The sequence below is a fragment of the Lactuca virosa genome, chromosome 1, assembly GCF_052849685.1.
Source record: "Lactuca virosa cultivar CGN04683 chromosome 1, Lactuca_virosa_CGN04683_v6, whole genome shotgun sequence".
Taxonomy (NCBI): domain Eukaryota; kingdom Viridiplantae; phylum Streptophyta; class Magnoliopsida; order Asterales; family Asteraceae; genus Lactuca; species Lactuca virosa.
In genome coordinates this window covers 325,782,705-325,926,883 of record NC_136426.1, presented here as the reverse complement: position 1 = coordinate 325,926,883, position 144,179 = coordinate 325,782,705, and positions in this window count along the sequence as shown.

Sequence of the window (144,179 nt, the reverse complement as noted above, 5' to 3'; positions counted from 1 at the left end):
TACACCATAGGAGTGTTAGAATGCTCAAAACCCAACAATGGTATCAGAGCCATGGGTTGTTTTCTGTTATATTGATGCAATTGTTTTATTTTCAAGTTGGAAAAAAAAGGAAAAAAAACATGACGTTTGTCAAATTTTAAGATAATTACTTGTTTTTGTGAAAAACTAATTATTTGTAAAATTTGAATCATTTGTTATATGAGTTGAATTAGGTCAAATTTAGTAAAAGATAAAATGATATGATTATTTTATTAGTTTTAAAAGTTTGATCTAAAGAGTTTTTTGAAACCTCCATTAGTTATGGATATGAAAAGGTTTTTAAAAAAAATTGATTCAAAGTTTTTATGGAGTTAGAAAACTTGGTCTTAATGTTTTAAAGAATTCCATAACTTGTTCTTAAGTTATCGAACATGAAAAGTTTCATCATAAAACAAGTATTTAACTCCATAAGTTATGGAATCCAAAAGTTTTCAAGAGTTACAAAACTTGCCCTCAAGTTTTGGAATTTGGAAAAAGTTTTTTTATGATAAAAAAAAAGAATTGAATTCTAAAACTCTTGGGTTCATAACTTAAACAATTAATTAAATGGTTTTAATTTTGAATTTAATAATTGGAATTATGATGTTTTATTGAATAATTCAATTAACTCTTATGGACTTTATTAATAGATAATTAAAGTGTTTAATTAAAAGAGAATTAATAATTCCATAATGACATGGTTTAAATTTAATTAAATTAAGAGTATAGTTTAATTAATAGATTAAACCACCAAGTATTTTAAATGTCTAAAATACACCCTTATACTATTATAATATTAAAAGTTTAATATATTATATGTATAAGAGCAAGTCGTCTTACCATTAGTAGGCCTCATTCATGAAGCCGGTCTATAAGGGGGGTATAAGGTTACTACCTATAAAATGACAATTTAATGGGTGTCCACTCTCACCCACCGCTTCCTTGACTGGTGGAGGGTCGTTAGCCGAACAGGTAGGACAAGGACTACAATTCTCCCTTCATTAAAAGTATTAATGATAAATACTAAGTAACTAAACTTTTTATAAATTCCCAATCTTAGTTACTTAGGAAAATGTGAATAAGGTGCTAATCCATGAAATTACACTTTGCACTTTGTTTAAGCTGTTAGTGGAGCGTGTGTGGTTAACCGGCACACTAACCTAGACTTAACAAGGTAGGCAAAGGGTAACTTAATGTTTATCATAGTATCGTTGGAGCGTGTGTGGTTAACCGACACATCGATTGAGGGGTAAATATTAAGGGTAACAAGTATATTTGCATGGTTACTTCACACCTTGTTTTGTGATCCTCGGCATCCCAGTCACAAAACCTGAAGGGCACACTCGAGATTGAAACATGCCATTGAAAAGTTCAATGAATCTCAAAAGAATCTTGGAGTTTCAAAACCAATTAAAACCTAATAATACATTTCGTTTATCTTGGTGGAAATTGGTGAATCGTCATTCACCTACCTTCAAATATTTTATAACTTGGATTACGGCATCCCTCTTCCAAGTTATAAAATAGCTTGTTGGGTCCTAGCCTTAATATATCATATTGGGTGTTATATTAAGGACTTAAATCAACTTTACGTGAATTTCTCCCATTGTTGATGTTTGGTTTAGACAACAATGATCTTCCCAAACCAAGCTTTCCTAATGAATATGACTTCCCGAGTTTGGCTCATGGAAGTCATACTTCTCTTCCTCCACCTCCTCCAATTATTCTCCCTAACCCACAAGTTCAAGGTCACTCAAGCCCTAATGGCAAGCAAGATCTATGTGTGATCACATCTTAGAGATGAAGTCACATATTGACAAGCCGGGAGAGTTGGGTGTCAAAGTCTTGAGAAAGTTAGATGTTCAATCACTTTCTAAGTCACATAGTGAGTTCCTTTGGGACTACTATGAAACAGACTATGACATGAACCTTAATGATCATATCTATTTGCTTGGTGCTGCTAAATCAACAATGATTTGGAACGATAGTAAAGCAAATTTGATTAGAAGATCAACTTCCCAAAAACTTTATGGACAGTGACAATGGTGACACTGGAAATCCAGAAAAATCATTCTCTTCCCAATGGAAAGGGATTGGCCATAGTCAACCCGGTTGACCAAATGGTAAAGAGAAAGGCTAAGTCTGAGATAGTCCCATTACCAAAGGGTCCATATGTTTATTTTGCCAAAGGAAGGGGCGTTGATTGCAAAGCTGCCAAATTTACCTAAGGATGTTAAAGTCAATAAGTTTGACTCTACATCAGGTAGAGCCCATTATCTAACTCTGTTAAGTTCTATTCTGAGATCCTCATTACATGATGTGACTGGGTCACATGTTGATGTTTTAAGAATCAAAGAATAGAGAGAAATCTTAAAGGAAGTATATGCTGATTTTGATCGCGAAGGTGGATTTCGATCGCATCAGAATTTTGAGCAGTTGCTTAAGAAGTTATGATATATTGCTAAGGAATAGATAACAACAATTTTCCATGTGGATTGTAAGGATAAGTTTTTCTGCAAAGTTTTAAAATAAAAGAAAATTGTTTAATTTTATTTATTTGAAGTATCCTTACAATGGCATTTGTGGAAAATTGTTGCTTATATGATTCCACTGACAGCAATATTGGAAAATGGATTTGATTCTTTCATTTGTGGTAGTGTCTAAATTTACCAAATCAGGAAAGTTCCTCATCACCCAAGTTTCAATTGGACCGAAACTTGGAATCATGCAAGTTGAATAGTATGATGAATGAGAACTTTCAAGCATTGGAAAATCAAGACTAATTACTTGTTCACATGGATGTGTGAGTTAAGTGAAGGACGAAAGGGATCGAGTACACATTCTTGTGCACTGGTCATGTCCACCACAAAGCTCGTTAAGACTATTTGATTTACTAAAGTTTAGTAAATATGGTTATACTTACAAGTTTAAGTATAATTCTGAAACATTGGAAAAGTCTCAATGTATGGAAGAACGAATGGGAAGAATCAAATTAGGCAGAAAGATAAAAGTTTCTCAAATCTGAAAACATGGGAGAGTACTTTAGTATCATGTTTATGATCATCTTAATGATTTAGAAATCATATCACAATTAGTCCTCTAAAGGTCATCTTAGTGCATTCTTATGACTAAGAAGAGGAGTCATGAATTGTTGAAATGGTTAGATCAGGAAGATGAGTCATACTTCGTTCCAAAACAATTCTTAGAGTCATACTCCAAGATTGTAACTTGAGTGAAATATCTTAAAGAAAGGTTTAAAACACTTGTCAAATGTAAGAGTAAAAGTGTCCTACTCTTGTACATTTGAAATTGGTAAGTTGTGATGTTTTGGATAAAACAAAGACCAACTAAGGCCAATTGTATGAAGTGTTTGTCTTGATAAATAATCCGCACTATCTCTTGAATATTTGGCAAGATAGTCTTATATGTCAAGAGGATAGTGGGAGTCTTAAAGATCCTAAAAAGAATTTCAAGAACTAATCAAGAATAAAACCTGAGGTTCTTCACTAGCACACGACTTGAGGTTTATAACCTATCGTGTTGACATATTCTGTGCCCATTCCAGTTAAAGTTGGCTTTGCATAGGAGTTCTGAAAGTTCTCAATTGGTTGCATAACAACCTGGAAGCAATGGCAGGCCCTGTACTGCCAGGTGGCAAGAAGTTAAGATTGCATAAGTTTAGTCCATATGAGTTTGGATTTGTCATTATCCTTGTCTTATGACTATGGTTTTGACGATTCACATGGATAAGAACACATACACCATAAAATCTAAGGGTCATAAGGTTTCTCTCCGATTCATGAAAATGATGGTGAGGAAACACTTCCACCAAGTAGATTTGAAGCAGATGGCAAAAGGTCTAAACAATTGAGACTATGATTACGACATCCCTTTTCATAGTTCTGAAATTGTTTAGACACACATGCATGCTATCTAAGGAAAGGTGTATGATTTTGATAAAGTTTTATCAAAGCATCTCGTATCAGAAATCTGAACTTTGGTAAGAAAGTCAAGAAAGTATTGATTTCTAGAAGTCCAGCTGATTTCTGAGTACATGTCAAAGCTAGTGGAAGCATAAGTGTTATGCTAATAATCATCATGTTAGTGGGAGCATGATAATTATTGTTAGTGTTGCAAGTTAGCATTGTTAATTATAGAAAACAAAAGTTTCAATTTGTGAGGCTGCAGGGATTGAAAAAGTTGTTTTGCTATAATTAAGGGAGAGGATATACTTCATTTCAGTTCTAAAGGCTTAGATGGAGACCTTAATCATCTTTAGTCAAGAATATATATATGAATTTCATGTTGGATTGGTTCAACTTAAGGAAATTCTATATATTGCGTTTTCAAAATTCGATTATGATTACGACATCCCTCTTCATAGTCAAATTTTGAAAACATGGCAAATAAAAATATTGTAGCAAAAGACTGGTCTAGAATCATGTCTTTATGTGAGACATCATGAATCGTGTACCATTTGCTTTGGGTACAGGATCGATTGCATGTGCTATAATATTTGTCATTTCTAAATTTTTCCAAATGCCCAGAGGCATTAAGAAGGGAAAAGGTCTAGAATTGGATATGACTAAAATGATTAAGCAATTGTCGAGGACAATCTGAGGTTTACCAAAGATTGGTTCCTTAGGGACAGTTGGAAGTATAGTGCTAATTTTGGAAGGACCATATTGACATATTCTGAAAAGAGGCATCTCTTGTTCAAAAGTGATAGTCAAAATGAGAATATGGAGTTGTCTTCATAGGTGGAAGTTATCTGTGTAAGATTAGAAAACTTAATGCAAGAAGCATTTCCAAAGCAATGTACTTTGAATATGAGACTTAGTTTCCATGGAGTTGATCTCCATTGGAATACCTTATAATGACAGCGATAACGGTTTCATTGCAAAAGATAAAGATACATCACCATAGCAATATTCAAAAGTTTACAACCCATAGCTTAATAGAAACAAGTACAAGTTTTTCCAAAATAACATTGTTCAAAATATAACTTCATAAATAACTTCAACACGATGCAGCATGCTCTATGATGATGAATCTTTATATCCACTTACTAATTATTTCCTGAAAAAGCATGTAAAACGAGCGTCAACTATGAAAATAGTTGGTGAGTTCACAAGTTTATAAAATCAAGAATTGGAATAAGGCTTTTCATAAATACAAGTACATTGCTTTAATGAGAAACAAAGTTGATTGCTATTATTGATAACAAGTTTATTGCTATAACGAGAAACGAGTTTGTATGTGTATGAGCAAACAAGGAGTCTCAACCAAACCTATGACTGGAGCCCTATCAAGATCTATGCTTATCGTTCCATAGATGAATATGGTATCATGCACTCCAGCAATAGGGCGAGTGAGGAGTTGTCAATTCCTAATAGCACTATCCATAATGACCATTGGCTCAAAGAGTTAATGGTTAGAGATAAGGGAAGGGCCTTAGTACGATAAGTTCTCATGTTCCGTGATGCATAGACATACATAGAGAGACATAGCAATAAAATAGCAATCATGTTTGATACAAATCAATTTAAATACAACATTAAAATAATAGTTTTTCGGGACATGCTTTTCCACCCCAAAACATAAAAACTGAAAATAGGGGAGTGCGTGAATACTCACAATGTTTCGAGTAGATACAAGTGGTGCCTTGGAATACACCAACGTCTTAATGCCGGGATCCTACGACATCAAACACACACTAGTGAGTTTCCATGTCAAAATCTAATGCTAATATACTAAACTCTACATATAGTGAAATGCCAATTTATGTTTTAATATTGGATTTTATATTAATTGGTTACACTTTTTCTGAAATGATGAAATTCTACAAGTCATGCGATAAATACAACTTTGGGATATTAATTTTCCAGATTTAGTAATATAAATTTAAGGGTGTTTCAACACATTTAAAGGTGTTTTAAATTCCTAAAAATGTAAAATATTATCAAATAGTTTCCAAAAATTGTCAAACCTTGTATTTTTCATTCTAAATACAATAGAGGTTTTCCAGAAAACTTTCCTTGAATTTTTTGATATGGTTAACTATTTTCCAAATTTTTAAGCCTTCATAACAACATAAATTCACGAAAAATAGCATTCAAAGGATAAAAATTCTCAAACTTTTTATTTTACTGTTATTACACATTACTAAGCTAGGAAAAATATAAAAATGGGTTTCCAAGCTGTTTAATTATATTTTATGATTTTTGAGCATTTATTCTAATAAAAATTGAAATAAATATAAAACAGTTTCCAAAATTACTCAAACTTTTTATTTAACTGTTATTTTACATTACTAAGCTAGGAAAAATATAAAACGGGATTTCCAAGCTGTTTAATTATATTTTACGATTTTTGAGCATTTTTTCTAATAAAAATTGAAATAAATAGAAAACATTTTCCAAAATTACCCAAACTTTTTATTTAACTGTTATTATACATAACTAGGCTGGGAAAAATATAAAAGATATTTTTCAGTGGGTATTTCTATTTTTCCTTGTTTTATCCCCTTAAATAATCATTAATTGAATAATAAATAATAAACAGTTAAAATAAATTACCAAAAACTTTTGTAACATCATTTACAGTGTAAGTAATCTGGGAAAAATACCAAAAGTGGTTTTCATGTTGTATAATCCGGTTTTGGGTATTTATGTGTATTTAAGTGTATTTAAGTGTATTTAACCTTAGAAAATAGGAGAAAAATAATATACAGTAGAGAAAGATCATCAAAATTTTTATGTAAGCTCCTAATGTACAACATGTTATTCTGGTAAATTGTCATGAATTTTGGATAATCAGAACTATTTTTCCTATTTTTAGGCCATTATAACTACCAAAAATTGGGAAAAATAGAAAGGCATGATGAAAAATTCTGAAATTATTTTTCTGAGTCTCCCACCACAGGTAAGAGCTGCGAAAATTGTTAGATACAATTTTCACACTCTTTAAAGTGGTTTTGTGATTTATTGCACCCAAACAAAAAGAAAATCAAAAATCATACTAAACAGCAACATAAATCGATTAAATTTAATGAGATGTCATTATTCACCATAGGGGTCATCCACGAATTTATTCCGGATTTATAGACCTCTGGAAGTATTTTATGTGATTTATGCCCTTGTTTTCTTGCAACAATTTTAATAAATCAAGGAAACGATAAAAACTCTTGGGATTTTCCAGATGTTCATATTACCTTAATGGGAATCTGGAAAAATTTTGATTTGAACAGAAAATAACTTTTAGATATTTTTATATACAAAATCATTTACATGCACTATTAACAATGTACTTTGATCACCAAGCTCTTTAGCTTGGTGTTCATCACATGCATCACAGTTTGAAGACCATGCATGGACATATGTTTGTCATAGTGATGTTTTTAAAGGAAATACTTGAATGCATAAGGTGTATGAACCTTTAAAACTTGTAAAAATTCGAACTTTAGTGTTTGACATAGATTTTGGTCCTTGGATTTCACCATTAAACAACATGCATGTTGTTCTTGGGTGAAACCCTACCACCATCATCATCAAACACGACATTCATGAACATGTTCATGAATGTTCATAAAGAATGGTGTAGAAGGAGGAGAAGTACAAGAAAACCCTTTAAAAACAAGAAGGAAAAGTAAGGAAAATGAAGGATTTTCGTGAATACCTTGAAGAACAACCTTAGAAGATGAGGATTTGAGTGTGGAGAGTTGTTCTTGGCTGATGATTTTCGTGGGTTTGGAGAGAGAGGAGGAGAGTTTGAGAGTTGAAAGGGTGGAGTGTGAGAGAGAGTGAAGAGAGAAGTGGAAGAGTGGGGATTGTGTTTTAATGATTGAAGTTTTGGGAAGAGAGAGAGCATGGGGGAGAGGATGCACGAATTTTATGAGTGAGAGAGGCTCCCTCTCTCCTAAAATTCAAATTATATAATTCTCCCTTCAATTTTTATAAAACCTAACTTTTTATAAAATGTCTCTTTAAGCAATTTTTGATTTATTTAAAAATCTTGTTTTTTTTAACTAATAAATTATGATTAATGTATGATAATTTAAATTTCTATTTCATTGATTATAATCTATAATTTGAGTAATAAAAATTTTATATTAGGAAGTTTATAGAAATTTTATAAAGTTTTTAAGCTTGAAAGTTTATAAATTTGGATTTTTGGGCTCTTTAGAGTTTTTGGAACATTGTTTGATATTCACCATCATATTGGAATGTAATTAGAATATTTTAATTTATTTTTAGGGTTTTATACCCTTTTTCAATTGTAACAAAGTTTGAAGTTTCATTCTAATTATGGTATTAGCATTTCCTATTGTAGTTAAGCAACTTACTAGAATCGTAAGAGTCAAGTATATTAGTCCTAGATCTTAGTTGGATCCTAGTTTATGCAAGATTTTGACCTAATTTATACTACTAGGCCATGGCATGTTGTGCATGAATGGTTTTTATAAAGATGCATGAGTCCGAGAATGACCTGAATTGACAGTTGTCACAGTATCCCCCACTTAAAAAGAATTTCGTCCCGAAATTCATTCTATGTCATCGTTTGTCATTGCATGGGAAAAGTTGTGGATACTTTTCCTTCATGAAGTCCTCACGCTCCCAGGTGTACTCCGGCCCGCGTTTTGAGTTCCATCGAACTTTCACAATCGGAATCTTACTCCGCTTGAGTTGTTTTACTTCCCTGTCAAGGATTTCTATCGGTTCCTCAACAAAGTTTAGCTTATCATTGATCTTAATTTCCTCCAGGGGTATTATCAATGCTTCGTCGGCTAGACATTTCTTAAGATTGGAGACGTGGAATGTGGCGTGAATGGCGCTTAACTCTTGGGGCAATTGGAGTTTATAAGCCACCGGACCAATCCTTTCAATGATTTCAAAGGGTCTAACATATCTCGGGCTTAGTTTTCCTTTCTTACCAAAACGTACAAGCCCTTTCCAAGGCGACACTTTTAAAAGTACCTTGTCTCCTACTTGGAATTCTGATGGTTTTCGACGATTATCCGCATAACTTTTCTGACGATCTCTGGCAGCTTTAAGCCTATCTTTGATGATAGCAATCTTGTCAGATGTTTCCTGGATAAGTTCGAGTCTAGTCAATTGTCTGTCTCGGATTTCTGTCCAGCATAAGGGCTAACGACACTTGCATCCATACAATGCTTCATATGGAGCACATTGGATACTCGTGTGGTAACTGTTATTGTAGGAGAACTCAACCAGAGGCAAATGAGTATCCCAATTTCCTTTGAACTCAATGACACACGCTCGTAGCATGTCTTCTAATGTTTGTATTGTTCTCTCTGTTTGCCCATCTGTCTGAGGGTGGTAAGCTGTGCTCAAATCTATCTTGGTTCCTAGTGCCTTCTGTAACATCCACCAAAATCGCGATGTAAAACGACTATCTCTATCAGAAATGATAGATAGGGGTACACCATGTAGAGAAACAATTTTGTCGATGTAGATTTGGGCCAATTTTTCCATCTTGAAATCTTCCCGAATGGGGAGAAAGTGAGCAGATTTCGTCAGTCGATCCACTATGACCCAAATTGAGTCATGACCTTTAGCAGTTCTAGGAAGTTTGGTAACGAAATCCATGGATATCTGCTCCCATTTCCATTGGGGAATTTCAGGTTGTTGCAATAAGCCGGATGGTTTTTGATGTTCAGCTTTGACTATTGAGCAAGTTAAACACTTCCCAACATATAAGGCAATATCCCTTTTCATTCCAGGCCACCAATAGTACTCTTTAAGATCCTTGTACATTTTATCCGCTCCAGGGTGGATTGAGTATTTAGATCGATGAGACTCCTCTAGTACCATGTCTCTCAGATCGTTAACCCTTGGAATCCAGACCCTGTCCTTAAAATAACGAACTCCATCAGGTTTGGTTTCAAATCTCACTTCCAAACCATGTAAGGTTTCGCCTGGAAGACGTTCCTTGAATAGCGCTTTCTCCTGGGCATCAATGATTTGAGATTTCAAGCTTGTCTGAATTACCATTCCCAAAGCTCTCACACGGGAAGGTTTCACTCTTTCTTTCCTACTTAGAGCGTCGGCTACTACGTTAGCCTTCCCTGGGTGATATCGTATCTCACAGTCATAATCACTAAACAACTCTACCCATCTCCTCTGCCGCATGTTTAACATTTTCTGATCTAGGATATGCTGAAGGCTTTTGTGATCGGTATAAATGGTGCACTTGGTTTCGTACAAATAATGCCTCCATATCTTTAGAGCGAAAACTATTGCTCCTAGTTCTAGATCATGGGTTGTATAATTCTTCTCATGCGGTTTGAGTTGTCTGGAAGCATACGCAATGACCTTATCTTTTTGCATTAACACACATCCTAATCCTTGATGAGACGCATCACAATACACTACAAAGTTCTCTGATCCCTCTGGTAAGGCCAGAATTGGTGCATTGCATAGCTTGTTTTTCAGGATTCGAAATGCTTCTTCGTGTTTCTCTTCCCAGAGAAATTTTCTGTCCATATGGGTCAAAGATGTTAATGGTTGAGCAATCCTAGAGAAATTCTCAATGAAGCGTCTGTAGTACCCAGCTAATCCTAGGAACTGTCGTATTTCTGTCGGGGTTTTGGGGGCTTCCCATTTCTTGATTGCCTCGATCTTAGCTGGATCTACATGAATTCTTCTTTCGCCGATCACATGACCAAGGAAATGTACTTCCCGAATCCAAAATTCACACTTAGTGAACTTGGCATACAATTTCTGCTCCTTCAACAGCTCCAACACTAGCTTCAGATGTCTCTCATGATCTTCTTTGGTTTGTGAGTAAACAAGTATGTCATCGATAAATACAATTACAAACTTGTCTAGGTATGGTCTACAGGCCCTATTCATCAAATCCATGAAAACAGCAGGTGCGTTCGTTAGTCCAAAAGGCATGACTAAGAACTCATAATGTCCATAACGGGTTCTAAATGCTGTTGTGTGAATGTCTTCTTCGTGAACTCTTAGTTGATGGTATCCTGATCGGAGGTCGATATTTGAGAAGTATGAAGCGCCCTGCAACTGATCGAACAAGTCATCAATTCGAGGAAGAGGATATCGATTCTTGATTGTCAACTTGTTCAATGCTCTGTAATCAATACACATTCGGAATGACCCGTCTTTCTTTTTGACGAATAACACGGGGGCTCCCCAAGGTGAAGAACTTGGTCGTATAAACCCTTTGTCTAGAAGTTCTTGAAGTTGTCCGGACAGTTCTTGCATCTCGGATGGCGCGAGGCGATATGGTGCTTTTGCTACCGGTGCCGCTCCGGGAATTAAGTCTATCCGAAATTCGACCTGTCTGTGAGGGGGTAGACCGGGTAATTCCTCCGGAAACACTTCGGGATAGTTTTGAACCACTGGAATCTCCTTGAGTTGCTTAGCTTCGGGTTCTCTTTCTAGCACGTGGGCCATGAATGCAATACGATTCTTCTTCAGGTACTTGTGAATCTTCATGCTTGATACAATGTTTAAACTTCTTCCTGGCTTCTCACCGTGTATGATAAGGGTTTCTCCATTGGGGAGAGGTACCCTGATGACTTTCTCGTAACAACCAATGTCCGCTCTATTCTTGGATAACCAATCCATTCCTACTATTACATCAAAACTACCTAGCTCGATAGGAATTAGGTCAATGCTAAAGAGTTTATCAGCTAAATTCAGAGTACAGCCAGGAATTATTTCATTGGCCCTAATTTCACACCCATCAGCAAGTTCAATAGTATAAGTATTCCTCATCTTTCTTGATTTCAAGTCAATTAACGGTCTAAATGCTAAAGAAACGAAACTCCTTTATGCTCCCGCATCGAATATTACTGATGCAAAATGGTTGTTCAGGAGAAACGTACCTGTTATCACCTCAGGGTTCTGACGAGCTTCTTCTGCACCAATCACAAAGGCTACACCTCTTGGCCGCCCACCTTGATTTCCTTGGAAATTTTGCCTAGCTTGGCCTTGTCCATTGTTACCAGGCCCCTTGTTCAGTTTGGGACAAGCACTACGCAGATGATCAATACTCCCGCACTCGTAACATGCCCTTTTTCCATCCTTATTCAGCTTACAATACTTCGGGTAATGGCCTGTCTGTTTACAGTTTTGGCACACTGGGCAAGCTCCCTTGTGATGGAAGTTACACTTATTGCACTTCGGAAGCGGTCCTGAGTACTGCTTTCGCTCCTGCACTTCCATGACTTTCTGTTCCTGAGTTTTCACTGGTTCTTGCTCCTGGGCTCTTACCATAAAGTTTCTTGAGACTTTCTGCTTCCTCCCCGACTTGTCTCCATACTTCTTCTCTCCCTGATCTGCTGGCTTCCTCTTGCTACTAGAGTTTTCCTTTGCCGATGCTCCCGTCCTTATCACATCATTGGTTAGTCGATTTGCTAGACTTACTGCACTTTGAATGGTAGTTGGGTTTGCTGAAGTAACCATTCCCCGAATCTCTGGTGCCAGACCCCAGATGTAACGATCTATCCGTTTCTCCTCAGGAGTAACCATGTGAGGTACCAATTTTGCTAGTTCATGAAATCGGACTGTGTACTTCTCTATTTGTGTTCCAACCATATAATGGTTCCAGAACTCAGATTCAAGCTTCTGAATTTCATCCTTGGGACAATACTCCTCTATCAGCAGCTTCTTTAGGTCTTCCCAAGTTAGCTGATATGCCGCTGCACGACCTCGGGTTTGCACTAAAGTATTCCACCAGGTCAATGCCCTATCCTGAAGCAGACAAGTTGCATACTCCACTTTGTTGCGTTCGAGACATTTGCTAATGTGAAGGACCGACTCCATGCTGTCAATCCATTTCAGCAACCCGATCGCACCTTCTTTTCCGTGGAAATCCTTAGGTTTACAGGCCATAAAGGACTTGTAGTTGCATTCTCTTTCATTGTTTCCCCGGTTTCCTCCACTACTTCCTTGGTTAGCATTAAGTCCCACAGTTACTTGAGTGACAATGTTTGGGATTGCTGCCATGAGTTGTTGTGCTACAATTTGAGCAACATCCGGTGTTTCGTTCTGTGGGCGCCCACGATTAGGCCTTCCTGACATGGTTCTAAGACACAAGAGTAGAAATACGTATAAATACATAAAATAATGTATAATATTTAGTTCACTACTATTTTGAAAACCGTAAGTGTTGTCAAATTAATGGTTTGCATTAATACTAGGCATATAGATTTGAAAAAAAAGAAAGAAAAGAAAAATCTTTTTATTCGACCATTGACTAAGTAAATTCTAGGGTTTGACCTCATAGTAAAAGTTTTTAAACATAAAATAAACTTCTTCATCACCATTTGAAATAGTCTTAAAACCAAAACAACACATCAATTCCCCAAATAAAATTTTAAATGTTTTTCCCCAAAAGACACCCAACATGGGTTTTCGTTTCATGACAAAATAAAATAAAATACTGAAATCAGAACCAAATACTAATCGATCCTAACAAGAAAGATCAACACCACAATCAGTAATAGCCCTCCAAGCACATAATATGCCGTCATCGCATGACCTGCCTCTCGTCTAACAGCACTAGCAGTGTCAGCAGTCTCCCTCGAATGCTGAAACAGGATTTCCATCCTTGTCAACACTTCATCCAAAACTTCCCGATGCTCAGCTATCACAGCAAGACTGTGATGTAGGCCCGCTGCCATCGAATGCATCCTCCGGGACTCCTCCGGGGTCATACCTGGCTACCTGACAGGTATCCCTATGACTCGCTGTGGTGGGGGTGCTCTCGGTCCTGCAATACTAGGTGCTACCTTGCTAGGTCCTGCCGTGCCAAGTCCTGCTGTGCTGGTGGCTATCCTTCCTGGAATGGGAACACTCTTCCTCACCGTCCTCCGAATGCGAAGCCCATAAAGTGGTGGCTGTGGCATCACCGATGTAGGCGATGCCTCGCGTCGCTGACTCGGGGCGCTGTCATTGCTGATCTCCACCGAGTTTCCTGTATCTTCTGTGTCTTCCGAGGGGTCTTCCTCCACCGAGGCGGGGGGATCACGTCGAGGGATAACAGTGACGTAGCCGGACTCATCGGCTGAGGCGGTAGCGTGAGAAGATCACGATGTCGACATAGTGGACTGAGACATAGATTCAATGAGATATGAAATAAATGACAATGCATGCCTATAATATGCAATGCTTATACACACCAAAATTAACCTTTTTGAATTTTTTTGAAATAAAGTTTTCTCAAAAATTTTGTTGAACATATTCCCATTATAATTAGCTCAAGCTTTGTATAAATCTTTCCTTAATTAAACATAGGTGATCAGGCTATGTTTAATTGAGGTCCAACGATACAATTCCCGACCTAATTATATTAGTAATATGTTTGATGTAAAAAGAATTTTTATAAGTTTTGGTTATAGGTTGTGTTTTCTTAAAGGAAAACTGATGTTCTCTATAACTTTAGCTCTGATACCACTTCTGTCACACCCCGCTAAAGCGGAAACGCAAGATATGACAGCGATAACGGTTTCATTGCAAAAGATAAAGATACATCACCATAGCAATATTCAAAAGTTTACAACCCATAGCTTAATAGAAACAAGTACAAGTTTTTCCAAAATAACATTGTTCAAAATATAACTTCATAAATAACTTCAACACGATGCAGCATGCTCTATGATGATGAATCTTTATATCCACTTACTAATTATTTCCTGAAAAAGCATGTAAAACGAGCGTCAACTATGAAAATAGTTGGTGAGTTCACAAGTTTATAAAATCAAGATTTGGAATAAGGCTTTTCATAAATACAAGTACATTGCTTTAATGAGAAACAAAGTTGATTGCTATTATTGATAACAAGTTTATTGCTATAACGAGAAACGAGTTTGTATGTGTATGAGCAAACAATGAGTCTCAACCAAACCTATGACTGGAGCCCTATCAAGATCTATGCTTATCGTTCCATAGATGAATATGGTATCATGCACTCCAGCAATAGGGCGAGTGAGGAGTTGTCAATTCCTAATAGCGCTATCCATAATGACCATTGGCTCAAAGAGTTAATGGTTAGAGATAAGGGAAGGGCCTTAGTACGATAAGTTCTCATGTTCTGTGATGCATAGACATACATAGAGAGACATAGCAATAAAATAGCAATCATGTTTGATACAAATCAATTTAAATACAACATTAAAATAATAGTTTTTCGGGACATGCTTTTCCACCCCAAAACATAAAAACTGAAAATAGGGGAGTGCGTGAATACTCACAATGTTTCGAGTAGATACAAGTGGTGCCTTGGAATACACCAACGTCTTAATGCCGGGATCCTACGACATCAAACACACACTAGTGAGTTTCCATGTCAAAATCTAATGCTAATATACTAAACTCTACATATAGTGAAATGCCAATTTATGTTTTAATATTGGATTTTATATTAATTGGTTACACTTTTTCTGAAATGATGAAATTCTACAAGTCATGCGATAAATACAACTTTGGGATATTAATTTTCCAGATTTAGTAATATAAATTTAAGGATGTTTCAACACATTTAAAGGTGTTTTAAATTCCTAAAAATGTAAAATATTATCAAATAGTTTCCAAAAATTGTCAAACCTTGTATTTTTCATTCTAAATACAATAGAGGTTTTCCAGAAAACTTTCCTTGAATTTTTTGATATGGTTAACTATTTTCCAAATTTTTAAGCCTTCATAACAACATAAATTCACGAAAAATAGCATTCAAAGGATAAAAATTCTCAAACTTTTTATTTTACTGTTATTACACATTACTAAGCTAGGAAAAATATAAAAATGGGTTTCCAAGCTGTTTAATTATATTTTATGATTTTTGAGCATTTATTCTAATAAAAATTGAAATAAATAGAAAACAGTTTCCAAAATTACTCAAACTTTTTATTTAACTGTTATTATACATTACTAAGCTAAGAAAAATAAAAAAAATGGATTTCCAAGCTGTTTAATTATATTTTACGATTTTTGAGCATTTATTCCAATAAAAATTGAAATAAATAGAAAACAGTTTCCAAAATTACCCAAACTTTTTATTTAACTGTTATTATACATAACTAGGCTGGTAAAAATATAAAAGATATTTTTCAGTGGGTATTTCTATTTTTCCTTGTTTTATCCCCTTAAATAATCATTAATTGAAGAATAAATAATAAACAGTTAAAATAAATTACCAAAAACTTTTGTAACATCATTTACAGTGTAAGTAATCTGGGAAAAATACCAAAAGTGGTTTTCATGTTGTATAATCCGGTTTTGGGTATTTATGTGTATTTAAGTGTATTTAAGTGTATTTAACCTTAGAAAATAGGAGAAAAATAATATACAGTAGAGGAAGATCATCAAAATTTTTATGTAACCTCTTAATATACAACATGATATTCTGGTAAATTGTCATGAATTTTGGATAATCAGAACTATTTTTCCTATTTTTAGGCCATTATAACTACCAAAAATTGGGAAAAATAGAAAGGCATGATGAAAAATTCTGAAATTATTTTTCTGAGTCTCCCACCACAGGTAAGAGCTGCGAAAATTGTTAGATGCAATTTTCACAATCTTTAAAGTGGTTTTGTGATTTATTGCACCCAAACAAAAAGAAAATCGAAAATCATACTAAACAGCAACATAAATCGATTAAATTTAATGAGAGGTCATTATTCACCATAGGGATCATCCACGAATTTATTCCGGATTTATAGACCTCTGGAAGTATTTTATGTGATTTATGCCCTTGTTTTCTTGCAACAATTTTAATAAATCAAGGAAACGATAAAAACTCTTGGGATTTTCCAGATGTTCATATTACCTTAAGGGGAATCTGGAAAAATTTTGATTTGAATAGAAAAGAACTTTTAGATATTTTTATAGACAAAATCATTTACATGCACTATTAACAATGTACTTTGATCACCAAGCTCTTTAGCTTGGTGTTCATCACATGCATCACGGTTTGAAGACCAAGCATGGACATATGTTTGTCATAGTGATGTTTTTAAAGGAAATACTTGAATGCATAAGGTGTATGAACCTTTAAAACTTGTAAAAATCCGAACTTTAGTGTTTGACATAGATTTTGGTCCTTGGATTTCACCATTAAACAACATGCATGTTGTTCTTGGGTGAAACCCTACCACCATCATCATCAAACACGACATTCATGAACATGTTCATGAATGTTCATAAAGAATGGTGTAGAAGGAGGAGAAGTACAAGAAAACCCTTTAAAAACAAGAAGGAAAAGTAAGGAAAATGAAGGATTTTCGTGAATACCTTGAAGAACAACCTTAGAAGATGAAGATTTGAGTGTGGAGAGGTGTTCTTGGCTGATGATTTTCGTGGGTTTGGAGAGAGAGGAGGAGAGTTTGAGAGTTGAAAGGGTGGAGTGTGAGAGAGAGTGAAGAGAGAAGTGGAAGAGTGGGGATTGTGTTTTAATGATTGAAGTTTTGGGAAGAGAGAGAGCATGTGGGAGAGGATGCACGAATTTTATGAGTGAGAGAGGCTCCCTCTCTCCTAAAATTCAAATTATATAATTCTCCCTTCAATTTTTATAAAACCTAACTTTTTATAAAATGTCTCTTTAAGCAATTTTTGATTTATTTAAAAATCTTGTTTTTTTTTAACTAATAAATTATGATTAATGTATGATAATTTAAATTTCTATTTCATTGATTATAATCTATAATTTGAGTAATAAAAATTTTATATTAGGAAGTTTATAGAAATTTTATAAAGTTTTTAAGCTTTAAAGTTTATAAATTTGGATTTTTGGGCTCTTTAGAGTTTTTGGAACATTGTTTGATATTCACCATCATATTGGAATGTAATTAGAATATTTTAATTTATTTTTAGGGTTTTATACCCTTTTTCAATTGTAACAAAGTTTGAAGTTTCATTCTAATTATGGTATTGGCATTTCCTATTGTAGTTAAGCAACTTACTAGAATCGTAAGAGTCAAGTATATTAGTCCTAGATCTTAGTTGGATCCTAGTTTATGCAAGATTTTGACCTAATTTATACTACTAGGCCATGGCATGTTGTGCATGAATGGTTTTTATAAAGATGCATGAGTCCGAGAATGACCTGAATTGACAGTTGTCACATTACAGGAGGGTCAGTGCATATAAGTTTAAAATCTAAACAGATTTCGATAAATGATAGGAATTTGAAATTCTTACATTTTTCGATAAGGATTTGGGAGTGTGAAATTAGAATCATTGAAATTATGTTCAATTGGTTTATTTCACAAAGTAAGGATCATAGACAAACATAGAGTGCATACTTGGTGTATGGCAAAGCTATTGTTTAAGAAAAACATAGTGTACATGCTTGGAGCATGGGACAACTAGTGTTTTTAATTCAAGTATAAAGTTGATAAAACCGAAACAATGAATAATGAGTAATCAGTATTGTGATAAATAAAAGTGTTTATTTATATTCATAGGGTTTGATACCATATTTGATTCATTTATTCTTGTGTTTCACTTTGCATGTTTTGACTTCCAGAATAACTAAGTCGCTCTTCCTGAATGATTAAGTTATTCAAACCATCCACTGTCGGTCATATGTTGGAAGTAGATATGAATCAAGACTGTCATGGGTTGGTTTGTAGAGGTCCAAGTTGGTGGACAAAGTGGTGCTACAACACTCATGAGTGCTCATAAGTTCTGAGTATTAGATTCAACCCGCGCTCATTTGAATCACTTCATGGATTTTATCACGAGTGATCATGAGACGATAATATCTTATATTCTTCAAACCTAGAGATATGAGTTGTTACTATGAGTTGGTTATACATTGATTGCACGAAAACGCATTTGGTAACTCGATGTTATAAAACGTGCCTCTGTGTATGATTCAACAAGTAGTAGAACAAGCCATATGAGTCGAAGTTTATCCATTCCTTTTACCTTCGGGATAGAAGCGATATCTGTGGGCCCCTCGATGATTTAGCGATGACACATGTGAGTGCTTGGCCAAGCCAGGACTGATTTGATTTGTTCAATCAGTCAGTCATCATAAATTGAAAATCGGGAAACAACAAATGGACATAGAGAATGATTATAGTCCATGTCTCATTCCATATGATATCTAGAATGGAGGAATATATGATCCCTTATCTAATGGACAAGTCATTGACAAGGTCAGAGTTCGACAACGACTTTAAGAGCTACGATTACCAGTTAGGTTTTGAAGTCATACTCAATAATAGTTTTAGACTTATCCAAGTGGGAGACTGTTGGATTAATGTCTAAGTCCATAACTATATTTGGTATGTACTTGACCCGACCCGGCATGGTCCATTTGGGTTGCACTTCACCGACACAATTTATATGGATAGTCTTTTGAGAATAGTATATTTATGATTTATATTAATATATTATAAGTTCTAATATATTAATATGGAATCATATTATTTAATTAGTATTGATCAAGAATTAATTTAGAATTAATTAAGTGATCGAAAAGAACTAATTAAATATGGACTCTTATATATATGGAATGGGCCAAGTTCATTTAGGTTGGGCTAAGCTTTCATGGATGGTCCATGGAGCTTTTAACCCATGGATCATATGTAAATGAAAGGGCATGGGTATTAGGGTTTACATGGATGTAACCCTAATCCTCTATAATATATAAAGGGGTCCTTGGCTCACAAAATTGGTACAAGTGTGTGAAAATAAGAGTGGGTCGATTTTAGTGTGCATACATATTCTCTCAAGTTCTTCTAAGGTTTTTTGGTGATTTGTGATTCCATTTGAGGCTTCCACACTATTGGGGCTAAGCTCTTAAAGCTTGAAGACATCAAGCTACATCAGAAGGTATGTCATCTAACTAGAACTTTGTAGTATAGGTGCTTCATAATATGCTAGTTAGGATGAAACCTTGGAATAGTTAATATTTGCATGTATAATAGAGAAAACATAGATCCAAGGTTTATAGGGTTGCATGTACACCATAGGAGTGTTAGAATGCTCAAAACCCAACAGTTTATTGTAGTAAAACGTTTGGTACAGCTCGATACAATGGACCGTGAACTCTGTGGCATCAACAACCTAACAATGAACTAGACAACCTCTATATATAGGGGACTTGGGCCGCAAACAGGGTTTACGGCCGTAAACTCACTCCATGGCCGTAAACTGCTAAACAAGTCACCAAAACATACTAAAGACTCAAAATGAACTATTACAATGAAAGCCTAGACCAAACCATTAACTGGACCCTTCAATCTCCCCCTTGGTTTGGTGCTAGCTTGGACTTAGTCTTTATCAACCACCAGCACGTCTGACTTTCCCATAGCTCCATACCACATTTCTTTTCTGATAATGTCAGCAACCATGGCAGTGTACTCCTTAGCAACGGACTCAAAAATGTCTTCAGCAACCTTGATCTGATGATGAGAGAGCTGATGTATATCCCACTTTCCGAACTGTAGCAGATCTCTCTTATCATACAAGCGGATACAACCATCTTCAAGCTTGATGACAGCAGAAGCTGTAGTTTCATCAAACACCTAGTATTGCATGGATTTTAGAGATCCATCTGGATGGTTCTGAAGGATAGGAATCTGCTTAACTTGATCAGTAGCGGGCCCCATCACAGACCGAAGAGGTTGATTGGTTTTGGGATCAATGACACTTGGGTATATCTTGATAATCGACTCTGCAGTCTTCATAGAGGGAAAGCCCTTTGCCACTTGATCTTCCAAAAATAACTTGAAATGTGTCGCCTTGGGATCATTTGACGGATTTGCAAAAGGAGCTTTAGATAACTCTGTAAGATCAACCCTGGTCCAAGAGTGGAAGTCATGAGCATCTTTATACATTTCGGTATTACCACTCTTTCTTCTCACGATCCACATATTTTGATTGTCGTGGAATCCCCATGAGATGATCCCTGACCTATCACCATATACGTCCCTGAAGCGATTCTCTCCAAGATCTGTAACGGTGATGTTAGGTTGATCTCCAGGAGCATTCTGATCCGAGCTCCTTTTGAACAAAAACTGACCCTTCTCAGAAGACTTAGCCAATTTGGCACGTTTCAATGCCACAACATTCGGAGCTTGTGTTGGTTCTTTGTCAAAACGATCGACAATTGTGGTTGTTCTTGCAGGTGGTGGAACTATGGGAGCATCTTGATTGGGAATATAGATCCTTGGGTCATCAACAGATGACTTAAATTTGTCACCAAGTTCTTCTTCCAGCTTCTTCTTTAGGTCATAGTAGCTGGCGGTCAACAAACCAAAATGTGTCTGAAGATGAGTGATCTGCTTCGTCTTCAGAACTTTGTCTTCAAGAAGATCAGCAACTTAAATGTTGAGCTTGGTGTTTTCAGTCTGAAGGTCTGTAACCTTGATATCAAACTCTATATTTTTCTGATTTAGCACACTGATCTCCTTCTGAAGTCCAAGGATTGTAGGATTCTCTTCTCCAGAGCTGCCATCCCCAATAGATATTCCTTTACCACGTGAGGGAGGCGTTGTGAATTGTTCTTCAGCCAAGTGCATGGCTAGCCTCACAGAAGCAGCATCATGATCTAGCCTGGGAGGAGAGAATCTTGTGGGGAAAGAAGAATTACTAGCTTCATAAAAGGTACTACGACCTTCACTGAAAGGTTCTGATGAGACGATAGCAGGAGTGGTTGTTGGTGGAGTTGAAAAGCCTTGAAGTGGGCCAGGAATAAGAATTCCCTGTCTTGGGTCAAGTCTTCCTCTTTTTATGGGAGGTTGAGAGGTTTGTGTTGTTGTGCGATCACTCTCAAGTGGCTCGGATGTAGGAGAAACAACATCAAGGGGAGGAATCCCTGATACTGTCACCATAGGAGTTGCTGTTTCTGCCACTTGATTGGTAGTAGGAGGCGTTGCTTCAAGAACGTCTTCAGCTTCCCGTACCACCGTTGCTGGATGAGCAACATCATTGATATTGTCAAGAAGCGTGTTGAGGTTTTCACCAGTCATGAAATCTTCATTTCTTCCAAAGTTTAAAGGGATTTCATCCTTATCGAAAGCAGTAAGGTCGAGGTCTTCATACAAATCAGTTTCAGTCCCACTTTTAATCACTTTGGACCTCAACAGATGTCAGATCATGTTCCTCAACTACTTGAGCATTAGGAGCTGGAGTATCTTCTTCTTCAGCATGATCCGACACTGTAATGACATCATCTTCCGAAATTACCCTCTCTGAAGAAGTGGGCTCAGAGGATACTTTGCCTGACGTTCCATGAGACTCGGAAGATTCATTTAGCTCAGCAAATCTTCTGAACTTCACAAGAGGATGTAATCCTTGGAAAACGACCTTGCCTCTTCGATTCTGCTTTATAAGCCCAACAGTGTGAGGACCTAACGACTTCATATCTAGGGTTTCTCCCTCTTTGACCATCTCCGGAAATTGAACGTTAATGAATAGTTGAATGAACCTAGGATACAACAAGAAAGAATCCCGAGTATCCCGGGTTATTGCGTTGATGTTCACCAGGAACTCATCTAAGATAAACTTTGAGAAGTTGAAGTCTATCCCTGCAGCTAGCGAAGCAATGGCTCCAGTGTTCCTTAGTGAAATTTTATCAGCACCAGATCTTCTGCCTGAAATACAGCTCACAAATACATGAGCCAAGAATCTCCAGTATGGTGGCAGAAGCTTTTTCACAGTGGGAGGAAAGATGCCTTCGTACCCCATCTTCTTGAGAACCTTCTAGACATCTTCAATTCCGATCTCAGTAGGAAAATCAGGTTGATCATCAATCAGCAATGCTTCTCTGATGAACTGCTCAGTAATCACAATCTTGCATCCTTTCACAACTGCATCAACAGTAACTGCTCCATTGTTGTCTCTTTTCATCTTTGCAGTCTGCCAGAATTCCTTGATTATTTTCTGATAGACCACGGGGTTCACAGTGATAGCAGAAGCTAGGCAGCATTCTCTCAGCCTGTGGATCATCGACCATAAATCTCCATGAGCAGCAGGAGGATCAGCCAGTACAATGGCCAAATTGTGCATGTCAGCGAACTTCAAATTTGCCATTTGATCTGCACTAAAACAAGCCAAGTAAGAAAACACGAATATTTGAGCAATTAAGGTTTTAAGTTTTCTTAATTAATCAATTTAATTTTGGCCTTTTTTTTAAAAAAAAAATATTTTGACCAAAAATTTGGAGTTTACGGTCAACAATGGTCAAATGGGGTTTACAGTCCAATTTGGGTTTACGGCCGTAAACCCATGGCAGTAAGCTCCTGACCGTAAACGGAGTTTACGGCCGTAAGCTTCAACTGTAAACGCCGACGAATACTAAAACTTCGATTAAACCCCCAAAATCAGTCGAATCGATGAACAAACTACATTCCCACGGTCGGTTTTAGCATACCTTTGATGTGGACTAAACGATTTCGCAAAAACACACAAAATTTTTTCCGAGAGGAGAGAGAGTATGAGAGGGTTTACTGCTGGAAAGATGGAAAATAAGGTGGGAAGGGTTTCCGGCTGTAACCTCCACCTTTTATACCCTTTTCGAAATTTACCTGTCTCCCACACAGTATAAGGCACAGTCCAAGTCCCAACTAATTTTTCAAAAATAAAACTTTTTGAGGATTTAAAAATAAAATTAAAATTAAAATAAACTAAAAATAAAATAAAATAATTTCTAAAATTTAAGAATTTAAAAAATTAAATTTTGACAATTATAAAAATAAAATAAAATAAAATAAAAATAAAAATAAAAATGATATAAAATAAATACATACTAAAATTTATCTCAAAAATCACTGAAAATAATTTTGTGACACTGGGATCGAAGTTGTTAGACAGCCTTAATCCACTTGTCGGTACCTTTATCTTCACGTCTTTGTCTGGTCGATCGCCGGTATTGTGGTCCACTTAAACACGAGAGATTGTGACAAAATTAGGACATACTATTAGTTACAAGACAATGTGATCCTAAGTTCCTAGATAATATTCCTTAAGGACCATTCAGCTGACGACGACCAAAGATATTGTTGTCCACCTAAATTGAGCAGCGAGATCTATAGACAATCTGTAATTGTTCCATTTTAATTGTACTAGAACATGTTTCCCGCTTCCTGATATGCTCCAGTAATCAAGGACTTCCAGAATACTCCTTACATCGGGTGAGCAGACAATTATTAAGAGAGAAGATAGATTTACAATGCATATGCTATACACCCAGGTCGGATCTCTTCCAATCACGCAGAGGGTGAAACATATGACTAACTGAAGTTTTAAAGGGATTGAGAAAAAGAATGATGCACATACTATGTACCAGGTCGGATTGTAAGTCATGCAAAGGAGACAGTATATGGCTAACAGATAGAAATAATTGCATAGATAGAAGATGCGGAGAAATAGAGTTGCATATGTTACAGTCCATGTCGGATCTCTTGATCACGCAGAGGAAACAATATATGACTAACAGACAGATAGAGAGAAAGCAATTTTCTACAAACCTAATTTATCGGAATTCACCAGTCACCCCATCAATACCAGAATTAAGGACAGAATCCGCACATCGAGGAAAAGTTAATCCACAGTTCCAGATACGAGTTCTTTTAATGTGACCAGTAAATTCCCATATATATATATCTCCCTGCTCAACCTATCCAAGCGTCGTATTGTCAGGCTAAACGGATTTAACTAGATCAAGATTTGTCAAGTCTATGAATTCCTTAAGTTCAACTCTGCCTAGTCAAGTCCATTCAGAATCTTTCGTGCCTACCAGCGCATCGAACACAGAGCATAGACAATTTAATTTTGGTACGTTACGCAAACTTAGATTGTCTGTTATCACTTTATAATATCACTTCCCGTCACAACACCTACAAGCAAAGCTGTTAGCGACAATATTTTTTTTTGATTTTTCTGAATTTTTTAATGTTTTTGGTTTTTTGAATATTTTCTGAAAAAAATAAAACAGAAACAAAATGTTTTTGGATTTTTAATTTTTCAATTTTTTGTTTGGTTTTTGTTTATTTCTCCCCCTAAATTTGTGCATGGGTGAGAATGAAATCACTAAAATGCGCAAATTTAAACTAACCTAACCTAAAAAAACTTTAATCCTCAAAACGAATCATTTTTAAAAATCCCACAAGCACATCGAATCGAGCTTTGTTAAAAGGCTTGGTGAACAGGTCCACTACATTATTAGCAGATGGAACCTGTTCTAGCCGGATGAGCGAGTGCTCATAACAGTCTCTGATAAAATGAATTTTGATATAAATGTGCTTGGTTTTGGAATGTTGGACAGGATTTTTAGTAATTTGAATCGCGGCCTCATTATCACAGTAAATGGGGGTTTCTAGATAATTCAAACCGTAATCCAACAGCTGATGTTGGATCTAGATAACTTGAGAGCAACAAGCAGATGCAACAACATATTCCGCTTCTGTTGTTGAGGTTGAGACGGTATGCTGTTTCTTGCACTGCCACGACACCAGCCTATCTCCAAGGAATTGGCACCCTCCTGATGTAGATTTCAAGTCAAGCTCACAGCCTCCATAATTACTATCAGCAAAAGCATATAAATCAAATTCAGAATTTTTCGGATACCAGAGACCCAATTTTGGGCTGCCTTTGATATACCGAAAAATCCTTTTGACAGCAATAAGAGGTGAAAGTTTAGGATTAGCCTGATAACGTGCGCATTGACAAACTGCAAACATGATGTCTGGACGGCTTGCAGTAAGATACATCAACGATCCGATCATCGATCTGTAGTGTGTCTGATCTACGGATTTGCCATCAATATCTGGATTTAGCAGGGGTCTTTCAGCCATTGGTGTCGATGCAGGTTTAGCGTCTTGAAACCTGAACTTCTCAAGAATATCCTCCACATACTTAGCTTGATGGAGTAGGATTCCGGTTGAATTTTGTTTCACCCGAAGCCCCAGAAACATGGTCATCTCTCCCAATGAACTCATCTCAAACCTCTTTTTCATCACGCCTCCAAACTCTTTGCATAAATGTGGACTGGTAGACCCGAAGATAATGTCGTCAACGTAGATCTGGACTAGAATCTAATCATTACCAACATGCTTGATGAATAAAGTTTGATCGATAGTGCCACGAGAGTATCCATGCTCGAGCAAGTACTTTGTGAGAGTCGCATACCACGCTCGAGGAGCTTGATGTAACCCATACAACGCCTTGTCCAACTTGTAGACATGATTAGGAAGCTTTGAGATAACGAACCCAGGGGGCTGATCTACGTAAATTTCTTCCTTCACCTTGCCATACAAGAAGGCTGTCTTGACATCCATTTGGTAAACCGTGAAGTTCATGTAAGAAGCATATGCAAGGAAGATACGAATAGCCTCCAAGCGAGCCACTGGAGCATAAAACTCAGTATAATCAAGACCCTCGACTTGTCGAAACCCGCGAACCACCAATCTTGCTTTATTGCGCACTATAACACCAGAATCATCCTGCTTGTTTTGATAGACCCAGCGTGTGTCAAGAGACCTTTTTCCCTTTGGTAACTCAACCAATTTCCAAACCCCGAGCTTTTCAAATTGATTTAGCTCTTCATGCATAACATCTACCCAGGTGGGCTCATTCAAATCCATTTCAACATTCTTGGTCTCTATTTGAGAGATAAAGCAAGAATAGAGACATGTATTGACATCTCCACTCTGACTTCTGGTTTTAACTCCATCGCCCAACTGACCAATGATGTTTTCGATCGGATGATCGCGTTGAATTCTTGAAGGTATGCCTTGGCTGATATCATTGAGTGAAACAGGAAGAGTGTGAATGTTGAAACCTCCATCATTTGCTGATTAACCCACATTAGATGAATCTGCTACAAACTCATTAGCAATTTCTTCAGGAAAGAGTAGTTACATAAAAGTTGGAGTGACAGCGGAAGCATCTCTAGACATGAACTCTCTTTCAATAGGGGTAAGAGGTGTAGCATCAGTATCAGGACTACCATTTTGAACTGGAGACTCTGGACTACCAAGTCGAATAGGTGACTCCCCCTCAGTTGGAGCAGATGACTCCCCCTCAACCGTTGGAGGTCTGTAAACAACTTCTTCGTCTTCGTCTTCAGAAACAATCTTTGAACCAGAGGAGGACCCATATGAACCATCTGAAGACACATTTAAGGATTTGAAAAGCGATGTGTAATCAAATAACCAGTCAGGACCCACTCGAGTGTATGTTTCATTCTCCTCCAACCAGCGCACATCATAGGATTCGACAATCTGCTTAGTTTTCTTGTTGTAAACCCTATACGCGGTGCGCACAACATATCCCACAAAATAACAATCATCGGCTTTGGCATTGAACTTTGGGTTGGACTCCAGGTGAAGAAGGGTGCAAGGGCAGCCAAATACACAAAATTGACTGACTGAAGGCTGGTGTCCATATAGAATCTCATACGGTGTCTTCATCTGAGCTTTGTTGATTAAAACATGATTCTGCACGTAGCAAGCGGTGTTAATCGCCTCGGCCCAAAAGAAAACAGGTAACTTGGAATCACACAGCATTGTCCTTGCGGCGTCTTTCAATGTTCTATTTCTCCTCTCAGCAACACCATTTTGTTGAGGCGTGTGAGCAGAGCTGTATTGACGCACAATCCCCTTTTCTGCGCAAAAATGATCAAGAACTGCATTCTTGAATTATGTTCCATTGTCAGTACAAAGCGCCTTCACCCGGTTGTTGGCTTGGTTCTCAATCATCACAATGAACTTCTTTATCAGATCAGCAACCCCAACTTTGTTGGATAAGAAGAAGACCCACGTAAAACATGAGAAATCATCGATCACAACTAGACAGTACGAGCTTCTGTTGATGCTCAGGACGTTGATCGGACCAAATAAGTCCATATGCAATAATTGGAGCACCTGACTGATTGAGTTAACCTGTTTTGGCAGGTGTGGTTTTATGTGATGTTTGCCTTCGGCACATGACACACACTTTTAAAATCTAATAAAGTCTCTGACAGGTAAGCCTCGTACCATCTCACTCTTTGCAAGACGATTTAGGTTTTTACCGTTAGCATGTCGAGTCGTCGGTTCCATAACATTGCATTTTGTTCTGAGACTGTAACAACGTAAATTTCCAAACCAATTTTTCATTTTTAAAACATACTTTTATTCATCAAAAAAATATCAAGCAAACTGTATCCACTGTCATAATAACAAACTAAACCCAGAATCTCAAAACATAATCTCTATGAGTGTGTACGGAGCATGCTGGTTCCTTCCCGCGATCCTCGCTAGTACCTGAAACACATAACACAACAACTGTAAGCATAAATACTTAGTGAGTTCCCCAAAATACCACATACAACACATACGCCTTTCCAGGCCATAACTCTGTAGGATATTCCGATCCAAGTGTCTTAGGGGACTTCCGTCCCGAATCCCGGTAGACCTTCCGGTCCTACCCGTATCAACCTTCCGGTCCGTAACCTCTTGACCTTCTGGTCCATGTCATCTTAACCTTCCGGTCCAAATCATCTTGACCTTCCGGTCCATACCATACATAACATACATAGCACATACATATCACATAACCACATATAGCACATACACCTCATAACATAGAAGACCTTCCGGTCACACATAGGTACCCTTCCAGGTACAGTATAGTGAGAAGACACACCTCAATGAAGTCGGATAAACTCTCGTGCTCAACGTCCCGACCTAACCTCCTCTTATTATTCAAATAACATTCCCGATCAATATTCTCTCATAGTCTCATCTCTACAGATTGGGTAGAAGGCCATTCTACCCCTCTCTGAACTTTCTTGAATCAGTCTTGACGAGAACCCTAAAGTCAATGAAAGTCAACGATCAAACTTTGACCCGACTCGTCGAGTGCACAACGGCGACTCCATGCGGGTTCTCTGAATCCTTCTAGCCTCTCTTGGCTCGTCGAGTCATCGTCCCACTCGACGGGTTACACCGGTCACAAATCGCGGGGCAACCCCGACTCGACTCGTCGAGTCCCATTATGGACTCGGCGAGTTGCATCCATGGCAACACTGAAATGACCTTCTGAGGTCAGATCTACTTCTCTAACCTATAGATCTGGCCTTCCCAACCACTATAATCACGTAAAGGTCCGACCTTTACACTCATGCAATGTCCAATAAGCTCCTTTGGGTGAAATAACCTCTAGAATGGCAACCTAGGGTAATATATCTAATGGAGTAGCAAAAAGCAAGGTAGATAGGACTCTCTGGACCTCTTAAGGTCCAGATCTAAGAAGAACTGCACATTGGAACCTCACATCTTCCGATACCGGATCGCGATTGGCCTCTCAGCATAATTCAGGCTCGCATCTACCTGAATATCCTCCAGTGGTACCGCTGCCGACTCGTCGGCTATACACTTCCTCAACTGAGACACGTGGAAGGTGTCATGAATCTGGCTCAGCTCCGCAGGTAGCTCCAACCGATATGCTACCCTGGCCACCCTCGCGGTTACCCTGAACGGCCCAATATACAGGGGCCCCAGCTTGCCCCTCTTCCTGAATCGAATCACTCCTTTCCAAGGAGATACTTTTAGGAGTACAAAGTCTCCCACCTGGAACTCAAGCTCGGATCGTCGCCTATCCGCATAACTCTTCTGGCGATTCTGAGCCGTCAACAACCTCTGTCTAACCTGCTGTATCTGCTCGGTCGTCTGAAGTACTATCTCCGTGCTACCCATCACGTGCTACCCTACCTCTCCCCAGCAAATGGGAGTCCGACATCTCCTCCCGTACAACAACTCGAAGGGAGGGATACCAATACTCGAATGGTGGCTGTTGTTATATGAAAACTCAACCAACGGCAGATACGTGTCCCAACTTCCCCCGAAGTCCAACACACATGCTCAGATTATGTCCTCAAGCGTCTGAATCGTCCGCTCACTCTGCCCGTCCGTCTGTGGGTGGTAAGCGGTACTGAAATGCAGCCTCATACCCAACTCCTCATGGAACTTCTTCCAGAACCTGGAAGTGAATCGTACATCTCGGTCTGACACAATCGAGATCGGTACTCTATGCCGCGATACCACCTCCCTCACATACAACTCTGCCAATCTCTCTGCAGAAGAGCTCTGACTGATAGCAAGGAAGTGAGCGCTCTTCGTCAGCCGGTCGACAATCACCTAAATCGCATCGACACCCCTCGCGGTCCTTGGCAATTTGGTAATAAAATCCATGGAAATCTGTTCCCACTTCCACTGGGGAACCTCAAGTGGCTGCAACTTGCTATGCGGATGCTGGTGCTCGGCCTTAACCCTGCGACAGGTCAAGCACCTCTCAACAATCCATGCAATATCCCTCTTCATACAGGGCCACCAATAGTCTTTCTTCAAATCCAAATACATCTTAGTGGCTCCGGGATGGATCGAGAACCTCGATCTATGCGCCTCCTCCATCAGAATGGTACGTGCCCCGCCTGCATACGACACCCAAATCCGACCTTGAAAGGTCATTAGCCCTCGGCTATCGGTAACGAACTCAGATACATGCCCAATCACCCGCTCTCTCTTGCGGTTCTCCGGTCTCACGGCCTCTGTATGGGCCTCCCGAATGGTGTCCAACACCGGAGTCATCACTGTCAATCTCAAGCAAACATCTCGTATCGGGGCACTCTCCGCCCTACGGCTCAGGGCATCAGCTACAACATTAGCTTTGCCTGGGTGGTACAGGATCTCATAATCATAATCCTTTACCACGTCCAACCATCTCCTTTGGCACATATTAAGATTGGGCTGATCCATCAAATACTTCAAGCTCTTGTGGTCCGTGTATATGGTACACCGAACCCCATATAAATAGTGACGCCATAACTTGAGGGCGAACACCACTGCCCCCAACTCCAGATCGTGGGTGGGATACCTCGTCACATGAGGCTTCAGCTGCCTCGATGCATACGCTATCACATGCCCCCTCTGCATAAGTACTGCACCCAACCCTGATATCGATGCGTCATAATACACCACAAAATCCTCCATCCTTTCCGGGAGGGCTAACACCGGGGCTTCGCATAATCTCTGGCGAAGTGTCTCAAACGAGGTCTGCTGCTCCGGACCCCATGAAAAAGAAACACCCTTCCGGGTCAACCTGGTGAGAGGCACGATGGTCTTGGAGAAATCTCTGATAAATCTCCGATAGTAGCAGGCCAATCCTAGAAAACTCCTGATCTCGGTGGGTGATCTCGGCACCTCCCACCTCATAACCGCCTCAATCTTGGCCGGATCGACCAAAATCCCATTCTGGTTGACGAGATGCCCCAAGAACTGGACCTCCCGTAACCAGAACTCGTACTTGGCGAATTTGGCATAAAGCCTCTTCGTCCTCAATACCCCGAGGATCTCTCTCAGATGCTCCTCGTGCTGCTCTCTAGATCTCGAATACACTAAAATATCATCAATGAACACGAACACCCAACGATCCAACATCGGCCTGCACACCCTGTTCATGAGATCCATGAACGCTGCCGGTGCATTGGTGAGCCCGAAAGGCATCACCACGCACTCGTAATGCCCATAACGAGTCCTGAACGCCGTCTTTTGGATATCCTCGTCACGCACTCTCATCTGATGATATCCAGACCTCAGATCAATCTTGGAGAACCAAGACGCTCCCTGCAACTGATCGAACAAATCGTCGATCCTCGGTAATGGGTAACGGTTCTTGACCGTCAACTTGTTCAACTCCCGGTAATCAATGCACATCCGGTGTGAACCATCCTTTTTCTTGACAAAAAGGATCTGTGCTCCCCAAAGGGAACTACTCGGTCTAATAAACCCCTTCCCCAGCAGCTCCTGAAGCTGCGAGGATAACTCCTGCATCTCTGGCGGTGCAAGGCGATAAGGCGCCTTGGCGATAGGCGCTGCCCCCGGAACCAAGTCGATACGGAACTGTACCTGCCTCTCGGGAGGCACACCTGGCAACTCCTCGGGAAAAACATCCGAGAACTCACGCACTATCGGAACGTCATCCATCGAACTTGGCCTCCCAGCGGCCTCTCGTGTGTCCATCACATAGGCTACAAACCCGCTGCAGACCTGCTGTAAACTCTGTCTCGCTCTGGCAGCCGAAAAAAATCCTGACCCACATCGGGTACCCTCGCCGTACACCGTAAGTACTCCCCCACTAGGGTCTCGTATCGTCACCAACTGTCGCTCGCAGTCTATAACAGCCCCAAATCGGCTCAACCAATCCATGCCCACTATGACATATACGACCCCCATTGCAATCGAGACTAGATCTATCGGGAACTCAACACCGAAGATCTCGAGTACACATCCTCGAATCACATCCGTAGCATACACCGCTCGCTCGTCAGCTATGGAAACTCGTAGAGGTCGAGTCAACGCCTATCGTTGGCTACTGATGTGCCGACTAAACGCTATCGACACAAATGATCGACTCGCACCCGAGTCAAATAACACTAAGGCAGGTACAGAACTCACAAGAAAAGTACCTACGCATATCATAATATAAGCACAATATCTCAACTCAGCATAAATAAATAAAGAATACATACCAGCTGCAACATCGGGCGCTGCGCGGACCTCCTCCGCTGTCAACTGGAAAGCTCTCCCGCAAACCTTCGGCGCCTCGGCCTTCGCTGGCCGAACCTCGGCAACCCTAGCAGTAGGTGTAGATCCCTGTGCTGATCCCTGATGTAACTGCAGGCACTCGGCCTTCCGATGGCCAGTCTGGTTGCAATGAAAGCAAACCATAAACCCCTTGGGGCAATCCTTGGCGATATGCCCCTCCTTGCCATATTTGTAGCAAGCACCTGATCGACAGACTTCCCACAAGTGCGGCCCTTCTGGCCTCCAGATCTCGTATCAGCGGACTTTGCCCGCTTGGCTGCCGGCCGAGAATGTGTCGGCCGCCGATCGATCCTTTGAGACTCGGCCTCCTCCCTGGCCTAAGTCTCCAACTCAATCTCCCTCTTCCGGGCATTTGCCTGGAGCTCAGCAAATGTCCAGTAAGTCGAGTTCGACACGAACTCCCGAATATCCCTCCTCAAAACGCCCAAATACCGGCTCATGCGTGCCTGCTCGGTAGACACCTGCTCAGGGCAGAACATCGCCCTCTCATGGAACTTCCTGGTAACCATAGTAACAGAATCAGTACCCTGCTTGAGGGTCAAGAACTCCTGTGCCAGCCGTTCCCTCTCTACCGGGGGAACATACTCGTCTCTGAACATAGCGGTGAACCTCTCCCAGGTCACCTCTGAAATCTCTGCAAGAGTGAAGCTCTCCGTCACAAACTTCCACCAGTCCTTCGCTCACAAGCGAAGCTAGTTCAGCGCGAACCGTACCCTCAGATGCTCCGGACATGAACACGTGTAGAAGGATCCCTCGATATCAGAAATCCATCTCATCGCAGCGATCGGATCCTGCGTCCCATCAAACTCTGGTGGCTTCGTGTTGCTGAGCTCCCGAAACAACAACGAGTCACCTCCCTGAGGCCTGGCAGCAGCCACAGCTGCAGTAGCTACAGCAGCCGCAGCCTCAGTCACCGCTGCGTACCGCTCATCAAAAGTCTCAATCAATGTGGTCTTGCTAGACCCAAACATCTCGGGAATCTCGGCTCGAATCGCCGCTGCCACCTCATCGTGGATCATCTGACGAAGCTCCTCGTCACTCACGCCGCTCGTCTCAGGTCTGTGGCGTGTCCCAACCATGATGTCTCTGAATACAACATTATAATATCAGAGACTCGCTCGAGCATACTCGCGCTCGATAACTCAACCCTACTTGTTCCCCAGTACCCTAAGGATTCTTACTTGGACTGTGCACCGATCCGGTGTCTTCAGTAGTACGGGCCCTATACTACCGTCCACACCGCATCAATGTTCACCCCAAGTCCTCCTCCTAGGATCCCAGATCACAAGTACTCTATATCTCACTGGCATAGGCTACCCTTTGGTAGACCTCTCATCAGCTCCTCACTGCTACCTACTCGCTCTCAAGCATCACATAGCAGCAAAATCCTTCCTAGGCTAAGGCATCACAAAATCAGTCCACTCTAGTCCTAATATGAATACCTAGCCAACTCTAGCATGCATATCGTATCATAACATATCTCATAACACATAATGTAAGGGTATTTTGGGAAATCACCGTTCAGGCGCTGGCTGATCGTACACACTGCTTCCTTCTGCCTTTCTCAAAATCTTTTACCCTCTTAGAAAAATTGTTTATCTTATGAAAAACTTTCTCAAATCCTCAGTTTGAGTTCAGATTCATCCGAAGATGCACCCGAATCCCTCAAGCCAAGGCTCTGATACCAACTTGTAACAACGTAAATTTCCAAAACAACTTTTTCATTTTTAAAACATAATTTTATTTATCAAAACAATATCAAGTAAACTGTATCCACTGTCATAATAACAAACTAAACCCAGAATCTCAAAACATAATCTCTATGAGTGTGTACGGATCATGCCGGCGCCTTCCCGCGATCCTCGCTAATACCTGAAACACATAACACAACAACTGTAAGCATAAATGCTTAGTGAGTTCCCCAAAATACCACATACAACACATACGCCTTTCCAGGCCATAACTATCTAGGATCTTCCGATCCATGTGTCTCAGGGGACTTCCGTCCCGAATCCCGGTAGACCTTCCGGTCCTACCCGTATCGACCTTCCGGTCCTACCCGTATCGACCTTCCGGTCCGTAACCTCTTAACCTTCCGGTCCATGTCATCTTGACCTTCCGGTCCAAATCATCTTGACCTTCTAGCCTCTCTTGGCTCGCCGAGTCATCGTCCCACTCGACGGGTTGTACCTTTCACGAATCGCGGGGCAACGCCGACTCGACTCGTCGAGTCCCATTATGGACTCGGCGAGTTGCATCCATGGCAACACTGAAATGACCTTCTGAGGTCAGATCTACTTCTCTAACCTATAGATCTGGCCTTCCCAACCACTATAATCACGTAAAGGTCCGACCTTTACACTCATGCAATGTCCAATAAGCTCCTTTAGGTGAAATAACCTCTACAATGGCAACCGAGGGTCATATCTCTAATGGAGTAGCAAAAAGCAAGGTAGATAGGACTCTCTGGACCTCTTAAGGTCCAGATAAAAAAAGAAGAACTCCACCTTGGGACCTCACATACTTCGAATCCAAGCCAAAGAAGGCATAAGAAAACCCTAGATTCAAGTAGATCACCAAATACACGAGATTAAGCACATATTAGTACCTCTAGCAGCCTCTTCTGATCAAATGGGTGATAGATCCGAGCTCCTCAATCTTCCTTGTTTGTCCTCCTTCCTTCTTTCTTGCAAAATCACACTTAGAATGATGAATTAGCCCTCCTCTTGTACTACAAGCTTTCTCTCTGCTCTCTAAGGTTTCTCAGGGGTGCATTGGCTGCAAATGGAGGCCATAAAGTCCTTTAAATAGGGCACAGGCCCCGAGAATTTGGGTTTCACTTTACAGCGCGGACTCGCCGAGTCCACGCATCGACTCGTCGAGTCCTTCATTATATCGGACAAGAAATGCGCGCTCCTACTCGACGAGTCTGAGCGCCTACTCGCCGAGTCCCTTCCTAAAACTCAAGATAAATACTTAAAATAAGATACATGGGAATCCGGATGTTACAGAGACCTTCGAAAAGAGGCAAGTGACTTGTTCAGGAATGTTGCTGTTCATATCAATAATATAAGCATTCCCATCCCGCTTAGATTTGACAAGAATCCACTCTTCCGGGATGACAATGCCTGGCTTGAGAATCATACACTCTTTATCTGTGAAATGGGTAGAATAGCCTTTGTTACAGCTTTGGGAAACACTCAACAAGTTGTGCTTTAAATCGGGAGCAAAGTTGACATTCTCGAAACTTAGCACTCCATTTGTAACGGTTCCTCTCTAAGTGATCTTGCCACCTTCTCCGCCCGCAAAGGAAACATATCCCCCATTAAAAGATTGAATGTCGCTCAATTGGGAGATGTCTCCTGTCATATGCCCGGAGCAGCCGCTGTCGACGTACCAAGGACGGACGACATTCCTCCGCAACTGTCCCTGCAAAATGAGCGGGATCATTTACATTTGGGAACCCAGGTCATCACTGTCCTGGGTTGCCTTTTCACTTTCTCTGATTTATCTTTCAAAACTTTCGATTCTAAATCATCATTTCTAAGTTTTTCAGAGGATGCTGATGATTGATTGGAAATTGATTTGGGCATCCAATGATATTTAGGTTTTCTGACAATCACAGGTGGTTTTTAAATTTGTTTCTTATCAGTTTGCACTGAGCCTCTGGATGTTCTACCAGAAGTGGTTGAAGATCCAGAACTGCTCTTTGACGAAACCGATCTTGGCGGAGCCTTGTTCGGTTTTGGCAAACTGTTTGGAACTTTGTTATGAAAAACCTTATTATTCTTTTGAGAAACAACCCTTTTTCTACTTCGATCATCCTTCCAATCATCATCCCGAGAGAGAGTTCTTGAGGAATTTCTAATTAAAGACCTTCCTCTAGATTCGTTCTCTCCTCTTGGCGACATATAGTTCACAAACATCCTATTTTGACAATTCCTAGCTATATGTCCACCAATACCACAATTAAAACAAATTTGTTTATTATTACTGGAACTGGTACTACATTTCTCAGATTTAGTTTCTTGACTGACACTCTTACTATTCTCACAGGAACATGTATGAGAAACAGGTTGTGAGATAAGTGAGGGTGCATCAGATAGTGTGACTTGTGGAATTGGTGTGTTTTCATCAGAAGCACAAACATCAGGATTATCAAACAATTCATCAAACATTTCAAAGAAATTAAATTCAACAGGAGCAGATGTGGAAGCATCTCAAAAAACATTGTCATTTTTAACATCAGAAACAAAAACATCAGAATCAGACTCAGTTTTATTATCAGAAACAGATTCTCCAACTTCTTGCTTTGCCTGATCTAAGGATTGATCTGCAGGGGAAGTAGAAACGTTAGTACTTTCTACATTAATAAGTCCGCCTGAAACAAAACCATATGGCTTGCCATAAACTATGAATGGTTCGTTGGCAATCTCCTCTTTAGACAAGGGTTGATACTGATATGTATGATTAAAAGGAGGAGGTACATTATCGAATCCTAAACCCTTTTGCTGGTTTCGTTTGAACTGCATGCAATGGTCAATCATATTGGCAACTACCTCGCTTGATCCATCAAATTTTCTAAAATCAAAATTTGCAGTTTCAAATTGTCTCTTTAATGTATCAAGCTCAGTAATTAACTCCTCATTCTGTCTCTTAACATAATCATAAGGTTCACATTTTTCACTGTATTCTGTCTGAATTCTCCTAAAGTCATTTATTTTTGTGTCTAACTGGGCTTTTAGGGGTTTTTGTCATTTTCGAAGTTGATAGCCCTCATATCTAAGATCCTCCACTTCTTTACGTAATAATTGTATTTTGTGATGAAGAAGTTTAACATATTCAGTACATGCCTGAGAACAAGAAGGTAGATTTACCTCACGTTTCTTGGGCTCGCAAGTAGAAGATACCATCATTGCAAACTGCAGCTCCATCATCTGCTCTTCAGGATCAGCTGCATCATTCTTCTGGGGAGCATCATCATTGATTTGGGCTAGGTGAGCATTTTCAGGTTTTCAAATGTTCAGATCCTGAATCTGGTCCTCCCAGTCAAATGACTGAGCAACCATAGCAGTCTCACTACTAGCACATCACCTCCACAATTGTTTCCCACCGCAACCATCGTCCTATCATTGTTCAACCTTCGATCTGGTTTTGGGCACTCACGAGCAAAATGACCTGGCTCGTGACAGTTGAAACATCGTAGCTTTCCCTTGTTGAACCCTACCTTTAATCATCATTCATCCCCCAGTTATTTTTCCCTGTCTTCTTGGCAAACTGCTTCGCCCTGAACAATTCCATAGCAATTTGCCATGTGATATCCATCTCTTCCACATCTTCTGGATGAATCTGATCCAGATTAGCAAATGACAACTGAGGTGGAAGCTCTCCAGCTACAAAGGCATTATAGCAGTTAACAAGTCCTGTAGTGAGAGCAAGATTTTCATCACTTTCCTTTGTGTTTGAGGAAGAGGCTATAACTGCCACATTTGGGGAGGAAATAGCTTGTGGAGTGACGAATGGCTGGCTTGGAGAGTGAGGCATGGATGACGCAGTAGTAAAAGTTTGAATCTGAGGTTGTTGAACAGCAAATCCTTGACCTGAGGAGGAGATGATTGATGAAAGAGCATTGTTAGAGGAAATTCCGAGATTTGCAGTCGAATATGAGCTGACATGGTTAATCTCTCGCTGTTTATCATCAATATCACAAGCCTTGATGATCGCCATTGTTTCAGCAAGAGTAAGGCGATTCAGATCCTTGGTCTTCTTAATCACAGCAACATTCATGTCCCATGACCTTGGAAGAGCATTCAGTAGCTTTTTGTTTATCTCGGACATGGTCAAGAAGATCCCAGATATGTTCATATAAGTAGTAAGAGTTGTGAATCGCTGCAGCTGTGCCTCCAGAGTTTCTCCAGGAATGTAGTTGAACATGTTGAATTTCTGTCGTAACATATCCTGGCGGCTTTCCTGATGGATTTTGAGCATTCTAACACTTCCTAACTGTACATGCAACCCTAATAACCTTGGATCTATGTTTGTCTAATTATCATGCAAAGTTGAATTCCAAGGTTATATTCCTATCTAGCATACATGGGGAACAAATTTTAACTTGCATGAAAGATAGAATAACTTACCTTGTTGTTGCTTATGATCCTTGAAACCTTGTGAGCCTAGCACCCCAAGTGTGATGCCTCAAATGCTTCACACAACACCAAATGCTTTTGGAATGACTTTAGAGAGAATACAAACTTCTAAAATCGGCCTAGCCCTCTTGTTTCTTATGTGTAGCCAATTTTGGTGGAGAATGGGTTTCTTATATAGTGTTGACATATCTAGGGTTACACCATGTAAACCCTAATGTGTCATGACTCTTCATTTCCATGACCCATGGGTTTGTAACTCCCATGGAGCATCCATGGAGCATCCTATGGGTGGAACCCAACTTGATAATCCATGGAGCCTCTTAGCCCACTATATAAGATATGGAAGATTTACATAATCTACCCATATATTTAATTAGTTATCTTTTGATCACTTAATTAATTCTAAATTAATTCTTGATCAAACTAATTAAATAATATTATTAATATATTAGAACTTATAATATATTAATAAACCATCAGTGTTATTTCTCTCATTTTAGTTTATCCAATTGCATGGTGCCATGCAACCCAAATTGACCATGCCGGGTCGGGTCAAGTACATACCAGAAATAGTTATGGACTTAGACACCTTATCCAACAGTCTCCCACTTGGATAAGTCTAATAACTATAACTGCAATACTTCAGGAACCGATCGGCAATCGTAGCTCTTTCAAGGTCTCTCGGAACTGAGAAGATGATGATACGCCATTTAAGATAAGTGATCATATAATCCTCTGTTCTAGATATCAGCCGGACAAATACATGGAACAGTGTCTTACTTTGTGTCCAGCAGTTTGTTTCCCGATTTCCGATTTGTTTGACATAGAACTCAATTGAACACATCAACTTAGTTCTGACCGGGCCCGGTACATAGGTCAAAACAAAATCATCGAGGGGCCCAGATATCAGCTTCTACTCCAAGAAGGAACAGATAAACTTCGACTCATATGTTTGTTCTACTACTCATTGAATTATACACAAGAGCACGTTTTATAACATCGAGTTACCAATGTGTTTTCGTACAATCAATGCATAACTAACTCATAAGTAACAAATCATATATCTAGGTTTGAAGAATTATATGATATTACCGTCTCACGATCACTCGAGATAAATTCCATGAAGTGATTCCAGTGAGCGTGGGTTGAGTCCAATGCTCAGAACTTATGAGCACTCATGAGTGTTGTAGCAATGTCCAACAACTTAGACCTCTGCAACCAATCATGACAGTCTTGATTCATACCTACTTCCGACATATGACCGACTGTGGAGGTTCGAATAATATGATATACCAAACATAATTATTCTGGAAGTCAAAACATGCAAAAGAATTATAGTAAACGATCGACAAGAGATAGCAACACTTTACTCATAAATAAAACACCTTTTATTCATCATCTAATGTCAATTACACTTTACAAATTTCAAGGTTATCTAACTACTAAATCTAATATCATCCTTCAGCCCTATGCTCCGAGCATGCTGGAGAAGCTTAACCCGAGTCAGTCCTTTCGTGAGGGGATCTGCTGGATTCTCATCCGATGATACCCTCTTTGCCACGAGGAGTCCTTCTTCTATTCGATGTCTGATGAAATAGTATTTTCTGTCGATGTGTCTGGATCTCCCGTGATCCCTTGGTTCCTTGGCTAAGGCAACTGCACTTTCACTATCACATAAAATTTCCATTGGCTCTTTAATAGTTGGTACAACTCCAAGGTCTCCAATGAAGTTCTTCAGCCATATCGCCTCCTTTGCTGCCTCGCTAGCTGCTATATACTCAGATTCGCAAGTTGAATCAGCCACTGTCTCTTGCTTGGAACTCTTCCAAGAAATTGCTCCTCCATTTAAGGTAAAGACCAAGCCTGACTGAGAGCGGAAATTATCCCTATCAGTCTGAAAGCTAGCATCACTATACCCTACAACTCTCAAGTCTTCACTCCCACCGAGGGTAAGGACCCAGTCCTTAGTCCTCCGTAGGTACTTGAGGATATTCTTTACCGCAGTCTAGTGTGCCTTGCCAGGGTTCCCCTGATACCTGCTAACCATGCTCAAAGCAAAGGCTACATCAGGTCGAGTACACGTCATAGCATACATGATCGATCCTACAGCCGAAGCATAAGGTATTCGACTCATTTTTGCTATCTCAGCCTCAGTACTAGGGCTTTATGTATTACTCAATCTGGCATTACTCTGGATGGGTAACTCTCCTTTCTTGGAGTCCTGCATGCCGAATCTCTTCAACACCTTATCCAAGTAAGTACTCTGACTAAGGCCAATTAGTCTTTTACTCCGGTCTCTCAAGATCCTTATCCCTAGAATATGGGCAGCTTCTCCTAGGTCCTTCATAGAGAAACACTTCCCAAGCCAGGACTTAACTTCCTGCAGAGTTGGGATGTCATTTCCTATGAGTAGTATGTCATCCACATACAATACCAAAAAGCTAACTATACTCCCACTAGCCTTGACATATACACAAGATTCATCTTCACTCCTACAAAAGCCAAATTCCTTGACTTTCTCATCAAAGCAAAGATTCCATCTGCGAGGTGCTTGCTTTAACCCATAAATGGATTTCTCAAGCTTACACACTCTATTAGGGTACTCTGTGTTGACAAAACCCTCTGGCTGACTCATGTAAACATCCTCAGCCAACTTTCCATTAAGGAAAGCGGTTTTGACATCCATTTGCCATATTTCATAGTCATGAAATGCGGCTATGGCTAACAGAACCCTAATAGACTTAATCTTGGCCACTGGAGAAAAGGACTCATCATAATCAACTCCCGGAGTTTGTGAAAAACCCTTTGCAACCAGTCGTGCCTTATAAGTGTGTACATTACCATCCATGTCGGTCTTTTTCTTGAAGTTTCCTCCAAGTTCCAAACTTGATTGTCATACATGGACTGTATCTCGCTTGATTGTCATACATGGACTGTATCTCGCTGGTACATTCTCAACCAAGTTCCAAACTTGATTGTCATACATGGACTGTATCTCGCTGTCCATTGCCTCTTTCCACTTGGCTGACTCAGGGCCTGCCATGGCTTCCGCGTAACTGTTAGGTTCATCCAGACCTATCAGCGTCTCATCACTGATAAGTGTATCACCTTCTGCAGTAATATGGAATCCATAGTAATGCTCAGGTGCATTCCTAACCCTTGTGGAACGCCTCAGAGGCACAGACTTGTCAATTGGCTTAACAGAAGTTTCCTCCTCAAGTTGAGTGTTAGGGTTTGAAGTTCCTTCACCACTTGAGTCTTGAATTTCTTCAAGGTCAACTTGCCTCCCACTGTCTCCTTGGCTTATGAACTCTCTCTCTCGAAAGAACGTCCTCCTAGCTACAAAGACTACATTCTCACTAGGTCTGTAGAAGAGGTAACCAAAGGATTTCTATGGGTAGCCGATGAAAATACACCTCTCACTTCGAGGTTCGAGCTTATCATGAGTCTCGCGTCTCACGAAAGCCTCACAACCCCTAATCTTAATGTGGTCTAGTTTGGGTACTTTACCAGTCCACATCTCATGAGGAGTTTTGCCAACTTTCTTTGTCGGAACTAGATTAAGGATATGGGAGGCAGTCTCTAAGGCATACCCCCAAAATGAGATTGGTAGCGAAGCTTGACTCATCATGGAACGAACCATATCCAACAAGGTTCGATTACGCCTCTCAGCTACACCATTCAACTGCGGTGTCCTGGGAGGTGTCAATTGTGAGACAATCCCACATTCCCTAAGATAGTCGAGGAACTCTGAACTAAGATACTCACCACCTCGATCGGATCGAAGCATCTTAATGTTCCTGCCCAATTGATTCTCGACTTCCTGCTTAAACTCTTTAAACCTCTCAAAAGTCTCTGACTTATGCTTGATTAAGTAGACATATCCATATCTACTGTAATCATCAGTAAAAGTCAAATAATAACGATTAGCATCCCTTGTGGCATGTTTGAAGGGCCCACACACATCCGTGTGTATAAGATCCAACAAACCTTCACCCCTCTCACAAGAACCTATGAAGGGTGACTTTGTCATTTTTCCAAGTAAGCATGATTCGCAACTATCATCTGACTTTAGGTCAAATGACTCCAATACTCCATCCTTTTGGAGTTGGCCTATGCGTTTCTTGCTTATATGTCCAAGACGACAATGCTGTGACAACCCGAAATTTCTATTCTGTACAACATGTCAATTCAATAGAAGTCAAATAAGTTACAGTTAAATTTTCAGACTTTTTGGATTAAGTTTGATTATTTTAGGATTTACACTTTAGGAGATACCAGGAGAGAGGATGCCCTAGGGTTATAGTGCAACACTGTTATTCCTAAACTTCAAGAAATTGGAGTTTACTGCCAGAATAAAATATTTTCAGCCAAAAACCCAGAAATTTGGGGTATATATATGACACTTGTCATTTATTATCATTTTTCCAAATTTCTCAAGAACAAAAGCAAATCCTCTCAAGTATCATCACGGGATTTATTCCAAATCTCGATCTAGTAAGTGTTTTCAACCATTTCAAGTTAGTAGATCACTTAATCTAGTGTTTTAACACCCTTCTAACCATGAAATCATTCCAAAAGGTTGATTTTTCCATTTTCACCAAGAACACCAAGAACACCAAGAACACACACTAGTGTTTTTGGCATTTTGGCTCATTTCAAGCTTCCATATAGTAAGTACTTCTATCCTAGAGTGTGTTTAAGCTTGCTATACTCCATAATAACATGAAATCATCCAAGAAACACCAAGAAAATGGTGTTTACAGTTCTTGTTTACGGTCCAAGAACGTTCTTGAACCGTAAACCCATTTTAAGGGACCGAAATGTCCCTAGTCCCTTCCTAAGCCTAGGTAACTAACTTGGATCCTTACCTTAATGTGTTAAGGACTTGAAATCATCGAAACACCAACATCCATAAGAGTTTACGGCCGTATACTCTAGGGTTTACGACCGTAAACCCAAAGTGATGTGGTCTTTGGGCCGTAAACTCCAAATAGGAGTGAAATGGTGCCCTAGCTTCTTCCTTAGGCTTATACTTCAAGAGGAAACACTTCAATGGACTTAGAAACCTTCAAATCAACAAATGGTCAAAAGAAGGGGGAGTTTACGGCCGTAAACTCTAGAGTTTACGACCGTAAACCCATTGAGTGGAGTTTACGACCGTAAACCCATTGGGTTGAGGTCACAAAACCGTAAACTCAAGTTAGGGTTTCTTTTGAACCCTAAACCCTATAGCATTGTTCGACAACATTTAGATGCATTCCTTGAGACTTATAACACTTATATAAGGTGTTTAACTTGTCTTAGGTTGTCTTAACTTTGCTAATTAGTTGTTTAAAGTCTAATTAGATACATATATGTTATATTTATATGTTGAATAGGATCATTGTGTGTGTACAAGTCTTCACTTGACACCTAGCAATCCTATTTTCTTCAGTTCATCCAAACCACCAACTACAGGTGAGTTCATACCCCTTAATTAACCTTTTAAATGTTTTAAATGCTTTTATGGGGGGGGGGGGGATACAAGTTGAACAATTATAGTTATTATATCAATCACATGTGATTAATAACTACCAATCAAATGGTTTTCTTACTTTTCAAACTGGTTATCAAACTATTTATCAAACTGTTTTACCTCAAACTGTTTTACAAACTCTTTAATTGTCAATACATTTATCAAACTCTTTTTAACTTATATTATGAGTATCTATATAAATATAGTTATATAAGTAGGATTGGAAGGACTTAGGACTGCTAGTCTACCCTGCTTCCTGTTCTTGTTTGATTGTGGTCTTGGGGTATCAAGGTTAGTTGTCCGAGGGTCGTTTGAATCCTAGTTATATATTATGTATATGTATATAGATATAAAAGGTTTGTTATTAACCTCTTTTAACTTATATTATGTGTATCTATATAAATATAGTTATATAAGTAGGATTAAGAAGGACTTAGGACTGCTAGTCTACCCTGCTTCCTGTTCTTGTTTGATTGTGGTCTTAGGGTATCAAGGTTAGTTGTCCGAAGGTCGTTTGAATCCTATTTATATATTATGTATATGTATATAGATACAAAAGGTTTTCCTACATTCAAGTCCATACCCTTGGGTAGCAAGGGTATACAAACATGTTCATACATTGCTAGTAAGCTACCATAGGGGTAGTTTAGGAAGATACTATTACTAGAACGATGAAACATACAATGAGTCAGTTCATACATGAGTCAATACATACTATAATGAGAAACAAACATGAAACAGAGTGATGAGAAACAAACATACAGGCTAGACAGAGAAAGAACACACAATACAGCTAGCACACAATTCACATAACATTTACATAAATACATTTATGTGAGCCATTAAACAGGGCATGGCACTACCTGCCATGACTGTTTTTGTATCAGAATCTCCTTAATTGGGGAGCGTATGAGTTTGTGTATAGATCTATACTGGATTGACTATCCTACACCTTGCTGCTCGCTACAGTGGGACTTGCAAGTCTACGGGTGCCAAACGTCATTTTTGTGGCATCTTACATTGTCACTTTACTATTGAGTCGGTAGCAAGATACAGGCCGATCACATGTTACCTTAAAATATACAATTAACTTAAGGTAGTTAGTACAGCAGTAGTTTCATAATACTACATTAAAGTACTATAACATTTTCCCTTTACATTTTACTGTGTGATTTCACACAATAAACAATAATGTAAAAACTATATTTTTGGTTAATGATAGTCGGATTTGGGAAAATACTCACTTTTACAAAGGATACACACACAGACACTAGATGCCTTGGTAGAAGGCTACTTTTAGTAGGAAACATAGGGTTTCCTAGGATAGTTCAAACAAATACAAAACTTTTACAAACACACAGTACATCTTACAAAACATCTTACAAATGCTTTCATACAAACACAGACACTAATATACTTATGAACTCACCAGCTCTAAAGCTGATAAACTCTTTCAAAATAACTTGTATTCTCAGGTCACCAGTAGACAGGTACCGGAGCCAGGTTTTGAGAAGATGGAGCTCGTTCAAGACTCATCTTATATTTTGATGTATATTGTTTTGGTGTCTTTAAAACTTAACGGAACACACTTGTATGAAATTATATTATTAATGCAATGGATGATGTTGTTGCTTGTTTACTACTTGCATTGTTACGATACTGTACATGACGTCCTCCACCCCAGAACGTTTCCGCCGTTCATTTGGTTTTGAGGGTGCGACAGATTGGTATCAGAGCATTGTTTATAGTGAATCGAGTGTATCAACCCATAAAAGATATACGAACTATAAACACAAGCGGGATTTAAAATACTCTGATGAAGAGTTTATACTTTAAATAATAAAATATTTAATAAAGTATACATACCTGTATTCATACTAAAATCAGTGTCACTAGGACAGAACAAAAGTATTACGATTGTTGGACAACACAAGTAGACTTAGAGACATATGGTCAACCCTGGGAAGATGTAGCCTGATCAACTACATTATCCGAGGAGTGATTAGCGTGTGCCTAAGTGTGGTTGTGAGGTTGCAACAAGTCTAAAAACTTACCAACACTTCTACAACAAGAACAGTAGAACAAAACATTAAACTTAAAATACTATAGGATTATTTTGTGTTACTATAATTACTTATTCGAGAATTAAAGGTCTTTATTAGTATAACAATGGTTGTTTAGTGGATACACTAAAGTTATATGTACTAGGATGTCATAGACTTAGAATCTGTGATCTTTGCCTTACTTCCTGTTCCTTGTTTGGTTGTGGGCTTAGGGTTAGGGTTACTTATTCGAAGGTCTATCCCGTCTGCATGACATATAACTGGTATGCTTTAAACAAGTATTGAGGCAACTGATAAAGATCATCTTATAATTATTTAATTAGTTAGTTAGTTTAATTTAGTTATCTCTTATATCCCTTTTCTCGCGTAGATTTAATGGCTGGATTTTATCTTCCCGGAGACCCGTACTTTCCCAACCACGACAACGCAGAATGGCTGGAAGACGAACCAGAAGATAATCACCCAATTCCTTTAGATGATTATGAAGCTGAAATTTTTTCTGATGGTTCCGACTCGGAGCCAGAAGTCAACAACCAACCCCCAGCTGTTCAAAACCCAAACCTTCGTCCTGCATTTCAAGGACCCACACCTTTGTGGGCCACAAACTTGAACAGGTGGAGTCAGGAACAAGGTCAACCTTTTCCCTACGATGGAGACAGAAGCTTCTACAACATTACTGAGGGAGGTTCAGCTGATAGGGTCCTACCTATCATGGTTCGTAGGATTGCTCGGAACACCGAGCAGGGTCGAGCAGCTATCGACCGGGTAGTAGAAGTGGATGCCAATTCTGGTATTAACACTGTCCGCATTCGCCAGCTGGAGTCCGCTCATGAAAGGGCTCAGGTTAGCAATGCAATGCTTCAGAGGGAACTTGCTGAAACCCGAGCCGAAGTCAGGGAACTTCGAGCTCAACAAGCAAGGTCTGATAGACGTGTGAGAGACATAGAGCGTCTCCTATCGGATTCAAGGACTCACTCAAACAGTTCTCGTCGTCGTTAGAATCGTACCAACTTCTCTTTTGGATATAACTTAGTTATGTAAAAACTTAAGTCTAATTTCCTATCCTTATAAATCTTAGACCTGCTAGGTTTTGATTAGGTAGTATGCTGTCAAAATTTTCCCATCTTGGAGATGTAAGACCTACTTCTAGGTCATTTTTCCCCAAACTCATTACATCTGTAATTCCAATATCTTTGACAGATATAAAAATCTAATGGAAATTATTATCCAAATACTTTCATCTTCATTCAAGTATTCCATTTAATTATGCTGTTGGGCTATGGAGAGTTAGTCCATGAGTCATTCTCATCAATGTTCATGTCAAATTCTCATCAATATCTTATTCATTATAAACTTTCAGCAAAATAATGCCTCTACGAAAGTCAACAAGACGTAATCCTCCACCACCTATTCCTCAATTTGATACAGCAGCCCTCAATGCTGCTGTAGCTGCGGCTGTGGCAACAGCCATGGCTGAATATCATTCTTCAAGTTCCACTGGAGGAGGGACGCCTATTCCAACAATACAGGTTGACACCCCTGTGCGCTCGAGAGAGTGCTCCTACAAAGATTTTACAAACTGCAAGCCATTATCCTTCAGAGGAACTGGCGGAGTCATTGTACTCTCGCAATGGTTTGAGAAAACCGAATCGGTTTTCGCAATCTGCTCCTGTCCAGAAGGGAGCAAGGTGAAGTTCGCTGCTTGCACCTTTGAAACCAGAGCCCTAGCATGGTGGAATAGCCATGTTAAGTCACTATCTCTTTCAGTGGCAAACGATATGGGCTGGGATACTTTAAAGGACCTCATGATTGAGGAGTACTGCCCGAGGGGCGAGATCCAAAAACTGGAGGACGAACTTTGGCGCCTAACCATGAAAGGCACCGACATCGTAGCATATACCGCCAGGTTCTGTGAACTGGTGGCCCTCTGTCCCAACATGATTCATACGGAAGGAAAGAAGATCGAGAGGTATATATGGGGGCTGGTGCCACCATACCAGGGAAATGTATTGTCATCACGCCCTACTACATTTGATAGTGCCAAGCGACTGGCACAGCAGCTAGTTGACCACGGGGCCCGTACCCCGGCTGCAACAACCACCCTGGCCATCTCAGAAACCGCCAGAACTGCAGAGTGCAAGCGGAAATTCTGGGAGGACAAGAAAAAGAAGAAGGCTGCGAAGAAACAGCAGACGGTGGCAATTCATAGTGCGACAGCACCTGCCACTGCTGCTATTCCAATAAAGCAGTATTCTGGAAGTTTACCTTTATGCAACAAGTGCAACTACCATCATATGGGAGCCTGTCGGGATATGCAGTGTGTAAACTGCAACAGGAAAGGGATACAGCCCGTTTCTGTAAATCTCCGACAAGGCCAATCACCCAAGTCCCCGGCGCTGGAGTGGGCCAATCTTGCTACAACTGTGGCGATGTGGGCCACTACAAAAGGAACTGCCCCAAGGCAGGGACTGCCGGTGGAGTAGGAAGAGTTTTGGCTATCGGTCATGAGGAGGCGGTTGCCGACCCCACAGTGGTCACTGGTACGTTTCTCCTCGACAACTCTTATGCTTGTATACTATTTGATAGTGGAGCGGAGAGAAGCTTCGTGAATATGAAATTTGCTCATTTACTTAAGCAAAAATCACGAGCACTCAAAGAACCGTTCACAGTAGAAATGGCTAATGGGAAGACAGAGAGCACTAGCTGCATTTACATAGGGTGTACCTTAACTTTAGATAACCATTCATTCTCGATCGATCTCATGCCAGTCTCAATTAAAAGTTTCGACGTCATCATTGGCATGGATTGGTTGAGTCTTCAGCGTGCCGACATCATGTGTTACGAAAAGGCAGTTCGCCTTAATCTTTCGTCTGGCGAAACCCTAGTAGTTTATGGCGACAAACTCGGCACAAACCTTCGTATCATCTCGAGCATTCAAGCTCAAAAATTCTTGCGAAAGGAATGTCGCGCATTCCTTGCTCATGTTGTCGATGTGAGCCAAGAAGCGAAAGACATCAAGAACATTCCAGTAGTACACGACTTTCCCGACATCTTTCCAGAAGAGCTACCAGGATTACCTCCACAACGACAAGTCGAGTTCAGAATCGACTTAGTTCCAGGGGCTACCCCCGTAGCCAAATCGCCTTATCGTCTAGCACCTGCAGAGATGCAAGAACTATCCTGTCAACTTAACGAACTGCTCAGCAAGGGCTTTATAAGACCAAGCTTCTCACCTTGGGGAGCTCCAGTCTTGTTCGTCAAGAAGAAAGACGGATCTTTTCGTATGTGCATCGACTACAGGGAGCTCAACAAACTGACCGTCAAAAATAGTTATCCTTTGCCTCGGATAGACGATTTATTCGATCAACTTCAAGGGGCGAATTTCTTTTCTAAAATCGACTTAAGATCCGGATATCACCAGTTACGAGTGCTAGGGGAGGATGTTCCAAAGACAGCCTTCCGAACTCGTTATGGACACTACAAATTCGTAGTGATGCCGTTCGGATTAACAAATGCGCCCGCTGTATTCATGGACTTAATGAATAGGGTGTGTCGTCCTTACTTGGATCAGTTCGTCATCGTCTTCATCGATGACATACTTATCTACTCTCGTAGTAAGGAAGAACATAGTCAACATCTGCGACAAGTCTTAGAAACCCTGCGCGCGGAGAAGCTTTATGCGAAATTCTCGAAATGCGAATTTTGGATCCGACGAGTCGAATTCTTAGGGCACATGGTTAGCGAAGAGGGAATCCACGTAGACCCATCCAAAATCAAAGCCATTGAGAGCTGGTCAGCACCGAAGACGCCTACAGAAATTCGTCAATTTCTAGGCCTCGCTGGCTACTATCGCCGATTCATTCAGAACTTCTCCCGCATTGCGAAGCCTCTTACAACACTTACCCAGAAGGGCGATCCTTATGCACTGCACCAATACTATCCCTTCCCGAAGGAATAGAAGACTTCGTTGTCTATTGCGATGTATCGAACCAAGGTCTCGGATGTGTTCTGATGCAGCGAGGTAAGGTCATCGCATATGCCTCGAGGCAGCTGAAAACACATGAGGTCAACTATACGATGCACGATCTTGAACTAGGAGCAGTTGTATTTGCTCTAAAGATCTGGAGACACTACCTGTACGGTACGAAGAGCACAATCTTTACAGACCACAAGAGCTTACAACACATATTCGATCAGAAGGAGCTCAACATGAGACAACGACGGTGGGTCGAGCTACTCAGTGACTACGAATGCGAAATTCGTTATCATCCCGGCAAGGCCAATGTAGTAGCTGACGCCCTAAGTCGGAAAGAATATTCTGGTCGTAAAGTCAAGTCATTGACTATGACTATCCATTCACACTTATCCACACAAATACAGGCGGCTCAGCTCGACGCTTTGAAGCCTGAAAATGTGACCAATGAATCCCTGCGAGGAATGGATAAGAACTTGGAAGTCAGAGGTGGCGGAGCTTATTATCTCATGAACCGGATCTGGACCCCGAAACTTGGTGGTTTCAGAGAGTTGGTCATGAAGGAGGCGCACAACACTCGTTATTCCGTTCACCCAGGTTCATATAAGATGTATCTGGATCTTAAAAAGTTATACTGGTGGCCGAACATGAAAGCAGAGATTGCTACCGTCGTAAGTAAATGCCTTACTTGCGCAAAGGTCAAGGTCGAGTACCAGAAACCCTCAGGTCTTCTTCAACAGCCTGAGATCCCAGAATGGAAGTGGGAGCGGATCACTATGGATTTCATAACCAAGTTGCCCAAGACAACGGGTGGACTTGATACCATATGGGTCATCGTCGACAGATTGACCAAGTCCGCGCACTTCCTGCCTATCAAAGAGACAGACAACATGGAGAAACTTACAAGAACTTATATAAGGGAAATTGTACGATTGCACGGTGTCCCTATATCCATTATCTCGGACAGAGATAGTAGGTTCACTTCTAGGTTCTGGCAATCACTACAAGGTTCCTTAGGAACTAGGCTGGACATGAGTACAGCCTACCATCCGCAGACAGACGGGCAAAGTGAGAGGACTATCCAAACCTTAGAGGACATGTTGCGAGCCTGTGTGATTGACTTTGGGAAAACATGGGATACTCATTTACCCCTTGTAGAATTTTCCTACAACAACAGTTATCACACAAGCATAAAGGCTGCTCCATTCGAGGCCCTCTACGGCCGAAAGTGCAGATCCCCTCTGTGCTGGGCTGAGGTGGGTGATACCCAGTTAGCTAAGGGACTAGTTCCTGAAAGCACTCTCACAGGTCCGGAGATCATACGGGAAACGACGGAGAAGATCGTTCAGATCCGTGAACGACTGAAAGCCTCCAGAGACCGACAGAAAAGCTACGCTGATAAACGAAGGAAACCGTTGGAATTCCAGGTGGGCGACCATGTTCTATTGAAGGTCTCACCCTGGAAGGGCTTGATACGCTTCGGAAAGCGTGGAAAGCTAAATCCAAGGTACATTGGGCCTTTCGAGATTCTTGCCAGAATCGGCCCTGTAGCTTACAAACTTAACTTACCGAGCGAACTCAGTAACGTACATTCTACCTTCCACGTCTCGAACTTGAAAAAGTGTATGTCCGACGAGACTCTTGTAATCCCACTCGACGAGATCGAGATCAACGAGAGCCTCAACTTCGTGGAAGAACCAGTAGAGATCATGGACTGGGAGGTCAAGCAAACGAAACAAAGCCGCATCCCGATAGTGAAGGTTCGCTGGAACGCCAAGCGAGGACCTAAATTCACTTGGGAGCGAGAGGATCAGATGAAACTGAAATATCCTCGTCTTTTTAATTAGTTCCTTGTAACTACTAAATTGCTTAAATTCTAATTTCGGGACGAAATTCCTTCTAAGGAGGGGATGATGTGACAACCCGAAATTTCTATTCTGTACAACATGTCAATTCAATAGAAGTCAAATCAGTTACAGTTAAATTTTCAGACTTTTTGGATTAAGTTTGATTATTTTAGGATTTACACTTTAGGAGATACCAGGAGAGAGGATGCCCTAGGGTTATAGTGCAACACTGTTATTCCTAAACTTCAAGAAATTGGAGTTTACTACCAGAATAAAATATTTTCAGCCAAAAACCCAGAAATTTGGGGTATATATATGACACTTGTCATTTATTATCATTTTTCCAAATTTCTCAAGAACAAAAGCAAATCCTCTCAAGTATCATCACGGGATTTATTCCAAATCTCGATCTAGTAAGTGTTTTCAACCATTTCAAGTTAGTAGATCACTTAATCTAGTGTTTTAACACCCTTCTAACCGTGAAATCATTCCAAAAGGTTGATTTTTCCATTTTCACCAAGAACACACACTAGTGTTTTTGGCATTTTGGCTCATTTCAAGCTTCCATATAGTAAGTACTTCTATCCTAGAGTGTGTTTAAGCTTGCTATACTCCATAATAACATGAAATCATCCAAGAAACACCAAGAAAATGGTGTTTACGGTTCTTGTTTACGGTCCAATAACGTTCTTGAACCGTAAACCCATTTTAAGGGACCGAAATGTCCCTAGTCCCTTCCTAAGCCTAGGTAACTAACTTGGATCCTTACCTTAATGTGTTAAGGACTTGAAATCATCGAAATACCAACATCCATAAGAGTTTACGGCCGTAAACTCTAGGGTTTACGACCGTAAACCCAAAGTGATGTGGTCTTTGGGCCGTAAACTCCAAATAGGAGTGAAATGGTGCCCTAGCTTCTTCCTTAGGCTTATACTTCAAGAGGAAACACTTCAATGGACTTAGAAACCTTCAAATCAACAAATGGTCAAAAGAAGGGGGAGTTTACGGCCGTAAACTCTAGAGTTTACGACCGTAAACCCATTGAGTGGAGTTTACGACCGTAAACCCATTGGGTTGAGGTCACAAAACCGTAAACTCAAGTTAGGGTTTCTTTTGAACCCTAAACCCTATAGCATTGTTCGACAACATTTAGATGCATTCCTTGAGACTTATAACACTTATATAAGGTGTTTAACTTGTCTTAGGTTGTCTTAACTTTGCTAATTAGTTGTTTAAAGTCTAATTAGATACATATATGTTATATTTATATGTTGAATAGGATCATTGTGTGTGTACAAGTCTTCACTTGACACCTAGCAATCCTATTTTCTTCAGTTCATCCAAACCACCAACTACAGGTGAGTTCATACCCCTTAATTAACCTTTTAAATGTTTTAAATGCTTTTATGGGGGGGGGGGATACAAGTTGAACAATTATAGTTATTATATCAATCACATGTGATTAATAACTACCAATCAAATGGTTTTCTTACTTTTCAAACTGGTTATCAAACTATTTATCAAACTGTTTTACCTCAAACTGTTTTACAAACTCTTTTATTGTCAATACATTTATCAAACTCTTTTTAACTTATATTATGAGTATCTATATAAATATAGTTATATAAGTAGGATTGGAAGGACTTAGGACTGCTAGTCTACCCTGCTTCCTGTTCTTGTTTGATTGTGGTCTTGGGGTATCAAGGTTAGTTGTCCGAGGGTCGTTTGAATCCTAGTTATATATTATGTATATGTATATAGATATAAAAGGTTTGTTATTAACCTCTTTTAACTTATATTATGTGTATCTATATAAATATAGTTATATAAGTAGGATTAAGAAGGACTTAGGACTGCTAGTCTACCCTGCTTCCTGTTCTTGTTTGATTGTGGTCTTAGGGTATCAAGGTTAGTTGTCCGAAGGTCGTTTGAATCCTATTTATATATTATGTATATGTATATAGATACAAAAGGTTTTCCTACATTCAAGTCCATACCCTTGGGTAGCAAGGGTATACAAACATGTTCATACATTGCTAGTAAGCTACCATAGGGGTAGTTTAGGAAGATACTATTACTAGAACGATGAAACATACAATGAGTCAGTTCATACATGAGTCAATACATACTATAATGAGAAACAAACATGAAACAGAGTGATGAGAAACAAACATACAGGCTAGACAGAGAAAGAACACACAATACAGCTAGCACACAATTCACATAACATTTACATAAATACATTTATGTGAGCCATTAAACAGGGCATGGCACTACCTGCCATGACTGTTTTTGTATCAGAATCTCCTTAATTGGGGAGCGTATGAGTTTGTGTATAGATCTATACTGGATTGACTATCCTACACCTTGCTGCTCGCTACAGTGGGACTTGCAAGTCTACGGGTGCCAAACGTCATTTTTGTGGCATCTTACATTGTCACTTTACTATTGAGTCGGTAGCAAGATACAGGCCGATCACATGTTACCTTAAAATATACAATTAACTTAAGGTAGTTAGTACAGCAGTAGTTTCATAATACTACATTAAAGTACTATAACATTTTCCCTTTACATTTTACTTTGTGATTTCACACAATAAACAATAATGTAAAAACTATATTTTTGGTTAATGATAGTCGGATTTGGGAAAATACTCACTTTTACAAAGGATACACACACAGACACTAGATGCCTTGGTAGAAGGCTACTTTTAGTAGGAAACATAGGGTTTCCTAGGATAGTTCAAACAAATACAAAACTTTTACAAACACACAGTACATCTTACAAAACATCTTACAAATGCTTTCATACAAACACAGACACTAATATACTTATGAACTCACCAGCTCTAAAGCTGATAAACTCTTTCAAAATAACTTGTATTCTCAGGTCACCAGTAGACAGGTACCGGAGCCAGGTTTTGAGAAGATGGAGCTCGTTCAAGACTCATCTTATATTTTGATGTATATTGTTTTGGTGTCTTTAAAACTTAACGGAACACACTTGTATGAAATTATATTATTAATGCAATGGATGATGTTGTTGCTTGTTTACTACTTGCATTGTTGCGATACTGTACATGACGTCCTCCACCCCAGAACGTTTCCGCCGTTCATTTGGTTTTGAGGGTGCGACAAATGCCATAATGATGCTTTATCCAAGTTATTATCATTAACAGAATCAATACACAATACATTATTTCCTAAGTTTTCAACCACATATACAGTTTCATACACACCATCACAAGGTAATGCTTTAAAATAAAGAACATTATTAAAGAAAGCATTAATCGAACCAACTTCATTATCAAATGAAAAGGTGAAACCTTGTTTATACAATGCATGAAAGGAAATAATATTTCTTGCCATTTCTGGCGAATAACAACATTTATTCAAATCTAAACTAAACCCACTACTTAGCGATAAAGTATAAACTCCAATCTTGGTGACAGGTAAAGCTTTCCTATTCCCCATGATTAAGTTTATTCTTCCATGCTCCACATTCTCACTTCTTCTTAGTCCCTGCAAATCAGAACAGATATGAATACCACAACCGGTATCAAGGACCCAAGAGTTAGAATGGGGTGAGTTATTAGATAAGATAGTGTAAATACCTGCATGGCTGGGTTTAACTTTCCCATCCTTCACATATTGCTGCTACTTTGGGCAGTTCCGCTTCCAATGTGACTTTTCATGGCAATAGAAGCATTCAGCCTCTTTAGGGTCAGAAGAAGGAGTGGAAAAACCTTTCTTGGTTCCACTTGAAGAAGAGCCATCAAGGGTCCTAGCCTTGGTACCCTTCGAAGATCTCTTCCTCTTCTTCCCTCTACCTTTCCCGATTGCCAAACCGTGGCGGAGTTTGGAGTAGGAGTGTTAACAACCGACTTACCCTTAAGACCTGTTTCTGCGGTCTTGAGGAGTCCTTGAAGTTTGCTGAGTGTGACCTCTTCCTTATTCATGTGATATGTCATGCGGAATTGATCATAGCACGATGGTAAGGAGTGCAAAATGATATCTATTGCAAGCTCCTCATGGAAGTTCACATTAAGCTTCAGCAACCGATCCACATACCTTTGCATTTTCTGCATGTGGCTCGTGACGGATTCCCCGTCCTTCATCATGGTTGTTATGATAGAGCATATGATTTCATACCTCTCGTGTCGTGCACTTTGATGGTATCTTTCCATCAGATCTTGGTGCATTTCAAAAGGGTAGAAGTCCTCATAGGACTTTTGGAGTTCCGCTGTCATGGTGGCCAACATGATGCATGCCACTTTTGTAGCATCCCTTTCATGTGCCCGGAAGTCAGCGATCTCCTGGGGAGTTGCAGTGGTCTCATCAATCTCCTTAAGCTCCTTGTCAAGGACATATTCTTTGTCCTCGTAGCGGGTAATCATCCTGATGTTTCTGATCCATTCATTGAAGTTGGATCCATCAAAAGTGACTTTCCCACACAAGTTCATAAGGGTAAAAGAGTCATTAGGATTAGAGCCAGAAGCAGCATTGTTTGAAGACATCTGAAAGACGAGAACAAGATTAGTTTAGATATTAAGATAGTCCTTAATAAAACACCCAAATGTAATATTAAGGCTAGGATCCAATCACAATATATTATAACTTAGAAGAGGTATGCCGTAATCCAAGCTATAACATATTTGAAAGGTAGGTGAATGACGATTCACCAATTTCCACCATGAAAAACGAAATATAAATATTAGGTTTTTAATTGGTTCTTAGAAATTCCTAGATTCTTTTGAGATTCAATGAACTTCTCAAAGGCATGTTTCAATCTTGAGTGTGCCCTCCAAGTTTTGTGACTGGGATACCGAGGATCACAAAACGAGGTGTGAAGTAACCATGCAAATCACTTGGTACACTCAATGTTTATTACTCAATCGATGTGCCGGTTAACCACACGAGCTCCACCGACCTATAATAAACTTTAAGTCATCCTTTACCTACCTTGTTAAGTCCAAGTTAGTGTGCCGGTTAACCACACGAGCTCCACTAACGACTTAAACAAAGTGTAAAGTGTAATTTCATGGATTAGCACCTTATTCACATTTTCCTAAAGTAACTAAGATTGGGAATTTAATAAAAGCATTTAGTTACTTTATAATATTCATAATACTTTTAATGAGAATTTATAAGTCCTTGTCCTACCCGTTCGGCTAACGACCCTCCACCAATCAAGGAAGCGGTGGGTGAGAGTGGACACCCATTAAGTTGCCATTTTATAGGCAACAACCTTATACCCCCCTTATAGACCGGCTTCGTGAATGAGGCGTACTAGCGGTAAGACGACTTGACGTTATACATATATATATTAGTAACTTATAATATTATAAAGTATAAGGGTTGAATTTTAACTTTTAAAATTCTAAGGGTTGGAACTAAAGTTTTAATCAAGACTTTACATGTTCCAAAACTTGAGGGCAAGTTTTGTGAACTTCCAAAACTTTTCATTTCTTATAACTTATGAATTAATTGAGTAATAAAAATGAAGACTCTTTATTTTTATAACTCTTGTGTTCTTTTAATGGCTTTAATAAAAGTGAGACTTTTGGTTTTCCATAACTTGAGGACAAGTTATGGACTCCATTAAAACACATTATGATCATGAATTAAACTACCATGAAGGTTACAAACAATTCCTATGATCATCTAATCTTCATAAGTTCAAGAACATGAATATGAACGCTTTCAAGAATCAAAAATTACACTTAAAAAAACTTGTAATTTTAATAATTGCCATTGTCAATGGATTAGCATAAACATTACACCATCTAAAACAAGCTTTAAAACATCAAAACAGTTTAGGGTAATGTTTCTAGTCCATTTCCAGCAACAAATGTGCAAACTTTCATACGAGCAGAAAACAGAAAAACGATTTTTTTTTCAAGCTGTTTGCACACAAAAAAAAAAAACAACAAACAAACCTAGGCTCTGATACCACTGATGGATTTTGAGCATTCTAACACTTCCTAGGTGTACATGCAACCCTAATAACCTTGGATCTATGTTTGTCTAATTATCATGCAAAGTTGAATTCCAAGGTTATATTCCTATCTAGCATACATGGGGAACAAATTTTAACTTGCATGAAAGATAGAATAACTTACCTTGTTGTTGCTTATGATCCTTGAAACCTTGTAAGCCTAGCACCCCAAGTGTGATGCCTCAAATGCTTCACACAACACCAAATGCTTTTGGAATGACTTTAGAGAGAATACACACTTCTAAAATCGGCCTAGCCCTCTTGTTTCTTATGTGTAGCCAATTTTGGTGGAGAATGGGTTTCTTATATTGTGTTGACACATCTAGGGTTACACCATGTAAACCCTAATGTGTCATGACTCTTCATTTCCATGACCCATGGGTTTGTAACTCCCATGGAGCATCCATGGAGCATCCTATGGGTGGAACCCAACTTGATAATCCATGGGGCCTCTTAGCCCACTATATAAGATATGGAAGATTTACATAATCTACCCATATATTTAATTAGTTATCTTTTGATCACTTAATTAATTCTAAATTAATTCTTGATCAAACTAATTAAATAATATTATTAATATATTAGAACTTATCATATATTAATAAACCATAAGTGTTATTTCTCTCATTTTAGTTTATCCAATTGCATGGTGCCATGCAACCGAAATGGACCATGCCGAGTCGGGTCAAGTACATACCAGAAATAGTTATGGACTTAGATACCTTATCCAACATTTCCTTCATGTCTTCATTTCCTTCATACACTTCAATTAGGACTTCCCACAAATCCTTAGCCGAAGTATACTCTCAAAAACCTTGAGCTATATCAGGAGATAAAGCCATGGTCAGAGTGCCCAAAGCCCTTTCCTGTTCTTCAATCTTCTCAAATTCTTCATCTGTGTAGTTCTCAATAGCTTTGTCAATCACTTGTCCTCCAACTGTCATTGTAATTGTGACAGGACATTTGATGATGCTTCTCCAGACTTTGAAGTCTTTCATTTTAATGTACTTTTCTATCCGGTATTTCCATTCAGGAAAACCATCTGCAGACATCAGTCTTGGAATACGTGTGGTTGTACCCATGACAATATCCAGTTCATGAAAATGTGTTTGACTTTGAGAGTCCATTAGAAGTTAAAGCAAAATAATATCATAAATGAGTTTAAGGTTGATGTGATTACGGTTGTAAACTGAGTTTACGGTTGATATGTTTACGGCCGTAAACTGAGTTTACGGTCGGATGATTACGGTTAGGGTGTTTACGGTCTAAGTGTTTACGGTTATTGAAGCTTAGTTTACGGTTATTGAAGATGCCTTGTTTACGGTCCAAGAACACAGTTTACGGTTTATGAATGTTCTTGAGTTTACGGCCGTCAACTGGGTTTACGGTCGGCAGTAAACTCCCAGAAGTTCTTCGAAAACGCGATTTTGGAGTAGATTCAATCCCTTTAACAACGAAAACACCAAAACCAATCTCGAACAGTGAAGAGTATACGTTCAAATGACTGAAAACTCGATTGAGTGATGCTTTGACACAGGTTTTGCTCTGATACCAATTATAAGGTCCTAAAACAGATCTTTACCAATGATCAAGCAATCAAACAATCAAAAGCAATCAGAATAAGAGTAGAAGAAGAGGATCAATCAAGCTTGCACACGTTTATTGCAGTAAAACGTATGGTACAACTCGATACAATGGACCGTGAACTTTGTGGCATCAACAACCTAACAATGAACTAGACAACCTTTATATATAGGGGACTTGGGCCGCAAACAGGGTTTACGACCGTAAACAGGCTTACGGCCGTAAAGTCACTCCATGGCCGTAAACTGCTAAACAAGTCACCAAACCATTAACTCGACCCTTCAGAAACTATCTGAAAATATATTACTCCGTAAATGTGTCGTTGTTTTCTCTTTGTCAGTTCTTATAACCATACTGTGACCTAAGATGGCCTGAACACGACGTTCTTCAGGCGTCGGAAACGTTAACGACATTTGTCACTCCAGGCCTGCCGGCCTAACTGTAGCTAACAGTTGATGTGCAGGATCGTTCGTCCCGTATACATCTATACACAAATATCTCGCTCTCCCTATAAGAGACTCTGGTTATAATTCAGGACTTTCTTTGGCACTTAAATAAGTACTTGAAGACGTCTCACAATTTTTTGCTTCAACGAGTTTACGAGTAATGAACTGAAAATCCTTCTAGTAAATGAAATGTAATACCCTTTAGTAAATGACCCTTTAGTAAATGAAAATGTAACTTTATACTGAATAAACTGTATATGTGTTCCATAAACTATACCTATTACAATTTATATGTTTGTTTCCATATTGTAATCTGAATTTAGTAAAATAGTACGTATGTTCCACAAACTATACCTATTATAGTTTATACGTTTGTTCCATTGATATGAAAACCGTTGCGTCTTAACATATTTTTATGTATGTTTATAAAGTATAAGAAAACATAATAAACGATTTATATTTTTAAACACAAGATTTCTTGTGTTTTACTTGTATTCCCCCCACCCCAAAAACAATTGAAAATCGTGAAAACGTAGGGGTATGAACTCACCTCGAATGTGTGTTTTTGGTTGGGTACAACTTGGTCGCGATGATCCTCGGAATAGAATACGTGCAAATAACCGTATCCTAATAATATTATACACATAATTATATGTGTAAATTAGATAAACTAATAATTTAACATAATAAATAACATTAGTGTGTATAAATTAGTTACTAATTGTGAAGAAGTTCCTGGGAATTTATTTGGATGTTTGAAGATGTTCTTGGGTGAAGTATGAAGGTTTGAAGTTTACTGGGAAACTGCTTGAAGATATGACGGATTGTATATGGTTTTTGAGAGTAAAATATGAAGTTTTCTAAGTTGAGAATGAGAAATGAGGCTATGATTTCGGTTGTATATATACATCTATAAAATATAATGGGATGTTTACGTTGGAATGTGGATTATATCACATTGGTAAGTGTAATAGTGCATTGGGAATACATCTTATCTTAATCAAAAAGGGGTTTTTGGCCTATGTGTGACGGATTTCGGTCTAGCATGACCGAAATCACTGAGCTTACCCTCAAAGGTATTGATTTTGGCCCTATACTTCACATGGAAGGGTTGATTTCGGTCCTTGCTTCCACCATGAAGAGATTTTGGCGACACATGTGGTCTTGGTCCCCACAAAACCTAAAACTTGTTGTGATTTGATTCAAAATACCGAAATCACAATGCTAAGGTGAAATTCATGCTTTTTAATTCACTTCTTTAACTTGTGTTGACTTGTATTAATTTATATAAGCATGGTTTTCAATATATAAGTATATATATATATATATATATATATATATATATATATATATATATATATATATAACTCATATAAACATGGTTTTCAAATATAATGGTGATCTAATGTAGATAGGTTACAATGTGATTTTACCTATCCAACACATCTTTTGACTCTGCTCAATTCCAACTTTGGTAGTTGTCACATTATCTCCCAGTTAGAGGAAATTTCGTCTCGTAATTAGTTCTAAAGCGATTACTCAAGAGCTAGGGAAGAGATGTGGGTTACGTTTTTTTCATCTGGTCTTCTCGTTTCTAAGTAAATTTGGGTCCTCGTGTGGCGTTCCAGCGGACCATCACTATTAGTATACATATTTGTTTTGTTTAAATCTGACTGTTTGTTTAGTGGTGGTAAGCTATACTTAAGACGGGGGAGGGTGTGGGTTTGGTTTACTTGTCTACGTTCACTCGAATGGTAGGTGGTCCACTCGTAGTCTTGGGCAGCTTTGTCCTGAAGTTCATGGTAGGACTCATTCTTGGTTAATCTATCATCACCTTGTATATACAAGTAGTATATAATTAAGATTGAAAAGACGGTCGAATGGGTGACTCTGCCCCAAGTCCACAACAAAACAAGGAACAGGAGGTAGGGCGGAATCACACATCCTAAGTCCGTAGAATCTTAATTATATACCACCCTCGCATATACACCTAGTAGTGATTGTTTAGCCGCATGGGTCCTTAGTCTCTATTCTTGAACTTGACTTGTTGTACGAGTGGTATTCCCGGGAGGTCTGCTGGGAAGACTTCGGGAAGGTCACGAACTTCCAGAACAACCTCGATTTTTTTCGCTTCAAGCTTCTTCTCTACGGAGTGAGTAAGGAAGGTGTGGTACCCCTCGCATGGGTACTTCTGAGTTTCGAAGCGAGAGACGATACAGAGGTTTATGTCGGGTTTGTCGTTATAGATTGAAAATATTTCGTTAATCGGTCGGTTAAGGCGAAGGGTCTTTTCGTAGTACATGAAATTGGTATGGTGAGGACCAAGCCAATCCATGTCAAATGACGACGTCATAACTTCTTGTGGTGACAGGTGTTAAGTCGATCTTGAAAGAGTGATTATTTAGAGCGATGGTGTATTCTATTATCTTTAGTGCCTTCCATTTTATTCTTGTTAATACTACTACGAACATTTTTGTACCGCATTTAGCGAGTACAGGCAGTAAGAGTGTTGCGATAATTAGTGATGAAATCTCGCAGAATGATCCCTAACAAGTTCCTCTAAAATCGCTTAGTGTATACAATTTGTATATAATTAAGATTGAGAAGACAATCGACTGAGTAATCTACCCGAAGTCCACAATCAAACAAGAAACAGGAAATTAGACGGGATCAATCAGTCTAAGCCTATAGAATCTTAATTATATATGACCCTAATGTTTACACTAAGCCATCATAGCTCACCTGCAAGGATCCTTAGTTTTTGTACGAATGATGTGATTTCTTCGGATGAGCGAGCAATTTACGATTTTAATTTAATTGTCACCAGTTTTAGTAAAAATTTAAGCTTTAAATATTTTTATTTGGAAGTGTACCATTATTCACAGGTGGTTCCGGGAGAGTCTCTCCTGCGGTGATCATCAATACCCTTCCATCTCCACCTGCATTCCTTGCTATCGGACAATCCCTCTTGAAGTGTCATGTTTTGTTGGATTACGTGTCTAAGTTCATAACTATTTCTGGGATGTACTTTACCCGGTTGGCAGGGTACATTTGGGTTGCATTGCTTTGCAACACTTGGATAAACTAAATGAGAGAAAGGACACTTAAGGATTATCAATATATTATAAGTTCTAATATATTAATAATATTATTTAATTAGTATTGATCAAAGAATTGATTTGAACTTAATTAAGTGATCAAAAAGAGACTAATTAAATATATGGGGTTGATTGTGTAAATAATCTATTCTTATATACTGGGCTAATGATCCATGGTTTGTGTGGATTGGGCTAAAACCCATAAGGTGCTCCATGGATAATCCATGGAGGTTACAAACCCATGGATCATGGAATATGAAAAGCCATGACAATTAGGGGTTACATGGTGTAACCCTACTTGTGCCACAACTATATAAAGACCCATAGTCTAGCAAAATCGGACTACTTGTACAAGATAGAGGGGTAGCCGATTTTGAGGTGTAAGTGAACTTCTGCCAAGTCTATTCCAAGAGTTATAGTGTTGTGTGAGACATTTGAGGCATCACACTTGAGGTGCTAGGCTCACAAGGTTCTCAAGGAATCCAAACTACAAAAGGTATGTTCTTCTTCTAGCATTTATGTTTAAAAGTTCCCCATGCTATGTTAGATAGTTGAAGAACCTTGGAAAATCAAATTTGCATGTATCTTAGTCAAACATAGATCCAAGGTTTCTAGGGTTGCATGTACACCTTAGGAGTGTTAGAATGCTCAAAACCCTTCAGTGGTATCAGAGCCTAGGTTTGTTTTCTTCATACTTGATGCTACATGTTTTTTCAAAAGCTGAAATTCTACATTTTTTGCATCTGACTGCTCACAACGACGTGTCAGTATTTACCACGACGTGGTGGTGCCACTGTATGCAGAATTCCGGGGTTTTGCTTGGTATTGGATGAGGATCATTACCTAAACTGTTTTTTGAACCTTAAAACCTGTTTTTGATGTGGTAATGATTATGCTAATCCAATTTCAAAGGTTATTATCAAAATTTCAAGTTTTATATGGTTTATTTATGATTCTTGAAAATTGTTGATATGCATGTTCATGAACTTATGAGTTTAGAAGATCATAGGAATTATTTGTAACTTGCTTGTTAGTTTAATTCATGATCATTATGTGTATTAATGGAATCCATAATTTGTCCTCAAGTTATGGATTACCAAAACTCTCTCTTTTAAAGTCCATTATGAAACACATAGGTTACATAAAATGAAAAGTCTCTCATTTTAATAAATCACTAACTCATAAGTTATGAAAGATGAAAAGTTTTGAACGTTACAAAACTTGCCCTCACGTTTTGGAACATGTAAAGTCACTCTAACAACTTTAGTTCCAACCCTAGAATTTTAAAAGTTTAAATTCAACCCTTATACTTTATCATATTATAAGTTTATTAATAATTATATATGTATAAGAAAAAGTCGTTTTACCGTTAGTAGGCCTCATTCACGAAGCTGGTCTATATGGGGGTATAAGGTTGTTTCCTATAAAATGGCAGCTTAATGGGTGCCCACTCTCACCCACCGCTTCCTTGATCGGTGGAGGGTCATTAGCCGAACGGGTGAGACAAGGACTTTAAATCTTCATTAAAAGTATGATGAATATAATGTAACTAAATGTTTTTATAAATTCTCAATCTTAGTAACTTTAGGAAAAAGTGAATAATGTGCTAACCCATGAAATTACACTTTGCACTTTGATTAAGTCGTTAGTGGAGCGCGTGTGGTTAACCGGCACACTAGCTGGACTTAACAAGGTAGGCAAAGGGTAACTTAATGTTTATCATAGTATCGATGGAGCGCGTGTGGTTAACCGACACATCGATTGAGGGGTAAACATTAAGGGTACCAAGTAATTTGCATCGTTACTTCACACCTTGTTTTGTGATCCTCGACATCCCAGTCACAAAACGTGAAGGGCACACTCGAGATTGAAAGATGCCATTGAAGAATTCAATGAATCTCAAAAGATCTAGGAGTTTCAAATCCAATTAAAACCTAATAAATTATTTCGTTTTTCATGGTGGAAATTGCTGAATCGTCATTCACCTACCTTCAAATATTTTATAGCTTGGATTACGGCATCCCTCTTCCAAGTTATAAAATATTGTGTTGGGTCCTAGCCTTAATATTTCATATTAGGTGTTATATTAAGGGAAATCTTCAGGAAAGTCCCAATATTTACAGAAAAGTTACACTTTAATCCTAAGATTTTTTTTTGAAGAAAAAAAGTCCTGAAAACCGGCAAAAATTTACAGTTTGACCCTTTTTGACCGGCTGAAACTGATACCAAATTAATTTGGGACTATTTCGTAAACTAACCCAAAATATTGGGACTTTTCTGTAAACAAAAAATATTAGGACTTTTCTGTAAACAAAAATATTAGGACTTTTCTACAAACAAAACCCTTATTATTATTATTATTGTTATTTTTATTATTATTATTATTATTATTATTATTATTATTAAAAATATAAATAAGTACTAGGTGAACGTCGACGTAGCAGATCAGTTGATAGTTGTAGGAGGGATAGAATGGGAAAACGAAAATTCGTTCTTTTCTTCAATGGTGTTGTGCATCTTGTTCTGCATTTTTTTTTAAGTAGTAAAACAAAAATGAAACCCAAATTAAACTAGTTCTATTTTGAGTGAAAAAAGTTGAAATGTATTTTAAATTCGGAGTCTCGTTCACGGAGGTTTTGGTTGCAGGCATGTGGATTAATGAAGGTAATTAACTTCAATTCAATATAAAATATTACTTTTCTACATTATTTTTTATATTAATTTACTATTTGATGCAAATAATATGTTTGTTGATTTGGTGGATTTAAAATATATGGTGTTTTCAATGTATTCTAATGACTCATTCAACATATGTTATCACTCGTGGTTTGCGAAAGGTTCATTCATTCTATTGTTCAATCTTAATGTTTATTAATTAGAAATATTGTGATTAAGTGGACAATAATTGGTTCATTTTGACATATGTTCTGTTTTAATAATGAAGTTGAGCTTGGGTTATGAGTTATAGTTGTCCCCTGGATTTGATTCAAAATTGGCTAGTAATGCAGACCAAGTGTTCGATCATTGGTTAAGAGTTACAAATGGACCAAATTAGTTCTTATCAACCATTTCATGGATCAATGCCTATGTAATTAATTTTGAATTTAAAATTAAGATGCAAACCAAAATTTGTTTCTTGCAGAATATATTTTACATATTCTGAAGGTATAATACGATTCTTAACAATAATATTCTTTAGAACGGATTAGTATATTTGTTAGCTTATGATATATATATATATATATATATATATATATATATATATATATATATATATATATATATATATATATATATATATATTTCTTAGCTTACGATTCTTAGCAATATATATTTCTTTTTAGGTTTTGAAGATGCCATAATCGTTGTGGAAAAGAAAGAAATATGGAAAACAAGAGTGTATTTAATACACGTTTTCCCATTGTATCCCTCCTACTACTTATTCATATTTTTAATAATAATAACAATAATAATAATAATAATAATAATAATAATAATAAGGGTTTTGTTTGCAGAAAAGTCCTAATATTTTTGTTTACAGAAAAGTCCTAATATTTTTTGTTTACCGAAAAGTTCCAATATTTTAGGTTAGTTTACGAAATAGTCCTAAATTAATTTGGTATCGGTTTCAACCGGTCAAAAAGGGTTAAACTGCAAATTTTTGCCGGTTTTCAGGACTTTTTTGTTCAAATTTTTTTTTTGGGACTAAAGTGTAACTTTTCTGTAAATATTGAGATTTTTATGAAGATTTCCAAGGACTTTAAATCAACTATCTTGAATCTCTCCCAAAAGATTTCTGGTTCAGACAATTATGATCTTCCCAAAACTCTTGGAACAAGCCTTCCTAATGAAGATGATGTCCCGTGACTGGATCATGGAAATCATACTTCAATTCCTCCACCTCCTCCAATTATCCTCCCTATCCCACAAGTTTAAGGTCACTCAAGCCCTATTGGCAAGCAAGGTCTATGTGTAATCACATCTTGGAGATGAAGTCACATATTGACAAGCCGGGAGAGTTGGGTGTCAAAGTCTTGAGAAAGTGTGGTTGTTCAATCACTTTTTAAGTCACATAGTGAGATTCTTCATGGACTACTATGTAAAAGACTATGACATGACCCTTAATGATCTTATCTATTTGTTTTGTGCTGCTGAATCAACAATGATTTGGAGCTCTGGTAAAGCAAATTTGATTACAAGATCAACTTCCCAGACTTCAATGGACATTGACAATTGGTAACATTGGATATCCAGAAAAGCTTTCTCTTCCCAATGGAAAGGGATCGGCCATAGTCAACTCATTTGACCAAATGGTAAAGAGAAAGGCAAGTCTCAGATAGTCCAGTGCACCATTCCCAAAGGGTCCATATGTTTCTATTGCTAAAGGAAGGGACATTGGTTGCAAAGCTGCCTTAACTACCTGAAAGATCTGAGAGAAGGTCTAGTCAAAAGCTTGACTCTGCTTCAGGTAAGTCCACTATCTAACTCTCTTAAGTTCCTATTTGAAGATTCTTAATATATTTTTAATGTATGGCAGGATCAAGCAAAGGGAAGGGAACTTAGAGAAAGAGTATGCCAAATCTGATCGCGAAGATGGATTTCAATCGCATGGTTCGAAGATCGGATTCTTGAGCTACTACTTAGGAGTTATGATAGATTGCTAGAAAATATGTAATAGCATATTTTTCATTTAAAGTTGCATTGTAAGGAAAGTCTTTCCGCATTTATAAATAAATAAAATTTTGTTTTATTTTATTATATCTCCTTGCAATGGCATTTTATGAAAATTTGATGTTTGTATGGTTCTAGCAATAATGGAAATGTGAATTTGATTCTTTCATTTGTGGTACTGTCTAAATTTACCAAATAAAGAATATTCTCATCAACCAAGTTTCAATTGGACCGAAACTTGGAATCATGCAAGTTGTATAATATGATGAATGAGAATTTTCATCTTTGGAAAAATTAAGACTAATTCCTTGGTTACATGTATATGTGAGTCAAGTGAAGGACTAAGGGATCCGGTACAGATTCTTGTGCACTGGTCAAGGTCCACCACAAAAGATCGATAAGACTATTCGTCATGATTTACTAAAGTTGAGTAAATATGATTATACTTACCAGTTTAAGTATAATTCTGAAACATTGGAAAAGTTTCGATGTATTGCAGGACGAATGAGAAGAATCAAATTAGGCCGAAAGATAAAAGTTTCTCAAATCTGAAAAGGTGGGAGAGTTCTTTAGTATCATGTTTTGTGATCATCTTAATGATTAAGAAACCATATCATCATTGGTCCTCTAAGGACATTTAGTGCATTCTTATGGCTAAGAAGAGGAATCATGAATTGTTGAAGTGGTTAAATCAAGAAGATGAGTCATACTTCTTGCCAAAAACAAATCTTAGAGTCATACTCCAAGATTGTAACTTGAGTGACATATCTTAAAGCAAGGTTTATAACACTTGTCAAATGTAAGAGTAAAATGTGTCCTACTCTTGTACATTTAAAATTGGTAAGTTGTGATGTTTTGGATAAAACAAAGACCAACTAAGGCCAATTGTGTGAAGTGTTTGTCTTGATAAAGAATCCGCACTATCTATTGAATATTTGGCAAGTGAGCCTTATATGTCATGAGGATAGTGGGGGTCTTAAAGATCTTGAAAAAACTTCTAGATCTAATCAAGAAGAAAAACATATAGTTTATCACTAGCACACGACTTGAGGTTTATACGCTATCGTGTTGACATATTCCAATTTATGTGCCCATTCCAGTTAAAGTTGGCTTTGCATATGAGTTCTGAGAGTTCTCTATTGGTTGCATAACAACTTGGAAGCAATGGCCGGCCCTTGTGCTGCCAGATGGCAAGAAGTTAAGATTGCACAAGTTCAATCCATAAGAGTTTGGATTTGTCACTAACCTTGTCTTGTGATTATGGTTTTGACAAATTCACATGGATAGGAACACATACACCATAAAATCTAAAGTGTCATAAGGTTTCTCTCCGATTCATGAAAATGATGGTGAGCAAATGCTTTCACTAAGTAGATTTTAAGTAGATAGCAATTGTGATATTTGCATTCTCAAAGTCGTTAGTGGAGCGTGTGAGGTTAACCGGCACACTAACATGGACTTGTGAGAAATGGCAAAGGTCTAAAACAATTGAGACTATGATTACGGCACCCCTTTTTCATAGTTCTGAAATTGTTTAGACACACATGTGTGCTATCTAAGGAAAGGTGTATGATTTTGATAAAATTTTATCAAAGCATCTCGTATCAGAAATATGAACTTTGGTAAGAAGGTCAATAAAGTATTCATTTCTAGAATTCCATCTGATTTCTGAGTACATGTCAAAGCTAGTGGGAGCTTAAGTGTTATGCTAATAATCATCATGCAAGTGGGAGCATGAGAATTATAGTAAGTGTTGCAAGTTAGCAATGTTAATTATAGAAAACAAAAGGTTTCAATTAGGAAAACGTTGTTTTGCTATAATTAAGGGAAAGGAAATTATACTTCATTTCAATTCTAAAAGCTTAGATTGAGGTTTTAATCATCTTTAGTCAAGGATATATAAATGAATTTTATGTTGGAATGACTCAACATAAGGAAATTCTATATATGGGTCCATTATTTGCGTTCTAAAATTCGATTATGATTACGGCATCCCTTTTCATAATCTGAATTATGAGAACTTGGCAAATAGAAATAGAAATATTATAGAAAAAGACTGGTCTAGTATCATGTCTTTATGAATCGTGTCCCATATGCTTCGGATATAGGATCGATTGCATGTGCTATAATATTCATTTGTTCTAAAATTTTTCAAATGCCCAGAGCATTAAGAGGGAAAAAGTACTAGAACTAGATATGACTAATTTGATTAAGCAATTGTTGAGGACAATCTCAGGTTTACCAAAGATTGGTTGCTCAGGGACAGTTTAAAGTATAGTGTTAATTTTGGAAGGACCATATTGACATATTCTGAAAAGAGTCAACTCTTGTTCAGGAGTAATAGTCAAAAGGGGAATATGGAAATGTTCCCATAGGTGGAAGTTATTCATCAAATCTGTGTAAGATTAGGAAACTTAATGCAAGAAGAATGTTCAAAGCAATTAACTTTGAATATGAGACTTCGTTTCCATGGAGTTGATCTCCATTGGAATACTCTGTAATGTCTGTTAACAAGTCTTTGTGACTTTGTGCATAATTCATTACAAGAGGACCAATGCATATAAGTTTAGAATCTAACAGATTTAGGTAAATGGCAGGAATTTGGAATTCTTGCATTTGCAGTAAGGATTTGGGATTGTGAAATGAGTATCATTGGAATTATGTTTAATCGATCTATTTCACAGAGTAAAGATCATAGATAAAAGTAGTGTGCATACTTGGTGTATGGCATAACTAATGTTTGGAAAAACATAGTGTGCATACTTGGTGTATGGCATGACTAGTGTTTAGAAAAAACCATAGTGTACATGCTTGGAGCATGGGACAACTATTGTTTTAATTCAATTATAAAGTTGATAGTTTGAAACAGTATGCAATGAATAATGTGTAATCAATATGGTGATAAATAAAAGATGTTTTATTTATATTCATAAGTTCTGAGACCATATTTGATTCGATTATTCTTGTGTTTCACTTTGCATGTTTTAACTTCCAGAATCACTAGGTCATTCTTCCCGAATGACTAAGTTATTCAAACCATCCACAGTCGGTCATATGTTGGAAGTAGATATGAATCAAGACTGTCATGAAGCTGGATTGTAGATGTCCAAGGTATGGGACATAACACGAGTTGCTGCAACATTCATGAGTGCTCATAAGTTCTGAGTGTTGGATTCAACCCACGCTCACTTGTATCACTTCATGGAATTTATCTCGAGTGATCGTGAGACGGTAATATCATATTAGTCTTCAAACCTAGAGATATGACTTGTTGCCTATGAGTTGGTTATACATTGATTGTACGAAAACGCATTGGTAACTCGATGATATAAAATGTGCCTTTGTGTATGATTCAACAAGTAGTATAACAAGCATATGAGTCGAAGTTTATCTGCTCCTTCTTGGATTAGAATCGATAGCTGGGCCCCTCGATGATTTTGTGTTGACCCATGTACCGGGCCTGTTCAGAACTAAGTTGATGTGTTCAATTAAGTTCTATGTCAAACAAATCAGAAATCGGGAAACAAACTGTTGGACAATAAGTAAGACATTGTTCCATGTATTTGTCCGGCTGATATCTAGAACAGAGGATTATATGATCACTTATCTTAAATGACGTATCATCATCATCTCAGTTCCGCGAGACCATGAGAGAGCTACGATAGCTGATCGTTTCCTGAATTTATTCTTGCACATATAGTTATTAGACTTATCCAAGTGGGAGAATGTGGGATTTGGTGTCTAAGTTCATAACTATTTCTGGGATGTACTTGACCCGGTTGGCATGGTCCATTTGTGTTGCATGGCATTGCATTACTTGGATAGACTAAATGAGAGAAAGAACACTTAAGGATTATTAATATATTATAAGTTCTAATATATTAATAATATTATTTAATTAGTATTGATCAAAGAATTGATTTGAAATTAATTAAGTGATCAAAAAGAGACTAATTAAATATATGGGGTTGATTGTATAAATAATATATTCTTATATACTGGGCTAATGATCCATGGTTTGTGTGGATTGGGCTAAAACCCATAAGGTGCTCCATGGATAATCCATGGAGGTTACAAACCCATGGATCATGGAATATGAAAAGCCATGACAATTAGGGTTTACATGGTGTAACCCTACTTGTGCCACAACTATATAAAGACCCCTAGTCTAGCAAAATCGGACTACTTGTACAAGATAGAGGGCTATCCAATTTTTTGGTGTAAGTAAACTTCTCCCAAGTCTATTCCAAGAGTTGTAGTGTTGTGTGAGACATTTGAAGCATCACACTTGAGGTGCTAGGCTCACAAGGTTCTCAAGGAATCCAAACTACAAAAGGTATGTTCTTCTTCTAGCATTTATGTTTAAAAGTTCCCCATGCTATGTTAGTTAGTTGAAGAACCTTGGAAAATCAAATTTGCATGTATCTTAGTCAAACATAGATCCAAGGTTTCAAGGGTTGCATGTACACCTGAGGAGTGTTAGAATGCTCAAAACTCTTCACATTTCACCACATCCATAATAAGCCTGGCTTACTCCGATGCCTGGGACCTGGGAGATTAGCTGTGCCTTTTTCTTGCTCCAATACTTTCACTTATAGTCACTCTGGGGTTTTGAGCATTCTAACACTTCCTAAGTGTACATGCAACCCTAATAACCTTGAATCTATGTTTTCTCTATATACATGCAAATTTCTTTTTCAAGGTTATTTCCTAACTAGCATGGCATGGGGATTACATAAAACATAAAACTAGTAGAAATACATACCTTGTTGTTGCTTGGATTCCTTCAAGACTTTGTGAGCCTAGCACCCTAAATGTTGTGCCTCAAATGCTTCACACAACACCACAAGACTTGGAATAACTTGAGAGAATACTTCTAGCACTCAAAATCGGTTATGCCCTCTCTAGTAACGCTAAGTCCACTAGCACTACTAGGTCCACTATTTTGCTAGCCATAGGGTTCCTTTTATAGTGTTGTCACAATTAGGGTTTACACATGAATGCCCTTAATTGTCATGACTCTTGATTTCCCATGACCCATGGATTTGTAACTCCCATGGACTATCCATGGAGCTCCATTTGGTTACATCCATAACCCATAAACCATGGATCATTAATCCACCATAAAAGAATTGATGATTGTCATAATCAACCCTATATATTTAATTAGTCTCACTTTGATCACCAAATTAATCCTAGATTAATACTTGATCAATACTAATTAAATAATACTATTAATATATTAGAACTTATAATATATTAATAATCATAAGTGCCTTATTCTCTCATTTAGTCTATCCAAGTATTGCAATGCCATGCAACCCAAATGGACCATGCCAGGTCAGGTCAAGTACATACCAAATAAAGTTATGGACTTAGACACTATATCCAACAGTCTCCCACTTGGATAAGTGTAATAACTATATTTGCAAATATGACTTCAAAATCCGACTAGCAATCGTAGCTCTTTCAAAGTCTCTCGGAATTGAGATGATGATGATACGCCATTTAAGATAAGTGATCATATAATCCTCTGTTCTCATGATATCAGCCGGACAAACACATGGAACATGGTCTTACTTATTGTCCAGCATTTGTTTCTCGATCTCTGATTTGTTTCGACATAGAACTAAATTGAACACATCAATTAGGTTCTGACCGGGCCCGGTACTGATGGGTTTTGAGCATTCTAACACTTCCTAAGTGTACATGCAACCCTAATAACCTTGGATCTATGTTTGTCTAATTATCATGCAAAGTTGAATTCCAAGGTTATATTCCTATCTAGCATACATGGGGAACAAATTTTAACTTGCATGAAAGATAGAATAACTTACCTTGTTGTTGCTTATGATCCTTGAAACCTTGTGAGCCTAGCACCCCAAGTGTCATGCCTCAAATGCTTCACACAACACCAAATGCTTTTGGAGTAAACTTTTGAGAGAATATTACACTTGCAAAATCGGCTCTAGCCCTCTTGATTCTTCTGTGCAACCGGTTTTGGTGGAGCATGGGTTCTTTATATAGTGTTGACACATCTAGGGTTACACCATGTAAACCCTAATGTGTCATGACTCTTCATTTCCATGACCCATGGGTTTGTAACTCCCATGGAGCATCCATGGAGCATTCAATGGGTTTAACCCAACTTGATTATCCGTGGAGCCTTTTAGCCCACTATACAAGTTATGGATGATTTACATGATCAACCCATATATTTAATTAGTCATCTTTTGATCACTTAATTAATCCTAGATTAATTCTTGATCAATATTAATTAAATAATACTATTAATATATTAGAACTTATAATATATTAATAAACCACAAGTGTTATTTCTCTCATTTAGTCTATCCAAATGCATGATGCCATGCAACCCAAATGGACCATGCCGGGTCGGGTCAAGTACATACCAGAAATAGTTATGGACTTAGATACCTTATCCAACAGTCTCCCACTTGGATAAGTCTAATAACTATAACTGCAAGTATAACTTCAGGAACCGATCAGCAATCGTAGCTCTTTTCAAGGTTTCTCGGAACTGAGAAGATGATGATACGCCATTTCAGATAAGTGATCATATAATCCTCTGTTCGAGATATCAGCCGGACAAATACATGGAACAATGTCTTACTTATTGTCCAGCAGTTTGTTTCCCGATTTCCGATTTGTTTGACAAAGAACTTAATTGAACACATCAACTTAGTTCTGACCGGGCCCGGTACATAGGTCAAAACAAAATCATCGAGGGGCCCAGATATCAGCTTCTAATCCAAGAAGGAACAGATAAACTTTGACTCATATGTTTGTTCTAGCACTCATTGAATTATACACAAGAGCACGTTTTATAACATCGAGTTACCAATGCGTTAACGTACAATCAATGCATAACCAACTCATAAGTAACAAATCATATCTCTAGGTTTGAAGACTTATATGATATTACCGTCTCACGATCACTCGAGATAAATTCCATGAAGTGATTCCAGTGAGCGTGGGTTGAGTCCAATGCTCAGAACTTATGAGCACTCATGAGTGTTGTAGCCATGTCCAACAACTTAGACCTCTGCAACCAATCATGACAGTCTTGATTCATACCTCTTCCGACATATGACCGACTGTGGAGGTTCGAATAATATGATATACCAAACATAATTATTCTGGAAGTCAAAACATGCAAAAGAAATATAGTAAACGATCAACAAGAGATAGCAACACTTTACTCATAAATAAAACACCTTTTATTCATCATCTAATGTCAATTACACTTTACAAATTTCAAGGTTATCTAACTACTAAATCTAATATCATCCTTCATCCCTATGCTCCGAGCATGCTGGAGATGCTTAACCCGAGTCAGTCCCTTCGTGAGGGGATCTGCTGGATTCTCATCCGATGATACCCTCTTTGCCACGAGGAGTCCTTCTATTCGATGTCTGATGAAATGGTATTTTCTGTCGATGTATCTGGATCTCCCGTGATCCCTTGGTTCCTTGGCTAAGGCAACTGCACTTTCACTATCACAGAAAATTTCCATTGGCTCTTTTATAGCTGGTACAACTCCAAGGTCTCCAATGAAGTTCTTCAGCCATATCGCCTCCTTTGCTGCCTCGCTAGCTGCTATATACTCTGATTCGCAAGTTGAATCAGCCACTGTCTCTTGCTTGGAACTCTTCCAATAAATTGCTCCTCCGTTTAAGGTAAAGACTCAGCCTGACTGAGAGCGGAAATTATCCCTATCAGTCTGAAAGCTAGCATCACTATACCCTACAACTCTCAAGTCTTCACTCCCACCGAGGGTAAGGACCCAGTCCTTAGTCCTCCGTAGGTATTTGAGGATATTCTTTACCGCAGTCCAGTGTGCCTTGCCAGGGTTCCCCTGATACCTGCTAACCATGCTCAAAGCAAAGGCTACATCAGGTCAAGTACACGTCATAGCATACATGATCGATCCTACAGCCGAAGCATAAGGTATTCGACTCATTTCTCCTATCTCAGCCTCAGTATTAGGGCTTTGTGTCTTACTCAATCTGGCGTTACTCTGGATGGGTAACTCTCCTTTCTTGGAGTCCTGCATGTCGAATCTCTTCAGCACCTTATCCAAGTAGGTACTCTGACTAAGTCCAATTAGTCTTTTACTCCGGTCTCTCAAGATCCTTATCCCTAGAATATAGGCAGCTTCTCCTAGGTCCTTCATAGAGAAACACTTCCCAAGCCAGGACTTAACTTCCTGCAGAGTTGGGATGTCATTTCCTATGAGTAGTATGTCATCCACATACAATACCAAAAAACTAACTATACTCCCACTAGCCTTGACATATACACAAGATTCATCTTCACTCCTAGAAAAGCCAAATTCTTTGACTTTCTCATCAAAGCAAAGATTCCATCTGCGAGGTGCTTGCTTTAACCCATAAATGGATTTCTCAAGCTTACACACTCTATTAGGGTACTCTGTATTGACAAAACCCTCTGGCTGACTCATGTAAACATCCTCAGCCAACTTTCCATTAAGGAAAGCGGTTTTGACATCCATTTGCCATATTTCATAGTCATGAAATGCGGCTATGGCTAACAGAACCCTAATAGACTTAATCTTGGCCACTGGAGAAAAGGTCTCATCATAATCAACTCCCGGAGTTTGTGAGAAACCCTTTGCAACCAGTCGTGCCTTATAAGTGTGTACATTACCATCCATGTCGGTCTTCTTCTTGAAGATCCATTTGCACCCTACAGTCTTACGACCTGGTACATTCTCAACCAAGTTCAAAACTTGATTGTCATACATGGACTGTATCTCGCTGTCTATTGCCTCTTTCCACTTGGCTGACTTAGGGCCTGCCATGGCTTCCGCGTAACTGTTAGGTTCATCCAGACTTATCAGTGTCTCATCACTGATAAGTGTATCACCTTCCGCAGTAATATGGAATCCATAGTAATGCTCAGGTGCATTCCTAACCCTTGTGGAACGCCTTAGAGGTACAGACTTGTCAATTAGCTCAACAGGAGTTTCCTCCTCAAGTTGAGTGTTAGGGTTTGAAGTTCCTTCACCACTTGACTCTTGAATTTCTTCAAGGTCAACTTGCCTCCCACTGTCTCCTTGGCTTATGAACTCTCTCTCTCGAAAGACAGCCCTCCTAGCTACAAAGACCACATTTTCATTAGGTCTGTAGAAGAGGTAACCAAAGGATTGTTGTGGGTAGCCGATGAAAATACACCTCTCGCTTCGAGGTTCGAGCTTATCATGAGTCTCGCGTCTCACGAAAGCCTCGCAACCCCAAATCTTGATGTGGTCTAGTTTGGGTACTTTACCAGTCCACATCTCATGAGGAGTTTTGGTAGCGAAGCTCAACTCATCATGGAACGAACCATATCTAACAAGGTTCGATTACGCCTCTCAGCTACACCGTTCAACTACGGTGTCCTGGGAGGTGTCAATTGTGAGACAATCCCACATTCCCTAAGATAGTCGAGGAACTCTGAACTAAGATACTCACCACCTCGATCGGATCGAAGCATCTTAATGTTCCTGCCCAATTGATTCTCGACTTCCTGTTTAAATTCTTTGAACTTTTCAAAAGTCCCTGACTTATGCTTGATTAAGTAGACATATCCATATCTACTGATCAGTAAAAGTCAAATAATAACGATTAGCATCCCTTGTGCCATGTTTGAAGGGTCCACACACATCCATGTGTATAAGATCCAACAAACCTTCACCCCTCTCACAAGAACCTGTGAAGGGTGACTTTGTCATTTTTCCAAGTAAGCATGATTCGCAACTATCATCTGACTTTAGGTCAAATGACTCCAAGACTCCATCCTTTTGGAGTTGGCCTATGCGTTTCTTGCTTATATGTCCAAGACGACAGTGCCATAATGATGCTTTATCCAAGTTATTATTATTAACAGAATCAATACACAATACATTATTTCCTAAGTTATCAACCACAGATACAGTTTCATACACGCCATCACAAGGTAATGCTTTAAAATAAAGAACATTATTAAAGAAAGCATTAATCGAACCAACTTCATTATCAAATGAAAAGGTGAAACCTTGTTTATACAATGCATGAAAGGAAATAATGTTTCTTGCCATTTCTGGAGAATAACAACACTTATTCAAATCTAAACTAAACCCACTACTTAGCGATAAAGTATAAACTCCAATCTTGGTGACAGGTAAAGCTTTCCTATTCCCCATGATTAAGTTTATTCTTCCATGCTCCACATTCTCACTTCTTCTTAGTCCCTGCAAATCAGAACAGATATGAATACCATAACTGGTATCAAGGACCCAAGAGTTAGAATGGGGTGAGTTATTAGATAAGATAGTGTAAATACCTGCATGGTTGGGTTTAACTTTCCCATCCTTCACATCTTGATGGTACTTTGGGGAGTTCCGCTTCCAATGTGATTTTTCATGGCAATAGAAGCATTCAGCCTCTTTTGGGTCAGAAGAAGGAGTGACGAAACCTTTCTTGGTTCCACTTGAAGAAGATCCATCAAGGGTCCTAGCCTTGGTACCCTTCGAAGAGCCCTTCCTCTTCTTCCCTCGACTTTTCCCAATTACCAAAACCGGGGCGGAGTTTGGAGTAGGAGTGTTAACAACTGACTTACCCTTAAGACCTGTTTCTGCGGTCTTGAGGAGTCCCTGAAGTTTGCTGAGTGTGACCTCTTCCTTATTCATGTGATATGTCATGCGGAATTGATCATAACACGATGGTAAGGAGTGCAAAATGATATCTATTGCAAGCTCCTCAGGGAAGTTCACATTAAGCTTCAGCAACCGATCCACATACCTTTGCATTTTTTGCATGTGGCTCGTGACGGATTCCCCGTCCTTCATCATGGTTGTTATGATAGAGCATATGATTTCATACCTCTCTTGTCGTGCACTTTGATGGTATCTTTCCATCAGATCTTGGTGCATTTCAAAAGGGTAGAAGTCCTCATAGGACTTTTGGAGCTCCGCTGTCATGGTGGCCAACATGATGCATGCCACTTTTGTAGCATCCCTTTCATGTGCCCGGAAGTCAGCGATCTCCTGGGGAGTTGCAGTGGTCTCATCAATCTCCTTAAGCTCCTTGTCAAGGACATATTCTTTGTCCTCGTAGCGGGTAATCATCCTGATGTTTCTGATCCATTCATTGAAGTTGGATCCATCAAAAATGACTTTCCCACACAAGTTCATAAGGGTAAAGGAGCCATTAGGATTAGAGCCAGAAGCAGCATTGTTTGAAGACATCTGAAAGAAGAGAACAAGATGAGTTTAGATATTAAGAGAGTCCTTAATAAAACACCCAAATGTAATATTAAGGCTAGGATCCAATCACAATATATTATAACTTAGAAGAGGTATGCCGTAATCCAAGCTATAACATATTTGAAAGGTAGGTGAATGACGATTCACCAATTTCCACCATGAAAAACGAAATATAGATATTAGGTTTTTAATTGGTTCTTAGAAATTCCTAGATTCTTTTGAGATTCAATGAATTTTTTTTTTCAAAGGCATGTTTCAATCTCGAGTGTGCCCTCCAAGTTTTGTGACTGGGATACCGAGGATCACAAAACGAGGTGTGAAGTAACCATGCAAATCACTTGGTACCCTCAAAGTTTATCACTCAATCGATGTGCCGGTAAACCACACACGCTCCACCGATACTATGATAAACCTTAAGTCACCCTTTACCTACCTTGTTAAGTCCAAGTTAGTGTGCCGGTTAACCACACACGCTCCACCAACGACTTAAACAAAGTATAAAGTGTAATTTCATGGATTAGCACCTTATTCACAATTTCTTAAAGTAACTAAGATTGGGAATTTAATAAAAGCATTTAGTTACTTTATAATATTCATCATACTTTTAATGAGAATTTATAAGTCCTTGTCATTTTATAGGCAACAACCTTATACCCCCCTTATAGACCGGCTTCGTGAATGAGGCGTACTAGCGGTAAGACGACTTAATCTTATACATATATATATTACTAACTTATAATATTATAAAGTATAAGGGTTGAATTTTAACTTTTAAAATTCTAAGGGTTGGAACTAAAGTTTTAATCAAGACTTTACTTGTTCCAAAACTTGAGGGCAAGTTTTGTAAACTTCAAAAACTTTTCATTTCTTATAACTTATGAATTAATTGAGTAATAAAAAAGAAGACTCTTCATTTTTATAACTCTTGTGTTCTTTTAATGGCTTTAATAAAAGTGAGACTTTTGGTTTTCCATAACTTGAGAACAAGTTATGGACTCCATTAAAACACATTATGATCATGAATTAAACTACCATGAAGGTTACAAACAATTCCTATGATCATCTAATCTTCATAAGTTCAAGAACATGAATATGAACACTTTCAAGAATCAAAAATTACACTTAAAAAAAACTTGTAATTTTGATAATTGCCATTGTAAATGGATTAGCATAAACATTACACCATCTAAAACATGTTCTAAAACATCAAAACAGTTTAGGTTAATGTTTCTAGTCCATTTCCAGCAACAAATGTGCAAACTTTCATACGAGCAGAAAACAGAAAAACAATTTTTTTCAAGCAGTTTGCACAAAAAAAAACAACAAACAAACCTAGGCTCTGATACCACTGATGGGTTTTGAGCATTCTAACACTTCCTAAGTGTACATGCAACCCTAATAACCTTGGATCTATGTTTGTCTAATTATCATGCAAAGTTGAATTCCAAGGTTATATTCCTATCTAGCATACATGGGGAACAAATTTTAACTTGCATGAAAGATAGAATAACTTACCTTGTTGTTGCTTATGATCCTTGAAACCTTGTGAGCCTAGCACCCCAAGTGTCATGCCTCAAATGCTTCACACAACACCAAATGCTTTTGGAGTAAACTTTTGAGAGAATATTACACTTGCAAAATCGGCTCTAGCCCTCTTGATTCTTCTGTGCAACCGGTTTTGGTGGAGCATGGGTTCTTTATATAGTGTTGACACATCTAGGGTTACACCATGTAAACCCTAATGTGTCATGACTCTTCATTTCCATGACCCATGGGTTTGTAACTCCCATGGAGCATCCATGGAGCATTCAATGGGTTTAACCCAACTTGATTATCCATGGAGCCTTTTAGCCCACTATACAAGTTATGGATGATTTACATGATCAACCCATATATTTAATTAGTCATCTTTTGATCACTTAATTAATCCTAGATTAATTCTTGATCAATATTAATTAAATAATACTATTAATATATTAGAACTTATAATATATTAATAAACCACAAGTGTTATTTCTCTCATTTAGTCTATCCAAATGCATGATGCCATGCAACCCAAATGGACCATGCCGGGTCGGGTCAAGTACATACCAGAAATAGTTATGGACTTAGACACCTTATCCAACAGGTACATAGGTCAAAACCAAATCATCGAGGGGCCCAGATATCACTTCTATTTCTAGAAGGAACAGATAAACTTCGACTGATATGCTTGTACTAACTACTTGTTGAATTATTCACAAAGGCACGTTTTATGACATCGAGTTACCAATGCGTTTTCGTGCAATCAATGAATAACCAACTCATAGTCAACAACTCATATCTCTAGGTTTGAAGATTTATATGATATTACCGTCTCACGATCACTCGAGATAAATTCCATGAAGTGATGTAAGTGAGCGTGGGTTGGATCCAATACTCAGCCCTTATGAGTACTCATGAATGTTGTAGCAACCATTGCATCGTCCAAAGCACTTTTAGACAAATCATACAAGCCAAATTCATGACAGTCTTAAATCAATACTTACTTCCAAAGTTTGACTGACTGTGGATGGTTTGAATAATAACATAATTATTCTGGAAGTAAAAACATGCAAAATTGAAACATAGTAAACAATCAACACAAGATAGTAACACCTTACTCATAAATAAATAACAACTTTTATTTATCATCAAATGTCAATTACATTTTTACAAGTTTCAGGAATCTAATTATTGAAACTAATATCATCCCTCAGCCCAATGCGCCTCGCATGTTGTAAATGCTTAACCCAGCTCAGTCCCTTCGTGAGGGGATCTGTCGGGTTCTCATTTGATGATACCCTCTTAGCCACGAGGAGTCCTTCTTTTATTCGATGTATGATGAAATGGTATTTTCTGTCAATGTGCCTAGATCTCCCGTGATCTCTTGGTTCCTTAGCCAAAGCAACCGCACTTTCATTGTCACAGAAAATTTCCATTGGCTCCTTTATAGCTGGTACAACTCCAAGGTCTCCGATGAAGTTCTTTAGCCATATCGCCTCCTTAGCTGCTTCACTTGCTGCTATGTACTCTGATTCACAAGTAGAATCAGCTACTGTCTCCTGCTTGGAACTTTTCCAAGTAATTGCCCCTCCATTTAGGATAAAGACCCAGCCCGACTGAGAGCGGAAATTATCCCTATCAGTCTGGAAGCTAGCATCGCTATATCCTTCCACTCTCAAGTCATCACTGCCTCCGAGGGTAAGGACCCAATCCTTAGTCCTCCGCAGATACTTGAGAATGTTCTTTACCGCTGTCCAGTGTGCCTTGCCAGGGTTCCCTTGATATCTACTGACCATGCTCAAAGCAAAGGCCACATCAGGGCGAGTACAAGTCATAGCATACATGATCGAGCCCACAGCGGAAGCATATGGTATATGACTCATTTCAGCTATCTGAGCCTCTGTACTCGGACTCTGAGTTTTACTCAGCTTGGCATTACTCTGGATTGGTAATTCTCCTTTCTTGGATTCTTGCATGCTGAACCTCTTCAGCACCTTATCCAAGTAAGTACTTTGACTAAGTCCAATTAGTCTCTTACTCCTATCTCTCAATATCCTTATCCCTAGGATATAGGCAGCTTCCCCAAGGTCCTTCATAGCGAAACACTTCCCAAGCCAGGACTTAACCTCCTGCAAGGTTGGGACGTCGTTTCCTATGAGAAGTATGTCATCCACATACAACACCAAGAAGCTAACTATGCTCCCACTAGCCTGACATACACACAAGACTCATCCTCACTCCTAGAAAAGTCAAACTCTTTGACTTTCTCATCAAAGCAAAGATTCCATCTGCGAGATGCTTGTTTCAATCCATAAATGGATTTATCAAGCTTACACACTCTATTAGGGTATCTTGTATCGACAAAACCCTCTGGTTGAGCCATGTAAACATCCTCAGCCAACTTTCCATTAAGGAAAGCGGTTTTGACATCCATTTGCCAAATTTCATAATCATGAAATGCAGCTATGGCTAACAATACTCTAATAGACTTAATCTTAGCTACTGGTGAGAAGGTCTTATCATAGTCAACTCCCGGAGTTTGAGTAAAGCCCTTCGCAACCAGTCGCGCTTTGTAAGTATGTATCTTCCCATCCATGTCGGTCTTCTTCTTGAAGATCCATTTGCACCCAACTTTCTTACGACCTGGTACATTGTCAACCAAGTTCCAAACTCGATTGTCATACATGGACTGAATCTCGCTGTCCATAGCCTCCTTCCATTTAGCAGACTCAGGGCCTGCCATGGCTTCCCTGTAATTATTAGGTTCATCCAAATCTATTAGTGTACTATCACTAATAAATGTATCACCTTCAGTGGTGATGTGATAACCATAATAAAAATCAGGTGTGTTCCTCACCCTAGTGGAACGTCTTGGAGGTACAGACTTATCTATCGGATCAACATCAGTTTCCTCCTCAGGTTGTTCGATAGCATTTGAGGTTCCTTCACCACTTGACTCTTGAAGCTCTTCAAGGTCAATTTGCCTCCCACTGTCCCCTTGGCTTATGAATTCTCTCTCACGAAAGACTCCTCTTCTTGCTACAAAGACCACATTATCACTGGGTCTGTAGAAGAGGTAACCAAAGGATCTCTGTGGGTAGCCGATGAAAATACACCTCTCACTTCGAGGTTCAAGCTTATCATGAGTCTCACGCCTCACGAAAGCTTCACAACCCCAAATCTTGATGTGGTCCAAATTGGGAACTTTCCCAGTCCACATCTCGTGAGGTGTTTTGGCAACCTTTTTAGTAGGGACTAGACTAAGGATATGGGTGGCAGTCTCTAAGGCATACCCCCAGAAAGAGATTGGTAACGAAGCTCGACTCATCATGGAACGAACCATATCCAACAAGGTTCGATTGCGCCTCTCAGCTACACCATTCAACTGTGGTGTTCTGGGAGGTGTCAATTGTGAGACGATCCCACATTCCTTAAGATAGTCAAGGAACTCAATGCTAAGATACTCTCCTCCTCGATCGGATCGGAGCATCTTGATGTTCCTGCCCAATTGATTCTCCACTTCCTGCTTAAACTCTTTGAACTTTTCAAAGGTTTCTGACTTATGCTTAATTAAGTAAATATATCCATATCTACTGTAATCATCAGTAAAAGTCACATAATAGCGATTAGCATCCCTTGTAGCAACTCTGAAGGGCCCACACACATCCGTGTGTACAAGGTCCAACAAACCTTCACCCCTATCACAAGTACCTGTGAAGGGTGACTTTGTCATTTTTCCAAGTAAACAAGACTCGCAACTATCATCTGACTTGAGGTCAAATGATTCCAAGACTCCAGCCTTTTGGAGTTGGCCTATGCGCTTCTTGTTAACATGTCCAAGACGACAATGCCACAAGGATGCTTTATCTAAGCTATCTGAAGAATCAATATACAACACATTATTTCCTAGATTGTCTACAACATTCACGGCTTCATATACACCATCACAAGGTAATGCTTTAAAGTAAAATACATCATTGTAATAAACATTAATAGCACCATTTTTATTATCAAATGAAAATGTAAAACCTTGTTTGTACAAGCCATGAAAGGAAATAATATTTCTCGCCATTTCGGTCGAGTAACAACACTTATTCAAATCTAACATTAACCCATTATTAAGCAATAAAGAATAAACTCCTATCTTGGTAACAGGTGATGCTTTCCTGTTGCCCATGACTAAGTTTATCTTCCCGTGCTCCACTTGCTCACTTTTTCTTAGTGCCTGCAAATCAGTACAAATGTGAATACCACACCCTGTATCAAGCACCCAAGAATTAGCATTAGATGAGTTGTTAGACAATATTGTGTAAATACCTGCATGGGTGGGTTTAACCTTCCCATCCTTTACATCTTGCAGATATTTAGGGCAGCTTCGCTTGAAGTGTCCCTTATCCTGGCAATAGAAGCACTGTGCTTCCTTTGGGTTTGAAGAAGGAGTAATGGGACCTTTCTTTGTCCCACTTGAAGAGGAACCATCAAGAGTATTACCCTTGGTACCCTTCGAAGGGCTTTTCCTCTTCTTACCCTTTCCCTGCCCAATAGCCAGAACAGGGGCTGTTGAAGGAGTAGAAGTAGCAACCGCTTTACCCTTAAGGCCATTTTCAGCTGTCCTTAAGAGTCCTTGAAGTTTGCTAAGTGTGACTTCCTCCTTGTTCATATGATAAGTCATACGAAACTGATCATAACTTGGAGGTAATGAATGGAGAATGATGTCAATCGCCATTTCCTCAGGAAAGTCAACATTTAGCTTCAGCAACCGGTCAACGAACCTTTGCATCTTCTGCAAGTGACCGGTGATGGGTTCACCATCCTTCATCATTGCGGTTATCATGGAGCAGATGATTTCATACCTCTCCTGACGCGCGCTCCGATGGTACCTTTCCATCAGATCCAGGTGCATCTCATAGGGGTAGAAATCTTCATAGGATTTTTGAAGTTCAGGAGTCATGGTGGCCATCATGATGCATGCTACTTTAGTAGCATCCTTTTCATGTGCAACAAACTCCTCAAACTCTTCAGGAGTAGCAGTGGCTTCATTCACAACCTTAAGCTCCTTATCGAGGACATATTCTTTGTCCCCATAGCGGGTAATAATTCTGATGTTTCTGATCCACTCATTGAAATTGGATCCATCAAAGATGACTTTACCACACAAGTTCATAAGGGAAAAGGAGCCTGTTGAGTTTGAGCCAGAAGCATTGTTGGAAGACATCTGAAAGGAAATAAAGACAAGTTTAATTAGATTAGGAATCCTTAATAATTCACCCAAATGAAATATTAAGGCTAGGATCCAACAAACTATTTATAGTTGGAAGAGGGATGCCGTAATCCATACTATAAAATATTTGAAGGTAGGTAAATGACGATTTACCAATTTCCACCATAAGAACGAAATATTTTATTATTAGGTTTTATTGGTTTTGAAACTCCTAGATCTTTTGAGATACATTGAACTTTTCAATGGCATGTTTGAGTCTCGATTGTGCCCTCTCAAGTTTGTGACTGGGATGCCGAGGATCACAAACAAGGTGTGAATAACCATACAAATTTACTTGGTACCCTCAACAATATTACCTAATCGATGTGCCGGTTAACCACACACGCTCCACCGATCTATAATAAGGTCAAGTTACCCTTTGCCACTCTTACTAGTCCATGTTAGTGTGCCGGTTAACCACACACGCTCCACTAACGACTTGGTAAGGTACAAAGTGTAATTTTATGGGCTAGCACCAATTTCACATTTTCCTAAAGTAACTAAGATTGGGAATTTATAATGTATAGTTACTTTATAATTCATTATACTTTTAACGAGTATTTAAAGTCGTATCCTACCCGTTCGGCTAACGACCCTCCACCGATCAAGGAAGCGGTGGGTGAGAGTGGACACCCATTAAGTCACCATTTTATAGGCAACAACCTTATACCCCCCTTATAGACCGGCTTCGTGAATGAGGCCTACTAACGGTAAGAATGACATATTCTTATACATATCTATATAATAAAATTATAATAATAGTATAAGTGTTGATTTTTAAACTTTTTAAAAATCTAAGGTTTAATTTGGAATTAAAGTATTAAAGTGTAAGACTTTTCAAATTCCAAAACTTGAGGGCAAGATTTGAAACTATTCCAAGTCTCTTCAATTTGTAACTTATGAGTTTTAATGGTTCATAAAATGAAGACTCTTCATTTTATGAAACCTCTTTAGTTCTTTAATCACAATTAAAAGAAGTGACTTTTGGTTATCCATAACTTGAGGACAAGTTATGGACACCATCATAGCCATTAAGATCATGAATTAAACACACATGGTGGTTACACATAATTCCTATGATCTTCTAAAAACTCATAAGAACACAAATTCATGTCAAGCAATTTCAAGAAATCATATAAACATATACAATACTTGAAAATTGATAAAAGTCATGTAAAATGGGTTAACATAATCATTATCATTTTGAAAAACAGATTTTACAAGTCCAAAACAGATTGGGATAATGATCTTAATCCATTTCCAGCAACAAAACTCGAAAAAACTGCCCAGCACGCTCCTACTCGCCGAGTGCATTATTCTACTCGGCGAGTAGAATGAATTTGTTCATGGACTCGTCGAGTCCTCCCCATGGACTCGGCGAGTCCAGTCGTCAGAATGCAGAATTTTCGATTTTTAAGTAGTTTTGCATCAAGTATAGAGAAAACAATCTTAGGCTCTGATACCACTCTGGGGTTTTGAGCATTCTAACACTTCCTAAGTGTACATGCAACCCTAATAACCTTGAATCTATGTTTTCTCTATATACATGCAAATTTCTTTTTCAAGGTTATTTCCTAACTAGCATGGCATGGGGATTACATAAAACATAAAACTAGTAGAAATACATACCTTGTTGTTGCTTGGATTCCTTCAAGACTTTGTGAGCCTAGCACCCTAAATGTTGTGCCTCAAATGCTTCACACAACACCACAAGACTTGGAATAACTTGAGAGAATACTTTTAGCACTCAAAATCGGTTATGCCCTCTCTAGTAACGCTAAGTCCACTAGCACTACTAGGTCCACTATTTTGCTAGCTATAGGGTTCCTTTTATAGTGTTGTCACAATTAGGGTTTACACATGAATGCCCTTAATTGTCATGACTCTTGATTTCCTATGACCCATGGATTTGTAACTCCCATGGACTATCCATGGAGCTCCATTTGGTTACATCCATAACCCATAAACCATGGATCATTAATCCACCATAAAAGAATTGATGATTGTCATAATCAACCCTATATATTTAATTAGTCTCACTTTGATCACCAAATTAATCCTAGATTAATACTTGATCAATACTAATTAAATAATACTATTAATATATTAGAACTTATAATATATTAATAATCATAAGTGCCTTATTCTCTCATTTAGTCTATCCAAGTATTGCAATGCCATGCAACCCAAATGGACCATGCCGGGTCGGGTCAAGTACATACCAAATAAAGTTATGGACTTAGACACTATATCCAACAGTCACCCCCTTTGGTTGTCTCAGTAATGGAGGCCATCACGCCAAATTCATATCCATAACAATATTATTTCCAATCATAAGAGTGTCCCATAAAATGCATGGGAGAGTGCACGCCGCGCCATCAAGCCTTGCCCTTACCCCTGGGCTCAGATGTATCTGAAACAAATCCACAAACTGTAAGCTAATGCTTAGTGAGTCCCCCAGAGCATACCCCCACACACAATCCACAAATCCACAAACTGTAAGCTAATGCTTAGTGGGCTCCCCCCGAGGTCTTATACCTTCATGACATGGGCTCCCCCATGGTCTTTACCTAGGAATGCCACGGGCTCCCCCATATGGTCTTATATCCAACTCCCACGGGGCCCCCCCGGGGTCTTCCATGCATTAACATAATAATCAACAAGCATATCATATATCATAGAAGTATCTATCAGACTACATAACTCATACATAAATATATAAGGATGTCGTGGGCTCCTCCCAGGGTCTTATACCATCATGCCATGGGCTCCCCGACATGGTCTTTACCTAGTAATGCCACGGGCTCCCCCACATGGTCTTTATTCTTCTTCTCCTTCTTCTTCATTTGATCTGGCATCATCCGTTTGATTGGGATTCCGCACCATCAAACGGATCTGATTGATACACAAGCAGATTTGGGACTTACAAGTGGTATCAGAGCTTGGATTGTATTAATCAATTTTTTCATATCTGGATCTTATTTGATCTTATTTTTGAAGACTTTTTGCGTTTTTGGATAGATCTCTGAAAATTAGGGGGGGGGGGGGTTTGTTCTTTGCATTGTTGATAAAAACAAGTTTTTGATCGAGTTTTGGAGCAAAAAGGGTGAAAACGTCGTTTTTCTTCGCATCTGTTGAAGGGTTTACTCCCTTGAAGGGTGTACGGATCAAGAAGGGTTTACGGCCCGAAGTGAGTTTACAGCCTCGCAGTTTACGGCCTCGGTTTACGGTCCTCGGTTTACGGCTCAACATCCTCGCACGTGTACAGTTCACGGACGTTTACGGCTCGGGGGTTTGCGGTCTTCGGTGTACGGCCAGATTCGTGTGTCCGGTTTCGGAGTTTACGGCTCAGTAGCGGTTTCCACTTCGTTCAGCACTCAGCAATCTCGCACGCGCATCAGCAAAAATAGGAATCGATTTTGGGGGTTGCCAAGGATCGAACCTGGGTCTCCTCCCAACTCAATCAGCGCCCCTTCCAACTCATCTAGGCTACGAGATGATATCCTCCTTCCGAATTTAATTCATAAGGCGTTCCTTTCTCGGTTCCTAATTTTGCATTTTGACACTTTTAACCCAAAAATTCAATTCCTTTTAATTTTAAATTCCATTTTCAACCCAAAAATTTTATTTTTTAGTTTTTGACTTTTTACTTAAAATTTTGACTTTGACTTTTAAAGTTTGACCTTTGACTTTAAACTTTGACTTTCTCCTATAACCTTCATATTTTCAAATTTAGCTTTTCGGTTTGACTTTTAAGTTTGACTTTTTAAGTTTGTCTTTTTAAATTTGACTTTTAAGGTTGACTTTTGAGTTTTTAGTCAAAGGGCATTTTTTTTAAAACAATGAGTTCTTCAAACACCAAAGTCAATGAAATTTCTAGTTCTGAAACTTGCATTGAAAATGTTAAAATTTTACTTGAGCATATAGAATTATTGCGTAGAGAGAACGAGGACCTAAAATATGAAGGATATCAACTCAGGAAAGGACAGAAACCCCTAAAAGAACAATTAGAGACCAAAATCAAGGACTTCCGAAAACTACAAGAAGAATATAGCAATAAATGTGCAAACTATAGATACGTGACATAACAACTTGCTGAGTTAACTGCTGAACTTGACACATTGAAAAATAAGTTTGAAAATGCAGATTTTAATTTCAGAAAATTTGATGTGTCAAGTGAAGTAGTTGCGTCCATGATAGAACATAGTTTAAAATTCAAAGATAACCAGCAAAAGGGTCTAGGGTATAATAAAGTGCCTCCTCATTTTAATCACACCTATCGGTATAACCCTTTGACCAAAGAAGAAATGGACAGAGAGGCACATATCAAATATGGCAAACCTGCTATATTTGTGTCGGCAATTGGTCCTAAGATTGAGAATACTAATATTTCTACTTCCTGTGTAGATCAACCATTAAGTCATTGCAAGCAAAGAACTGAAGAGAGTGTGTCTGACAATAGAATTGTTTCAGAATCTGATGTTTTTGTTTCAAACGATGCTACTCTTCTTTCTAACTCTAAAACTAATGCTTTGTCTTGTGTTGATTCTGTGTCAAAGTCTGAAGACTCAATTTTTTTCAATATATTTGATGATATCTTTGATAATTCTGCCGTGGTTGTGCCAGAAAGTGTTGAGCTGAACGATTTTAATGCTTCTACTTCATGTGCAGGTAAAGTAGCAGAAGATGAGAACAAGGAGAAAACTATTGAACAAACCAATGTCTCCTTGAACTCTGAACATATTGCTTCTAACTCGGTCACTCCTAACAAACTTATTGTTGAGAAATACATGCCACCAATTCCAGTGAAACAGAGTGCCTGTTGCAAGTGTGCTTGTGGGAACAATAAAAGACAAGGCAAGGATACGCGACCAGGAGCAGGAAGAAACAACTTCCCAGTGAAGAAAAAGACATGTTTTCACTGTGGAACACCTGGACACATTGCCTGAAACTGTCCAAATCGCGCATACGTTCCTTACTACGCACATGGTTGGCAGAACGCACCAAGAGGGAGATTTTTCAAAAGAAATCCCTCAAGGTCACGTTCAGACAATGGCAACTGGAATGCCACGAAGGGCAAGAGTTCAACTCCCAAGGCCAAGAATCCAAATCCCAATGGCAAGAAGGGAATGCCAACCAAGAAGACCAATCCAAGAGATGCTCCAGCCAAATCAACATCAGTCAAATCAAAGTCATCTAAACGATCGGCTTCCAGTTCAAAACCAAGTGCCGAGGCACTCATCTGCTTGAAAAAGAAATGGGTTAAACCCGATTACAGATGGGTACCAAAGGTTCAATCTCCCAAATCATCTAATGCGTCTAATATTTCTTCATCTTGTGTTTGTGACAAACAGGATATGTCATGGGAGAGAGTTCCTTGCACAGATAACAAAGGTCAACCCAGTTTTAAAATGGATTGGGTTCCAAAGGCCAACTGATCCCACTCTGTGTCGGAGAAGCGATGGAGGCATATCATCAAGGCTATTCCAGGCACATGATAGGGGACATCTCTCAATTATACAACATTCAGAACTTTGCTTGAGAGTATGTGTCCTTTGCGGGAAAGGAAGTAAGGGAGGTGAGGATCACAAATGGGGTTATGTTCTTAATGACATGAAGAATTTTCGGATCTGTTCTGAGATTATGCGTGCTGTTCTCAGACCTTCTGGATGCAAATTCAATCGGTGACTTACAATTTGATTTTTCTTCTTGATACTCCTGAGTTTATCTTACACTGTTTCATTTCAAAGATATTTTTCTTTAATTTCCTTATATGTCTTTCTTTAGTAGGTTGTTTTGGGAAGTGATATGAAGTATAGTGCTAAAGGGCAATTTATGATGCGTGTAATGCACTAAAGCCGAATTGTCTAGACTCTGTATTCAATGTGCTGGTAGGCATAAAGGATTCAAAGGACTAGACTCAGTTTGAAAAATTGAAAGGACTTGACTAATATGAACTTAGATAGTTTCATTCAGACTGACCATACGACGCTCGGGTAGATTGAGCAGTGAGATAAACATGGGAACCTGCGAGATACACTAAAAGTTAATTATCTAGAACTGTGGCTCAACATTTTCTTGATGTACGGACTTATGTCCTTAATTCTGGTTCTGATAGGGCGACTGGGGGGTTCTGATAAAGTAGGTCTGTAGGAAATTATTTTCTTTCTTTCTATCTGTCAGTCATATGTTGCTTCCTCTATGTGATTGGAAGAGATTCGACCTGGAATGCAACATATGCAACTCTATCTCTATGCATTTCCATATCTATGAAATTCTTTCTATCTGTTAGCCATATGCTGTTCCCTCTGCGTGATCGGAAGATCCGACCTGGGACACAACATATGCACTCTATTATCTCTCTAAACCCCTATCTATGTTAGTCATATGTTGTTCCATCTGTGTGATTGGAAGACATCTGACATGGGATACAACATATTCACTTCTATATCTGACTTCTTTCTTAATGATTGAATACTCACCTAAAGTAAGGAGTTCTTTGGAAGTTCTATATTACCGGGGTATATCTGGAAGTGGGAAACATGTTCTAGTACATGTAAAATTGAACCATTTAATAGGTTGTCTGTACATCTTGCTGCTTAATTTAAGTGGACAGCAATATCCTTGGTCGTCATCAGCTAAATGTCTATTTAGGAATATATATCACAATGACTTGTCCCTTATAGTCTGTCCAAATTGTCAACATCCTTTGTGTTTAAGTGGACCACAATACCGGTGATTGACCAGATCTAGACATATAGGCGTGTGTTGATAAACGATATTGGATTGCTTGACAACTTTGATCCAAAATATATTTTTTTTTTGTTAAATTTGTTCATAGTTTTCCTCTATGCACAAATTTAGGGGGAGAATTAAAAAAAATCAAACAAAAATCATAAAATTAAAAATCCAAAAAATAGTGTTATTTATGTTTTATTTCTTGTTCAAGAAAATCAAAAATCCAAAAATATTTTTGTTTCTGTTTTATTTCTTTCAGAAAATATAAAAAAAAATCAAAAATATTGTGTGCTAAGTTTTCTTTTAGTTTTGTTTTGTCTTGAAAAGTGAATTGAGATGTAGATGAGACTCGTGGAGACTTGTATCGAGATTTCTGAGCCAAAGCTTCATCTGTGATCATCGAAGAATTCTTATTCGATGGAGCAAGAAATGAAGATTATTCTTTCATCATTCAATCCTTCAAACCCAGAAGCAAGGTCAAGCTGTAATTGAAGATTATGTGACAGATTGCATTGAAGCCTCCTCAATCAATTTGCTGTTATCTTGTGCCTGCTGAAGTGATCCAGAAGTTTCTTTCTCTATTCTCTATGAAGATTCTCAGGCTGAAAGCGCAATTTTCAAGAATCTTTTCAAGAAGCCTCCTCACCCAACGTGCATTCAATGCCAAAATTCTGAAAAAAAGCCCAAGTGCTCAAGATGAAGTCATTTATTGAAGATTCATCATGTTCATCTTGAAGTTGTGCAGAATTTGAAGATTAATGCTGAAGCCAAGCTCCCAATGAAGATTGACAAGAAAAGTCAGCTACTTTTTAGGGGGAGTTTGTTGGGTCAATTAGAAAAGAAAGCTATAAACAAAGGGGGAGATTGTTGGGTCTAAATTGTGGTTTATAATGTGCTTTTCTAGGAAATTGTATTTTTATGTCTAGGACCGTAAATAGCTTGGTGTTTACGGCTGTATATGTGTTTATGGTTGTGTTTACTGTCGTGAATATGTTTACGGCCGTAAACCCATTCACGGCCCATGTCTACTATATATAGGGTGAGGAGTGCATGTGTGAGAGTGTACAGCTAAGAGAGAGAAGAGAGAGAAGATAGGAGCTTAAGTGTGTGTATTTTGGGGTGTGTTTAGAGAGAGAAAGTGAATCTTGTGTAAGGAGCATCATTCCATTCTAATCAAATCACACAAGATTCATATAGTTATTCTTCTTCTCCTTCTTCTTCATTTGATCTGGCATCATCCGTTTGATTGGGATTCCACACCATCAAACGGATCTGATTGATACACAAGCAGATTTGGGACTTCCATGGTCAACCCTGATCAAAGTCAAGGTCAATAGTCAAGGTCAACAGTGTTGGGTTTTGAGCATTCTAACACTCCTATGGTGTACATGCAACCCTATAAACCTTGGATCTATGTTTTCTCTATTATACATGCAAATATTAACTATTCCAAGGTTTCATCCTAACTAGCATATTATGAAGCACCTATACTACAAAGTTCTAGTTAGATGACATACCTTTTGATGTAGCTTGATGTCTTCAAGCTTTAAGAGCTTAGCCCCAATAGTGTGGAAGCCTCAAATGGAATCACAAATCACCAAAACACCTTGGAAGAACTTGAGAGAATATGTATGCACACTAAAATCGGCCCACTCTTATTTTCACACACTTGTGTCAATTTTGTGAGCCAAGGACCCCTTTATATATTATGGAGGATTAGGGTTACATCCATGTAAACCCTAATACCCATGACCTATCATTTACATATGATCCATGGGTTAAAAGTGATGGGTTTTGAGCATTCTAACACTTCCTAAGTGTACATGCAACCCTAATAACCTTGAATCTATGTTTTCTCTATATACATGCAAATTTCTTTTCAAGGTTATTTCCTAACTAGCATGGCATGGGGATTACATAGAACATAAAACTAGTAGAAATACATACCTTGTTGTTGCTTGGATTCCTTCAAGACTTTGTGAGCCTAGCACCCCAAATGTTGTGCCTCAAATGCTTCACACAACACCACAAGACTTGGAATAACTTGAGAGAATACTTCTAGCACTCAAAATCGGTTATGCCCTCTCTAGTAACCCTTAGGTCCCGATTTTGCTAGCCATAGGGTTCCTTTTATAGTGTTGTCACAATTAGGGTTTACACATGAATGCCCTTAATTGTCATGACTCTTGATTTCTCATGACCCATGGGTTTGTAACTCCCATGGACTATCCATGGAGCTCCATATGGTTATAACCAAACCCATAAACCATGGATCATTAATCCACCATAAAAGAATTGATGATTGTCATAATCAACCCTATATATTTAATTAGTATCACTTTGATCACCAAATTAATACTAGATTAATACTTGATCAATACTAATTAAATACTACTATTATTAATATATTAGAACTTATAATATATTAATAATCATAAGTGCCTTATTCTCTCATCTAGTCTATCCAAGTATTGCAAGGCCATGCAACCCAAATGGACCATGCCGGGTCAGGTCAAGTACATACGAAATAAAGTTATGGACTTAGACACTATATCCAACAGTCTCCCACTTGGATAAGTCTAATAACTATATTTGAAAATATGACTTCAAAATCCGACTAGCAATCGTAGCTCTTTCAAAGTCTCTCGGAACTGAGATGATGATGATACGCCATTTAAGATAAGTGATCATATAATCCTCTGTTCTCATGATATCAGCCGGACAAACACATGGAACATGGTCTTACTTATTGTCCAGCATTTGTTTCTCGATCTCTGATTTGTTTCGACATAGAACTAAATTGAACACATCAATTAGGTTCTGACCGGGCCCGGTACATAGGTCAAAACCAAATCATCGAGGGGCCTAGATATCGCTTCTATTTCTAGAAGGAACAGATAAACTTCGACTGATATGCTTGTACTAACTACTTGTTGAATTATTCACAAAGGCACGTTTTATGACATCGAGTTACCAATGCGTTTTCGTGCAATCAATGAATAACCAACTCATAGTCAACAACTCATATCTCTAGGTTTGAAGATTTATATGATATTACCGTCTCACGATCACTCGAGATAAATTCCATGAAGTGATGCAAGTGAGCGTGGGTTGGATCCAATACTCAGCCCTTATGAGTACTCATGAATGTTGTAGCAACCATTGCATTGTCCAAAGCACTTTTAGACAAATCATACAAGCCAAATTCATGACAGTCTTAAATCAATACTTACTTCCAAAGTTTGACTGACTGTGGATGGTTTGAATAATAACATAATTATTCTGGAAGTAAAAACATGCAAAATTGAAACATAGTAAACAATCAACACAAGATAGTAACACCTTCCTCATAAATAAATAACAACTTTTATTTATCATCAAATGTCAATTACATTTTACAAGTTTCAGGAATCTAATTATTGAAACTAATATCATCCTTCAGCCCAATGCGCCTCGCATGCTGTAAATGCTTAACCCTGCTCAGTCCCTTCGTGAGGGGATCTGCCGGGTTCTCATCTGATGATACCCTCTTAGCCACGAGGAGTCCTTCTTCTATTCGATGTCTGATGAAATGGTATTATGTCAATGTGCCTAGATCTCCCGTGATCTCTCGGTTCCTTAGCCAAAGCAACCGCACTTTCGCTGTCACAGAAAATTTCCATTGGCTCCTTTATAGCTGGTACAACTCCAAGGTCTCCGATGAAGTTCTTTAGCCATATCGCCTCCTTAGCTGCTTCACTTGCTGCTATGTACTCTGATTCACAAGTAGAATCAGCTACTGTCTCCTGCTTGGAACTTTTCCAAGTAATTGCCCCTCCATTTAGGATAAAGACCCAGCCTGACTGAGATCGGAAATTATCCCTATCAGTCTGGAAGCTAGCATCGCTATATCCTTCCACTCTCAAGTCATCACTGCCTCCGAGGGTAAGGACCCAATCCTTAGTCCTCCGCAGATACTTGAGAATGTTCTTTACCGCTGTCCAGTGTGCCTTGCCAGGGTTCCCTTGATATCTACTGACCATGCTCATAGCAAAGGCCACATCAGGGCGAGTACAAGTCATAGCATACATGATCGAGCCCACAGCGGAAGCATATGGTATATGACTCATCTCAACTATCTCAGCCTCTGTACTCGGACTCTGAGTCTTACTCAGCTTGGCATTACTCTGGACGGGTAATTCCCCTTTCTTGGATTCTTGCATGCTGAACCTCTTCAGCACCTTATCCAAGTAAGTACTTTAACTAAGTCCAATTAGTCTCTTACTCCTATCTCTCAATATCCTTATCCCTAGGATATAGGCAGCTTCCCCAAGGTCCTTCATAGTGAAACACTTCCCAAGCCAGGACTTAACCTCCTGCAAGGTTGGGACGTCGTTTCCTATGAGAAGTATGTCATCCACATACAACACCAAGAAGCTAACTATGCTCCCACAAGCCCTGACATACACACAAGACTCATCCTCACTCCTAGAAAAGCCAAACTCTTTGACTTTCTCATCAAAGCAAAGATTCCATATGCGAGATGCTTGTTTCAATCCATAAATGGATTTATCAAGCTTACACACTCTATTAGGGTATCTTGTATCGACAAAACCCTCTGGTTGAGCCATGTAAACATCCTCAGCCATCTTTCCATTAAGGAAAGCGGTTTTGACATCCATTTGCCATATTTCATAATCATGAAATGCAGCTATGGCTAACAATACTCTAATAGACTTAATCTTAGCTACTGGTGAGAAGGTCTCATCATAGTCAACTCCCAGAGTTTGAGTAAAGCCCTTCGTAACCAGTCGCGCTTTGTAAGTATGTACCTTCCCATCCATGTCCGTCTTCTTCTTGAAGATCCATTTGCACCCAACTGTCTTACGACCTGGTACATTGTCAACCAAGTTCCAAACTTGATTGTCATACATGGACTGAATCTCGATGTCCATAGCCTCCTTCCATTTAGCAGACTCAGGGCCTGCCATGGCTTCCCTGTAATTATTAGGTTCATCCAAATCTATTAGTGTACTATCACTAATAAATGTATCACCTTCAGTGGTGATGTGATAACCATAATAAAAATCAGGTGTGTTCCTCACCCTAGTGGAACGTCTTGGAGGTACAGACTCATCTATCGGATCAACAGGAGTTTCCTCCTCAGGTTGGTCGATAGCATTTGAGGTTCCTTCACCACTTGACTCTTGAAGCACTTCAAGGTCAATTTGCCTCCCACTGTCCCCTTGGCTTATAAATTCTCTCTCACAAAAGACTCCTCTTCTTGCTACAAAGACCACATTATCACTGGGTCTGTAGAAGAGGTAACCAAAGGATCTTTGTGGGTAGCCGATGAAAATACACCTCTCACTTCGAGGTTCAATCTTATCATGAGTCTCACGCCTTACGGAAGCTTCACAACCCCAAATCTTGATGTGGTCTAAATTGGGAACTTTCCCAGTCCACATCTCGTGAGGTGTTTTGGCAACCTTTTTAGTAGGGACTAGATTAAGGATATGGGCGGCAGTCTCTAAGGCATACCCCCAGAAAGAGATTGGTAACGAAGCTCGACTTATCATGGAACGAACCATATCCAACAAGGTTCGATTGCGCCTCTCAGCTACACAATTCAACTGTGGTGTTCTGGGAGGTGTCAATTGTGAGACAATCCCACATTCCTTAAGATAGTCAAGGAACTCAATGCTAAGATACTCTCCTCCCCGATCGGATCGGAGCATCTTGATGTTCCTGCCCAATTGATTCTCCACTTCCTGCTTAAACTCTTTGAACTTTTCAAAGGTTTCTGACATATGCTTGATTAAGTAAATATATCCATATCTACTGTAATCATCAGTAAAAGTCACATAATAGCGATTAGCATCCCTTGTAGCAACTCTGAAGGGCCCACACACATCCGTGTGTACAAGGTCCAACAAACCTTCACCCGTATCACAAGTACCTGTGAAGGGTGACTTTCTCATTTTTCCAAGTAAACAAGACTCGCAACTATCATCTGACTTGAGGTCAAATGATTCCAAGACTCCAGCCTTTTGGAGTTGGCCTATGCGCTTCTTGTTAACATGTCCAAGACGACAATGCCACAAGGATGCTTTATCCAAGCTATCTGAAGAATCAATATACAACACATTATTTCCTAGATTGTCTACAACATTCACGGCTTCATATACACCATCAGAAGGTAATGCTTTAAAGTAAAATACACCATTGTAATAAACATTAATAGCACCAGTTTTATTATCAAATGAAAATGAAAAACCTTGTTTGTACAAGCCATGAAAAGAAATAATATTTCTCGCCATTTCGGGCGAGTAACAACACTTATTGAACTCTAACATTAACCCATTATTAAGCAATAAAGAATAAACTCCTATCTTGGTAACATGTGATGCTTTCATGTTGCCCATGACTAAGTTTATCTTCCCGTGCTCCACTTGCTCACTTCTTCTTAGTGCCTGCAAATCAGTATAAATGTGAATACCACAACCTGTATCAAGCACCCAAGAATTAGAATTAGATGAGTTATTAGACAATATTGTGTAAATACCTGCATGGGTGGGTTTAACCTTCCCATCCTTTACATCTTGCAGATATTTAGGGCAGCTTCGCTTGAAGTGTCCCTTATCCTGGCAATAGAAGCACTGTGCTTCCTTTGGGTTTGAAGAAGGAGTAATGGGACCTTTCTTTGTCCCACTTGAAGAGGAACCATCAAGAGTCTTACCCTTGGTACCCTTCGAAGGGCTTTTCCTCTTCTTACCCTTTCCCTGCCCAATAGCCAGAACAGGGGCTGTTGAAGGAGTAGAAGTAGCAACCGCTTTACCCTTAAGGCCATTTTCAGCTGTCCTTAAGAGTCCTTGAAGTTTGCTAAGTGTGACTTCCTCCTTGTTCATATGATAAGTCATACGAAACTGATCATAACTTGGAGGTAAGGAATGGAGAATGATGTCAATCGCCATTTCCTCAGGAAAGTCAACATTTAGCTTCAGTAACCGGTCAACGAACCTTTGCATCTTCTGCAAGTGACCGGTGATGGGTTCACCATCCTTCATCCTTGCGGTTATCATGAAGGAGATGATTTCATACCTCTCCTGACGCGCGCTCTGATGGTACCTTTCCATCAGGTCTAGGTGCATCTCATAGGGGTAGAAATCTTCATAGGATTTTTGAAGTTCAAGAGTCATGGTGGCCATCATGATGCATGCTACTTTAGTAGCATCCTTTTCATGTGCAACAACTCCGCAAAATCTTCAGGAGTAGCAGTGGCTTCACTCACAACCTTAAGCTCCCTATCGAGGACATATTCTTTGTCCTCATAGCGGGTAATCCTTAATAATTCACCCAAATGAAATATTAAGGCTAGGATCCAACAAACTATTTATAGTTGGAAGAGGGATGCCGTAATCCATACTTCAAAATATTTGAAGGTAGGTAAATGACGATTTACCAATTTCCACCATAAGAACGAAATATTTTATTATTAGGTTTTATTGGTTTTGAAACTCCTAGATCTTTTGAGATACATTGAACTTTTCAATGGCATGTTTGAATCTCGATTGTGCCCTCTTAAGTTTGTGACTGGGATGCCGAGGATCACAAACAAGGTGTGAATAACCATACAAATTGACTTGGTACCCTCAACAATATTACCTAATCGATGTGCCGGTTAACCACACACGCTCCACCGATCTATAATAAGGTTATGCAACCAATTGAGAACTTTCAGAACTCCTATGCAAAGCCAACTTTAACTGGAATGGGCACAAAATATGTCAACACGATAGGTTATAAACCTCAAGTGAAAGAATCAAATCCATTTTCCATTTTCCATTTTCCAATATTGCTGTGATGAGGAACTTTCATGATTTGGTAAATTTAGACACTACCACAAATGAAAGAATCAAATCCATTTTCCAATATTGCTGTCACTGGAATCATATAAGCAACAATTTTCCACAAATGCCATTGTAAGCATACTTCAAATAAATTAAATTAAACAATTTTCTTTTATTTTAAAACTTTGCGGAAAAACTTATCCTTACAATCCACATGGAAAATTGTTGTTATCTATTCCTTAGCAATATATCATAACTTCTTAAGCAACTGCTCAAAATTCTGATGCGATCGAAATCCACCTTCGCGATCAGAATCAGCATATACTTCCTTTAAGATTTCTCTCTATTCTTTGATTCTTAAAACATCAACATGTGACCCAGTCACATCATGTAATGAGGATCTCAGAATAGAACTTAACAGAGTTAGATAATGGGCTCTACCTGATGTAGAGTCAAACTTATTGACTTTAACATCCTTAGGTAAATTTGGCAGCTTTGCAATCAACGCCCCTTCCTTTGGCAAAATAAACATATGGACCCTTTGGTAATGGGACTATCTCAGACTTAGCTTTTCTCTTTACCATTTGGTCAACCGGGTTGACTATGGCCAATCCCTTTCCATTGGGAAGAGAATGCTTTTTCTGGATTTCCAGTGTCACCATTGTCACTGTCCATAAAGTTTTTGGGAAGTTGATCTTCTAATCAAATTTGCTTTACTATCGTTCCAAATCATTGCGGATTCAACAGCACCAAGCAAATATATATGATCATTAAGGTTTATGTCATAGTCTGTTTCATAGTAGTCCCAAAGGAACTCACTATGTGACTTAGAAAGTGATTGAACATCCAACTTTCTCAAGACTTTGACACCCAACTCTCCCCGCTTGTCAATATGTGACTTCATCTCTAAGATGTGATCACACATAGACCTCGCTTGCCATTAGGGCTTGAGTGACCTTGAACTTGTGGGTTAGGGAGAATAATTGGAGGAGGTGGAGGAAGAGAAGTCTGACTTCCATGAGCCAAACTCGGGAAGTCATATTCATTAGGAAAGCTTGGTTTGGTAAGATCATTGTTGTCTAAACCAGACATCAACAATGGGAGAAATTCACGTAAAGTTGATTTAAGTCCTTAATATAACACCCAATATGATATATTAAGGCTAGGACCCAACAAATTATTTTATAACTTGGAAGAGGGATGCCGTAATCCAAGCTATAAAATATTTGAAGGTAGGTGAATGACAATTCACCAACTTCCACCAAGATAAACGAAATGTATTATTAGGTTTTAATTGGTTTTGAAACTCCTAGATTCTTTTGAGATTCATTGAACTTTTCAATGGCATGTTTCAATCTCGAGTGTGCCCTTCAGGTTTTGTGACTGGGATGCCGAGGATCACAAAACAAGGTGTGAAGTAACCATGCAAATATACTTGGTACCCTTAATATTTACCCCTCAATCGATGTGCTGGTTAAACACACACGCTCCAACAATACTATGATAAACATTAAGTTACCCTTTGCCTACCTTGTTAAGTCCATGTTAGTGTGCCGGTTAACCACACACGCTCCACTAAAAGCTTAAACAAAGTGCAAAGTGTAATTTCATGGATTAGTACCTTATTCACATTTTTCTAAGTAACTAAGATTGGGAATTTATGAAAGGTTTAGTTACTTAGTATTTATCATTAATATTTTTAATGAAGGGAGAGTTATAGTCCTTGTCCTACCTGTTCGGCTAACGACCCTCCACCAGTCAAGGAAGCGGTGGGTGAGAGTGGACACCCATTAAACTGCCATTTTATAGGCAGTAACCTTATACCCCCCTTATAGACCGGCTTCGTGAATGAGGCCTACTGATGGTAAGACGACTTGCTCTTATACATATAATATATTAAACTTTTAATATTATAATAGTATAAGGGTGGATTTTAGACATTTAAAATACTTGGTGGTTTAATCTATTAATTAAACTATACTCTTAATTTAATTAAATTTAAACCATGTCATTATGGAATTATTAATTCTCTTTTAATTAAAAACTTTAATTATCTATTAATAAAGTCCATAAGAGTTAATTGAATTATTCAATAAAAACATCATAATTCCAATTATTAAATTCAAAATTAAAACCATTTAATTAATTGTTTAAGTTATGAACCCAAGAGTTTTAGAATTCAATTTTTTTTATCATAAAAAAAAACTTTTTTCAAATTCCAAAACTTGAGGAAGTTTTGTAACTCTTGAAAACTTTTGGATTCCATAACTTATGGAGTTAAATACTTGTTTTATGATGAAACTTTTCATGTTCCATAACTTAAGAACAAGTTATGGAATTCTTTAAAACATTAAGACTAAGTTTTGTAACTCCATAAAAAACTTTGAATCAATTTTTTTAAAACCTTTTCATATCCATAACTTATGGAGGTTTCAAAAAACTCTTTGGATCAAACTTTTAAAACTAATAAAATAATCATATCATTTTATCTTTTACTAAATTTGACCTAATTCAACTCATATAGCAAATGATTCAAATTTTACAAATAATTAGTTTTTCACAAAAACAAGTAATTATCTTAAAATTTGACAAACGTCATGTTTGTTTTTCCTTTTTTTTTCCTTTAACTTGAAAAAAAAAATACATTTGCATCAAATATAATAGAAAACAACCCATGGCTCTGATACCACTGTTGGGTTTTGAGCATTCTAACACTCCTATGGTGTACATGCAACCCTATAAACCTTGGATCTATGTTTTCTCTATTATACATGCAAATATTAACTATTCTAAGGTTTCATCCTAACTAGCATATTATGAAGCACCTATACTACAAAGTTCTAGTTAGATGACATACCTTTTGATGTAGCTTGATGTCTTCAAGCTTTGAGAGCTTAGCCCCAATAGTGTGGAAGCCTCAAATGGAATCATTAATCACCAAAACACCTTGGAAGAACTTGAGAGAATATGTATGCACACTAAAATCGGCCCACTCTTATTTTCATACACTTGTGTCAATTTTATGAGCCAAGGACCCATTTATATATTATGGAGGATTAGGGTTACATCCATGTAAACCCTAATACCCATGACCTTTCATTTACATAGGATCCATGGGTTAAAAGCTCCATGGACCATCCATGAAAGCTTAACCCAACCTAAATGAACTTGGCCCGTTCCATATATATAAGATTCCTTATTTAATTAGTTCTTTTTGACCACTTAATTAATTCTAAATTAATTCTTGATCAATACTAATTAAATAATATGATTCCATATTAATATATTAGAACTTATAATATATTAATATAAATCATAAATATACTATTCTCAAAAGACTATTCATATAAATTGTGCCGGTGAAGTGCAACCCAAATGGACCATGTCGGGTCGGGTCAAGTACATACCAAATATAGTTATGGACTTAGACATTAATCCAACAAACAGTTCATGTTGACCTCAACTCGTCGAGTGCATCCAGCAACTCGTCGAGTGCATCCAGCAACTTGTCGAGTTCCTCCCGAGTCCATTTCATTGCATCCCACATCAACTCGCCGAGTCACCCTAGTGGCTCGTCGAGTTCATCATATATCCAGAAAACTAACGTCTGATCAGAATAAAACCCTAATCCTTCACTACACTCATTCAGAAATTCAAAAATGGGCAAACCCTATCCTGACTAGTCGAGTCAGCTAACGGACTCGACGAGTTCCTTCAGTCCTTTCCAATTTTAGTCCTTTTTAGTGGGATCTAAGGTACCAAACTTCATATCCAAACTCCCTAGTGCATATACCACGTAAAGTTGCAAACTTTACGTGCATGCAAGGCTCTCCAAGGCTATAACATCAAAACTATGCTTCTTACAAGGTTTTTGTGCATGGAAAGGGGCTAGGCTGCATAAAATGAGCAACTTTATGTCATTGGGGACCTAGAGAGGTCCAGATCTGAAACCATATCCTTGTGATAAATCCAGATCCAAGTTTGACTCTATTTTGCACCAAAAATGGTCATTTACTTCCAAGAAAAGGGATCCAATCAACTAGAGATCAAGGTGGCGACTTTATACCTCAAAATGATGGCCAAGACAGAGTAGATGTCGGATCTACTACTCCTCCCCTTTCTCCTTCCTCTTCAAGCTCTAGAATCCTTCAAAAATACCCCAAAATCACTCACAAAAGCTCTTACTCTCACTCAAGAAGGTGCAAGGTCGAATTAGGGTTTTCTCTGCCTAATAGGGTGATAAGGGAGGCCACAAGAGGCGGGTCATGTTCCTTAAATAGGGTGAAAATCCTAAAAATTAGGGTTTCTCTTTACAGCTCCTACTCATCGAGTCGGGACCTTCCGACTCGTCGACTAGGACCCAAGTTTTGCGTCCTCATAGTAGTCTCTACTCGACGAGTGGGAGCACCCCAACTCGCTGAGTCAATGCACAAAACCCTAAAATCATATAAATTAATCAATACCTGGAATAGGTGTTACAAGTCTCCCCCACTTGAACTAGACTTTGTCCTTGAAGTCTGCTGGTCCAAACAAATCCGGGTAGTGGTCTCGCATCTCATCCTTCGGCTCCCAAGTCCACTCGGAGCCCCTGCGGTGCTGCCATTGCACCTTTACCAGCTTCACTTCCTTGTTCCGAAGAACCTTGGTCTTCCTATCTAAGATAGCAACAGGCCTCTCAATGTAGTTCAGGCTCTCATCCACCTGAAAGTTGTCCATAGAAACTACTGTGGCCTCTTCGGTGACACACTTCCGAAGCTAGGACACATGGAAGGTGTTGTGAATCTGGCTAAGCTCATCTGGCAGATCAAAGCGATAGGCTACCTTGCCCAGCCGGGCCGTAATCCTGAACGGTCCTATATATCGGAGTCCTAGCTTGCCCCTCTTCCAGAACCTGATGATTGCCTTCCGTGGTTACACCTTTACTTACACAAAGTGCCCCACTTGGAACTCAAGATCCGATCGCTGCCGGTCAGCATAACTTTTCTGATGGGTCTGCGTGACCCGCAGTCGGTCGCGCACCTATTGAATCAGCCCAGTAGTCTTGAGCACTACCTCAGTGCTCCCCATGACCCGATGTCTAACCTCACCCCAACAAACCGGAGTTCTGCATCACCTGCCATATAACATCTCAAATGGAGGTCGATCGATACTGGCATGGTAACTGTTATTTTATGAAAACTCTACCAGTGGAAGGTGCGTATCCCAACTCCCTCCAAAATCCAACACGCATGCTCGAAGCATATCCTCATGGGTCTGGATCGTCCTCTCGCTCTGGCCATCCGTCTGGGGGTGGTACGCCGTGCTAAAATGCAGCTGAGTGCCCAGTTCCTCGTGGAACTTCTTCCAGAACCTAGATGTAAACCGGACATCCCTGTCAGAGACTACCGACACTGGTAACCCGTGTCTAGCCACCACATCTCGTACATAAATATCCTCCAACTTCTCTGTGGATATACTCTCATAGATCGGAATAAAGTGGGCACTCTTCGTCAATCTATCCACAATCACCCATATGGCGTCCACACCCCTCGCCATCCTCGGTAACTTCGTGATGAAGTCCATATTGATATCTTCCCACTTCCACATGGGAATGAGTAGCGGCTGAACCTTGCCATGAGGCCGCTGATGCTCAGCCTTGACCTTCCTGCATTGGCCTTCCCTGGATGGTATAGGATCTCACAATCGTATTCCTTCAACACGTCCAACCACCTCCTCTGCCACATGTTGAGGTTCTGTTGATCCATCAAATACTTCAAACTCCTGTGATCAATATAGATGGTGCACCGCACTCCATACAGGTAGTGCCTCCAAATCTTGAGGTCAAACACCACTGCCCCCAATTCCAAGTGGTGAGTGGGGTAATTCGCCTCATGAGGCTTCAACAGCCTCGAGGCGTAAGCTATCACATGCCCCCTCTACATCAGTACCGCAACTAACCCTGAGATCGATGCATCACAATACATCACCAAATCATCTAACCCCTCACGTAGTACTAGAATCGAAGTCTCGCATAACCTCCGTCTCAGGGTCTCAAAAGCCAACTGCTGATCCGTGCCCCACCGAAATGTCACATTCTTCTTGGTCAAGTGAGTCAAAGGCACATCAATATTGGAGAAATCCTAGATGAATCTCCGATAATAGCCCGCTACCCCAAAAAGCTACGGATCTCGGAAGCATTCTTCGGCACTTCCCACCACATCACTACCTCAACCTTGGCATGATCAACCGAAATACCCTCCTGGTTGATGATGTGGCCCAAAAATTGTACCTCCCACAACCAGAAATTACACTTGGAGAACTTGGCATACAGCCTCTCCGCCCTCAGGGTCTCCAATACCTCCCTCAGATGCTGCTCATGCTGCTCCTTGTTCTTAGAATAGACCAGGATATCATTAATAAAAAAGATCACTGACCGATCGAACATCGGTCTACACACCCTGTTCATGAGATCCATGAACGCTGCTGGGGCATTTGTGAGCCCAAATGGAATCACCACAAACTCATAATGCCCATACCGAGTCCTAAAATCTATCTTCGGTATGTCCTCATCCCGAATCCTCATCTAATGGTATCCTTGTTGGATTAATGTCTAAGTCCATAACTATATTTGGTATGTACTTGACCCGATCCGGCATGGTCCATTTGGGTTGCACTTCACCGACACAATTTATATGGATAGTCTTTTGAGAATAGTATATTTATGATTTATATTAATATATTATAAGTTCTAATATATTAATATGGAATCATATTATTTAATTAGTATTGATCAAGAATTAATTTAGAATTAATTAAGTGATCAAAAAGAACTAATTAAATGTGGACTCTTATATATATGGAATGGGCCAAGTTCATTTAGGTTGGGTTAAGCTTTCATGGATGGTCCATGGAGCTTTTAACCCATGGATCCTATGTAAATGAAAGGTCATGGGTATTAGGGTTTACATGGATGTAACCCTAATCCTCCATAATATATAAAGGGGTCCTTGGCTCACAAAATTGGCACAAGTGTGTGAAAATAAGAGTAGGCCGATTTTAGTGTGCATACATATTCTCTCAAGTTCTTCCAAGTTGTTTTGGTGATTTGTGATTCCATTTGAGGCTTCCACACTATTGGGGCTAAGCTCTTAAAGCTTGAAGACATCAAGCTACATCAAAAGGTATGTCATCTAACTAGAACTTTGTAGTATAGGTGCTTCATAATATGCTAGTTAAGATGAAACCTTGGAATAGTTAATATTTGCATGTATAATAGTGAAAACATATATCCAAGGTTTATAGGGTTGCATGTACACCATATGAGTGTTAGAATGCTCAAAACCCAACAGTGGTATCAGAGACATGGGTTGTTTTCTGTTATATTGATGCAAATGTTTTATTTTCAAAGTTAGAAAAAAAAAAGAAAAAAAAAACATGACGTTTGTCAAATTTTAAGATAATTACTTGTTTTTGTGAAAATCTAATTATTTGTAAAATTTGAATCATTTGCTATATGAGTTGAATTAGGTCAAATTTAGTAAAAGATAAAATTATATGATTATTTTATTAGTTTTAAAAGTTTGATCTAAAGAGTTTTTTGAAACCTCCATAAGTTATGGATATGAAAAGGATTTTAAAAAAATTGATTCAAAGTTTTTTATGGAGTTACAAAACTTGGTCTTAATGTTTTAAAGAATTCCATAACTTGTTCTTAAGTTATGAAACATGAAAAGTTTCATCATAAAACAAGTATTTAACTCCATAAGTTATGGAATCCAAAAGTTTTCAAGAGTTACAAAACTTGCCCTCAAGTTTTGGAATTTGGAAAAAGTTTTTTTATGATAAAAAAAAAGAATTGAATTCTAAAACTCTTGGGTTCATAACTTAAACAATTAATTAAATGGTTTTAATTTTGAATTTAATAATTGGAATTATGATGTTTTATTGAATAATTCAATTAACTCTTATGGACTTTATTAATAGATAATTAAAGTGTTTAATTAAAAGAGAATTAATAATTCCATAATGACATGGTTTAAATTTAATTAAATTAAGAGTATAGTTTAATTAATAGATTAAACTACCAAGTATTTGAAATGTCTAAAATACACCCTTATACTATTATAATATTAAAAGTTTAATATATTATATGTATAAGAGCAAGTCGTCGTACCATTAGTAGGCCTCATTCACGAAGCCGGTCTATAAGGGGGGTATAAGGTTACTGCCTATAAAATGGCAGTTTAATGGGTGTCCACTCTCACCCACCGCTTCCTTGACTAGTGGAGGGTCGTTAGCCTAACAAGTAGGACAAGGACTATAATTCTCCCTTCATTATAAGTATAATGATAAATACTAAGTAACTAAACACTTATAAATTCCCAATCTTAGTTACTTAGGAAAATGTGAATAAGGTGCTAATCCATGAAATTACACTTTGCACTTTGTTTAAGCTGTTAGTGGAGCGTGTGTGGTTAACCGGCACACTAACCTGGACTTAACAAGGTAGGAAAAGGGTAACTTAATGTTTATCATAGTATCGTTGGAGCGTGTGTGGTTAACCGGCACATCGATTGAGGGGTAAATATTAAGGGTACCAAGTATATTTGCATGGTTACTTCACACCTTATTTTGTGATCCTCGGCATCCCAGTCACAAAACCTGAAGGGCACACTTGAGATTGAAACATGCCATTGAAAAGTTCAATGAATCTCAAAAGAATCTAGGAGTTTCAAAACCAATTAAAACCTAATAATACATTTCGTTTATCTTGGTGGAAATTGGTGAATCGTCATTCACCTACCTTCAAATATTTTATAGCTTGGATTACGACATCCCTCTTCCAAGTTATAAAATAGTTTGTTGGGTCCTAGCCTTAATATATCATATTGGGTGTTATATTAAGGACTTAAATCAACTTTACGTGAATTTCTCCCATTGTTGATGTCTGGTTTAGACAACAATGATCTTCCCAAACCAAGCTTTCCTAATGAATATGACTTCCCGAGTTTGGCTCACGGAAGTCATACTTCTCTTCCTCCACCTCCTCCAATTATTCTCCCTAACCCACAAGTTCAAGGTCACTCAAGCCCTAATGGCAAGCAATGTCTATCTGTAATCACATCTTAGAGATAAAGTCACATATTGACAAGCCGGGAGAGTTGGGTGTCAAAGTCTTGAGAGAGTTGGATGTTCAATCACTTTCTAAGTCACATATTGAGTTCCTTTGGGACTACTATGAAACAGACTATGACATGAACCTTAATGATCATATCTATTTGCTTGGTGCTGCTGAATCAACAATGATTTGGAACGATAGTAAAGCAAATTTGATTAGAAGATCAACTTCCCAAAAACTTTATGGATAGTGACAATGGTGACACTGGAAATCCAGAAAAAAAAACACTCTCTTCCCAATGGAAAGGGATTGGCCATAGTCAACCCGGTTGACCAAATGGTAAAGAGAAAGGCTAAGTCTGAGATAGTCCCATTACCAAAGGGTCCATATGTTTATTTTGCCAAAGGAATGGGCGTTGATTGCAAAGCTGCCAAATTTACCTAAGGATGTTAAAGTCAATAAGTTTGACTCTACATCAGGTAGAGCCCATTATCTAACTCTGTTAAGTTCTATTCTGAGATCCTCATTACATGATGTGACTGGGTCACATGTTGATGTTTTAAGAATCAAAGAATAGAGAGAAATCTTAAAGGAAGTATATGCTGATTCTGATCGCGAAGGTGGATTTCGATCGCATCAGAATTTTGAGCAGTTGCTTAAGAAGTTATGATATATTGCTAAGGAATAGATAACAACAATTTTCCATGTGGATTGTAAGGATAAGTTTTTCCGCAAAGTTTTAAAATAAAAGAAAATTGTTTAATTTAATTTATTTGAAGTATCCTTACAATGGCATTTGTGGAAAATTGTTGCTTATATGATTCCAGTGACAGCAATATTGGAAAATGGATTTGATTCTTTCATTTGTGGTAGTGTCTAAATTTACCAAATCATGAAAGTTCCTCATCACCCAAGTTTCAATTGGACCGAAACTTGGAATCATGCAAGTTAAATAGTATGATGAATGAGAACTTTCAAGCATTGGAAAATCAAGACTAATTACTTGTTCACATGGATGTGTGAGTCAAGTGAAGGACTAAAGGGATCGAGTACACATTCTTGTGCACTGGTCATGCCCACCACAAAGCTCGTTAAGACTATTTGATTTACTAAAGTTTAGTAAATATGGTTATACTTACAAGTTTAAGTATAATTCTGAAACATTGGAAAAGTCTCAATGTATGGCAGAACGAATGGGAAGAATCAAATTAGGCAGAAAGATAAAAGTTTCTCAAATCTGAAAAGATGGGAGAGTACTTTAGTATCATGTTTGTGATCATCTTAATGATTTAGAAATCATATCACAATTAGTCCTCTAAAGGTCATCTTAGTGCATTCTAATGACTAAGAAGAGGAGTCATGAATTGTTGAAATGGTTAGATCAGGAAGATGAGTCATACTTCGTTCCAAAACAATTCTTAGAGTCATACTCCAAGATTGTAACTTGAGTGACATATCTTAAAGAAAGGTTTAAAACACTTGTCAAATGTAAGAGTAAAAGTGTCATACTCTTGTACATTTGAAATTGGTAAGTTGTGATGTTTTGGATAAAACAAAGACCAGCTAAGGCCAATTGTGTGAAGTGTTTGTCTTGATAAAGAATCCGCACTATCTCTTGAATATTTGGCAAGATAGTCTTATATGTCAAGAGGATAGTGGGAGTCTTAAAGATCCTAAAAAGAATTTCAAGAACTAATCAAGACTAAAACCTGAGGTTCTTCACTAGCACACGACTTGAGGTTTATAACCTATCGTGTTGACATACTATGTGCCCATTCCAGTTAAAGTTGGCTTTGCATAGGAGTTCTGAAAGTTCTCAATTGGTTGCATAACAACTTGGAAGCAATGGCAGGCCCTGTACTGCCAGGTGGCAAGAGGTTAAGATTGCATAAGTTCAGTCCATATGAGTTTGGATTTGTCATTATCCTTGTCTTGTGACTATGTTTTTGACGATTCACATGGATAAGAACACATACACCATAAAATCTAAGGGTCATAAGGTTTCTCTCCGATTCATGAAAATGATGGTGAGGAAACACTTCCACCAAGTAGATTTGAAGCAGATGGCAAAAGGTCTAAACAATTGAGACTATGATTACGGCATCCCTTTTCATAGTTCTGAAATTGTTTAGACACACATGCATGCTATCTAAGGAAAGGTGTATGATTTTTATAAAGTTTTATCAAAGCATCTCGTATCAGAAATCTGAACTTTGGTAAGAAAGTCAATAAAGTATTGATTTCTAGAAGTCCAACTGATTTCTGAGTACATGTCAAAGCTAGTGGGAGCATAAGTGTTATGCTAATAATCATCATGTTAGTGGGAGCATGATAATTATTGTTAGTGTTGCAAGTTAGCAATGTTAATTATAGAAAACAAAAGTTTCAATTCGTGAGGCTGCAGGGATTGAAAAAGTTGTTTTGCTATAATTAAGGGAGAGGATATACTTCATTTCAGTTCTAAAGGCTTAGATTGAGACCTTAATCATCTTTAGTCAAGAATATATATATGAATTTCATGTTGGATTGGTTCAACTTAAGGAAATTCTATATATTGCGTTCTCAAAATTCGATTATGATTACGGCATCCCTCTTCATAGTCAAATTTTGAAAACATGGCAAATAAAAATATTGTAGCAAAAGACTGGTCTAGAATCATGTCTTTATGTGAGACATCATGAATCGTGTACCATTTGCTTTGGGTACAGGATCGATTGCATGTGCTATAATATTTGTCATTTCTAAATTTTTCCAAATGCCCAGAGGCATTAAGAAGGGAAAAGGTCTAGCATTGGATATGACTAAAATGATTAAGCAATTGTCGAGGACAATCTAAGGTTCACCAAAGATTGGTTGCTCAGGGACAGTTGGAAGTATAGTGCTAATTGTGGAAGGACCATATTGACATATTCTGAAAAGAGGCATCTCTTATTCAGAAGTGATAGTCAAAATGAGAATATGGAGTTGTCTCCATAGGTGGAAGTTATCTGTGTAAGATTAGAAAACTTAATGCAAGAAGCATGTCCAAAGCAATGTACTTTGAATATGAGACTTAGTTTCCATGGAGTTGATCTCCATTGGAATACCTTATAATGACTGTTGACAAGTCTTTGTGACTTTGTACATATTCATTACAGGAGGGTCAGTGAATATAAGTTTTAAATCTAAACAGATTTTGATAAATGATAGGAATTTGAAATTCTCACATTTTTCGATAAGGATTTGGGAGTGTGAAATTAGAATCATTGAAATTATATTCAATTGGTTTATTTCACAAAGTAAGGATCACAGACAAACATACAGTGCATACTTGGTGCATGGCAAAGCTATTATTTAAGAAAAACATAGTGTACATGCTTGGAGCATGGGACAACTAGTGTTTTTAATTCAAGTATAAAGTTGATAAAACCGAAACAATGCATAATGAGTAATCAGTATGGTGATAAATAAAGTGTTTATTTATATTCATAGGGTTTGATACCATATTTGATATATTTATTCTTGTGTTTCACTTTGCATGTTTTGACTTCCAGAATAACTAAGTCGCTCTTCCTGAATGATTAAGTTATTCAAACCATCCACTGTCGGTCATATGTTGGAAGTAGATATGAATCAAGACTGTCATGGGCTGGTTTGTAGAGGTCCAAGTTGGTGGACAAAGTGGTGCTACAACACTCATGAGTGCTCATAAGTTCTGAGTATTGGATTCAACTCACGCTCATTTGAATCACTTCATGGATTTTATCACGAGTGATCATGAGACGATAATATCTTATATTCTTAAAACCTAGAGATATGAGTTGTTACTATGAGTTGGTTATACATTGATTGCACGAAAACGCATTGGTAACTCGATATTATAAAACGTGCCTTTGTGTATGATTCAACAAGTAGTAGAACAAACCATATGAGTCGAAGTTTATCCATTCCTTTTACCTTCGGGATAAAAGCGATATCTGTGGGCCCCTCGATGATTTAGGGATGACACATGTGAGTGCTTGGCCAAGCCAGGACTGATTTGATTTGTTCAATCAGTCAGTCATCATAAATCGAAAATCGGGAAACAACAAATGGACAGAGAGAATGATTATAATCAATGTCCCAGTCCATATGATATATCTAGAATGGAGGAATATATGATCCCTTATCTAATGGACAAGTCATTGACAAGGTCAGAGTTCGACAGCGGCTTTAAGAGCTACGATTGCCAGTTAGGTTTTGAAGTCATACTCAATAATAGTTTTAGACTTATCCAAGTGGGATACTGTTGGATTAATGTCTAAGTCCATAACTATATTTGGTATGTACTTGACCCGATCCGGCATGGTCCATTTGGGTTGCACTTCACCGGCACAATTTATATGGATAATCTTTTGAGAATAGTATATTTATGATTTATATTAATATATTATAAGTTCTAATATATTAATATGGAATCATATTATTTAATTAGTATTCATCAAGAATTAATTTAGAATTAATTAAGTGATCAAAAAGAAATAATTAAATATGGACTCTTATATATATGGAATGGGCCAAGTTCATTTAGGTTGGGTTAAGCTTTCATGGATAGTCCATGGAGCTTTTAACCCATGGATCCTATGTAAATGAAAGGTCATGGGTATTAGGGTTTACATGGATGTAACCCTAATCCTCCATAATATATAAAGGGGTCATTGGCTCACAAAATTGGCACAAGTGTGTGAAAATAAGAGTGGGCCGATTTTAGTGTGCATACATATTCTCTCAAGTTCTTCCAAGTTGTTTTGGTGATTTGTGATTGCATTTGAGGCTTCCACACTATTGGGGCTAAGCTCTTAAAGCTTGAAGACATCAAGCTACATCAAAAGGTATGTCATCCAACTAGAACTTTGTAGTATAGGTGCTTCATAATATGCTAGTTAGGATGAAACCTTGGAATAGTTAATATTTGCATGTGTAATAGAGAAAACATAGATCCAAGGTTTATAGGGTTGCATGTACACCATAGGAGTGTTAGAATGCTCAAAACCCAACAATCCTGACCGAAGATCAATCTTGGAAAACCAAGACGCACCCTGCAGCTGATCGAACAAATCATCGATCCTCGGTAACGGATAATGGTTCTTCACCGTTAGTTTGTTCAGCTCTCGATAATCAATACACATCCTGTATGATCCATCCTTCTTTTTCACGAACAGGATCGGAGCTTCCCATGAGGAACTGCTCGGTCGGATAAACCCTCGGTCTAGCAGCTCCTGCAACTGCATAGATAACTCCTGCATCTCGGGCGGTGCTAACCGGTACAGTGCCTTGGCTATCGGAGTGGCACCCGGCACCAAATCAATGCGAAGCTCTACCTGCCTCTCCGGAGGCACTCCTGTTAACTTCTCGGGAAATACATCCCGAAACTCCTGTACAACCGGCACCCTGCCCACATCTATCGTAGGCTCAGCCCTCTTATCCGAAATATAAGCCAGAAATCTCGTACATCCCTGCTGCAGAAATCACCTAGCCCTCGCAGCTGAATAGAGGGTTTGCCTATGCGAGACCCTCTCACCATGAATAACCTGTTCTCCCCCACTTGAGGTTCGAATCCTCACCAACTGGCGCTCGCAATCGATCATGGCCCCCAACCAGTCCATCCCGACAATCACCTTCAGCCCTTGCAACGGTATCGGGACTAGATCAACACGAAACCTCTCCCCAAGCACATTCAGGACACAATCCCGATAGACCCTCGCAATACTCACAGTGTAGTCATTTGCAATCTCTACCTCGAGCGGGGAATCCAAACTTCTCGGCGTATCCCGGAACTTCTTGCTAAGAGCAAAAGACACGAACAATCAGGTAGCACCCGAATCGAACAAAACATTAGCCGACATACCATTGACCAAAAAGGTCCCTATACATAAGCACAATGTACACATAAGCATGCAAATAATATAGAGTAGAGAAGAATGAACACGTACCAGCCACAACGTCTGGTAGTGCCCGAGCCTCCTCAATAGTCAACTGAAATGTGCGGCTCTTCACCGCTGGAGCATCCGCCTTGGCAGGGCGGCCATCGGCAATCCTCATACTTGCGGGCGCAGGCGCCGCCATTGCTCCTCCCCCTCCCTGCAACCTTAGACAATCAGCCTTTTTATGGCCAGTCTGGTTGCAGTGGAAATATATCAAGCCCTTCTTGGGGCAATTCCTGCTCAAGTGGCCATGCTGGCCACATGCGTAACATCTTGAGCCTATTGTCCGACAAGCCCCACTGTGCGATTTACTACACCTGGCACACCGGCCCCGACCCTGCTGGCCCCTACTGGAAGTATCTGAGGTCTTAGGCTTTTTAGCCTGACCAACAGCTGCATGTGCCTGCACCGACTTCCGCTTGGTGCGAAAGTCCAGCTCCATCTCCCGCTCACAGGCCTTCTCTACCATCTCATTCAGGGTCTTGCACCCTGTAAAGCTCATAAACTCTCCCATATCATCCCTCAGCATGGATTGATATCTCGTCCTCCACATGTCCTTATCGGTAGCATATTGTGGGATCAACAATCCTCGTTCCCGAAACTTGGCGGTGATCTCTACCACAGTCTCGGTAGTCTGTTGGAGCTCCTAGAACTCCCTCACCATCCGTTTCACTCAATAGCTAGTGCAAAATCCAAATCAAATCGCCGAACAAAATCAGCCCATGTCATCTCAGCCACACCGGCTACTCTCACCAGACTAGTCACCTCGCCACACTACTCTCGGGCTTTGTTTCTCATCATACATGAAGCAAAACCCACATTTTCCGCATTTGGGCAAGAACTCGTGTGCTGGGCGTCTTCGATATCCGCCACCCAGCGTCGGCTCACAATGGGGTCCCTGACACCGAAAAACTTCGGCGCTCCACACGCCTTGGACTCCCGGAACGAGGGACTTCGGGCCCCGACCTGGCCCGCAGAAATCTCGGATTTGAATGACCTGAGCCTCTCCTCTATAATCTTCATCACCCCCTCCTTGACCGTCTCAAAGATCACTGGGGTAGCGTTAAGGATGCCCTTCATAACCTCAGCTGCAATGATCTCACGCAGCCTCTCATCAATGGGCTCAGTACCACTGCCCGATCCTGACCCCGTGTCTTTTGGGTCTAAAAATTGGTTTATACTTTGTTTTTCTTAGTTTTTGTAGTTTTCGGTCAAAAGCCGAAAACCCCTTGGGTTTATTTGTAGCTTGGACCGAAATCACATGTGATTTCGGTCTGGGTATTGAGTTTGGGGCTTGGGTTTTCGGTCCATATATATAAATAATCATTAAGGTGAGTGTTAAGGGGTGTCCAAGGAAGGGAGGGGAGTTCTAAGGAGCGATCATTGTCATATGTGTGTGTTCTAAAGAGAAAAACTAGAGAGAAGAAGTGTGTGTGTGTGTGTGTGAATCTTGTGTTGGATCATCATTCATATCATCAATACATTGAAGATTCATCAATTTCTTCTTATTCTTCTTCTCCATTTTATCTTGCATCATCCACTTGATTGGGATTCCGCACCATCAAGTGGATCGGATTGATACATCAAGCAATTTTAGGGACTTACAGTTGGTATCAGTGCTTGGATTGTATCAATTAAATTGGCAAGATATTGAACGTTTTTGGACTTTTTATTGAAGGATTTGGAATTTTTTATTATTTTTTGAAGAAATATTGGGGGTTTGTTCTTCGTGTTCTTCATAAAAATGACTTTTTGATCGAGTTTTAAAGCTAAAAAGGTGAAAAATCGTGTTTTTTGGTCGGAACCAACGAGGGCGTGGCAGCGGATTTCGGTCAGCAGCTAGGGTTTGCGAGGGTTTGCGGGCGGAAGCTATCTGCGGTTTTCAGTCCGAAGAGTTTACAGTCGAAAACGAGGGTTTTCGGTGGAGCGTGTCCGAGTTTGCGGTGGAGCAGGCCTCGGACGTTTTCGGCTTCGGACAGTTTGCGGTTTCGCACGTGTTCAGTCCTCGCAAGTTTGCGGTCCTCGTTTGCGGTCAGCAGCCATTTTCGGTCAGCAGACCTCCTTGTGCGAGACTTCTCGGTCAAACCAAGTAGCCTCACATTTTCGGTCCAAGTTTCGGATTTTTGACATTTTTGGCCCAAAAATCAATTTTTCGAATTTTAAAATTTCTTTTTCGGCTAAAAGCTTTGTCTTTTGATTTTTGACTTACTAGTTTGACTTTTGACCTTAAAAATTGACTTTTACTTTCAAGTTTGACCTTTGACTTTAAACCTTGACTTTTTGACAATTGGTTTTTCGATTTGACTTTTATGTTTGACTTTTTAAATTTGCCTTTTAAGGTTGACTTTCAAGGTTTATAGTCAAAGGGCATTTTTGGTAAATAATGAGTTCCTCAAACGCCAAAGTCAATGAAGTTTCAAGTTCTCAGTCTTGTGAAACTGCAATTAAGTTTCTTCATGATCAAATTGATTTATTAAAAAGAGAAAATGAGGACCTTAAATATGAAGGATATACACCTAGGAAGGGCCAAAAACCTTTAAAAGCACAACTAGAGGCCAAAACCAAGGAACAACTTGCTAACATGACTGTCGAACTTGATGCAATAAAAGCTAAATATAAAGATGTTGAATTCAACTTTAAAAAATTTGATGTGTCAAGTGAGGTAGTTGCATCCATGATAGAAAAACAATTAACATTTAAGGATAATCAAAATAAAGGTCTACGGTATGACAGTGTTCCTCCTCCTTTTAACCATACTTAAACTAACATCCCTATTACTAAAGAAGAAATAGACAGAGAAGCACATCTTCAGTATGGCAAACCTGTTGTGGTTGTGCCAGAAAATAGCTCTAGGGTGAACAATACTTATGCTTATACTTCCTGTGCAGGTAAAGTGGTGGAAGATGAGAACAAGGAGAACATAATTAATTTTAATTTTGTTGATTCTGTTGATTGTCTAACAAATGTCTCCTTGAACTCTGAATCTGTTGCTTCTAATCAACCTGCTGTTGATAAATACATGCCACCAAAACAAGCGAAACAGACGTCTTGCTGTATGTGTGCATGCGAGAACAATCAGAGACAAGGCGAGGACACACCCTTAGGGGTAGGAAGAAACAACTCCTATGTGAAGAAACAGACGTGTTTTCACTGTGGAACACCTGGACATATTGCAAGAAATTTTCCAAATTGCGCATATGTTCCCTACTACGCTCAAGGATGGCAGAACGAGCCAAGAGGGAGATTTTCGAAAAGAAACTCTTTAAGGTCACAATCAAGCAATGGTGACTAGAATGCGAAAAAGGCAAAGAATCCAACTCCCAAGGTCGAGAAGGGAATGTCTGCCAAGAATTACAATTCAAGAGATGCTCCAGTGAAACCAAGATCGGTTAGGTCAAAGTCATCTCAGCGATCGGCTTCAAGTTCCAAAGCAAGTGATAAGGAACCCAACCGATCGAACAAGAAATGGGTTAAACCAGACTACAGATGGGTACCGAAGGTTCATACTCCCAAATCTTCAAATGATTCTAACATTTATTCATCTTCTTTTTGTGATAAGCACTATATGTCATGGGAGAGAGTACCCTAAAGACCAACTGATCTCGCTCTATGTGCTGGAGCAGCTATCGAGGCATATCATTAGACTTTAGTTTGTTGATAGTGGCTGTTCCAAGCACATGATAAGGGACATCTCTCAACTGTACAACATTCAGAACTTTGTTTGAGAGTATGTGTCTTTTGCGGGAAAGGAAGAAAGAAGAGGATCACAAGTGGGGTTTGTGCTTAACGATGTGAATAATTTTTGGATCTATTCCGAGATTGAAATATGCGTGGTATTCTCAGATCATCTGGTTGAAACTTCCATTGGTGAATTACGGTTTGAGTTTTGTTCTCGATACTCCTGAGTTTTTCTTACAATGATTCGTTTCAAAGACAATTTTTTAGTTTTGCGCATTTATTTTATTTTCTTTCTTCCCCATGCCCAAATTAAGGGGGAGAAATCAAAGTACAAAAAAAATGATGAAAACAATATATATATATATATATATATATATATATATATATATATATATATATATATATATGTTCTTATGGTTTTCTTTTGTAAGTGATCCTTTGGGAAGTGATATGAAGCTTAGTGCTAAAGGGCAATCTGAAATTCGTGTAATGCACTAAAGCTGAATTGTCTAGACTCTGTGTTCAATGTGCTGGTAGGCACGAAGGGTTCAAAAGGACTAGACTTAGTTTGACAAATGAAAGGACTTGACAGTATGGATTTAGATAGTTCTATTTGGACTGACAATACGACGATTGGGTAGATTGAACAGTGAGATAAACATGAGAACCTGCGGGATACACTAAAAGTCATATGTATCTAGAATTGTGGCTTAATGTTTCCTCGTTGTATAAACTTATGTCCTTAATTCTGGTACTGATACGACGACTGGGGGGTTCTGATAAAGTAGGTATGTAGGAAATTATTTTCTTTTTCTTTCTATCTGTCAGTCATATGTTGCCTCCTTTGCGCGATTGGAACATATCCGACCTGAAATGCAACATATGCAACACTATCTCTATGCATCTCATTATCTATCCAATTATTTCTATCTGTTAGCCATATGCTATCCCCTCTGCGTGATCAGAAGATCCAACCTGGGACACAGCATATGCACCCTACTATCTCTCTAACCCTCTATCTATGTTAGTCATATGTTTTTCCTTCTGCGTGATTGGAAGACATCCGACCTGGGATACAACATATGCACTTCTATATCTGACTTCTTTCTTAATGATTGTCTACTCACCTAAAGTAAAGAGTTCTTTGGAAGTTCTTGATTGTTGGGGTATATCAGGAAGTGGGGAACACGTTCTAGTACATCAAAAATTGAATCATTTAATAGGTTGTCTGTAGATCTTGCTGCTGAATTTAAGTGGACAACAATATCCTTGGTCGTCGTCAGCCAAATGGTCCATTTAGGAATATATATCACAATGACTTGTCACTTATAATCTGTCCAATTTGTCGAATATCTTTTGTGTTTAAGTGGACCACAATACCAGTGATTAACCAGATCCAGACATGCAGGTGTGTGTTGATAAACGATATTGAATTGCCTGACAACTTTGATCCCATATCAGTCTTAAATTTAGTCATTATTTTATTTTCTGTTAAATTTGTTCATAGTTTTCCTCTATGCACAAATTTAGGGGGAGAATTAAAAATTTTAAAAAAATCAAACAAAAATCAGAAAATTAAAAATCCAAAAATAATGTTATTTCTTTTTCTGAAAAATCAAAAAATCCAAAAATATTTTTGTTTCTGTTTTATTTTTCCAGAAAATATGAAAAATCCAAAAATATTGTGTGATAAGTTGTCTTTTAGTTTTGTTTTTATCTAAAAAATTTCTTTGTCTTGAAAAGTGAATTCAGATGTACATGAGACTCATGGAGACTGTATCGAAATTTTCTAAGCCAAGGTTTCATCCATGATTGTCGAAGAACGTCCATTCGAAGGAACAACAAATGAAGATTATTCTTTCAACCTTCAATCTTTCAACCCCAGAAGCATGGTGAAGCTGTATTTGGAGAATATGTGACAGATTGCATTGAATCATCCTCAATTAATTTTCTGCTATCTATGAACCTGCTGAAGTGATCCAGAAGATTCGTTCTCTCTTATTCTCTCTGAAGATTCTCAAGCTCAAAGTGGAGATTTTCGAGAATCCTTACAAGAAGCCTCCACACCCAACGTGCTTTCAAAGTCAAATTTGAAAAGATGCCCAACTGTTCAAGATGAAGTCATTCACATAGAAGATTCATATGTTCATCTTGAAAGTTGTGAAGAAATCGAAGATAAACGTTGAAGCCAAGCACAAAGTGAAGATGGACAAGAAATGCAAGCTACAAACCTAGGGGGAGTTTGTTAGGTCAAAAGAAAAGAAAGCTATAAACCAAGGGGGAAATTGTTGGGTCTAAAATTTGGTTTATACTTTGCTTTTCTTAGTTTTTGTAGTTTTCGGTCTAAGGCCGAAAACCCCTTGGGTTTATTTGTAGTTTGGACCGAAATCACATGTGATTTCGGTCTGGGTATTGAGTTTGGGCCTTGGGTTTTCGGTCCATATATATAAATAGTCATTAGGGGGAGTGTTAACGGGTGTCCAAGGAAGGGAGGGGCGTTCTAGGGATCCATCATTGTCATATGTGTGTGTTCTAGATAGAAAAACTAGAGAGAAGAAATGTGTGTGTGTGTGTGTGAATCTTGTGTTGGATCATCATTCATATCATCAATACATTAAAGATTCATCAAGTTCTTCTTCTTTTTCTTCTTCTCCATTTTATCTTACATCATCCACTTGATTGGGATTCCACACCATCAAGTGGATCGGGTTGATACATCAATCAATTTTAGGGACTTACACTGTCCCAAATCATGTCACCACCATGTTGAACTGAAATGTCATAAATCATAATGATCAGGATATCTATATAGGGGATCTTCCCACACCGGTCCTCCTTAGAGCTGTCAAATCTAACATTGGTTCGGGTAAAGGTCATGTGCTTTCAGTAGTACGGTTTAATACTACCTTCCACACCTACCTGTACCTTTCCCAAGGCTCTACCTGATAACCCTAATTCGTCCCAACATAAATCATATCCCACAGACTATCGCATATCTCAAATCCTAGGCTGTCCTAAGATTTTCTCTACTCACATCAATCAGACCAATCATAACAGGTTGCCTTTATACATGCAAATTATACACAAAAAATGATCAAATAGACTTTCGAATAAGAGATTCTACCCTAGGACCACAACCAAACGAGGAACAGGAAATAAGGCGAAATCAATCATTCGAAGGCTATAAGCTCCTAACTGTATACAATTTTAAAAGCATACACATAGCTAGATCCATACGATTATCATAACTCAAATATCAGTATAATATCGCTAACATATTGGGGAACTACTTACTTGGCTCGGCTGATCACGCGCGTTGCACTCTTATTTTTTCCATTCTTTAAAAGTTTTTAACTTTTAATTTTGAAAACAATTTTACCATTTCCTTAGTTTGAGTCCTAACACACCCGAGAGTGTGCCCGAATCCGTCAAACCGAGGCTCTAATACCAACTTGCAACGACCCAATTTTTCAAAAGAAAATTTTTCATTTTTAATTAGTCAAAACACTTTTCCATCAACCATGAAATCACAATACAATTGTTTTCAAATTCATATCCATAACAATATTATTCACAATCATCAGAGTGCCCCATAAAATGCCTTGGAGAGTGCACGACACGCCATCAAGCCTTGCCCTTGCCCTTGGGCTCAGATGTACCTGAAACAAATCCACAAACTGTAAGCTAATGCTTAGTGAGTCCCCCAGAGCATACCTGATGAATCAAAGAATCGAGTAATGAATTAATCAGAGTATGAATTCAAGTATGAATGTGATATTTGAACACAGAATGTAAATATGATCAGTTATGCTCTATTACGCTTTCGAATTCTTTACAGAGTAAAAGAGACAAGTCTGTAAAAGTTCTTATCTACCTCTAGTAAATAACCCTATTTATAGGGAACTGAAAGCGTACAAAAAATATACTAAGGCTTTGACTCTAACGCTTCGAACATAAGCGCCTTAGTAAAATACATTACAAACTATTCGAAGAGTACAAAACATACTTCGACTAATTACAACATTTCGACCCTTACAATCTCCCCCTTTGTAATAATGGTCGAAGTCTTCAATTTGTAAGAAGTGTGATGGAATACAGCAACACCCTTCGAATCTCTGTATACCAAGAGATAATCTTTTTCAACTCTTTCTTATTTCCTTCATTATTCTTCTTGCAATGATTCATACGAACAATTAAGTTTGTATATTGAGAAGTAGAATATCTCTCGACTTCACTTGCTTGAAATAAAAACCTTTTAGACTTTCCAGCTTTGTCTTTTCCTGCGAAGACCAAACCAAAAGGCTTCAGGCAAATTTCACCATCAACATACTTCTTCAAATCTGCCTGTGTCTTCGAAGGAGCCATTGGAGCTGCTATTTCCATTCCTTTAGCCGTAGCTAACTCCACATCAGTAAGTGCCAAACACTTATAGTAATTTTCGATAAAATTTTGATGTGAGCAACTCCAAGCATGAATTCTTCTGGTTCTGTGTTTTGAAGGAATAAAAAAGATTTATCTTTCAAAAGTAATGCAAGTTGTATAAGATCATACAAGTTCATTAATGGAAAATCTGCAACAGTGAATTCGCAAATTTTTTCATCTGCCCTGGCAACCACGTATTTAAAATTTTGGACTGTGTTTTCGAAAACCACATCTCTTTTCATACTTATCACCTTCTTAATTTTGATTAAGGACCACACTTCTTCAGGGGCTTTACCAAGAATAGCATGAAAACGAATTTTCATGTGTGTATCTTCATCTTTCTCTTTATAATTCCCTTCGGCCTTGAACTGAGGCATGATAAACATCATTTCGTTTATCGGGAAATCTAACTGGCTTGCATCAGTATTTGTAACCAAATAGCTTTGTTTTGGTTTCTTTTCAAACGAATACATGTGATTGAATGCAACCTTGGCCTCGATTGTTTCGTAGTTATAGTGTTTCGTTGGATCCCCTTTATTCATTCCCTTCGGATCATTAGCACGTTGAGCCATTATGCTTTGAACTATTCTGAGCTTTTCTATTTCGGCTTCAGCTTCAACCTTCTTTTCTTCTTTTGACTTTTCCACAAGAATTGATTTTCCTTTATCTTTCATGGCTGGATTATCAATTGTTTCTTTTGGAATCGACCCACTTCCACCAGTCTTCGAAGATTTACCAATTACAATCCCTTTCGAAAAAAATTTTGTAATGGGTAATGTTGTTACAACTGTTGAAGTCATCATCTCAGCCGAAACTATTACTGGCTTTGTTGTTGGGATTTTTGAAGAAAAGACTTTTCCCACAACTTTCGCATCCTCACCACTAGCCTTTGACTCTATAGGTTTTCTTTCTCCCCCTTGCACCCCTGTGAAAACAGGCGGGGAATTTGTTGTTGGAAGAAGGCTGGATATGCGAAAGAGAGGGGCAAGTTGCTTGTTGAGAATGGCTTCGAATTGTACAAACTTCTGAGATAAGAATTCAGGAGTAATCAATGAAGAAGACATTGGCCTATCAGAAATCTCCTTTAACTCCTTGAGCAACTTAAGTACCTCCTCAAAGCTTGCATTTTCAGATGTTGAAAGTTGAGTAATTTGAGGACTTAAATGTTCATACAACTTAACAAACCGAGTGACTGCATCACAAATGATATCAACCTTGTTATGCAATGACGCATAGTCATGTTGAGCAGTTGCTATTTCTCTTTTCATATCTTCACGAAGTTCGTGAATTTGCAAGTTGACATCTTCTCGAACTTTCTTCACATCTTGAATAAAAAGAACATGTCTTTCCTTGGCAACATTCTTCAACTCTCTCAGGTCACCAGTAAATCTTTAATCATCCCCGATACTTGACTGATGATTCTGGATTCAAATACCTTCAGCAATGAATCAACTTCAAGACTTGAAACAGATGAACCAACCCCTAGATCTGCTTGGGATTGAATGACAGAATTCAACTTTTGATTTAAAATCTTGAACTGCTTCATGGTCATCAGCATGTGATCTGGAAACTGTTCTTCGTCTTCATGAAATTCCAATTCATCAAACATTCCTCCAAACCCCTCATTATCAGTTTTTGTCTCCATAAAAACAGTTTCTTGAATAGGAGAAGTTGGTTTGGGTGTGTCAGTGGATTGAAAAGAAAAAAGAGAAGTGAAAGGTTGATTGATAATGTGTTCGAATGTAGGTGAATCTGTTGTTGAAGTAGGAAGAGCATAAGTAGATGGACATGTAGTTTCATTCTTCAAACCTCCTTCACCCATATTGACATGTGCATCCGTATCAGATACGTGTGCAGGGATGCCTGAAGTTCGAACCTCCTCAGGAACTGATTTGGTAATCGAAACTTCAGGTGGTATGACGATTGTCTTCTCAAGAGTAGAAGTTTTTGTGATAAGATTAAACTGTGGAGTTTCTGGAATTCTTTCACCTTCATCCTCAGTTGACTCAGTAGAAATCACAAGTTTGCGAGTCTTCTTCTTCTTCTTCTTTGACAAACGTTTTGCCATATCTTCAGCCCTTCGTTTCTTTGACACAGGAGAAACAAGTACTGGTACTTCCCTAATTAAAACGCCTTGATGACTGATTTGAGGCTTTCGAATCATTTGTTGTGTGGGAGACTTGCGTTTATGGGAAGACTTCATTTTAATTCTTCGAAATATTCCAGTCTTCGAAGGAATGATAACATTTTCTTGTTTTTCCTCAGGAATGGACTCAACCACTTGAGTCTCAGCAACAGATACTTCAACCGTTTCAGGCTTCTTCTTGGGAGATTTCGAAGATTTTGATTCGGTTTCAGTCTTCTTCGTCTTCTTGGATTTTGTATCTTCTCTATCCAATAATACACCAGTTTCAATTGTAGTATCGATAGTCTGTAAATATGCCACCAAAACTGAATTCGAAGGATCGACCCTTTTAAGCATTGCATCGGGAATACAAGCCACTGATGGAAAAATATCAGCATTGTCTGTAACATCCTTCGGATAGTGGTATGGTTGAAAAACTGCTCTTTCTTCATCATCGGGTACTAAAACACCTTCCTTATTGTAGAAATGTTGCAAGATCAAGCTCCAATATCTTGCACACGAAATGCCATGAATAGCATTCATATGTTCTACTCCTTTTTGAAACTCTTTCCATAACTGAGTAGAATAGTCCACTTGAATATAATAATATATGCCAGCAACCATGGCATAAACTTCCATCCTTCCTTTATCAAGACCAGCGGATCGCCCAGTCAGACATCTTAGAAAAATGTCAAATAAGAAATTCCAGATTCTTGGAAGTCCAGATTTCTTAAAATCACTAATCTTGGACAATGGTGGCTGATATCCCATCTCATTGAACATGTGAACGATTTGTGGAAAAGTACATGAAACATATGGAGGCGAATTCGGAATATCAAGAATTTTACATAATAGTTTCTTGGTTAGCCTAACCTTTTTATCGTTCACCAGATGAAACGTAATCGTATCAGATGCTTTGTTGTATGTTGCAGTCGATCCTGCTTGAGAAAGCCAGGACAATGGAACAGAGAAAGAGTTAAACATTGCTTTAGCCAAAACCGAGTTCTTCAAAGCAACTATGAGCATCTTTAATTCTTCCGGATACTGAGAAACTTCACCCTCCAAGTAGTAGTTTGTTGCTTGAATCTTCATTAATGGTAATGAAGAGGCATCTTCAGTTGTATGAGAATCAACATGAGCAGAAGTCGCCATTGTTAGGGTTTGAAGAAGATGATGAATAATTTTTTTTGGGAAATTTGCTTTTTGATCGCGTAAACGGACAATGAACCCTTTAATCCCCTTTTATATGTAACCCTGAAATTTGAATTTGAAGCGGGATGTGTATTTAATGAAATCCGACGTGGCATCTTGAAAGTCGGATCATTACTGCTGAAAAGTAGCCATGCGTCAAAAAGTAGTTGTCACATCACCTTGAAAACCGGACAGAATACCATACATCATTAAAAAACAGTATGTCTTGTGATCACCAATAGTATTGTAACCGTCAGAACCCTTCGAATGGAAGCAAGGCTCTTTCACTTTTGGGATGAAAAGCGAAGTCATACGCCAGAAGTTCGAAATCATCAGCCTGAGTTGGTATTACTCAGAACCTCAAGGATTTCGTGAGTGCTGTGTTTCAAAGAATAGAGACGTGAAACAAATATAAGAAAAATATGGGATATTGTGATGTCAAATCATTGACACAAAAGCAGATTAAATCCCGGGCAAAGATTACTTCATTAATCATTAAGAGAAATGATCAATAGCTTGTGTGGGTTCCCGTGAATTACCATCGAATACTTGTTGATAAGTATCGAAGGGCTTCTTCTATAATGTTTCGTAGGTAGTTTAAAAAATTTCGTTACATGTCATCCTAAACATAAGGTGAGAAATTGTAACAGAAATTACTTGTTTGACCAGTGTAGTCAGTGACAAGTTTGCTTTGAAAAATTTTGATATGACTAGGATATTCGAATGAAACTCACACTGAAATCATATTCAAGAAAAAAATTTATATGCTGGATCTTGTTGGGTAACAAACATCGTGGGTTTCGAATGTTTGATCAAGACCACTCATTCGAAATAAATATGATTTGGAGTTTCAAATTTTGGTACAGAAACAAAAGTTTCGTGAAAATCTGGAACTGAGTACCCCGTCAATTCCTTAAAAGTTATTGAAAATTGGGTTTCACTTTCATCACAGTCTCATGATGTCATATAATTAACACAGAGTTTTGATATATCTAAGTCTCGATGGGTTTGATCAGAGACCTCTCGGACATATGTCTTCGTGTGTGATCGTGAAAGAATTTTATGGATGAAAAAGATTGATGTAAGACACGAAAAGTACCTCTGTTATGTTTGGACCAAACAGTAAACTCTTAACTCATTTTGAGAAGAGTAAGGTAGCTCAGAGACTAATGTGAATATAAGCCTGATTGGGAAGAAATCTTCGTATGAATAATTTCATTAAGGCTTTCGTACACACACATTGAGTCATGGAGGCTTTGGTCAACATGCAGCAACATGCTTCTAGGGACAACCTAACTAGTGCGAAAGATGAAAAATTTATCAATTCATACGAAAAATGTACCTTACCCTAGTACTGCAAAGATAATCCATTTTTGTATCGTCACGATAATCTGCAACAAAATACTAAAATGAAGTAAGAATTAAAATATTTTTGTTGTTTTGAATTTTTCGAAAATAAAGACAAAATAAACGAAAATCTTTTTGCATTTTTGGAAATTTCGAAAATTAAAGGACAAAAAAAAAATCTTTTTGGATTTTTGAATTTTCGAAAATAAAGACAAAACAAACGAAAATCTTTTTGGATTTTTGAATTTTCGAAAATGAAATGACAAAACTAAAGAATCTCTTTTTGGATTTTTGAATTTTTCGAAAATTAAAAAAAATATATTGTACTTGTTGCAAACAGACGAAATTTTGTCATTCCTTTATTATTGACAAATGTACGAATTCGAAGGGGTCGAAGTGTTGACTATGAACAGTAACCGCTGAATCAACCCTTAAAAGAAGTGATAAATGTGCGAATTCGAAGGGGTCGAAGCGTTGAGTATGAACACTAATCGCTGAATGCTGAATGACTTTGCTTTATCTTTTATTCAGCGCCTCTGATTCATTCCTTGTCAACCATCATTCTCCTTTTTCGCATGGAACAGAATTTTCATCGATCATTCCAAGCCCTTCTATTATTCTCACAAGAGATTTTTCATCTAAAGGTTTCGTGAATATATCAGCTAACTGATCAGTTGTTTTCACGGAATGTACTTCAATATTTCCATCCTCCACGTGATATTTAATGAAATGATAACGAAGAGCTATATGTTTAGTCTTCGAATGCTGCACAGGATTATGACAAATTCGTATTGCACTTTGAGAATCACAATATAATGGAATCTTTTTCATATTTATTGCATAATCACGCAATTGACTTTGGATCCATATTATTTGCGAAGTGCAAGCAGCAGCAGCCACATATTCTGCTTCAGCTGTTGAAATTGATACGCATGTTTGCTTTTTCGACTGCCAGCTCACCAATTTGCCATCAAGAAATTGACATCCACCACTTGTGCTTTTTCGATCAAGATTACAACCACCCAAGTCAGCATCCGAATATGCTTGTACAAAGAACCCAGTGTTCGAAGGATACCACAATCCTAACGAAATTGTTCCTTTAAGATAACGAAAGATATTCTTCACAGCAGTGAGATGTGGTTCTCGTGGATTAGACTGATACCTTGCACAATTACACACAGAAAACATGATATCAGGTCTACTAGCTGTGAGATAAAGTAATGAACCAATCATGCTTCTATATAAAGTTATTTCAACAGCAGGTTTATCTAACGACGGTGTTAGCTTGATGCCCGTTGCCATTGGAACTCGTAACTTCGTGCTATTCGTTAGTCCAAACTTTTCCAGCAGATTCTTCGTATATTTTTCTTGATTGATAAAAATTCCTTCTCTATTTTGACGAATATTTAAACCAAGAAAATTATTGATTTTTCCCCATCATGCTGATTTCGAACTTACTCTTCATCAAATCTTCGAATTCTCTAGACAAAGCAGGGTCAGTTGAGCCTAATATAATATCATCAACATAAATTTGAACAAGCATTAGATGATTCCCCACTTTCTTTCGAAATAATGTGGGATCAACGGATCCTTGTTTAAATTTAGATTGTTTCAAATATGAGGTTAGAGTTGCATACCATGCTCGTGGTGCTTGTTTCAAACCATAAACTACCTTATCTAAAATATAAACATGATTTGGAAATTATTCGTTAATGAAACCTGGGGGTTGCTCTACGTATACTCTTTCTTCAAGCTATCCATTTAGAAATGCACACTTCACGTCCATTTGATAAACATCAAAGTCCTTGTGAGCTGCATAAGCCAGAAATATACGAACCGCCTCGAGTCTTGCGACAGGGGCAAAAGTTTCTTCATAGTCGATTCCTTCTTGTTGTGAATATCCTTTGACAACAAGTTTTGCTTTGTTTCGAACAATATTTCCATCTTTGTCAGTTTTATTTTTGTAAATCCATTTTAACCCGACAATTGAAACATTTTCAGGTTTAGGAATTAATCTCCAAACCTTGTTTCGTTCGAATTCAGACAATTCAGATTGCATTGCAACAACCCAATCTGAGTGTTCCATTGCAATCTTAACTGTTTTTGGTTCAATTTTAGAGATGAAAACATTGAACATGAAAAATTCTTGATGAGTATTCAATACCTCATTCTTTGCACGAATTTGAGCTCTTGTTAAAACTCCCTCTTGTAGATTCCCAATTACTTGATCCTTCAGATGATCTTTTGTCCATTCTTCCATTGGAGGATATGCTGGATCAAATTCCAAAGGTGCATCTTCGTATATATCATCGTGTTATGAGCCTACAATCGAACAAGCATCATCAAAATCATTATTATCTTCAATATTTTCTGAATGCTCCCCCTCAACATTATACTCCCCCTCAACATCATCATTCATCCTTTCTTTCTCCCCCTCGAAAGAATGTTGTTCGTCATCTAATGAATTCGAATCCAAGTGCTCCCCCTCCACTGGATGGTGTTGCATACTTTCGCCAATTTCTGGAGAATTTGATGTTGATGAATCATTAAGCTTTGTTAGTTCAGAGATATGATTATCACTTGCATTGATTTCAGCATCAACAGCATGATCTGAAATTCCAAAAATTAAATCATAATCAATATCTAATGGTTGTCAGGATTCAGATTCATCTTGTATGTTTTTCAGAATTGGATGATTTTCAAACTGAGTTGTTGTTTGTTTAATGTAGTAATCATCAAATGTAAGATTAAAAGTTTCTTCAACTTTTCGTGTTCTTTTATTCAACACACGATATGCAACTGAATTATGCGAATATCCCAAGAAAATCCCTTCATCTGCTTTTGCTTGAAATTTCGTAAGATTATCCTTGAGATTCATAATGAAGCACTTGCATCTGAAAACATGGAAAAAATTGACGTTAGGTTTTCGATTGTTGAGAATTTCATATGGAGTAATATTAAATCTACGATGAATGAAGGATCTGTTTTGAGTAAAACATGCAGTTGAAACGGCTTCAGCCCAAAGGTATTGTGGAAGATTCGCATATGCCAACATAGTCCTTGCCGCTTCGCATAGAGACCTATTTCTTCGTTCAACAACACCATTTTGTTGTGGTGTGTATGGAGATGAAAAGTTATGAGAAATCCCTTTGTCCACCAAAAATGAATCAAAAACATTGTTCTTAAATTCAGTTCCATGATCACTCTTAATTTTTCGAACAATCTTCTTCAATGTCGTTTCCATCTTTTTTATAAAATCAATCATGATTTGTGCAACTTCGGATTTAAGCCTGAGAAAATAAACCCACGTAAATCTGGAAAAGTCATCGACAATAAATAAAATATACCATTTCTTGTTGAGAGTTGAAACAGTCGAAGGACCACACAAATCAATATGTAAAAGCTCCAGAGGTGCAACAATTTTCGAATCTATTGTTATTGAATGACCTTGTTTATGTTGCTTGCCAACTTCACAAGCTGCACATAAAGAATCATTGTCAAATTTAAGTACAGGTAAACCTCTTACCAAATCTTGTACCACAAGTTTATTAATATTTCGAAAATTGAGATGAGAAAGTCTTCGATGCCAGAGCCAACTTAACTCTGCTGTTGATTTCGAAAGAAGACATATAGCAGGTTTCCCTACTATCGGATTGATATCCAAACTGAACATGTCACCCTTTGTGACAACCGTCAAAATTCGAGTCGGTTCTAGATTTGAATAAACTTAGTTGCATATATACGCACGACACATACTGGACTTAGTGACTAGAAGCTCAGTTATAACCTACTAGAAACTTGGAAGCAACTAGAAACAATGGATAATGTACTTAGATTTCACATTGATATGTGAATTCTACAACTACTTAACTGTAAAGGCTATCTGTTGGGTCAAAAATATGGTTTATACTTTGCTTTTCTAGTTGATTGTAATTTTCTGTAATATTATATGTGTTTACGGTCAGGTTTACGGCCAGATAGTGTTTACGGCCGTAAACAGGTTTACGACCGTAAACTCGGTTTACGGCCCAATGGGTGTTTACGACCGTAAACTCCGTTTACGGCCGTAAACCCAAGGCCGGCCCAGTCGAGTATATATAGGGGTGAGGGGTGTGAGGAATAGATTGATGATGGATGAACACTAGAGGAGCTTAAGTGTGTGTATTCTAAGGTGTGTTCTAGAGAGAGAAAGTGAATCTTGTGTCCGGATCTTCATTCATATCAATACATACAAGATTCATATTATTCTTCTTCTCCTTCTCTTCTATTTGATTTGACATCATCCGTTTGATTGGGATTCCGCACCATCAAACGGATCTGATTGATACACAAGCAGATTAGGGACTTACACTATCCATATTCGGGTCACTCTTTGACTCGAACACCTTTTCATGAATCATATACACACATCATGCACTTGACCTAGAAGTAGAAATTAGGTCAAAGTCTCATAGAAACTTAAGTCAAAGTTGAAGAGTAGGACTAGTATACTTGATTCCTCAATTTCGCTTGAATCTCGGAATCACTACATAGAATGCCAATAAACCGATAAAAATAAATTACAAACATTATTTATAACTATAAAAGAGTTATAATACCATAAGATAATTTAAAGTCTCAAATATTCTATTTATTTTGATATCCAAATTTTTACAAACTCTCAAAAACCCTAAAAACCCTAAAACTTAAATTTTATAAAGTTTAACATCAAGAATTCTATAAAAATAGTTATGAAACTTATAATATTATCTTAAAACAATTAAATTCAGGGAAATATAATCAAGAAAAATAAAAATTTAAGTCATTAACATTCATCCTTAATTTATAAGTCAAAAATCAAGGTTTCATGAATAAAAACTTGATTTTAGTGCACATTTTATATAAAATTTAGATATTTTATAAAATAACTTAAATTTTATAAAACAAAATGAATGAGAAAGGGTTATTATACTCAAAATTTCGGACCCCTCTCTTCCCATACCTCTCTCTCACACTCTCATTCTCCAACACACACACATCTCTCTTCTTTCTCTCTCTAGAAAACTCTCTCTACCTTCTCTCTAATTTTTTTTTTCTCCAAACACCACAACCACAGCCTCTTAACCACGAAATTATGGAGATTCATAAGGGTTTTTCAAGGCACAAATAAATTTAAGGTAAAGAACATACATCTCTTGAAGATCCACAACAATGATTTAAGCCATGCATGTGCATTTTACTTCAAAAACCGACTTCTACTTCTTCATCTTCTTCAAACTTGTTTTCTTTTTGTTAAAATGGTTTTTAGAAAATCATGGATGTGTTTTAACACCATGCATGTATGATAAACAAGGTTGCATGTTCATGATCTTAGTGCAAAAATCGATTTTAAGGATTAAAACATCAAACTCGAGTTAAGAGTTTTTGAGAAACAAAATTTTGTTCATAAATGAATGTATACATTTTGATAAGTTTTAATCTTTTGATCTCTGGAAACATGACTAGAATATAAGTTTATCATGATATCTTTTAAAATATTTCAAAAGATTTACTCAAAGAAATGATGAAAACTCATTTTTCTAACCAATCACCATGCATGCAATCTGCCAGATTTCTTTACCTGACTTTAAACTGTCATATCTCACTCATTTCTTAACCAAAATTCGGGATTCTTTCTCTGAAATATAATATTTTGAGTTAGTTTTCAAACCCATCTGACCTCACTGGAAAATTCAAATATTTCGATTTTTAGCAATTTTTATAAAACTGTTGCTCAATCAGCACCTTTTTGTGAATACTAGTTTTGTATTGCATGTTCAAAGATCTTATTCATCACTAAAGATCAAGGAAAAATTAACTTGAGGACTTAACATCATGTATTAAGAGGTATAAAAATATCTTGATTCAAAAGCCTTTGGAACATTTTGCAAAAATTCTCAAAGTAACATCAATAATTTTTACCAAAATCACAAGAATCAAGTTTTCTCTATAATTGTTTGAGCCTTTAGGCATGTTTTTCGACATCAAAAATAAGAAAACAATTTTTAGTTGTTATTAAATTGTTTGAAGTTGCATTCTGGAAATTTTCAGCTCAATATATATTTTCTTTATTTTTACATGAAAATAATAATAAAATAGAGTGTTAAAGCATATAAAATACTTAAACTTGTAAATAAATTCTGGAAATATTTGTGGATGACCCTTTAAGTTAATAAACATCTCTCATGAAGTTTCATCGATTTTTGTTACTATTTAGTATGGTTTTTAATTTTCTTGTTATTTAGCTCTAATAAATCATAAAACCACTTTAGGGAATGTGAAAATATTATTTCGTATTTTTCGCAGCTTGTACCTTATACTTAAGACTCCGAAAAATATTTTGGAAATTTTTGAAAATGTATATCTATTTTTCTTGAATTTTTGTGTTTATAATGGACTAAAAACAGGAAAAATAGTTTTACTCGTCCAAAATTCATGAAAATTTACCAGAAACTCTTATAATATGTTAGGATGATACATAAAATTTTTGATGATTTTTATCTTCTGTATGCTATTTTTCTTCTATTTTCCCAAGATTTAATACACTTAAATGTACAAAAATCAGAAAAATGGTGTTAAACTTTTTGAAAACACATATTAATATTTTTCCTAGATTATGTACACTGTAAAATAGTTACACAAAAATTACAAGAATTTTTCATGATAATTTACTATTTTTCCATGATTTTATGATTATTCATGGAATTAAATGGTGAAAAATAGTTAGACAAATCAAAATTTCAAGAAAATTTTTCTTAAGGTGTTTGACTTCAATTAAAAATGAAATACAATGTTTGGGAAAGTTTAGAACTAAATTGATTTCGTTTTAAATATTTAATCATTAGAACACCTCTAAAATGTTAAATATTAACATTTCAATAATTAGTTGACTCGTATAAACTTGATTACTATATTTTGCATATTGTGAGTATTCACGCACTCCCCTATTTTCAGTTTTTATGTTTTGTGGTGGAAAAGCATGTCCCGAAAAACTATTATTTGAATGTTGTATTTAAATTGATTTGTATCAAACATGATTGTTATTTTATTGCTATATCTCTCTATGTATGTCTATGCAACACGGAACATGAGAACTTATCGTACTAAGGCCCTTCCCTTATCTCTAACCATTAACTCTTTGAGCCAATGGTCATTATGGATAGCGCTATTAGGAATTGACAACTCCTCACTCGCCCTATTGCTGGAGTGCACGATACCATATTCATCTATGGAACGATAAGCATAGATCTTGATAGGGCTTCAGTCATAGGTTTGGTTGAGACTCATTGTTTGCTCATACACATACAAACTCGTTTCTCGTTATAGCAATAAACTTGTTATTAATTATAGCAATGAACTTTGTTTCTCATTACAACAACGAACTTTTATTACTGAAAACTTATATACATGTTTTAGCAATGAAATTGTTTGCTCCTTGTAGCAACGAAATTGATTGCTCATTTTAGCAATGAAACTTGTTTACTCGTTTGAGTAACGAACTTTATCTTCCATGAGAATATGAATGTTGCATCTTATTTGGGCAACATACTTTATCTCTCATGATGACAAAGAACTTTTTTTTTACAAACTTATTTACTCATTTTAACAATATACTTTTATTATTGGAAACTTTTATCAAAACTTTGATTTCAATTCATGGAACCAATATTATGTTGTTTATCTGTGAGTACTCACCAACTATTTTTATAGTTGATGCTCGTTTTACATGCTTTTTCAGGAATCATCGAGTAAGTGGCACTTAGGGACACTTCACTTTTAGGAGCATTCGCATGTGTTGTATTTCAATTTACATTGTAATTTCTTTTAAAAGTTGTTCAAACCCATTGTAAAATTGTAATGATTTTTAATACTATGGTTGGTGTTGTCTTTTAACTTTTGCTATGAAACCCTTTATACTGCCACGCCTCGTGTTTCCGCTTTAGCGGGGTGTGACACCCTTCCTTTTGGATTTCAGTAATATTTCTTTTGTGTTGACATTCGAAATTACACTTTCTTCTTCGTTAAAAAGAACTTGATTGCCAGTGCCCACAACAAGTTGAGAAACACTTATCAAGTTATGTTGAAGACCTTCAACATATGCAACACGATTCACTGTGAATTGTCCATTTGTGATCTTCCCATATCCTTTGACTTGGCATTTTTTATTGTTCCCAAACTTCACTACTCCAACATTTTTGAGACTTCGAAAATCTCTCAAATTCTCCTTCTTCCCTGTCATGTGACGAGAGCAACCACTATCGATGTACCATTTGTTATCATATTGCTCGTCACATAATACCTACAATCAATTGAAAAATTTAGGTACCCAAGGCTTTTTGGGTCCTTTGAAATTAGATTTCAATTTCGAATGTAATGAAGAACTTTTAACCCAATCACAAACTTTGGTTTTGAGACTAGCAATTATGTTTACTTCTTCATTTAAAGGAACCGAAACATAAGTGTTTGATGGTTTCGAATGTTCACTGACATTACCCTTCAAATTCTGAGTTTGTGAATGAACATTCTTTGCTTTTGTTACTGGTTTCCAAGCTTTGACTGAAATGTTCAAATCCTTAGAAGATGAACTTCCATTTGATGAAGTATTCACATATTTTTCATATGCATCGTGAATTTGCTCATTTGAATATTTATTTGACTGATACATCTTTCCTTTGCCTTCAAGCCAATGATCAATGTTCTTCCTTGAAGTCATTCCTTTTTCTCGTGAAGTTTTCATTGTTTCTTTCTTCGTATGATTAGGAAAATTTGGCTTTTGAGGAACAAAATCAACTTTTGATTTTGTTTTAAAAGATTGACTATAAGACGTATCAACTGTTGATTTAAAATGTTGACGTTGAAAGAATTTTTGATTTGTATTTGATGTTTTTGAAAAATTTGGTTTAGAAACATTCGAAAACTTTGTTTGATTATTCACTTCAGACCTTGAATGTGTTGTTTGATTGAAAAGTTGTCTTTTGGTTGAAAAAGAGGGATTTTTAGCTTTGAAAACATTTTTGGGTGATTATGATTCAGACACCTTTTGAGACTCAACATTCTGCCAAAATATTTTCTTTCTTGCTTGTCTTTTTGAAACGTTGTTTTCCTTCGAAAATTTGTCAATTTGATCTTTAAATTCCTTAGAGTTTAGTTTGACAACCTTTTCATTTTCCTTTACAACTTGTTTTGAAAATTCTTTTTCAATTTTTGATTTTTCAACCCATTGTCTTTGTGGCGTTTGACGTTGAAACACATATGAATTCTTTGTTAAGTTGTTTTCAACTGTGCTTTGATTTGCGAAAAAACCTTCGTCAGTTGTTTTTGAATTATCCTTTTCAACCAACTTCTTTAATTCTGGTTTGATATTTTCAACATTACCAGTAGTTACGAAAACTTGATTTGGAAAAATAACATCATATGTGAATTAGAAATTTGGATAAACCACTGTATTCATTTCAAGATAATGTTCACCTTTTTCATTCATTACTTTTTCGAAGTTTTGTGTATCACCATACACTTGATCAACCACAATTCGAGGAGTTTCTTCTTCTTTTGTAAATTTCTTTTCCTTCGAAATTTTCTCTTCATCTTTATCATCACTATCATCAGTTTGGCTGTCTTTGAGATCCACGAAGTTCATATCACAAACTTTCGAAGTTAAGGGTATATCAGTTTCATTTTCAACCAACAAATCCTTAACTTTTTCTTTTCCTTTAGATGTTGTAGCAACATTAACAACAGACAACTGAGAACAATCAACATCTTCTAGTTTACTAATTTCACTAATATTGTCAGAATTATCTTCAATATCAGCAAAATTAGATTGAGAATCAAATGTTGAATTCTCAGTCTTTTTCAAAATTTGAATTTGTTCAGATTTAGTCAAAGTATTATTCACGATGTTAACTAATTCTTTCGCAACAAGACATTCATCAATTTTGACAGTTCCATATTTATATCTATCATCAGGAACTTTGTCAAAATCAGTTATTATCTGCTCACAATCATACAAAATATTATCTACCTTAGCTCTTTCGAATGCTAGAAAAGGTAGTAATTTTCTATGTTGCTCTTTACTTATGTCACTTGAATGATGTAAATCAGTTAATTTGCCATATAGTCTTTTCGCAGAATTACAGTAAATGTTTCTTTGTGCTAGTAAAAGTTTAACTTCACTCGTTAAAGAATCTCTATCACACATAATGTTTGTTATTTGTAATTCCATACATTCAATTTTGCTTATTTTCGAATCTAATCTCTTTTTGGTCTCTAACAACTCCATGGACAATTTGTTGGCCTCATTACTTGCAGACACAACAATTGAATCAAAATAAGTAACCGTCTCATCAAAAGATATTAGTTCAGAATCATAAGCATGAGTAGGAATATTAAAAGATTCGAGAATTTTACGTACCTTTGTAGTCATTGGAGATTTGCCAGCAGCTTTGGATACGAAGCATCGTCCCCTCACTTCGAATTCCTCATCCTCTGAGTGTTCCTCCATTTTCGCATACAATGCTCCATGTGTCGGATTCCTCATTTCCTCATCGTCTGATCCAGATGACTAGATTTAATACGTTCCATCTTCATCCTCATCCTCACCCTTTGCAACCAATGACAAATTCTTTGCTTTAGCACGAACCACCTCCAGCTTCTCTGCATAGTATGCCTCATCCTTGACTTTATTCTTCCTTTCATCCTTCTTTCGAAGCATACAATCATTTGCAAGATGATTCACACCGTTGCAATAATGACAATCTATTCCTGCATCGCCTTTCAACATCTTCTCACTCTTTCCTTCAACTATCTTCGAATCTTTCTTCTCCACTTTCTTTTTCTCCTCGACAACATTTTTACTCACAAAATTTCCCTTCACCTCAGCAAGCTAAGTCTTCGAATTGAACGACTTTTTGAAAATTTTCTTGACACGATTATTCGAGTAAAATGTTATTGCTTCATCATCCGAATTCATGATGAATCCTTCTTCTTCCTCAGAATCACCATTCTCAGCTTCTCTTTCCGAAATTTTTGAAACAAGAGCTAATGGACCTCCCAAATTCAACTTCGATTCCTCAGCAATTTCATTTACTTCAACTTCGTGTGTTTTCAACTGATTGTACAAATCATTGAGAGTTGATGTATTAAAACTTTGCTGATTCTTTACCATCATACTCACACTCCTCCACTCTTTTCGAAGCCCCATTACAAAGATGAGATTGAATTCCATTGAAGTCCTGGTAATTCCATAGCGATTGCATTGATAGATTAGCTCATTCAGATGATCATAGTAAACTTCAATTGTTTCTCCTACTTTTTGTTTGAAGTCTTTCAGGTCAACCAAACATTGTTTAACTGAATTGATTTTTGTTTTCTCACTTCCTTGAAATTTATCTTTCAGATTGTTCGAGATTTCCTTTGCAGTTGTACAACTCCTAATGTAATTGTACACAACTAGAGGTAAAGCACCTCGTAATTCCCTCATACACCTTTTCTCCAATTTCTTCAGACGATCACCTTGATTATCAACACCAGAACTTGTGGATGAAGATCCGATTGGTTGAACATTCACTGGAACATTAATATTTCCAGTGATGCATGTCCATAATTCTTCATCAAGACCATTCAGATAATCCTGCATCCGATCAGCCCACTGATCATAGTATTCATGGATTAGCATTCGAATTTTGGTTGATGAACCTAGCAGATGAGAAAACGACGTCATTGAATTGAGATTGAAACTCGCCATTGTTGTACGGAAGAAGATTTTGAGAAGTTTGAAAAGATTTGAGAATTTGAAAACAAACTAGATGAATCAAATTGAATTGATGAGAATAACACTCGATTCAACAATTCAAATGCAGAATCTAATCACAGACTAAGATCTAGACAATTTTTCACTTTCAAAAAGTGTGGAAAATTTTGAATCAAAAATTGATTCAAAAACTTTTTGAACAGCGTGAAAATCAGATCAGAGATATGATTCCGGCTCTGATGCCAATTGATGAATCAAAGAATCGAGTAATGAATTAATCAGAGTATGAATTCAAGTATGAATGTGATATTTGAACACAGAATGTAAATATGATTTGTTATGCTCTATTACGCTTTCGAATTCTTTACAGAGTAAAAGAGACAAGTCTGTAAAAGTTCTTATCTACCTCTAGTAAATAACCCTATTTATAGGGAACTGAAAGCGTACAAAAAATATACTAAGGCTTTGACTCTAACGCTTCGAACATAAGCGCCTTAGTAAAATACATTACAAACTATTCGAAGAGTACAAAACATACTTCGACTAATTACAACATTTCGACCCTTACAATACCCCCATACACAATCCACATAACATATATCATATTACCTATAACAGCTAAACATATCACATAAGCCACGCATACTAACATATAAGGATGTCGTGGGCTCCCCCCAGGGTCTTATACCTTCATGTCATGGGCTCCCCCACATGGTCTTATATCCAACTGCCACGGGCTCCGCCCCGGGGTCTTCCATGCATTAACATGATAATCAACGAGCATATCATATATCACAGAAGTATCTATCATACTACATAACTCATACATATGATGGGTTTCGAGCACTACATCAATCTTATGGTGTACATGCAAACCCTAATAGCTTTGGATCTAGTTTGTCTAATGAACATGCAATTGATAATCCAAAGCCATAAACCCTAGATCTAATAAACTATAACTAAAATTAGGGTTTAGATCTTACCTTTGATTGTTATATAGCAATAACAATCAATCCTTGGCTTCCGAAAGCTTAGTGCCTCAAGTGTTGCACCTCTAATGGAGTCACAAACACCACTAAGCAACTTGGATGAAGAGGGAGGAGAGTGGAGGCACCAAAAACGGCTGGAAACCCTAAAGGAACACTTAGCCACGTTTTTGGGGCATAGGGGGCCTTTATATACACGTAGGCTATTAGGGTTTACAACTAGGAAACCCTAATCTGGCTACTTAAGCCCTAAGCAGCCCATGGACTCCTTTAACATATCCCTTGGACGAATTCCTTATGGGCTTCCCATCGAATTCGTCCAACCTATATTATTTAGGTAATCCATAGCCCAATTGCAATTATCTTATAATTACAAATCCAGTCCCCTAAGTTTAATTAATCTCTTTTAGCCACAAAATTAAATCTTAATTAATTCTTGACTAATATTAATTCAACAATATGATTTCTCCTTTAATATATTATTCTCATAATATATTAATAAATCATAATTAAATCTTTCTCTCCTTAATTCATCCTACATATTGCTATGGTGAAGACAACCCAAAAGGACCATGCTCATAATCGGGTCAAGTACATACCAAAATAGTTATGGACTTAGACACTAATCCAACAGTCTCCCACTTGGATAAGTCTAATAACTATTTTGCATAACTTCAGAACCTGATCAGCAATTGTAGCTTTCAAAAGCCGCTGTCAACTCTGATCTTATCAGATACGTGTGTCCTTTAGATAAGGGATTATATATTCCTCCATTCTCAAGATATTGTATAGACACAAGATATGAATTTCGATCATTCTCTCTATACTGTTTCCCGACTTCCGATTTATGACGACTGACAACAGACTACAATTGAACACATCAACTTAGTCCCGGCTTGGCCAAGCGCTTAGGGTGTCATCACTGAATCATCGAGGGGCCCACATATATCACTTTTTATCCCACTTTGGGTAAAAGGAATGGATAAACTTCGACTCAAATGCTCGCTTGCATTTACTGATCGAATCACACACAACAATAAGTTTTATAACACCAAGTTACTGGTACGTTTTCTTATTATCAATGCGCAACCGACCAACAAATAACAACTCACACGTCTCGGTTTCAAAAATATACAATGTTATCGTGTCACAATTACTCATGATAAAAACCATGAAGTGATTCAAGTGAGTGTGGGTTTGATCCAATACTCTAATCTTATTAAAGCACTCATGAACTCTGCAGCAAACTTGTGCTATGTCTAAACACTTAGACAATCTACAGACAGATTCATGACAGTCTTCCTTCATACCTACTTCCAACGTATGACCGACTGTGGAGGTTCGAATAACCCAGTTATTCTGGAAGTCAAAACATGCAAACTGAAACACAACAATAATACTTAATCCTATATGGCCCCAAACTTGTGAGAGTAAATAAAACACTTCTATTTAACCACCATATTGATTACTCATTATTTATCATTTAATGTTTCGGATAATCAACTCATTACTTGAATTACAACAACAATTGTCCCATCCTCCAAGCATGCACACCTTGTTTCCTATGGTCCATGCTATGTGAAACAGATCAATTGAAAACATTTCCAATGATGCTCATTTCACAATTCCTAATCCTCATTGTTAGTGTAAGAACACAAGGTTCTTGCCACTACTAGAATACGTTAGATTCTAACATTTTATGCAACGATCCTTTCGCAAAGTCATAGCACAAAAGTCACCAAGACTTGGCCAATGAAATTACAAGGTCTCTATCAGAAATTGTTACAAACAATTCTATATATGTGATGTCTCTCAAAGTACATTCCTTTGAACATCCTTTTGCATAAAATTTTCTAATCTAGACATAAATTCTCAATTTCAACTCCCAATATGGAAACATTTCCATATTTGCCATATGACAACTCATTCTAAATAGAATCTTATTTATTCAAAAATAATGTCAACATGATCCATTCAATACTATACTTCAAACTACTCACAAGCAACAAATCCTTAGCGAACCTCAGATCCCCTTTGACAGTTGTTTAATTATTTTATTCAAACTTGGTTCTAGTCCTTTTCCCTCTTAATGCCCCAGGCACTTGGAAAATTAGAACGGTCGAATATTATGGCATATGCAATTGATCCTATACCAAAAACGTATAGAACACGATTGATAATGTCTCACATGAAGACGTGATACTTTACCAGTCTTCTGCTATAATATTTCTAATTGCCATGTTCTCACAATTTTGATTATGAAAATGGATGCTGTAATCATAACCAAATTTTGAGAATGCAATTGTCCTTTCCATATATAGAATTTCCTCATGTTGAACCATTCCAACACAACATTCATATATATTTGACTAAATTTGATTAAAAATCCACAATCTAAGCCTTTAGATTTGAAATGAAGTATAATATTCTCTCCCTTAATTATAGCAAAACAACTTTTCAACCCCTACAACTTGCAAAAGTGAATCTTTGTTTTCTATAATTAATATTGCTAACTTGCAATACTTACCATAATAATCATGATCCCACTAACATGATGATTATTTCCTTATTGGCATAACACTTATGCTCCCACTAGCTTTGACATGTATTCAGAAAACAATGGAACTTCCAGAAGACAATGCTTATTGAATTCCTTAAGTTCGTATTTCTAATACCTGATGCTTTAATAAGCCTTTATCTAAGCTTCTTAACTTCATACACCTTTGCCTTAGAAAGCTTACATGTGTGTCTAAACAAATTTAGAACTTATGTTACTAAGTCCCAAATGTTCCGACTAATTGCCAAATCTCACAATTCGAACCATGAAAAGGGATGTCGTAATCATAATCGAATTTGAGAATACAATTTTCACAATTGCAATCTTCTTAAAATCTCTCTTAGTGAAAGCATTTCCTCACAATCATTTTCATGATGGAGAGAAACCTTATGACACTTAGATTTTAAAGTGTATGTGTTCCTATCCATGTGAATTTGTCATAACAACAATCATAAGACGATGTTTGTGACAAATCCAACTCATATGGATTGAACTT